This window comes from Amblyomma mixtum, chromosome 6, assembly GCF_055824585.1.
Source record: "Amblyomma mixtum isolate Tamu chromosome 6, ASM5582458v1, whole genome shotgun sequence".
Lineage (NCBI taxonomy): Eukaryota > Metazoa > Arthropoda > Arachnida > Ixodida > Ixodidae > Amblyomma > Amblyomma mixtum.
In genome coordinates, this window is record NC_143017.1 from 161927037 (window position 1) to 162071215 (window position 144179).

The 144179-nt window shown below is 46.3% G+C and overlaps 4 protein-coding genes across 11 annotated transcripts in view; 2 read left to right on the forward strand and 2 right to left on the reverse strand.

Annotated features, from left to right (window-relative positions):
* The first annotated feature begins 6623 nt into the window (after window positions 1-6623).
* LOC149341024 (uncharacterized) lies at window positions 6624-17748 on the forward strand. Its single transcript, XM_089551222.1, has 2 exons — window positions 6624-6633; window positions 17450-17748. Exons 1-2 carry the CDS (start codon window positions 6624-6626, stop codon window positions 17746-17748), a joined length of 309 nt encoding a protein of 102 aa, XP_089407348.1.
* A 5268-nt stretch (window positions 17749-23016) lies between these two features.
* On the forward strand, window positions 23017-75807 carry LOC149341025 (membrane-associated transporter protein-like). Of its 5 annotated transcripts, none has more exons than XM_089549965.1 (8): window positions 23017-23123; window positions 24719-24859; window positions 32149-32239; window positions 66427-66907; window positions 67510-68091; window positions 68563-68804; window positions 72673-72848; window positions 73404-75807. In XM_089549965.1, exons 4-8 carry the CDS (start codon window positions 66474-66476, stop codon window positions 73617-73619), a joined length of 1650 nt encoding a protein of 549 aa, XP_089406091.1. In that variant the 5' UTR covers window positions 23017-23123; window positions 24719-24859; window positions 32149-32239; window positions 66427-66473; the 3' UTR covers window positions 73620-75807. The 5 variants fall into 5 exon arrangements, with proteins under 5 accessions (XP_089406091.1, XP_089406093.1, XP_089406090.1 ...); XM_089549967.1 differs by having other exon boundaries at window positions 32155-32239; XM_089549964.1 differs by lacking the exons at window positions 23017-23123; window positions 24719-24859 and adding an exon at window positions 27488-28000.
* Window positions 75808-80447: 4640 nt separating this feature from the next.
* Gk1 (Glycerol kinase 1) lies at window positions 80448-110411 on the reverse strand. Of its 4 annotated transcripts, none has more exons than XM_089549969.1 (17): window positions 110074-110411; window positions 109342-109415; window positions 109146-109252; window positions 106988-107065; window positions 106386-106465; window positions 105377-105514; window positions 104368-104477; window positions 103760-103862; window positions 103286-103353; window positions 100932-100974; window positions 97814-97894; window positions 96941-97019; window positions 96305-96477; window positions 95099-95228; window positions 93295-93438; window positions 92102-92201; window positions 80448-81188 (listed from the first exon to the last, which is right to left on the reverse strand). In XM_089549969.1, exons 1-17 carry the CDS (start codon window positions 110158-110160, stop codon window positions 81089-81091), a joined length of 1695 nt encoding a protein of 564 aa, XP_089406095.1. In that variant the 5' UTR covers window positions 110161-110411; the 3' UTR covers window positions 80448-81088. The 4 variants fall into 4 exon arrangements, with proteins under 4 accessions (XP_089406095.1, XP_089406094.1, XP_089406096.1 ...); XM_089549968.1 differs by having other exon boundaries at window positions 97814-97906; XM_089549971.1 differs by lacking the exon at window positions 80448-81188 and adding an exon at window positions 84934-85009 and having other exon boundaries at window positions 92106-92201; window positions 97814-97906.
* Window positions 110412-139830: 29419 nt separating this feature from the next.
* Window positions 139831-144179, reverse strand: part of LOC149341027 (uncharacterized) — a 24606-nt gene continuing 20257 nt past the window's right edge. The window contains exons 4-5 of the mRNA XM_089547484.1: window positions 142019-142220; window positions 139831-140000 (exon numbers count right to left, since the gene is read on the reverse strand). Of these exons, the coding sequence (XP_089403610.1) occupies window positions 139922-140000; window positions 142019-142220 (281 nt within the window). The 3' untranslated portion in view covers window positions 139831-139921. The remainder of the gene's footprint in view (window positions 140001-142018; window positions 142221-144179) is intronic.

Genomic DNA, 144179 nt, shown 5'->3' on the forward strand with positions numbered 1-144179 from the left:
AAGGCTTTTGATCAATTGAGAAAGATGCAATCGGTTTGAGAGTCATCACTTACGTCAGAATGCAAGACAGAAGCAAATTGAAATACCTGGATATCACACGAATACCCTTTTGTAATTCTATGTTTATTACATGTCCAACATTCTCGGACAAAAATTTTGAAAATTGCTAAATTTTATGACATCGTTATGGAAATATTGAAAGTACTGGTCCATTCTTCTAATATGTAGCAAAACATTTCTTTTAAAGTGTCTCCACCGATCGCATCGAACAGTTAAGACTGCCATAAAGAAGCAACTTGTGAACGCTATTGACGACAGCAAAAACGTTAATAGAAAAAAAGATACGAGACTCCCGTCGGGTGATCTGCGGATACATTGATTGTTACAGTGAGATCTTACATGATACGAAAAAAATTGGTTCATAAGCAGTTTCTCCCATAAACATGCTTTTTTCCAGAATTGTTGCGCATGGAAAAGAAAAAGTTGTTACATTCCAGGTGGTTGTAAATAGCAGAAGCGATAAAATGTTCCTGTGGGAAGCAGTCGAAGGGAGTCTTCACACAACCGCGACATGAATTCGAAAGCTTCACAGCTAATCACATACAAGGCTTCAATAACGTAGTAGAGGTTCCGCTTCTTCACTTTCGTCGGCAGGTAACTGCGACAAGAACATACCCCCCCCCCCCCTCCCCCCCTAAAAAAAAAGTAATTAATGTACATGAAGATGACTGTGATCTGCTGAAGTGCATGATCCCCATTTCTAAAGGTTAAGTTTTTCTTCGTTTCGTTTCCTAGCTCACTGAACATCGCGATGAATAAAAGCCACGCAGGTTTCCTTGCACGCTTCCTTCACCAGCTTATTCTTTTGTCTTCGTAAATATAACAACGAACGCTGTAAATGCCTTTACTTGTATATCACTGAGAAACATTTATTCATAGCGTTAGTAAATTCCAACCATTAGAAGGATAATCCTACGAATGCCCACAGAAACTTAACTAAAAGAAAAAGAAAAGTACTGCCGTTTCCTGGCGAGTTTAAATGGCCCGCGTGAGTCGCCGGTGGAAGCGCGCTGCCGACGAGTGGCGCTCATGAGAAACAACGGCGCTTGTACGACTCCTTGGAACGAATACAGAGGGCGCTTTATGATAAATGTAACTACGGAGCACGGTGCTAGGGAGCCTTCGTGTGCTTTTAAAAAAAAGCGCATGAAGACTCCCTAAATGTAAATGGCTTCATTTAACAGCAAACGATATTTGTCGACATGGCGATGAGCGAATTGACTTCCCGCACCCTGCCAGAGTAACCGCTAACGCTTAAAAGATAGCATCAGAAATGGCTCGCGACAGTAGCCGCCCACACTCATAGACGCATATTTATTCAAGCAAAAACGATCTTTAATGCTTTTCTGTACCCACTTATAGGCCGCCACTCCGGTTACAATGAACCAATTTGCATAAAACTCTCCGATCTGTGACCTACGGGTGAATGTGCAGCGCACGACACGCGAATGAATGAATGAGAATGAATGAATGAATGAATGAATGAATGAATGAATGAATGAATGAATGAATGAATGAATGAATGAATGAATGACCTTTGTATGGGCCGTTCTCTGAAAGGATAGCAACCTCGCACCGGTCTTCAGCATCTTTGCTAGCCTGCCAGTCACCCCATGAGGTACGTCGCGTTGGAAAGGTAGGGAGAGTGCGATTTGTTCAGGAGGCCATATGGTGTGTTTTATGTTCAGATTTGCGCTCGAACGCAATGCATAAAGCGGATCCCGGTGGTTTCAGGAATTTGCGGTGGAGAACTTGTGGGAGTATAGGGTGCTTGCTTGAATTTGTCTAAGAACGGCGGTTTCCGTTCTGTCCAGCAGTCTGTGCCGTGCAGGGTACGCAGACTCGCGCTGTTCTCGAGCCTGAAAAAACGGGAGTTTAGTTTAACAGTGCGTGCGACCTCCGGATGTGTGTTGAGGACAGTCATCTTTGTCTGTAGTCTGGAATACTAGGTGTCCTTTGTTTATTTACTCTGACGAGTGCACGTGCTTGTTCGCTGTCTGTCATTCCTTCGAATACAGGTATCTATATTACGTGATATCTGCTGTAAGTGTTGTTGATATATGCTGGGCAGGTTTAAAGGAATGATGGGAAGAGGGCGTGCAGACGCTTTACCCCAGGCGAGAAAGTTTGCATCGGAAAACCACGATGAACCCCATTTTTTAGGGAATAAAAAGTCCAAGAAATACTTGGTACACATGGGACCGCACCCTCTAAGAGGGACCCATAAATTCGCCCCTATTGGCAGGACTTCTTTAATAAGGCCGACAACTTCCTTCACTGTGCAGTGATCTGAGCCAATCTTCCCTGCAGGCTTTCGAGACCCCTGAAGACGACCGTAGGGTGTGCGGGGCGTCTGTGGGCAACCTGTTCAGCGTAAATAGCCATCGCAACTGTTAAGGCTCCCGAGTGCTTGTGGTCGGCGCTGGTATTGGTTTGGCGTGGAGGGGTTCAGTCCCTGTGTCCGCTACCGTGACTTGGACAGTTGCGGCGTCAGGTGATACACCGTTATCGACGCTGGGGCTTTGGCGCCCTGTTTGCTAGTTTCCGAGCGACGTTGACCCGTAGCTAGCGAGTTCTTGTCTTCCTGGTACATACTGTCTGCTTAGCGGGAAATATTGACTCTCGCCGTGCAGTGTGTAGCGGTGTTAAAGAGCACTTGTCCATATACTGTGCATTCTTGTCGGCGCGGGAGCCCAGATTTCTTACGCTGTAGTCCCCCGGACTGATCGCGATGCCTAACGTCAATCGACAGCGACAAAACCAACATCTCTCTTGACACCGTGACGACAGTGGTGCGCCGCAGGGATGCCACTAGCAGCAGTTCATTTGAATGCCATCCGATAAAGGTTGTTTTTGAGTTCATTTCACTCGGATTGAGCCTTGAAGTCGTTTGATCTGATTGACGCGATGCACGCTTTGTCGTTCTTAAAATTTTTTGATAGTCACATTATATTCCAGTGCTTCCTGGGTAGTGTACAAAGCAGAGGTTAATATTCCCTTCAAATGTAAGTAAGCATACTACGCAAGCGATAAATAAAGCGCAGAAAACAAACTAAACAGTACTCTTCAGTGCTCCCGTCCGTCTGCCGCTGGTTATCAAAGCACACTATGTGCAGCTATAAACGGCGTATTTTCCGGTTGCTCCCATCAATATGCAAGTCGTACCGAGAGCCCGAGCACAAATGCAAACACTTTTTTCCAGAAATAAATACAATACCAACAGCCGCTCACTGCGAGTGCCCTACGCATATAGCACCATAACCCAACAGCAAAACGTCTGCCAGGACAAAGGCCGACAGAGACAAATGTCTCACTCACGGCTACTCCGATGGAAAAACGGTCGTAAAAAAGCGATTAAGTGGAACAGCACACGCTCTTTGTGTGTCAGCGGGACAAGTACTTGCTGCTGGCAACAAAGTGATCTACCGTAGTCGTCCATGTGGAAAGTAGACAAAGGTTACCCAGGACGCCCCTCGTCCGCGTTGTCTGTTTTGTCTCTGCTTTTTGTGAAAGGAAACCGTTCTACTGACATTCCCATCTAAGGACAGCTCAGCGCATCTATTTAAAGGTTTGGCTACGTCTCACTCCTTTTTATAGCCCAACACCACACTTCCGCTTAGCTTGCAGCCAACATATTTTCGGGACCCAACGTTTCGACCAGCGATGCAGGTTCATGGGGCTCCCTACAGGAAAAGACACTTGTGAGGCAAGAGTAGAAAAATTCAGATACCTTAGAGTAACCATGCAGCCATACAGAACAGCACTACATATATATTTCTTGCAATACAAGGACATGCTTCCACTCTGGACCGCTTTAACACGCAATAGCTACTGAACTCTGAAAAAGAGACAGCCAACTTTGAGTTCTGCAGACACGCCCATCCGTTCAACAAAGCTTGGGATACAATCGAGCGAATAAGTATTTTCTTGAAAAATATTTATGTTCACGCCTGCTGGGGCTCATACTTTATTGAAATTATGTTATTCAGTCTTGTTATGCAGTTGCTCTTCAACTTTCTGTGGGCTTTCGTTTCACTTTTAAAAAAAAATAATGCTGCCAGTCATTTTCGTTAGAATCTGAACCACCTAGAAACGCCAGCTGGTGTGGATACCTGATGCAAAGCGAGATCTTGCTGGAGTGTTCGGGCCATACAGTACCGTTCGAACAAACCCGATATTTATAGAAATTTTAATTCTTTGTTAGTTCCTTGCGTCTGCAAGCAAAACTGGAAGTTGGACTGCAAACAAAACTGGGACAAAAAGGGAAAAATGCAAGGCGGGGCGGAGAATAAAGCAAGGGGAGGGAGGGGGGGGGGCGCGAAGGGGGGCACATTTACATTGCTCTTAACCTTGCACCTCATTGGATTTTCCATACTGTCTCTTGCAAAGTACAGGCAGAACCTCTCGTTTCTTTTTGATATCCAAGTTTCGGAGAAAGACTAGAGTAGGAACATGCACGGCACGTGCATGACCTAAAACATGCGGCACCGCCGGATCGTAACTGACGACGACGTCGCAAGGGGTTTGCCAAGGAGGAACAGCGCAGTGGCAGCAACAACAAAAGAGCGAAAAAAAGAAATGGAAGCAGACGCGCTACCATGCAGGGAGCACAATTGTTTAGACGGAGAGGAGAAAAAAAAAGTAAAGAAAGAGATCATTTGAAGAGATTCCTTTTTTGGACGACGCGACACGACAGGCCCCTAGCCCGCACATCTCGAACCGTTCACGACAGGCGCGAGCGCCATCGCAAAGCAGGCGTTGTTGGTAAAGTGCCGCTCCCAGACCCGCAGGACCATTTGAGCTCGAAGTCCACAGTGTCGCCATTGCCTTTGTCAGCTGAGTTCGAAACAGACACAAGTGTGCGGGAGCGAATGAGAAACTGGATCAGTGGTGCGTTGCGAAAGGTATCGGTGCGCACGTAGTTGAAGAATTGTGTGAAATGTCTGGCAGCCGTATGGCATGATACTGAAGACAGAGGGGGGGAAGGGGAGGGGGGGGGGGGGGGGGGCACTGGCTTTTTGTCTATAGTTTTCTTTCAACTATTCTGTACATAAGAGTCTGCGATGTTCCTACATCGGAGTAGCACAACAAACAAAAAGAAAGAAAGAAAGAAAGAAAGAAAGAAAGAAAGAAAGAAAGAAAGAAAGAAAGAAAGAAAGAAAGAAAGAAAGAAAGAAAGAAAGAAAGAAAGAAAGAAAGAAAGAAAGAAAGAAAGAAAGAAAGAAAGAAAGAAAGAAAGAAAGAAAGAAAGAAAGAAAGAAAGAAAGAAAGAAAGAAAGAAAGAAAGAAAGAAAGAAAGAAAGAAAGAAAGAAAGAAAGAAAGAAAGAAAGTGGCAGGAATCATTCACTTTTTTCTTTTTTGCGGGCACTTGGCTGGCTCAAGGCTGTAGAGGAACTTTGAAAGTTTACCCCAAGCGCCGTGACGGTTGCACTGCCTTGTGTGTCCAGAAATATTTGGTCAAAGATCTTGAAGAAAAACTTAGAAATTGGTTGGTTGGTTGGATAGTTGGTTTGGTTTATTGGGGTTTAATGTCCCAAAGCAACGCAGGCTATGAGAGACGCCGTAGTGAAGGGCTCCGGAAATTTCGACCACCTGGGGTTCTTTAACGAGCACTGACATCGCACAGTACACGGGCCTCTCGAATTTCGCCTCCTTCATCGAAATTCGGCCGCCGCGGCCGGGATGGAACCCGCGTCTTTCGGGTCAGCAGCCGAGCGCCGTAACCACTGAACCACCGTGGCAGGTGGCTCCGAAGAAATATCCTAAATCAACCAAAATATCGAGTGCAGACGAGGCATCACAATTCTCAATCAAGCTTTGTCGCATAAAGCTCTTAAAGGTGACATCTCTCAATCGTCAGAAGCACAGATGTTGTTTGTGGCTGTCAAACTGCGCTTCCGGCCTGCTTATTAAGGCAAGAAAAATGCGATGAGTCTCACGAGTGGCTACGCTTACGTGTCTTGAGTAAAAGCGCTGCGCTTACGAAATAACAGCGCACTAGAGTTCATATATTTCTTTTCGCACATTTTGTTAGCTTTGAACGCTAATTGCCAGTTATTCTCCAAAATAAACTTAAACGACCCACGCAAAGCGGCGCGCACAAGCTCGATAGGACAGAAACTATCTGTGGTCTATCGTTTATAGGGGTTTAACGGTCCAAAGCAACTCAGGCTATGAGGGACGCCGTAGTGGAGGGCTCCGGAAATTTCGACCACCTGGGGTTCTTTAACGTTAATTAAAAGACTAGCGCATAAAACTAGGACAAAGACAGAGAAGGAGACAGGACGAGCGCTAATTATGCGCTAGTCTTTTAATTAACTATGACACACCAACTAGCCCAGCTTTCTGCCTTGATTTATTTAACGTGCACTGACATCGCACAGTACACGGGCCTCTACAATTTCGCCTCCATTGAAATATCACCGCCGCGACCGGGATAGAAACCCGCGTCTTTTGGGTCAGCAGCCACGCGCCATAACCACTGAGCCACCGAAACCATCTGGGGATTCCATACGCAATACGCCTGACGTGTCAAAACCTGCTCGAAGCAGAAGTTGCCAGCATGTATCGAGGTAAGTACTATTCCATGATGCCCTCGTCACCTTTTCATTTTCTTTCCCCGTGGCGCGAATGCTTACAGTCGTTGCGCAACGAACGGAAGACTCCTCCACTCGAAGAAAAAACACTAGACGTGAACAAGAAAGGGAAACAACACAAAAGAAAAAGCAACATTGAGGTTCTTTCCAAACAATACTTGAAACTGCCTGGCCAAGCTCCATCACTGACACATATTGTGTTACGCCAAGACACACCTACTCATTTTGGACTAGGATACGTGCACAAGACATGCACTCGATTAAAATAAAGACAACTTCATGCAACTGAGCTGCACTCTGAGCTCGAGAGTTTTCGCCGTTTTTATGGGGTCGGCCGCAATTGCCGCTTCCTGTGTGTCGCAACCAAGTAATTCCCGAAGGATACTGCAGCGTCTGTTGTCCCACGCACCGCACAGTGTGGGCGATGGTCCGTGCCGTTGGCCCTTACTCGCTCCGTCCTCGCTGTTGTGGCTCCAGTCCGCCTGGCAGCGCCCCAAATGAGTGGAAGCTGGGTCGGTGACACGGTGCCCCACGACGAGCTGCGCAACGACGTCAGCGCAGAATGGCAGCGGAGTCGATCGGCAGTAGCTGCAGGAGATTTCAGAAGTGGCAACTACTACTCGCCTAAAGGGTGGGAAGAAAGCATACGATCATTTTTTCTTCAGCTTTACTATTGAAGAAAGTTCCGTTAGTTGGTGCTTGTTGCATAGCTCCAACATGGCACCAAGCGCAAAGGCACAAAGGACAAGGGAAAAGGTTCTCATAGAACACAGCGCTGAATCCAGTGAGAACTCAACGCTCTGTTGTTGTTTTTGCTGTTGTTGTTACCGTGACCCTGTCATGTACGAATTTCCTTATCCTTGTATTTTGTGTCTTCGCGCTAGTTACCATGCCGCTTTCTCAATTAGGCGTATTTGCCAGCACCAGACGGATATAATGAATGACTTCAGCACTATTGCCCCAAGTCCAATGCAGGATAAAAGCCTCTCCCAAGTACCTCCAGTTAACCTTATGAAAATAATTAGAATTACAATGGGAAGGGGCGCATTTGGTAGGTTTTCTCAAATCATGAATGACAGTTTACCAATATCCCTCTAGAGAAAAGTATATAACAGCTGTTATAACGGTACTTACCACTGGGGCAGGAACGCGGAGACCAACAAAAAGGGTTCAACTTGAATTGAGGACAACGCAGCAGACTATCGAAACGAATATGATAGGTGTAACATTAAGAAACATGAATAAGGCAGAGTGGGTGAGAGAACAAACGCAGGTTTGTCGAAATCAAGAGGAAGAAACGGGCATGTAATGTGAAGGCAATGTAACCGATGGTAGTTAAGGCGACAGGGTCACTTTTCAAACAACCAACTACCTGTCTACGTGCGTTTTATTGTGGCTTTATGCTCTTTTGACTCAACCAAATCCATGTACCACAATAAAAACACTGATTTTTTATTACTTTTATCTCTCAAGGATTAGATTTACGGTCACTTTTGGCGTTGTTTCTGTCTATAAAATCAAAAGAGACCATTGCTCGTGTCTAATTTTGGTTCAGCAAAATACAGGCAAAGAATTGGCCTTCTGTCTTTAATCAAGGGGAAGCTTTGGGCTAGTTGGTCTGACATGTTGGAGAGGAGGAATAACCGCGAACTTGGACAGGACTGAAGAACCGCTCGTCCTGTCCTCTTCTCGTTCTTCAGTCTCGTCCAAGTTCGCGATTATTCCTCTTCTCCAACATGTCTTTTATCACTTTGCAGATAATGGCACCGTCGTTACAAGTTGAGATCAAAGAGCCGACACTAAAAAGTAACTTTATTACGAGGTTTTTTGTTTCTTCAACATTCGCGGACTGATTTGTTCCATAGGCGCGACATCCATAGTCATTTTTCAACTCATCATTGTGTTTCTTTGCCAGCAGTTTAGTTTCCTAGCTTTTATTTTAGTTGCTGCACTGCTCAGACCACAGAGGAATCTTGACGACGGTCAACTTCTCTCATCTGGAAGAGAGTATTACGACTTTACGGTAGCCCAAAAAGCTTCTTTAACCTTGGCTCTTGATGTGTTATCGACGCTTTATATTATCAAAGCACCTACAGTTGGCATGCTTGCTACCTATGTTACTAGAGATGACAGAAGCCAACAGCCACAGAAACCAAGGGGCACAGGGTTTTTTTTTTATCAATATTTTTATTTTGTGGTGTTGATCAATTTAGAATATTACTGAATATGTTATCGCTTAAAGCTAATTGATAGAAAAGCAGAAGAAAAAACAACCACATGCCGCCGGTGGGATCCGAACCCACGACCTCCGTTATTTTTAAACTTTGCTCCCATATGATGCGAATGATGGTTATGGTTATGGTTTACGGGGTTTAACGTCCCAAAGCGACTAAGGCTATGAGAGACGCCGTAGTGGAGGGCTCCGGAAATTTCGACCACCTGAGGTTCTTTAACGTGCACTGACATCGCACAGAACACGGGCCTCTAGAATTTCTCCTCCAAAGAAATTCAACCGCCGCGGTCGGGATCGAACCCGCGTCTTTCGGGTCAGCAGCCGAGCACCATAACCACTGAGCCACCGCGGCGAATGAAAACGGAAATGCTATCATGGAGCTTAAGAGCTCCAGAGTTGTTCATAATTACGTTTTTACTCCAACTCAATTAAGAAATGTCCAGTTTCGGTCATAGAATTTTGTTACAAATTGCTGGTAAGACATTGGAGGCTTTGCCTCCGGTTTGGTTTGGTTTATGGGGTTTAACGTCCCAAAGCGACTAAGGCTATCAGAGACGCCGTAGTGGAGGGCTCCGGCAATTTCGACTACCTGGGGTTCTTTAACGTGCACTGACATCGCACAGTACACGGGCCTCTAGAATTTCTCCTCCAAAGAAATTCAACCGCCGCGGCCGGGATCGAACCCGTGTCTTTCGGGTCAGCAGCCGAGCACCATAACAACTGAGCCACCGCGGCGCCACAAAAAAAAGGTGGCCTGGTTGTTGGCTTCCTTCTTTTTAAATATACTTTTAAGAAGTATACAACGCAGGAAGAACTGCGATACTAGAAGAGATGCTGCAAGCATGCAAGTTTATGCTCAAAAAGCCAGGGTGGTGTTTACTTGCTTAGAATTCACCTTAACTCCATGCACTTCTTGGAGTCAGGACAGTCGAAGTATTTCGCGTTGTCGGTTTGTCTGCTCCCACCATGGCAGGTGCCCACTGTGGCAGGTGGTAGTTGATCAATTAATGACTGGTCGCAAGAAGGTCTCACAAGCCCCACCTGTGACAGCACCTGCCATCGCAGGGCAGTGGCGCACCGCTTAACCGCTACACCACTGCGCAGGAGTGGTATGAGGATTTCCAGGGGTTATTGGATGTTAAGTAGAGAATGACCAATTCTGCATATACTGGCCTTAACGCATTGACGCTATCACGCCGTACCCTTTTGGCGGAGCTTAAGTGCCCCTTCAACCATAGAGTTTCTTACTATTACCTAGAGGGAAAGCTGGCAGCCCGTCTATGGGAGTTTGCATGGCGACCCCTCGAGACCACTTCAGCCGCCATGGGCGCTCAAAGCATCATGGGGCGGTGAGCTACTTGTTGCGGAACTGCAACTTTTGGCCAAAAAATAATCAAGAAATAAAGCTGTTTGATAACTACAAACGTCCTAAGATTGAAAATCTTGTCTAATGATTGCAACAAACGAGCAGAAAAGCATTTAAGTGCAAAGTTTGCCCAAAATTAGAGACGACTCGCTCTCCTATTGGCCTAGTAATGAACACTATAAAAACTAATATTTCGTACTTAACAGGCGCAATTTTAAAAGTAAATATGTTTTCAATAAAGATGTTGTTGCTTGAATACTATAAGAGGTTTTTTAATGGCATTTCAGAAAAGTGAAACCTTTTATTGGCGTCGTGTGTCGTCGCGTTTTCACTACTATGGGTTTTGCACACTGCGTTCGCGTGAAAGTCGTCTGCGCGTTTTCGGAATGAAAAATCTTAGTAGTGCCACTCCATGTTCCCGAAAAATTACGACTGTGCCTCAACAAGTAGCTCACCGCCCCATGATGCTTTGGGCGTCCATGGTGGCTGAAGTGCAGCGCCGCCAGCTTTCCCTCTAGGTAATAGTAAGAAACTCTATGCCTTCAACCTTTTGTTTGCTCGTTGCCCACCTGTGGTGCAATACTTCGGCTGGCACTCGCTTCCGCTGCTTGAACGCTGGGGTCTTATGTGATACACCAACAAGTAAAAGCGCCCGGCGCAAAAGTGAAGTACGTGCTGTTTAAGCTTTCCGGCCCGGTCAGTGAGTCTCTTTGAAAGGGTGTGGTCGCGCAGCAAAAAGCTACACGCACGCACACGCGGGACCACTCGTGACGAGAACATATAAAGCCGCGCCACTAGGAAAACTGCTGAAAGCATACGGGCCCAGCGCCAGTGCGGTAACTTCCTTCCGCACGCCCGCCATCGGGCACACGCTGAGGTTATGCTCCTTTGCAGTGCCGCACGTTCTACTTACCTGCTCTCTATTCTACAATAAACATTGCGGTTAAGCAGCCTAACCGCGACGGTAAGCAGCTATTACCTAACCTGTACATTAGAGGCCGTGCTTCGACAAAGGGCTCGAGGTTAGCCCTCACTGGGTTATGCACTGTCTCTCTCTCCTTCGCCTGGCGCCATCTGCTCGTCAGAATGAGAGACCGCCAGCTTGGCTGGTAAGGAGCGCGTAGACGCTTCTTTGGAAGCGCCGGCGAAGTATATGAACTGTAGCAGGGCAGAGAAGGAGAGCGGTTCACGGAAGCAGCGGTGCGAGGGACGATAGCTTGCTCGGGGGGCGCCCCGCGCGCTCGCGCACGGTGGGGGCGGTCGCTGGCGATGTCGATTAACCCATTTCGGCGCCAAAACACCGACGCCACTCCGGAGAGTCATCGCCCTGCCATCCACCCCGTGTCCGAAAACTTCCCGGGGCGTCCCCGAAAACGGAGAGTGGTGCTCCATTGTGTCGCCAGGGGCGGGCCCCGTTGCCGAAAAAAAAAATGCAGAGGTCTAAGTGTGTGTGCGTGTGTGTGAGTGAGTGAGAGGTGCTAGCCGTGTTTGAGATGGAGGGGTAAGAAAAGAAGTCGTCGCCGCCACTCACGCCCGCCTCAGGTACGAGGAGGAGGCCAGGCTATAAAAGTGAGCTGCAGTGATGTCCACCGACGACTGTCACCGTCCTCAAGACGAGATGCGGTTACTGGTACGTACGTCCACGGGCGCTATTTCGTGCCATCTTTTTCTGTTTTGCTTTTTTCATAGGTTTGAAAAAAAACCTGGTAATCGGCAGGGTCAGCAGCTTTAAGCTGTCTACTGTCTCTGCAGCGCAGGCGGCAAATCAACTGCTCTCACTAATCGTTCCAATTCCTTAATATACTTAATTCATCGGCAAGGGGAGGACGATCCGTACAGGTGATCTTCGTCTGTTTCCAACGCAAGTAACGAAAGTGACTTGCTGAAATTTGCTGTCAGATCCATCTTCGCATATTACGCTAGAGTAAAAGCAAGCGTCTCTGTACAGTAAGCACCAAAGTGATAGGCACAATTTTTTTTACGCATTGCTCTTCGTACAGTGAATTCTAATGGAGTCCTCAGTCGACATAAAAAAAAAATCCGTGTCTTCTACCGTCGCTGGTAAACCACTGTGGTACGCAAATCAAATGATACGGCAGAAGTGATCCAGTTCGCCTTTCTTGCCAACTCGTCGAAGACGGCTTGGCCCACGCCTTCATTCTGTACCTGCCATCATTGCGGGCCTAGTTTTTGCGAAAAAGGGCTACAGCTTAGCAGACAGGGAGAAGAAAATAGATGCGCTGATCCTAGCCCGGCATTCGCCTGCAGCAGCGGTGGCTTGTGTGAGATTCTGGCCTCTCACGATCCGATGGATTACCACTGCAGCAATAAGCAACGGCGCTTGCAACTGTAGAAGGAGGTTCAAGCAAGATGGCGGCCCTCGTAAGCCGGAGTTTCGCTGCTTAGTGCAAACAGAATTTCTGCCTCTATTACTGCTAAGTCACGGAGAAGATGACAGAGGACCACCTTATTTTTACCAAAAACGGCGTGTCATTAGGCGTTTAGACGCTGACTCTGCAAAGATAGGTGAAACATCAGTACAGAGAGAGGAATTTCTGTGTTGCGGTTCGCTATCAGCGACTGCCTGCCCTGATCCGCGCCCGCTAACCCGTTGAGCGATTCGCGCCCACCGCAGCTGGCGACTGCGGTCGTTCTGGCGGCTGTGTGCGCCGTCCACTGCGGCGGCGGCGGCTGGTCCGGCGGCGGCGGAGGCGGCGGCTGGAAAGGAGGAGGCGGAGGAGGAGGAGGCTGGAAAGGAGGCGGCGGAGGAGGAGGCTACGGCGGAGGTGAGTGCACCGCATACTGGCCGTCCCCAATAATACAGCTCTGCTGCTTTTAATCACAACTAGTGTAGTAAAGATGGCGTTTAAGAACAGAAATAGCAACGTAGATTACAGAACAAGGAAAGGTTTATGACATCCTTGTTGGAATTAAACGAACGAGTAGGGTAAGGAAGCGTACGCAATCGATGACAGCGGAGGCTCGAATAGATGAAATAAGCAAGTTTTTTCCGGGTTCGGTTGAAAGCGGTAGGAGCGAGACAGGGTAGCTTGAGATCACTGCAATAGCGCCTTATTCTTGCAGCGCCCTTACCTAGAAGTGAAAGGAAACACAACAACACTGAAGACACATTAGTGTAGGCTGCCAACTGTTTGTTTGAACGAGCAAGTCACATGTTTATACGATTCAGAAATAACATAATGGTCCCATCGCTAATGCCAGGAACAGAGCAATACTACTGCAATAAAAGCGCCGTGTGTTGTATGTCTTTCTATGTCCTTGTTTCTTTGCGCTACGTTTTTACTTTTCAAATATGAACCAACAAGCCCAAGCATACAACCTTCTGAATAAAATGCAGCTCTCGCGGTGAACCAAAAAAGAAAGTGTTAAGCATATGTGCAGAATCGAGCCGTATCGGAACTAGCTATGATTATTTGAGTAAACTGGAATTGAATAATGTGGCTAAAGAAAGGGATGAAGGTGCCGTAGCAAAAGTAGTGCCCTGCATTCGAAGCATAGGCAGTGCTAAAGCGTAAGCGAAAATAAAACCTATTAAAAAACAGAAACAAAATAAACAAGTTCGTAAGTTTCAAAAAATTTCATTGCTGCAGAGAGCAAAGTAGAAGTTGCATTAACACAAAGCCACTATTCTTGCTCATCCAGCCGCAGCGGTGGCTCAGTAGTTATGGCACTCGGCTGCGGACCTGAAAGACGCGGGTTGGATCCCAGCCGTGGCGGTCGAATTTCGATGGAGGCCAAATTCTAGAGGCCAGTGTACTGTGCGATGTCAGTGCACGTTGAAGAACCCCAGGTGGTCGAAATTTCCGGAGCCCTTCACTACGGCGTCCCTCATAGCGTGAGCAGCTTTGGGAAGTTAAACCCCTATAAACCAAACGATACTGCTCATCTCAAGAGCATCTGTTACTACATCTATTATATCGCGCGCAACCACATCGCTACTCCTGCAAAGCATCCTGATGGTACTCAGCACTACTGCTCTTGCAGCGACTCTTCACCCCTTTCTTAACCGCATCCAACTTTTTATGTTCTCCGTGCTTAATCTGAAAAAAAATAAATAAAGGTTTTCGGCGTGTCCTCTACCATCTCTATTGTTTTTGCTTCACCATGGCAGTTGTCTTTTATCATAACGCATGATTAGGTTTCCAGCTTTTTGACGACGAGTCACGTGTTGCTGTTTATGAAATCTATAATTGTGTGACTGGCTCGTTCGAATAACACACTCGGTAGTGTGATCGTGAATGTTTCCGTATGTTGTTTCCCTCGCAATCTTCACGTTTTGAACATCCACCAACCCTCCCGGCAGTCTTCCAAAGCACTTAACCTTGGTGAATATTATGATTATGACGATGACATTTACGGACCAAAGCATTTGACCTTGGTGAATATGTGAATATTATGATGATGATGATGATGAAATTTACGATGTCGGCAATAATGATTACGGCAGTGGTGGTGGTGGTACGTCAGGAAAATAACGAAAGGAAACAGCCAAATGTAAAGCCTCGGTAGGCCTTCACACTGTACTGGACTAGGAGCTCCTGTGTTAAGCACTTACGATGTTGAGCACTATTTTAGCCATTAGCAAGCACCAGAAGGGTTTGTTAAATGTGTGCAAGAACTCTGAGGAAACATCCGCCGGATTATTGTCGTTTACTGCCGCCGCCGTGGCTTCATAGGCAAGCGCACTCGTAGAGCCTCATGTAACAGTTATTAGTGCCGGGTACCGTCGCGTCCAGCCTTGCAACTGTTAGTGCGAGTATATCACATCGCAGAGGGCGTGAAAAGTGCGCCACTGTCGTTCGGATTCCTCTTCCTGCGTTTTTTACGGTAAGAAATTAGTCCACACGCGATAAAAATCACTTAGTAACGGCGTAGAGAGCTTTTCGGGTTTGTCTATCTGTCGTTAGATGGTGAAGAGACGACAAATGAATCAAGTGACATCGGCGTCGTTCTTATGTATCACATGACATGTGTGCGCTTAGGCACCGTACAGCGAATCTCACGTTCGGCAACACTGCTACTGCAGAATCATAGCACTCGATTTAAGGGCGTAGAAGCTCTCACCTTCTTTTTTTGTTCACAGTCGTTTGTTCATGGCCTCTTTCGTAGGGCTTCAAAAAAGCTAGTCATTTAAATCCTGCCAATCTAAGTTATTAAGGACACAAATGTTAAGTTCACCTTGTATATCTGTCATAAGTTTACCCGTGTATTTTCCTGCTCGCATTGCCTACAACAGAATGCGATTAAGGTTAAAGAAAAGGCACATAGTTTAAACTGCATCAGCTTGCTTTACAGCACTGGTATACGGAAAATGAGTCACAGTGCACAGTGCATTACCCAGTCCGTCATTCTCACCATTCTCCTGCATCCCACCAGCTACAAGCCCTAAATGTGAAATGGGAACAATCCCAAAAACTAAACAAAAAATTCACAACAGCAAAGTGTCCCCCGGGATCCCGGCTCTGAAGCCAACTGCACCACACCCACTCTATTTTCTTGCTTTCAGAATCCCAAACCTGCAAATAAACTTTCACAACCAGCCTATATATCTTCGTCTTGAGTAAGGTAATCACTTAATGCCACAAGTGAGCAAATCAAGGCCAGAAGATGCAGAAATAAAAAAAAGGCGGAAAATGAAAAATATCTCGGCAGAGCTCTACAACCAACGCTTGCAGTTGACCTGCTACGTTGCAGTTCATGAATCGTGTGAAAGACTTTCGCAAGGTCTTCTATGAGAATTATTTCCTGAGGGCACGTTGCAAATAACAGCGAGGCAATTTCGCACGCAGCTTTCTCATGTTGCAGAGCGGCTTCGGTTTCTCACTACTCTCGATTGTTCTCTGCTCCTCATAACTGAACTTCAGAGCACTCACAACAAATATACATACAATAACACACCCCAAGCGCTGTGACGGGAACTCACAGTGCACATGAGAACATAGGCTACGCGGTGTTCATTCAACTTTAAAGCATGCATTACATGGACACCGAAAGCAGCGCAGCAAAAGCATTGTGATTGAACCAACGTGCACGAGAGCACCGACTGCAACAATACCTGTGCTGTGCTTGCATCTGTTTTTGTGCGCACTCTCAATTTTCAGCATTACCATTATGCGATTAGCCATTTGTTACATTGAAGTTTACTGACGTTTTACTAGAGGTTGACACTTTACTGCTGCTAAGTAAACTTTTCGACGCTTAAGTGTGACCATGAAATCAACGCACTCAGCCGGCATTTCTTTCTTTGTAACCTCTTGACTTAAAGCACTATTTCTGCCTCATAACTGTAGGACCTCCGCCTCTGTATCGCGGCTACATGACCGTTACAGCGTGATGGCAATGACACCGTCTTATTCCTTTGTGCCCTGGATGAAATTCGAACCAATGAAATGTAGAGTGAAAGCACTTTACGTGCCACCGCCGCGGTGGCTCAGTGGCTATGGTGCTCGGCTGCTGACCCGAAAGACGTGGGTTCGATCCCGGCCGCGGCGGATAGAATTTCTTTGACGGAGAAATTCTAGAGGCCCGTGTGCTGTGCGATGTCAGTGCACGTTAAAGAACCCCAGGTGGTCGAAATTTCCGGAGCCCTTCACTACGGCGTCTCTCATAGCCTGAGTCGCTTTGGGACGTTAAACCCCACAAAACCAAACCAAAACCAAACTTTACGTGCCAGTACTCAAATTCTCGATGTCGCCTTGATACAAATCAAATTACTTGGCTTACATTATTCAAGAACCTTTCATCGGAACTTTAACTACCGCTTTGCCGTTCAAGGTACGCCTACAAACAGAAAAGCGCGGACGTTCCTGTTTTCAACTTTTTGTAAACTGCGTTCTTCTCCCGGTCCAGAAGCATATACGGTGTTTTTCCAATGCGCTCGAAATGAAACCAAACCGACATCCACATGGAAACACCACCGCGGCGGCTCACTGACTACAGTGTTTTCCACGAGTTTCCGGGCTCAGTTCTGACCCCGGCAGTCGTATTTTGATGAAGGCGAAATGGTAAAACGCCCGGGTACTGATACATTGTCTCACCAGAACCCAAGCACCATATGGTCTAAATTAATCTAGAGGCCACTACTTCATAGCGCCTTACTCCACATTGTTGTTATGGTGAGAACTTTTCAACCAGACCGAAGTTATTTGGAAACTTTCGCCTGTCCCCTTCAGGTGGCGGTGGCCCCGCCGGCGGCGGAGGAGCAGCAGGAGGAGGAGGAGGTGGAGGTGGCGTAAGCCAGACGTACAAGACGGGATCCACGTACCTGGTCAAGTCCCTGCACCCCGTCAGCACCGGTGGCGGAGGCGGCGGTGGCGGTGGCAAGGGTGGTGGCGGTGGAGGTGGTCACCACGGTGGCGGTGGTGGCGGCCACGGTGGCGGAGGAGGCGGTCACGGTGGCGGAGGGGGTGGATGGTCCGGCGGAGGAGGAGGTGGTTGGTCTGGAGGCGGAGGAGGCGGAGGCTGGGACTGAGACCACCCGGCCACAACTCAGGCTGTCTACCCGAATCAAACGACCCAGCGATCAACGACCCCCACTACCTCGCTCGACGACGACCACACCCGACCTCAAACTTTTGTGCAATAAATCAGCGCGACCATCAGAGCGATCGTTACCATCGAAATCACAAAAACAAAAGGTCGTCTTGCGTGTTTACTCTGTCAACTTTTGCAGGCATGCGGGACGCACTGCTCGCAGACCAACAGTGACACGAAACACTGGCCAGGACGGGGGCGAAATTTTCGCCTGGAGAATATAACATGGTAGCATCTACCAACTAAGGCTTTAATGAGTGGTCTGCAGGTCGCGCCCACAGCTCATCGGCAATGTTAGAAACGGCCATTTCATGGCAAAAATTTAGTCGAGAAGTAAGCTCGTGGCTACAGCTTACGCACTTCAATGGCGGTACGAATGGTTTGGTCAAAACCTCGCTGGGGCTGTGCCAGCAGCAATCATACTTATTTTCTTCTCAAAACCTCATCTGATTGTCGACTGTCCATCTCCTATCCATCTACTGGCTGTCACTTACAGACAAACGGCTGTCTACAGCGCGCAGCACGAGGCACGTCCCGCCCAATAAAATTTTTTTCCTCTAATTTCAGCTTTCCTTTTAGTTCTAAGATGTCATAGACGCAGCCCAGCCAACTGACCTACTCACATGGGTAAAGGAAGAGAGCTAGCAGGGACCTTCATGATGGGGCGAATTTGACACAACTGTTGACGTCAGCTGTGACGACACGCCTCTGAGCTGAAGAGAGCAAGTGGGATTCGCATGACACCAGTATGCTGGAGAGAAAGCAGGAGACTCTACCTCAGGTTCGCTGGGGCTTTCAGAAATCTAACTGCGGCTCAAACTGTGGTTGAGTATAGTAGAGAAATTACACTATCGGTCATAACGCAAATTATATTGGGCTAGTTGGTGTGGCACTGCTGGACGGAGCAGTGAAGCACGTTCGGACGATGCCTGAGAGGCGCTTTCGGAGGGGATCTTGAAGCTATTGCGTAGACCACTGGAAGTGTTGCTCACATGTTTCCCAAAGTGGAGTAGATGTGTAATAAGGGAGTTTATACCCATTTACATCCACCCAAGCGCATCCATACGTGTAGAAAGGAAATCTATACAGCTTTCTCAGAAACTTCGCAGTTAAAGAAAAATTCGTCTTGGTCTGAGGTTCGAGCCCGGGACCACCGCTTCACCGGAGCAGTCGCTCTACCAAATAGGCTAACCGGGACGGCAAGCTTATGGTACGGCGAGAGCGGATTGATCAATAACTCGAAATGGGAGCCGTATTGGTTAAATATTTAGGGGAATCCCCCAAAATAGAGTACCATACCATACCCCTACCAACCCCTCCCTCCAACCAATTACCACCTTTCACATATCCACCACCGCCACTTCGGAGGAGGCCGAAGAGGCCGACATTGCCCCAGCCATCACACGCACGGAGGCCCGATACATACTATCCGACTTCAAAACTGAGATACTGAATTTCGCACGCGGGAGAGTTCACGTCCCTGCATTTTGCATACTGAACTGCCCCACCGCACACCCACCCCCCAACATGGAGTGGTGGCTCAGGAGTTATGGTGTTCGGCTGCTGATCAGAAGGACGCGGGTTTGAAACCGGGCGCAGGTGTTGTGTTTCGATGCAGACGAAATGCTAGAGGCCCAGTGTACTGTGCGATGTCAGTGCACGTTGGAGAACCCCAGGTAGTTGAGCCCTCCACTACGACGTCCCTCATAACCTGAGTCGCTTTGGGATGTTCGCGATTCACCAAAACCGTCTAATATATGTAACCCTGTTTGAATCTCATTTTCGATACTGCCATTTAGTCTGGGGAAATAGCACCATGAAGGCAATGTATAACCTAATAATAACTCAAGAAAAAAGCTCTCCGAGTGATTTCAAAGCAGCCTTATGATGCCCACATATCTCCATTATTCACTAAACTCAAAATCGTGAAATTACAAAACCTGTATGACTTTAAACTACTGTCAACACTTAAATCTGAAATACATAAAGTCACACATGCTCTCACAGCATTACGAAATTTGAAAAAAAAACACATCTTTACGCTTAATGAGGCACACAGAACTGTGGCATGTTCCAAGATCTCGCACAAATTATGGATTTCAGATGGTTCAGTCTAGCATTCCACAGATTTTAAATAAATACCACCTCACAATAGAGAAATTGCGCGCACTTTCTAAACTTGACTTGTATTCACTTTTTGTATAATGCTTGCTAACACTTCTCTGTTTATTCCAATTCCTTATGTAATAGAGTTGTTTGTATTTGATGTCTATTGTTTGCAAACTAGCTTCGAAGTCATGATATTTGTTGCGTGACTCTGTACTACTCACCTTTGTGAAAGCGTCCGCTGTCAGTTATTGGGAGGTGGGGCTAGTCAAGCTACTAATGTGTAGCTTTTTTCCCACTTCCGTACCATATATCATGTATCAATTTTTACTTTGTGGTAAATAAACTTCAAACTTCAAAAAAAAACCGTAATCCATGGACCAAACCATCCATCTCGGCTTAAATTAAGTCAAGGCAACATTTTTTTCCTGTTGCAACACCGCTACAAAGTTCGCTCTGATGCATTCATCCTGAAGCCTTGTTATCATATATGCGTCTATTATCTCCATTGGCATTGAGTAGCGGTTTCTGCCTATCACGATGCACTTCTTACACAAAAGCTCGCATGTGTTGCTGTACTCGTCATGACTGCAGTCGCTGCATTGCTTTCTTTCCTGATCTGAGATGGGACACACGTGTAACGTTGTAATCGTTCTCCTTTAATTTTTCGTTGAGACATCGGCCTGTTTGGCCTATGTATTTCTTTTCACAAGATAGTGGCAAAGAATACATTACCCCTTCCTGGCAAGGAACAAAATCATTAGAAGCCGCCGCAGTGACTCAGTTGTTATGGCACTCGGCTGCTGACCCGAAAGACGCGGGTTCGATCCCGGCCGCGGCGGTCGAATTTCGATGGAGCTAAATTGTAGAGGCCCCTGTACTGCGCGATGTCAGTGCACGTTAAATAACCCCAGGTGGTCGAAATTTCCGGAGCCCTTCACTACGGCGTCCCTCATAGCCTTAGTCGCTTTGGGACATTTAACCCCAATAAACCAACAAAATCATCACCGAACCTTTTCAAGCTCTCCTGTGGTTATCTGTTCGTGCAGTTAACTTTCTTGACAAGACTATACAGTCGCCAAGGCGTCGAAGAAGCAACATCGGCATCCGCACGCTTTCTAATTCTTCTCAGGTTGGGCAAGAACTGGTGCAGATTTGGCACGACAGCAACGTTTCTTCTCCGTCTCTTCGCTGTTCATTTCTGATCTCAACTTTTTATATAACTTTTCTACCATGAAACTAGGCTTCTGAAGGGTAGCCGGCCTGCGTCAGGGAACCTACTTGGTTCTGGAAGGTTCGCTACACCCTCTTATCACATGACTTCTTTACTGCATTGTTAAAACAGAATGAACAGTTGCTTTTTATTACGAGCTTCGAATGTGCTGATCAATATAGCAAGATGCGCTTTTGTCCACGTAGCTCAAAAGCTCAACATACTTGGTACAAAGTGAAGTGTAGCGAGATATCTAAAAGCCTAATAACATTATTAACCGGTACTTTAAGTTTAACAGCGTGTGTGTTTGCGTGTTTAAGCACTCCAAGAACACTGAAAAAAATCGACAGACGAATACGCTAGTCACCTGCCACCACTGGCAGGTGGCCAACTCTGCTACTACCTGCCACAGCTGTCAGGTGGCGTGTTACGCCGACTACGCCGACGACGACGACTGCAATGCGGAAGCCACGGACGGACGCTTCAGAGCTGCGCTCTAATAACTTGAAGGAACTGCTGCTCGAATTCAAGGTTGTTACACTTTAGGAAGACGAAATAGCCGTCGATGATTCTAAAAATTCTACAAAATTCTACTCAAAGTGCTCTTTCAATCTTCGGTTGCGCAAGGCGAGGAAGATATCACTAATGATAGGGGCAAGGCAAGAATTAATCCAGATGCCATCTTTTTGAATATGTATACTGCCACTGAATTCTGCAAAAGTTAAGTCCAATAAAACGATAACACTCAAAGAAAGCTGCCTGCAGCAACTCCGTTTTCATTTTGGCATGCCATATCGTCACGCTTTTCAATGACCTCATTGACAGATCACATAATTTCTGCAAGAGGGATTGTGCAATGCAGGACCATAATATCAAGTGAAAATCCCTGAAGCTTCTTTTTGTTCTTGCGTTGTGTCCTCCCAACTGTGTCTCGTCAATTGCGCTGTAGCTATGAAATATATGCTCGAAATTCGCTTCGGAATGGGACACCAATGGAGTTAGGCTCAGCAACTGGGAAGGGCCTTCACCTTCCAGCCAGACCTCACCGAATGACGACTTCCCTCAACTTCAAACTCCCTCACTAGATTGAGGTAAAATTTGCTGACTTCACCCACAATATTTCGAGCTGACACCGACCTCAACTCAACCTCATATCGTTCCGCGAGGTTGAGGACATTTTGAGGATGAGTTCGAGCTCGTGAGGTCGAAAGGCCAAGAGAGTGCCCACCTCGGCGAGCCTGTAACTTTTGCGTTGCAGGACACCTAGAAAACAACTACATTTACGGTCATTTTCCGGTAAAAGTAGTGAGCGTAACTTACAGAAAGGTTAGTGGGGTAGTATACGTAACATATATGTTTTTTTTTTTATGAAAGCTTTTAAGCAAGTATACTACGCAAAAATATAAATTCTATGCGTTATTCAAAATGTTAAGGGAAAAGTATTGTTCCCCACTGCATGAAATGATGCCTAGTTCTTTAAAACAAACAGGAGGCAGCTAAGCTCCGCACAGGGAGCACTTGTCATTGAATGGACTCTTTCAATGTTTTTTGTTTAATTCGTCATCTAAAGCTTTGCATCACAAAATAAAGCCCCTGCGCATCACATGTCTCCTGCTGGTTAGAAAAAAAAAAAAAAAGTCTTCTCTCTCCCTGTCTCTTTTCCTCGCTTATCAGCTCGGCTGACGCGGACGAATCGTCAACCGACAGATCTGGAAGATCCGGTCTAACAGCGTTGTTTGAGTGGTCCCAATTATATCTGACCCGCTTAGCGAGAAACCGTCACGTCTGTTTTCACTCGTGCGCAGCTTGCGCAGTTGAACGGCTGGCGTCCCGTCACATCCGCACATGCTGTCCTCCGAATTAAAAAGAAAAAAAAAGGATAGGCGGCGCGCCTCAGGTTAAGCGGCCGTATTGTCTCCCACTGCGTACAGTGAACGGTCGCCATCGCAGGATAACTCGACGCTTTTCGCCGCCCTGTCCAGTGCTAAATACAGGTACGCGTGGTTAGTTTCGTTTCCGCTTGCTTTTTCTACAGATGCCAAGCACAACTAAAGTAAACTAAAAGAAACACTAAAACTAAACTAAAGCTAAAAGAAAGTTCGATTTGATGTTAATCTAATGCAGCAAGAACACTGACAACCTACCCTCTAGTTTCCTCGCAATCGCGATCTGCGTGCGTGTTCACCTATCCCTTCCTCGCAAACCATTCACTAAGTACGGCGAACGCTCTAAACACGGTCTTCGGGATTCGTGCCAGGACAACTGTATTCAGGGCTGAAGAAAAAAAACACGAAAAGTGACCTACAGCCGTCGCTGCTTCTGCGCCGTTGAATGTTTGCGCGTGTGTTCAGCAAAGACTCAAAGTTCAAAGTTGGCACGCATGAGGCTAGCTAGGCGGTCTTATTGCACTATGTTCAGTGCAAAACAATGTGAAAGGTCGCCACCTACATGCATGAAAATTAAATCATTTGATGTGCTGAGCGTCTGCACTCCTTTACCGCCCTTGATAAGGGCCGACCTCGTTGAGAAGAGGAAATTGACTCCTCGCCCGTAGTAACCTTCGCGCCTAAATGGACAAACGTACAAGTTGCACTTCCCCCGCAGCTGACTCGCCCTGCCATCACAAACCTGCCGCATACTTCGAGTCCAAATGAAAGCTGCGTGTAGCGGCGAACATAGCAAGCTTTTCCGCTGCCACAGGGATTCGATTCTTACGCCGCATCTAGAACACAGAGAAAAAACGAATAGAGAGACTTCTTGAGACCTTATCCTGCTGCGGCAATGTGTGCCAACAAGGCGACTTGGTTCGAAGGAGCAGGCTTCACTTTGCACATAAATTTTATCCCTGGAAAGTCTCGCTCCAGGCAGCGGGACCCTCTTCCTATTCGTAGGAATCGGTGGGTAGCACGCGACAGCCGGAGTCGAACTCTAGACCTCTTACGAGTTACAACCAAGGCGGAAAACCTACCACCAGGTCACGGCCACAGTGCAGAGCGATGTTATACGTACATAGCACAGGTGCACAGAATAATCAACGAAAGTCTCCTTAAAACCTTGCGAGTGGGCATGAGTACTTAATTGTGAACTACCATCGCAGCCAAAGCAGTTCACGCCCTGCATTACGAGCGTAGGAGATGCTCAGAGACTTCACGTGACACCGCGGAGCGCCCACAGCCTTTCACAAATGTTCCGAAGTTGCGCGTTCACGCACGGCGCCGAATCCGCGGATGGCTCTCGCCACCCGACCTGCCGCGCCCTATGAACCGTGACGTCGCGCGCATTAATGAGACCGTGACTGCGCCCAGAAAAACCCGGTCTTCAGATCCCCCTATCGGCCCGTCCGCGGCTTTTTGGTTGCTGCACGGAAGCCAGACGCAGTTAGCAATGCGGCTTCTCTTTTGCCCGCAGAGTCCTGCGGGAGATGAGCAAGCGGTGAACGGAGAGGAATGTCTGAAGACCTGGGCTCTTAGAATCTCGCGTCTATGACACGTACAAACAAATGTGACGTTCTCTGGTGTAACGAAATGCCTTAAAGCGCGTTCTAAGTGACGTCGATGTGCGGGTTCACCTCCATTTTGTTTTTTTCAAGACAAAACTAAGTGAGCAAAGGATGAAGGAAGCTGCGAGAAAAAGTTTACAGCCCGAAAATTTCAAGAAATGGTAGCTTGCCATCTATGTGTGTTCTGCATGTACTGGTTCCTGCACTGCCTGCAGACGACCACATATACAGGTAAGCGCTTCGTACTTATCTCGATAATGCTGATAATCCTTTCCCTTTTGAACTGTATAGTCTTGTGTCACCTAACAATTTGTGTGTAATTTACCAAGTCGTTGGCTTGTAATGCGTTGATGCATGTTATTCCTCTCTTTGAAACGCTTTCAAAGAAATCTATGACACCGACCATGGTACGTTAACAATGTTTGTTCGTTCATTGTCTCGACTGGAATGGGTGGGACACTATTTTTTAATCTTTTTCCCCTGTCCCAACATACTTCTTGTCTTAAAGGGTGTCCGCATGTCGGGGCTATCTCGTAATGCATATTCATTCTAAACCGAACTGTGTTCTAAACACAAACGGCCCGTGAGACTACACATTCGGATTCTCTGCGCCCTCCATGACCTTAAAGCTTCTTGTTTCCGCACCACACTTCACTTAAGACAGTACCCATGGCGATATACTAACGTCCTAGCCTGAAGCTGCATGCGGTCTGTAGGAGGCATAGAGCTTCTTGAAATTACCTAAAGGGAAAAGGGGCTCACCGTCTATGCGAGTTTCTTAAAGAGCACTTCACCCACCGCGGGAACGCCGGTAAGATAAGGTTTCTTATTTGGCTTGCCTGTTGTTGGTCTGAAACATGAACTCTGCCTCGAAACAGTCAGCTGCACCGCGATGCTGTTCTCTGTACGCACATAAAATAGTTCGATACGACAGTGCTTTGCACTTTTTTCAATACATTTAAAGCAAGTGAAAGATATGTGTTAGGCTGGTGTAAAAATTTTCACAGCATTTCTTCGACGTTTAGCTCAAGAATACCGGCATTGTTACGGCTGAATCCACGTTTTATATCCAACAATAGCCAAGACAAATACGAAGCCTTATCTTCCCGGCAATCCTGCGCCTCTCCGTAGTGGATTAACTATCTCAACGCCAGTTTTCCCTCTAAGTAGGATCGAGAAACTGTATGATAAGAGGCGCCATAGTGAAGGGCTTCGACTTGACATCGGCCAGCTGGGACTCTTTAGCGTGCATCGACGTCGCACGGTACACGGGCATTTTCCCGCTTGACGCCAAACGCAGCCGAATGACGCTGTCCATACGCCACCGCAACGCGTACCTGTGTGGACTAAAATGCGGCCGTTGTCAAGAGCGAGCATCTGCGACCGCGTGTCACCGGTCAGCCTGGGAGTACGTACACATGGGGAAGGGCGCGGAACGCCGTACAGGCAGCCGTATAGTACTGCAGAGAGATAAGCAAACCCAGCAATTTGTAAATTAGTTCGTTTTCATCCCTTCCGTGCTAGTGTGTTAGCGTGATTTTTTTTTTTTTTTGTATGATGACCTTCATATAACTGACCTGGGCCTCTGACAGCACACTCATCTTTGCACACAAATACCAGCATTAGATTACGTGAGCCTAAATACGAAAAATATTAATTATATTTATAACCGGATTTATTTTCCCTCAAAATGATGCATGGGGCCGTGGGTAAAAGCTGCGGGAGAGCTTGACCAGAGCGTGCGGTCCCCTAAACAGTGCGACACAGGAGTCTACATGAACATACCGAAATTTGTACAAAAGACAAAGAAAAGCTGTTTTGTTTAAAGCAGTACAAAAAAGTAAGAGAAGAGAAAAAAATATAAATTGTTTGCATTCATGGAATACAAAGCGATGTAGTCCCCGAACCGTAATGCAACCCAAATCACTTCCATACTTATTGAGGTTATTAAGCAGTGTAGGCCGAACGAAGGGTAATGTTTCCATGCAATAATTAGCACGGAGAGCAACCACCTTCCTATATTCAGCGTGGCGTGTAGTATAGGACATAGCTTTTGATTCTAGCCGAGCTAAATTTCGGAAAAAGTCATGGTTTTCTTTTTATTCGCGTTAAAGAGCCACACTTAGTCTATATTGACATAGTTTCCAAACACGTATTATGTCTCCTTGAAGGAACAGGTAGTGAGCATGAGAACTATAAGGAACATCAACAGTTATTTTGCGGGATCAGCTCCTTTTCTAAGCTCGTTGCTGTGGTAGAACCCCGTGCTAAAGAGATATAACAGAGATGAGAGCAAAACGAGAATTTTATGTAAAATTCTTTGCGCTAATTGGTTGTATCATTTTACAGCTCGATAGAACGCCAACAACACTCGACAGTTTAGAACAAATTGAATCAATGTGAATATCCCGAAGCACAATTTGCGAAAATTAACCCCAAGAATTTTTATACTACTTAGCACCTCTATATTTGTGCTAAGATTTAGGTTTGAATCTACAGGTTAAGATTTCGGTCTTACTAGTAAAGCTTTAGTATTTAAAATAGTCTTAGTGACAGTTGTCCAGCGCGCAATAATAAGAAAAGAAGTCACTGGAATTGCCAAGACAGGTAAACAAGCTCCGGATGCAAAATAAAAAAGAAAAGCAACCTGTTGTGCTCCAGCTTTCGAAAGTAGCACGAAAATAAATATCCTACTTGTGCAGATGTTTTGCGCACACCATGGATGGGACGAAGCAGGAGTAACACACACACAGGCGCAAACAAATTACGAAAATAAGCTAGGCACAAACAAAGCAAGCAAGAATTGCGCAGCCACATGTGCCTGAAACCAAACCTTGCTTGGTTTGTGCCTAGCTTATTTTCCTGACTGTGAACACGTACATATGCGTCACTCTCACAATAAAATTCAGTTGAAGTCTGCGCCTGTGTATGTGTCTCTGGCTTCGTCCCGTCCGTGGTGTGCGCAAAACATTTCCACAAGTATGTATAACCAACTCGCCCAAAATGCAGCGCTTCTAAAAATAAACATCCCTTCTAGGTGTTAGTACTCGAGAAGGAAAGCGCACCTTTCTACACGTGTTGGTCACGAGAAGTCGATGCCAGATAAGGAAAAGAAATTTATCAGGGCACTGCCGACCGCGCCCGAAGAAGATTTCCCGTCAAGCATCCTCTCCAGCTTCGTCTTAGAGACGCACCGGCTCCTCGGAGGGCCTGTGTCTGCAGACGATAACGAGTGTCGCTTCTTTGACCGGACAAGAAGGTTCGCTTTTCTCTGAAGGCCTTGGCGGACTTTGGGAGCTCAAGGCGTCTGCGCCGCAGCTGTGTGTTGTGCTCCAAGCGCGTGGTTTGACACCGGACGAGCCAATCCATCAGGTCAGATATGCTTCCACGGAGTGCTGTTCACTATCTTACTTTTTTAACTTTTGCTAGCAAGATTCGCACATTCCTTACACACTTTAAAACCTTGACTCTCAGCCTGAGTAATCAAACCAGTTAATGCAACACTATTCCAAAACACAACAGTTCCGTAGATCAGCCATTTAAGCGAGTTGGTTAGGGTTCATTTTGGACGGAAAGCAGCGCGAAAGGAATGACGGGCGAGTTTAACGTAAAAACAGGGCAAGAGCTGTCTTGTGTTTACCTTACATTTGTCTGTTGTTTTCTCTACATGACGTTTCGCTAAAAAAAAATGATGGGCGATTATAAAATGTCCTAAAAAATTTGCGACAGCACGGTGTCAACCATCTCGCCTCTGCTTGCGATTCGCGTTTTCTACGCCTCGCTTCCAATTCGGCTGCTCGCGCCACTGGATCTTTGCGTCGTTTCCCAGTCGCTTCCGCTTTGACCGTTCACACCGCTCAGTCCTGGCGGACCCCAGGGTAGCTGGCGCACGTCCCCACACAGGATCACGTCCATACCGCCAAACGGCGAGGGGTAGTTGTTGCTTATCCATGGCACACAAACATTTGTCGACGCAGTAGATGATGCCGGCGGACATCATGCAGAATCTCGTCGATGATGACGCATTTAATGTTCCGTAACGCATACCTAACTGAGTTTCAGTCACTGGTGCATAGACCACGGTCCTGCGTCATGGTCAGCTTGAACGCTAATTGCACGGTCTCTCCACCCAGCGCGACGGTGGCTTTACGTGCGAAGGCGTTGCGTCGAAATTCGACCCGCCACTAGTGGCACATGCTTTGTAGTACATCTTGTAGATGTCCATGGCCAACTAAGGACAAACGTCTTCCCACGCCCGACGGCACCACTGATGAACACCTGCAGTGGTTCGATGCCGCGTTTCGCCCGTGAATAACGAGCAGCACGCTAGTGTCACGCACTCTCTGCATGCTATGTCGTCTGCAGCGAGCACGGACCATGTCGACTCTGGCGAAAAGGATACATAATGGTGTCGTATTAATGACAAACAGCGCTAAAGGTCTATGTGCTCAAAGGGAGTGCTTTTCCATTAGACAACCCAATCTGTTTGGTCAAATATGCTTTCACGGAGCGCAACTAATTAACTTCTTGACTTTCTTTACTTTGGGCTACTCAAGATTCGCAAGTGCTTTTTGAACGTTAAGAAATTTTAGTTGAGGCCGAAATCAGCAAAGCAGATGACGTAACGGTATCCCGCAGGAAAACGGTATTAGCGCATGCTTTTTTTTTTTTTTCACGACAACCGATTCTGTCACGTCAGACACGCATGAATGAAACGCTGCTTCTTAGTTTTCATAAAGAAATGCATTCGTAAGCTTCATCTCGCACTTTTCGCGTACGGCACCCGAACCCGCGACTTCCGTATTTTGCGTACAGTGCTCTACCGAGTGAGCTACAGCGGCGGCTGTCCAAACGCCTACGTTCAAGTGTTCTCGCGTTGCGCGTAGCCTAACCTCGAGCGTGTTCACAAGCGCCACCCACAACCGTAGCGCCGGACGTGAAACACCCTTTCATACTGCAAATGTCACGTGGAACATGATATCGGGGGTTCAGATCCCACCGGCGGCATGTGGTTGCTTTTTCTTCCGCTTTCGAATCAACTATCTTCCACGTAAAATAACTAGAGTACTGATTTTCTCTCTATCAGCACCACAAATAAGAATTTTAAATAACCATCTATGAATTCCTTGGTTTAGATTACTGTTCATCTTCCCACGATACTGTTCATGTTCCCAATTGTTTGTACCACGTTTTTGGGAGGCCACTTGGTGATATCTAAGGTGGGCTTAAATTTTTTAGACACGTGCACGAAGTTGCACGAAAAAATCAGTTGAAAGTGATGCCAAAACGGTCGTATTTCAACGTAAAATGTACGCTTTAAATGGGGCATGCTTTTATGCCTCGACATAATCCGCCACTCAGAATTCAACTTAATCTGCTTGAACCCTGCCTCTTTGTGTGCGTGTGTGTCTCTCGAACCATACTTTTACGTTATTATGTGAAGCCTCAGTCAAATCGTTGTTTCATATGAGTGGAATCACAACTTATCGTCATGCGTCGCTACAATCCTTGCAAAAATATGCCGTCAGTTAACAGATAAAAGGTTTCCACTCACTGTGTACATTAAGAAACCCTACCACAATGTAAATGACAAAATAGAAAGAAAGAATGAGCACGAAGGTACAAAAAGCATAAAAACATTACCGTTTGGCCAGCACTGGAAATCCGGTATCAGTACTCTGGGGAGACCCCGTCGGAAGAGTTGGGCTCCATCGGCACTAAGCGCGCTTCCAAGCCGACAGCTGTCAACGCGGAAGAAAGATACACGAAAAAGGAAGATCGAAGTTACTCAGTGCAAGCCCTCTCTCGGGTTTCGGCGCGTCAGCAGATACCTGCCGAAGGAGAGGAACTCGACACTGCGGGGGCGCTGACAGACGTTGCTCTCCTGTGGGTGCAGACTGCGTAGCTGTCGCCAGTGGGCTAAAACCGCAGCGCCTCCGACTGATCACGACGTCACACCTAATTCCTTTAGTAATGGTGCTCCCAGCGACTGCGCCGCTGCATTCGGAGCCCAACGCTTTGTGAACGCGGAGTGTTTTCTTTGTCCCTGTAGGGCATCGCATCTCGATCAACATATCAGCATCGGAGCAGTGCTCATTTTACTGCTCCTGCGTTCGTCACTGATTGGGTGCAAAAGTGGCTTTTAGTATGCGCTGCATGTTTAGCCCAATATAACGCAAACAACGAGATCATGGCATACGGGAGGCGGGATCCTCTATCACAGCCACAGTCCAGATCGGTCAGCGAATGCCGAAATTTTCACACTATGAGACTGAGTATAGTGGGTGAACTCGCGGTTCACACTTTTGGCGTGGGAAATTAATAGCAAAGATGGAACGACCTGCACTTTCCCCTGCGTCTGAGCTTTGACGCGATAAGGAACAGCGGTAAGCAACAATTAAAGTTTCTTGCTACCTAGTGGTTTTATCACCGTATTTATCACATATAGAAGTTTAAATAATGCAACGACGTGCACATTAAGTTCTCGATCAACAGTTGCCTTCATTGTTTTTTTTTTTTTTTTCCTTTCAAGAGCCAATCCTGTCAGGGCTGAGCTCTGAACACCAGAGGAGCTAAACTCTGCAAATGCGGCCAGTACACTGCGTTCTCACGTGGTCATGTATTGATCCGTTAAACTTGTTTTCAGTTCGGGTCTAGTGATCGCAGAAAGGTAAAAACATCTACCGCAAAAGGAAGTTGCCACGAATGTGTTAAATATGGGATTTCTTTCCAAGAGTGAAAAATTCCGGTTGACACTTTCGAGCTCACTCAGAAGCAAATCTAACCTTTTCAATTTTTTTCATTAGTGTGATACATACTGCATTCGTCGGCGGCCTTTAATTTTTTTTTTTTCATTTTTGTAATGCACACTGCTTCCGTCGGCTTACATGTTTTACAAAGGGACTGCTCCGGTTATTAACCCGCTCGATCGGGGTACATCCTACGCTATACGTCATTCAAGGTCTGCTCGGGCAGACAACAGAACAGACACGCTGGCTACCTGCCGAATGACGTTGACCCTGTGCGAGATATATGTCTCTCCCGACAAAGACATCTATACACGCACACTCTATGTACTGCAAACGCCAGCGAGCGAAGGCAGAGAGTTTTACCTGCCCCAAGTTTCCTGTTGGATAGAGCAATGCAATGACAGACAGCGCGAGATGGGCCGAGGCAAAGAGGGAATCCTGGCGCACGTCACGTGACAAGAACCTGCAGCGCGCGCATTGGCTCTTGATACCTATGACGTCACGAGGATCGGGAGGGATGAGCGTGGAAGGGAAGCTTTATAATGGCTTGTCAGGGAAAACGGTCTCGCAGCGTACTGGTAGGATGAAAAGTGCCAGGCGCCATATTCAAGCAGCGTCGAAGGATTCAGGTCACGAGAGCGCGACAAAAAAAAATCAAAGTTGCAAAGTCTGAACAAAGCCGCTACTATTCTTGCGAAAGGTGCGTGACGTTTACAGTGGTCTTTTATTGCCTCTTATGCTTTCGTCGCCATTGATACTCACTTGGCGTAGTTGCAGGGCGGGGACCGGCACTGGAAGTGCGCAGGATTCAAGTGACAAAGCCCGGAACGAAAAAGGCCTACTGTTCGTTCCATCATGCAAGGTAAGTGAATGAGGACCTTGTCTATTTTGAGTTACTAAGCAGAGCTTTGCAAAACAGCTTTGCCGCGAGGTTTTCAGCTAGTATAGCACACATCCTGCACCTTGTACATAACGTTGCGCGATTTATGTGACGCTGAGCTTCGGTTATGTGCCACGCTCGAGCAATACCAAGCGCTTTTGCTGTTCTTCGGTCGATTATAAGAGCCATGAGGCGAGAACGCATCAAAGTGAATTTTCTATCGGTACTGGCAGCACCGCGAAGCTGTATTTCTCTTTTCTCCTAGTAAAGCATAGTTTTGTTTCACTTTATTCGGGTCTGTCGAAACACTAAGGTCGATCAATCAATGACCAGCCCGCAGAGTATGCGAAAACAACTACGTCAACCAGTTTGCCGCGTCAGATAACTATTCCTTAGCAGTCACATTCGTTTGCATAAAATGAGATAACTCGACTGCTTGAAGGTGAACGTTGAGTCGTCGACTTATTTCTAACTCTCATGCCACTTGGCTCGCGGTGATCGACCGCCTGACGCGCACGGGAAGCTCGCTTACATTTTCAGACCGCTCATAACCTTTGTCACAGCCGACGACCTCGTAGCGCTCTTTACTCTCCGACACACTGCACACTTCACTACAGAACACGGGAAGCAATAAATGTAGCAGCTCATTCCTGTCCTCGCACATTTTTGTTTTATTTCCAGCGGCAAGCAACGACGCGCAGTAAAATTAGCTGCGGTTTAACTACTGCTGAACCTGGTTAGAGAGCGAAAGCTATGGCGCATCAGGCAACTAGACGCGGCTTGGCGTCTGTAACGTTGAGTGCGTTTCGGACACTAAATAGGCAGCACGCCCACCCTGCCACCCTGGCAGGTGGCAGTTGGTTGATCGCGAGTGTTTGCTCACCCTATGAACGTTGCGGCCTATTGCTGCAGTGCCGCATGTCTGCCACAACGTTGTCAGCGCTAACGCATGCAGCCCACATCTCTCTATCACCCCACGTACCTCAAAGCGCGATTCAGGCGTCCACTGACCCAAGGAGCCAGTTATGCGCACTTCCTTTCCTTTAAGTCATCGGAGTCTGAAACGTTGTCAGCGCCAACGCCAGTGAACACAATGAATGCCGACGGCATATGGCTTTAGTGCCGCGTGTCTGCCACCACGTTGTCAATGCCAACGCATGCAACGCACATCTGTCACTACCGCCACGTAGTTTAAAGCACGACTGAGGTGACCACTCTCCCAGTGGGGCCAGTTATGAGCCTTTCCCTTGCTTTCGAAGCTGCCGCGCTCCGTCGGTATCGTAGCTTAAAGCGCGACTAAGCTGCCCACTGTCCCAGGGGGCAAGTTATGCACATTTCCTTTCCTCTGCTTTATCTGAAGGCCAAATGAAGGTGAAATCTCCAGGCACGGTGACCTTGGCCTTACCTAGCACAGTGAAGCTTTCGCTTCAAAAAACAAAAAAAAAACACTAATTGTGTACTACAGGAATAGCAGAATCCTATTCGACAAGACTGAGCATGCACGGTCGCGAGGTACTTCGAATGCCAAGCGAAACCGTCGACGTCCTCGATGATCCCACTCACCCGTCTGTCGACTTTTATTAAGCATGAAATGCTTTTAGCTCCCGTTGTCGGCAGTGTGGTGACGCCACGCCGAGACCGAGAGCCATCATCCGGGCATTGAAATCCACTCATCCGGACACTGAATTCCACTCATCCGGGCTCTGAAACGAGAACATCCGGGCACCGTACGAGACCTAACGAGATTCAACGAGACTCTCTAAGCCCTCCTACGGGACCGGCATACAAGCGCCGGTTGCTCTCCAAACGAGTCACAAAAAATAACTGCTGCCAGTGTCTTCTCAATGTTTATCAAGATATCAGTCGAGCTGTGCATTTGATAATGCACGGAATTATACTTTCCGATTTCTAATAACGCATGCAAAAAGCACATACATGCCACAATACACTTCGTTGTCATACGTGATCTGTTAGGGGCTTTGAGAGAAGGCCGCTTAGAGAAAGAGGGGAGCTCCAGGGCGAGAAGGGCTTAAGGCTGAAAAACTTCTTTCGCGCGCTCCCCAAGGATGGCGCTGCGGTCCTACACTCACGCATGTAAAAGACCGGCCGCAGGGCCTTCATGCCCTTTCCCCCTCTGGCAGGCAGATGTATACACGGTCTCGTCGTGCCCGCGTACGCTTCTGCATCGTCCTGGATTTCAATGCCGCCACCGTCACAGCTGCTTAAGCCGAGCAATGGAGCCTGACTTAGGCCCGTAAACATTTCATGCTTACTATACTCTCGGTTACGGGAGAGGCATTTTTTTTTTTTAGTGCCTTTGACGCATGCCTGTTTCTCTTTTACTCAGACAATTATTTACCACAGCTTAAGTTCCATTCGAATTGCTAGATGCAGAAGGCTTACCATAGGGTATACTCAGACAATTATTTACCACAGCTTAAGTTTCATTCGAATTGCTAGATGTAGAAGACTTACCATAGGGTATGAGCCTTCAGAATTTCATTTCTTGTTGCTCTTGAGACATGTCCTGTCCCACGGTTCAGAGTGCATAGTGGCTCCGCGCCAAAATAAACCACGTCTGATGCGCACCATGGAGTTATTGCATAAATATCAAATTGAAGTGTTTCAGAGTAATAACCACAGAAGATTTGGGATAACTTACGCAATCGTCATCAAATAGTCTGATTCAGGAAAGGAGTAAGTAGTGTAAACATTTAATTAAATTTTAAGTACAGGGCCAGCTCAGCACGCTCCCGTCTGTAACGCTTCAATACACTTGAATAAAGGATGAGTAATAAACATAGTTACTGACGTACGTAAACTGAACTTTACCCGAAAGAAAGTCGTATACATATGCGGGAACAAGAAGGTGGAGATTCAGCTGTTTTCATTTCTTGTACGTTATGAACGAATTTAGTAAGTTCAGTTTCGCACTAAAAGTCCAAGAGAAAGCCGCGTTGATATTTACTTTATGTTCCTTCTAATAACCTGCCTACAAATGAATCGCATGCTAAAGAAGTTTGCAGATGTAGAGCTCTTTATGAGGTAGGTCTACAAATGAGAGGTGGTGAGTGATCTCCAGTATTAAATATAGGTATATATGTATTTAACGATGTACCAGTCATGACAGCATAGACAACATGCCTGTGACTGAGAAAAGAGGGAGGAAAAATGCGATTAATGCGATCAGATGTATTTTGAGCATTGTGTTATAGTAGTCATTATAATCACATGCGGATGTTGCTTTAAAGGAGTTGAGTAAAGATAAAATATCGACCTCGCTAACAACTATTCGGGCTAATGCTTTTCCAGGAGTGCGATTAGCGTTAGTAAACAGGTTAGCTTCTTCATGAGAAAACATTGAGGGAAAACTGCTATTCGTGGTGTAGGCGCATTCAGCTGCAGGAACCTTGCCACCGTCAACATTAGTAAGAGGTGCATCGGGTTCATTATAGGGTTTCATTATGCCTCAGAACCATGGACCTATTAATAGATGATATGTCATGAGGTAAGAAGTGGCGACGAATCAGTGTCGGCAAAAACTGTTGCTTGCTGTCAAGCATTTTGCGCCAACGTCAGAATATCTGTTTTTTCTACTTGCTTGTAAAGCCGTTTTTTAATGTAACTAAGGTGATGAAGTGGTAGGTGATGAACCTTGGCACGGTATTGTGATGAAGGCATAAATATGCCGGCTTAGGTAACAATATGTCGGCAGCCAAGTCACCTAAACCAAAACACTGGGAATTGTTTATTTTCCTTCTTAATTTGTATTGTTGATCAACTGGAAATTAAAAGTGCAATAGTTTTATGCCTGAAACATAACTGATTAGAAAGCAGAACAAAAACAGTCACATGCCACCAATGGGAATCGAACCTATGACCTCCGCATATTGCGTGCGGTGCCCTGCCAACTGAGCGATGGCGGCGGATGTACAACTTACTATTGTCAGGGGTATTTATTAACTTAACCTTAAAAGTGCTAACCAGTGCCACCCTCGTCCATAGCGGCGGACATAAACGTCCTGTATTACTGCTAGAGTCACGCGGAACGCTATCGAACGGTGATGGCAGCAGCTGTCCAAGAACTCTCTTAAATGATGCCTATAGCATCAAGACTGCCAGAACTGAGGCCCTTGTTAAGCTATTAGGTGAGACAAGGGTAGGCATATGAGGCTTATATAGCCTAGAGACAAGAACAGATTTGAATATGAACACCAATGACAATTTTTTTTTTTTAACTGGAAGTTCACCGCGGCCACTCCGACGTTTGCCGATCGCAACTACATACTTTGAACTCAAGATCTGAGGCGAAATTTGAATAAGGCTTCAGTAAACTAGATAATAGATGAGCGGCATGTGTCGACCAGGGAGAAGAACGCTACGTTTTTAGAAACGGGGCTTCTGATATTAGCATAAAAAACACAGCCTCACCGTTAGTTTTGCGTTATGTACTTGGCCTCACGAACGGTGCAGTTGCTAGATTCAGATGACAGCAGGAAAGTGCCACTTTGAGATGCCAGTTAACACGCGCTGCGGACCTAGTTAGTATCGCTATACAAAAGCGCCACTCGCTGTCGAGAAAAACCATGTTCAAAGCCAAGCGAGCACGTTCACCGACCTGTGTTAATTCTCAGAACTGAAGCCATTTGCTATGCGAGAGTACTGACAATGGTGACGTGAAACACGGTACGTCACATTTTCCAGTTTGTAGTCTTCGGGGCTGGTTCAACAACCTTTTCTTCACAACGGCTAGCTATAATATGCCGCTCTGTATCAGTTGAAAAGCCGCCTGTGCATTGTGTCCTAACTATGGAAGTCACAGTAATTCTGAGTTGTTTAAAAAATATTTTATGTGAGACTCACGCCGAGCCTTCCAGTATTTCTGATTCATCAGTGCCACAAAAGCAATACAAGAGCTTTTCACCTGCATGAAGAGTTTTTGAGGCCACCAATTTTTTTTCTGTTGTTATTTTGGAAATTCCCTGGCCACATTTCAGGAGCCATTTCTGACGTTGACTGTTGTTTTATCCCACATCTTGGGTCCGCTTTGTTAGTGATTGCAAGTAATCCTGGAATTAAATATGCCTGCTAAAAATTTCAGGTAAAGCCTTTGTATACTATACTACATGCAAGCTCTGGCGTGTCCTCTTTGGACACGGTCCCCGGACCCAGACTAGTATCGAACATCACAACACATTACAATCCCATAAAATCGCTTCGAAACATAGGGCGGTCACGAAACCGCTACCAAGCAAACATTACTGAGACGATACAAGCAACATCCACGTTATAACCTTGAAATAACATGAGCGGTGATGACGCTATATCGATAATAACGTCAAGCGGTGCCGTAACCCAAGCAAAAAAACGAAACCTAGGTGTTTTGTATAATCTGATAATATAATCTGATATCGCCAAAAGGTTAATAAAAAGGTATAATCTACATACAGTATTATGATTGTTGTTCTGATCTTTATGAAATCAAAACAAACGAAAAATTATAATTCGTGAAGAAAGACGAGCACTATTCAGTGTTGATTTTCTGACGACCGCTCTGTGCTTAATCACAGCCTCAATCGAAAGTGTCTATGAAGCAAAGATCATCCGAGAGCCACGGTAGAATTATCGGCCGTCAAGCTCTCCTGCGGCACTCTTAAACGGTGCCAAGGCTTGGAGATCTTATCACATGTCGCTTCTTGCACTTGACCTCGTTATCAAGAGGCTGAACGTGTGCGTCGCGAGCATGTGCTGTTGTGTGCTCGGGTAAACACTTCTGGCCAGTTTGCAGGCATCGGATGGTTTCCGTGTACGATATGTTAAGATAACGTACGCCTATGGTGATCATAGGGTGTCAGTGACCCAGGTACACGGTTGCTTCTAGGCACGAGAAATCGAGGTGACGCGCTGAATTTCAAACACAAATCAAACTACAGAGAAACAAGAGGTCCGAAGACGAAAGAAGAATATTTCTAGGGATATGTCCAAAAAGAATTAGTGCGTCAGCAAAGGTACGAAAAAAAAGTTACAATTTTAACGAAGGACGAAATGAAACGTGTGTATGCTTTGCGCAAATCTCACAATTGCCAAGTCGTGTACAAATGAAGAGAGGCAAGGCGAGAGGCTTTTATCAACCTCGAGAATGCAATCTAGCTCTTAAATAAATTGAAGCACGAGCTGAGCGCGCATCAATTTCTTTTTTTTTCCCTGATAACGCAACCACTGCTCGGCAGATTCTGCACTGAATAGCGCCGCTTTGAAATTCCAGGCGTATGAATGTACCACGCCGCAGCTGGCAACGACAGTTCAGACAGCGGTACTCGCAAACATTTTTTTTTCGCTCTCATGAAGCAGCAGCTCTGATGTGGGCATAAATGGCAGCAGGAATGTATACAGGGTGGTGCCATTCGTCGCAGCTGTTACAGACGTGGTGGGTTTCTATTCCCAGTTACAACAGTCGCTCTTCGACGAAATTTAGACAACACCAAAAAGAAAAACGTAGCTGAGTTCAAAGATTTTATTGCGGTTAAATTTTTTCAACCTCACTGTGGAATCTAAATCAGGTTATATCGTTTCGTTGAAAAACACCTCGGCAACTGACTGCGCATCACAGCTGTTGCGGCGAGCGGTGATTCACAAAGGGTTATTGCGTCCTACCAGCACTAAAATGCGAAGTTCACGGTAACTAACCCTTCTAAATTTTTTGACGCCGGCTTGTGAGCAACTTAACACAGGCATCCAAAACAATACGGGTAAAACAGGACGAGGTATTGTTTCCGGCTTACTGCTATTCAGCAACGCATTTCATGTTGGTCCGTAGCTCACAATTTAAAGCCTGATGCGTACGACTATGCATTTACGCACACAGACATTCCTTGTTTCCTGCTGAAGCACAGCTAAGAGGTGGAGTGTCAGGCTGTTCAATGGCATATAAACTGAATTATGCGCACAAGAAAGACACAAACGTCCAACTCAAAGCCATTCGACAACGTTTGACCTCAGTGTGCTTTGAGATACGCAGCAATGTAGAAGGTAGGCCTAGGTAAGTCAGGTATGAAACACGGCGCACAAGACAGGGCAGAGGAAACAAAAAAATCTGGACGGGCACGCTATTGTGTTCGTCCCGTCTTTGTTTTCTGTAGCTGCCCTCTGAAGAAAAGTTTCGTTGAATGCGACGCTTCCACATGTCGATTCATCATGCGGTTTTCCACAGGCTAAACGGCCCCATCAGAACAAAAACAACACATGAATTTCTAGACTATTCGATTAGAAGCAGCAATCTTGGAGCGCAGGGCGTGATCTGAACGACATTCCGATAAGTCCGCTGCAGTATGATCCAGAACACAGCATCACGAGATTAAAAAAAAGCAATGACTCCAGTGGTTTCTGGCTGCTCACAGAGACACTGCAGTTCACCGACCATGGCACAAACGTCCCCTTGGCACGAAGCCTCGACTTGACGGGTAAAATTGGCTATTTCCGCTTACCCAAACTACACCACGTTTACCACTGACGGTTTATAACAGGTTCGTCAGATGGCTGCACTAAGCCAATTGGAGTAGCACAGTGGAGACATTCTTTGACGCACCACCCCAAGTCTTCCTCGCCTCACGGCGCCATGTTTGTTCTCCACCATCGTCGTTCGCGTGCGACTCCCTATGCGTGCAGTACGAGCTCTGTGCAGTGACGCGGCACTGAAATAATGATGCTGAACTTAAAAGAGGCAGTACGTATTTGTTTTGCTATTGGCAGTAACCTTCTGTCTAACTAAAGTGCGTTTTACGCGCGATGCAGTCGCTCCGACTGCATTGCGACCGACAAGTTATGACGGGCTGTTTGTTGCCTTCCCCATTGCACTGGCTTCACTGAAAAGGGACAGCTGTTATTTCAGTCTCCTTTCTACGTATATCTAATATACAGTATCCGAATAATCGAATTGCATAGGATTATGCTGCATTCGCCATTAGAGCTCAGTTCAAAACGCCTGTTCGAAAGGCCTCAAGATTTTCTGGTATATCAGCAGACGTAGGATGAACTGCCAAATAATAACTGTTTTAATCATACAGTTAGGATCATCTTTTTGAATATTATCTGAGATACCTCTGTTTGATCACAGCGCCAAATGTGCAGAATGTCACGCAGTACTGGCATAATTTTCTTCTAAACTGTCCGTTGCCACGCTATGATGGGGTGGACAGCTGAACAGGTCTGAAACAAAACAGTCATATTTTCTCGACATCTTCCCTCAGTGGCATGTTCAATAACAAAATCATGCAGACAGTTGCGTTTAGGTCTGGATGATGTTGACTGGATGTAGTTGACAAGATGCAATGCCGCCTCGCTGATTCGTAGCTGCTAAGTCGCGTTAGTCGATGACAGTTTTTGCCAATTGATTAAGTGTTTGTTTATAAGAGCCAAAAAAGTCAAGAGAAAACTAATCAAACTGATTGTTTTGCAGTGAGACCTGACGCAATCAGCTCCTGATAACCACCTCTTTCAATTCCAGCGTTCCTCCCTTCGGAAGGGTCGAAAGACAATTAGCTCACTGTAATTTCACGCGGTTTAGAACTGAGTCAATCAATGACTATGGAAAAGAAAATACTTCCTCCAAACAAGTAACATGTTACTATATCTTGTCGACGGTGTGCGACCCATCTCTTCCCTAGCAGCCTCTCGCGACCAATCATTGATTTAACAGCCCCCTGCCACGGTGGGCAGTTTTCTCACAAGCCAGTGGGAAGGTTTTCGTGAGGCCACAAGGTTAAGTGACCAGGTGGCCCACCTGCCTCTTAGGTTGCTTCTCTGGGGATTTTTCGTTCACCGTCAACGACGCCGGATTTTCTGCGACACGAACTCCTTAACACTATCGCTTTAAAAATCGAATACCTTGCAGGCGATGACTTTCTGCTGAACCTCTCGCAAGATTGAGGATTCTCGAAAGAACTGCCATTCTTGTTATTGGCGTTTTCGAGAACCGGCGAGCTGCGAGTGGAAATTATTTCACACCGGTGATCGATCACTTGAGTTAATCTTTTTTACTCGCGACTGTACATCCCTGAAGACAGCGACGGGCAAGTCGGTCGTGAAAATAATTCGTATTGTTCTAATAAGAGATAGGCATGCATTACCATATAAGCCTGTCAAATGAGCGTTACACAATTCAGAACGCCGTTATCCGATCGGTACTGTTAGCTGTGCCGTGCTGTAGAATTGTCACATCCAGAGGGATACAACCGACTAAATGGCAGTCGAGGCTACACTCCTACGAGCTGTGCCGTATATAAGCTCTAAATATTAAAGACTCGTACCTCCTGTCGCAAAAGTATCAAGAGCAGGATGGAACGCAATGTGCTCCTCATGGGTGAACGCAGTGATGGCGTGCACAGCAGCGGCAAGCGCGACACTTCGGCGCGGTTGTTGGCAGCGGTCGCAGGAGTTTAGCCATACTATTGAAATTAGATTAGCGTCCCACGCCGACTTGTGTGTGATACAAAGTAGTATAGTTCACCGTTCTATAGTGACTAGTAAAGGTGGGCGAGCGACGCAAGCACAACACATCTACACCAAGTGTCGTCTATTATAACGTAGCCTTTTCCTTAACGCGCCGCACTGCGTTACGGCCGTCTGTTTAGTGTAGCTTATTGACCGCGTTGCGCACTTACAGAATGCTTCGTATGCCACAGGAAGCCCACAGGTCAGGAGCTTGCCGTGGCACTACCGGCGCCGCCAGTTCTTGAACGAAGCGTCCCGCGCTACAGGAGATCAGATCAGTAACGGAGATGCAACCTCCGCTCAACTCTGCACAAACGTGAATGAAAAAAAATACGTGCGCGTGAGTGAGTGAGTGAGTGAGTGAGAGTGAGTGAGTGAGTGAGTGAGTGAGAGTGAGTGAGTGAGTGAGTGAGTGAGTGAGTGAGAGTGAGTGAGTGAGTGAGTGAGTGAGTGAGTGAGTGAGTGAGTGTGAGTGAGTGAGTGAGTGAGTGAGTGAGTGAGTGAGTGAGTGAGTGTGAGTGAGTGAGTGAGTGAGTGAGTGAGTGAGTGAGTGAGTGAGTGTGAGTGAGTGAGTGAGTGAGTGAGTGAGTGTGAGTGAGTGAGTGAGTGTGAGTGAGTGAGTGAGTGAGTGTGAGTGAGTGTGAGTGAGTGTGAGTGAGTGTGAGTGAGTGAGTGAGTGAGTGAGTGAGTGAGTGAGTGAGTGAGTGAGTGAGTGAGTGAGTGAGTGAGTGAGTGAGTGAGTGAGTGAGAAATTTTTCAAAGCAAAAATATCTTTAGTAAAAACGTCATGAGAATGAAGATTCTAAAAACATGCTCAAAGGGGAAATGTTTAGCTATAATGGATAGTTTAAATCATCGCGCCAGCTCCCGCAGTTGTGTAGTCAACGAGAACCTAATGGAGTATTCCAATCGGCGATCGTGAATTGGGCTGGATATTTTTTTATGTTGGATATCATTCAGATGGAAAGTTTAGGAATATTTCGGATAAGTTCGCCCTCATGTTCGGCTTCAGGTTCGGGCCTTAGTTTTCCGCAAGTGGGAACTGAAATGATTCCATGCTTAATATAACTGCACGTTTCCTACATGCCGCACCATTAACGCGTACATGTCGCTGTGACCGCAATGACATGCGGACTGAATTCTATATACATGTTTAGGTCGGTTACAGTAATCCACATAATTTTTCGCTGCGTCTTATCACGAAAACCCAAATATCCAAATCCACCCGCTGTGGTGGCAGAGTTGCATTGCGGTTCGGCTCGTTATCTCAAGGTCGCGGGATCGACTCCCTGTCGCGGCGGCTGCATTTCAAACGAGGCGATATGCAAAAGCGCCCTTCATTGTGGTGTCAGTCTCGTCAGATGAACTCCAGGCGGCTATATTAATGTGCAGCCATCTACGTACGGCGTCTCTCATGGCCAACAAGCAGTTTCGGGACGAAATTCCTCTCTTCACATAAGGCGCAATCACTAGAAAGTATGCCGTGCTTAAAAATGTCTGCAAAGCGCAGCATTCTCCCGTTTTCCTCCACGTGTTCAACTTCGGAGGAATGGAGTGACAAAGATACGTAATTCACTCTCGACGCATACGCGGAAGCACACTTTTTGATCCTGAAAGATTGGCTCTGATTTCACATGGAACGCATCCGGCGTTGCGACGGGGCTTGCTGGGAGGTTATTTCCTGTGCCAAAGACCCTAACTTCCGCAGATAACGGTGCACGCTGGTGGTGTATCGCAGTCCACAAAGAGCTTGCGAATTAAGCAACATGAGAGTAAGCTTTTCTTCTCCACGGACGCAAAAGAAAAGCTGCGTTCAATTTTTCACATGGGCTCGACGCTCTTTCAACTATCACTCATTTTCCTCGTTCATGCTCAGACCGCGGAGGTCGTTATCTTTTGCGTCGTTCCTAGCCTACACATTTATTTACGTTCCCCAAAGAGTGCGCTAAAGTCTTTCAGCGATTGCTTGTGTTGCTTTCTCTTCCCTTGGCATCCTTCAGCACCTAACCCGTGACACCTGCGCCTGTGCCCGCTTCCGTGATACCCGAGACGTACTACATCGGAGGGCACCTTTTTCTTTTTTTTTCCCCGACGACCGTGATGTCAAGGCCCCAATTATGAAAGGATGAAGATCAGGTACACTGAGACGAACAGGCGACGCAGGCCCAGATAGTAAACTTCAGTTCCAGCTACTTTTCATGACGTCTAGGCGTCGATTCGCTCCGCTTTTCAAATAAGAATGGCCTAACACACTAGGATGCTGTCGTCAACGCCTTTCATCTCGTCCCATCTCTCCCGCGCTGTATCACAGCGCCATGTGACACCAACTATCTCCAAGCGCCACGTTAATGAATTGCATAGTGTACTTTTTTCGCCATTAACATCTTTGTCACTCCGCTCCAGAAAAAGCGCCCTTACCCGCTCTCCTTCGTCACAGCGATATTCAAGCAAATTTAGCATGCGCGACGGGCAATTCGTCTAGCTTTCCTCACTGAAAGCCTTAATAATTTAGATCACAATCAGCGCGTATGCTTCAAGCGCAAGCAAACGCTTGAAGCAAGCAAAAATCATTCGATGTCTTGAGAGAAGTCACTAGGAAAACAAACTGAAGGAAAGTGGTGACAGGTATAACCAGGCTTCTCGACTGCGACTGCGTAGTATACGAACAAAACACATGTAAGTGGCAATTGCTTCTCGGGACGCTGTCAAACCTACACACGCAAACTTAAGCGTTCAGAGGAAAAGTTAGCGAGCTATCAGGTGAATGCAGCACTTAAATTCTTGTCTAGTTCGTGCAGGCAGATCGGTACTTTCCCAGCAGGAAGAAACGAGCCATAATTCGCGCATGAAAGCAAACGTCCATCTTGAAGGCTGGCGAGTATTGCGTAAGCTGGCATCGGCACCCAACAACAGGATACAAGAAAAAAAAAATAACACAAAGGATTGCCAACTAGCCGCCACGCGTGACCAGACCTCGCTTGTTTGTTTCTGGTATGCGCCTGCGGCTGTGCTATAATTCGTTTTTTCTTTAACGGTGAAAGAGCAAGCCGTGAAGGCCCAAAAGGATGATTAGTGTATGCGCATAATCGCTGACCCACCGAGTAGATGAAGCTGCGTATGTTCGAAAAGTGGGCGAATTAGCATAACTCATCTCCTCATGAAAAAAGACGGCTTGTGAAAGCGTCGCTTACATCTACGCAGTGCCCCGTGATCGAAAAGTATTTAGTGCGCCTTCTTCTCTCTAAAAATGTAAGCAGGCCTCATTCAAGCTCATTCAGCCCTGCTCAAGAACCATACAACTGGCCACGGTAACCAAGTGCGTGTCCTCTTGCTCAGCACAAGGTCGTGGGTATGGTTCGCAGCCACGCACGTTCTTCAGTGGATCACCCGGAATCACTAAGTCAAAATTTGGAATAGAAATTCAAAATACCTCCCTGCCTTCGCACCTGTGCGGCTCACTCTAGCGACAACTTCAGCAGACCCACTAATTTTATATACAAAAAACAAGCACCTTAATTGCCCAGAGAAAAACAACGGCACAAATACCGTGGATAGACCGCCTCGCATAACACATCTAATGAAGCTTTCTTCTTTTTTCTCAGTAAGGATGAAATGCAAGCATGCCTCGCCCTGATTTTTCATTGCGCGATATTGTCACAACTAATCCCGAGCCTTGTACTATCAGATTCTTGCTTCATACTCCGGTTGCAGCTGAGGAGTGTAAATGTTCATGAATTGTTTTATGCCATCCCAGCGTGAATCGTAATATTTCACGCGCGGTCACTAACCGCAATGCCAGCTCGACGCATTCCATGTCGAAACATCTGCCGGTCACTCTGCCGAGCTGAACACATGCACAACCAACCGGGTCAACATGCGGCGACACCGCTTAAATTCCATCCCGAAAGATTCTGCCATCCAGCACACGAATCCCACGTGTTCTGCAACTGCAATTTCGCTTCGCCTTGGGATCCTCCGGGGGCAAGGGTTTCCGAAAGGCCAATCGGCGATCTCGCCATGTTCCTTACCTCGCTTTCACTACCGGACTGTCTGGCGCGAGCCGGCGCCTCCAAGGTCCATCACCCCACCCTCTCCCGAGATGCGCCTGCGGTAATATCACCGTTCGCTCCAGGGTAATCAGGTTTTCTTTTTCCTTTCGCTCTTTCTCCTACGTCACGGGACGTCACGAAGCAGCGTCAAGCGGGGAAAAAGAAAGAGAACGAAAGAAGCCGAGGGCACTGAAATAGGCGCGTTTTCTTTTCCCACGTAACGAGCGGCGAAAGTGAGAGGCTCTCCCTCGCCGATCCGTGTTCGCACCGCTGCGGTTTGTGCTTTCCGCCTCAGCGCCCGGCCCAAGCCAGGCGCACGCTTTTCAGTGCAGTGCGCTTGCGAAAGAAGAAACGGATTTTTGTTGCCGTTCGTTTGCTGCGGCGTCGGCGCGCGTTGATTGGTGTGTGTGCGTGGGCTGGCTCCTCTAGCCGCAAGCGAGCGAGCTCGTACTTTTTTTTTAGCGCGGTTCGACAAGACAGTTTGCGCCCTTTGTTTACGTGTTGTCCGGGTTTAGAGTGGAAACGTACCAACAGGCCGGAACGGTAACAAGGTAAGCGGAATGCTTTCTAGCCTTTCACTGGCTTTCTGCTTGCATAGCAAGCAACACATAACCGGCTCTCTTGATGCCGGCGCATCTTGCTGAGGCTGCACGCTGAAGAGTTACGATGCAAAGCGCGCAGCGAGATATTGCAGTTACTTATGGGTCGCTGCATCATTTCAGCGACGTGTACCATGACGCTCAACTGTTTGCACCGGAGTGCGCCGAATATATTCCCTCTCTCGTGTTTTTTTCAATGCTGAAATCACTGCAGCTGAAAGAAATATATATGTAAGCAGTGCGCGTGTAATACTGCGTATGGGCTGGCGCTGTGACATGAAATCTGCCCGGAGGTGTCTTGTGATGTGTTCACCAAATGTTCAAGCGAGTTGTTAGTAGCTAATAAGCTCAGCCAGCAAAGTCCATCGCTTCAAAACCGCTTCTTTACGTGCGAACCCATTAACAGCTAAAAGGTGTTTTACTGAAGAAATATGCCAGCCAAGCGGAATAGTGTGGTTGTAGCGTCTTCCCCACAGATGAAAAACTATCCGCACCTCTCCCCTATCACACACTTGCAGCGAAGACTGCTAAATGCTGTTGCACGAACTTAGTACTTACCACCGTTCTCGAGTGCGCCAGAAGCACTTCGTGCACTGCTTTCCACAAATTCCCGGGCGACTGCCCGTGTGACCAGAATAGCTACAGGGAGTCTGTTATGACCAGGAAAGCTAACGAGTAGAAGGGAAGCCCCGCTGTATTGGGTTTGGCGACTGTCCAAATCAAACAAATCTTCTGGAAACTTTTCAAGCGGAACGCTTATCTCGAACTTGTCTGTAGTTGGATACAATTCAAGAACAAAGCGGAAAATGCTTTTCAAAGGAGACCCTCCGTCCAGTGGCGAGGACCGATTATCATGAGGTCGTACGACAAGGGATTAACCTAGACATGGCAGTTGCGCGAAACACACACACACAAGACAGGTTACGGGACGAGCGCAAACTTACAACTGATTTTATTCAAAATACAAGGCACATATTTAAAGGAAGAAAAATAGAATGCACTTTGAGCATGCGCATCGAGATTATACATGATGTAGCAATCAGAAGCATACCAAGGTCTGAACTTACATCGTCTTATCCAGAAAGGCTACCTCACTATTGTACAGTGCAACCGAAGAATCACTGATACATGCTTGTCCTCTTTTCTTTATGAAATACGCTTCCATCACTTCCCGTGCAACTGAATCTCGACTTTTGCCCAGAACTCTGATCTCATTAAGCCGTGGCCGACAGTGACTGCAGGACAGGCAATGCTTTGCCAAATTTGATCCCTCCCCCGTTGTTAACGATAACCCATGTTCCCGTGCGCGATCGTTCAAGCAGCGTCCAGTCTGGCCTACGTACGTTTTTCCACAAGTCAGTGGTATTTCGTAGACAACTCCGACGGCGCATTCTGCAAAGGGCCTAGCGTGCTTCTTGTCACAACCACTTTTCTTTGTTCCTTGATTGGTGATGCGGGGGCATAGCTTTGCCAGTTTGGACGGTGCTGTAAACACCATTGGCACATTGTACTTCCCCGCCACCTTCTTCAGGTTGTGTGACACCTTGTGCACGTACGGCATGACTACTGGTCTTGCTTTGCTTTTCGCCCTTTGCCGCGCTTTCCCTTTCATCTTTTGCAGTAGCGTCTCAGCCACAGCCGCCACGATCGCACGGGGGAACCCGGCAGATAAAAGCCTGCTGACCTGATCATTAAAACTTTCCTGCACTCTGTGAGGACACGATTTCATGAGGGCAGACTCTAGACACAGAGCAGCAATCCCTCTCTTCACAGTTTTGGAGTGCTCCGAACTATAGGGCAACAGACCTTTTTGGGCTCTGGGACGGTACAACCAGCACACACCATTGTTCGAAAAGATAATGTGGATATCTAAAAACTGCAGGCAGTCCCCCGAAGGCATTTCATGAGTAAAAGTTAGACCTTTACCATGTTGCCTGAACTGAAATAAGACCTCATTCACCATATCGTGGGTCGTCATAGCGTGGTGGTTGCTCAAAAGAACTAAAAAATCATCCACATACCTAAAAACTTTTAAAACCTTACTGCCATCTAGGGCAGTTGTCAGTGACTGGTCAATACGTGATAAAAAGATGTTGGTTAGTACAGGTGCTACACATGAACCAATGCATATGCCACGGCGTTGCAGATAATGATCTTTGTCAAATGAAATAAAAGTGGTACTAAGGTAAAATTCCAGAAGTGTCATAAAATCATCTAGGGACATGCCTGCAGAATTCTGGAACGACACTTCTCCGTGTTCTTCCACACATTCCCTTACCGATGCGAACAATTCCGCGTGTGGTACTGAGTAGAAAAGGTCTTCTACATCCACAGAAAACGCGTACCCAATTGAGTGGTTGTGGCCCAGATACTCTGTGACATCTTTTGAACTCTTTGTGCCGAAAGGGTCGTTTACACTCAGTTTGTTCAAATGCTTAAGAAGGAACTTGCTAACCTGGATCTGCCAAGAGCCCTTTTCACTAACAATTGTCCGGAATGGTATGTCAGGTTTATGAGTCTTTACATGGTGTTTACAGCACCGTCCAAACTGGCAAAGCTATGCCCCCGCATCACCAATCAAGGAACAAAGAAAAGTGGTTGTGACAAGAAGCACGCTAGGCCCTTTGCAGAATGCGCCGTCGGAGTTGTCTACGAAATACCACTGACTTGTGGAAAAACGTACGTAGGCCAGACTGGACGCTGCTTGAACGATCGCGCACGGGAACATGGGTTATCGTTAACAACGGGGGAGGGATCAAATTTGGCAAAGCATTGCCTGTCCTGCAGTCACTGTCGGCCACGGCTTAATGAGATCAGAGTTCTGGGCAAAAGTCGAGATTCAGTTGCACGGGAAGTGATGGAAGCGTATTTCATAAAGAAAAGAGGACAAGCATGTATCAGTGATTCTTCGGTTGCACTGTACAATAGTGAGGTAGCCTTTCTGGATAAGACGATGTAAGTTCAGACCTTGGTATGCTTCTGATTGCTACATCATGTATAATCTCGATGCGCATGCTCAAAGTGCATTCTATTTTTCTTCCTTTAAATATGTGCCTTGTATTTTGAATAAAATCAGTTGTAAGTTTGCGCTCGTCCCGTAACCTGTCTTGTGTGTGTGTGTTTCGCGCAACTGCCATGTCTGAAGTATTCAACCAACTAGCCCGACAACACGTTCTACTTGATTAACCTAGCGTGACTTGGGATTAACCATTGAATTAATCGCGACGTTTTGACAATCGGTCGACGCCATAGGCTGGAGGACCTTTTTGAAGGACATTTGCCGCTTGGTTGTTGAGTTGCATCCGACTTTTGTAAAACTCTTTGGTTCAGCAAACGGAGTGTGCAAGAAAGGCACGAGGTCGCCAACCCATTGCAACGCGGCGTCTGAGAAAGGACCCCAGATATGCACCCTGCTGACACCGTGTATTGTGTTAAAGCGCTTCACAGCATCAATCACAGCTGTCAGCGATTCACAACCTCCTCATTTTTGGCTGCAGCTACACCCGGAAGCGCTTGTTTTGGGGTTCATTTGCGGCTTTTTTTTTCTCGGATAAATTTTTCTGCGTTGCGTTACGAGTTTGGCCTGCTCGCATAAACAAGGTGCAGGAACAAGTCAAGAAATAGAAAAAGTAAGGTATGAGCGAAGAACTGAGAAAAGAAAGATGAGAAAGTGTCAGCTCTGCTGTTACTGTTCGCTAACGTTGCCACCCTGGCCGACTACTAATTCGAATAGGTTCTCTTGCCCTAAAGCAGAGGTGGCCTAGAAGTTTGAGCATCCTCCTTGCAGGAGGGAGGTTCGGGGTTCGGTTCCCAGTGCCGTCGGGTACCCAATGGTGATACAATGGGTACAAGCTTTCTCGTGGCCTGATAGCTGCTGTTTCGTTAGGGTAAAATGCTTGGAAATTGGGTCTTTCACTCCACCTTGAGTTGTCGAAAACACCTTGTGCCATGGCGCTTTTTGGCCACAGATGCCCTTGCGCAATAAGAATTCATCATCCTCATCAGTTTTCTTGCCGTGAGCGAAGAACATGGAGGTTTTTACTGTCGGCGTTTGCAACCAGCCTTATGCAGATCCGCCATTGGAAGCTGTTGGAAGCTACCCTTCCTATGTGAAAGTGTATGGCTTTCACGTTATGAGTGGTCCAAAAGGAAATACGAAATAAGGCGCTGAGCACCTAGCAGTCACTGGTGGGACGGTCAGCAGTGATCGCATCATTGCTGCGCCAGAGCAAGCGCCGTATCTTCAAAGCATACAGTGCATCTTTCGTCGCCGACAGGTAGTCGTCGTTCCTCGCAGTTCAATTTCAGCCAATTCATCCACAACTGTTTTCGGGTACAACTGCAAAGCTCGAACTGCGCAAGTGCGACCAACGGAAGATAAAAAAATTCCGAAGACATGGCATAAACCGCTTGCTGCTTTGCTAATCTGCAGTCCGTACGCAAATACTGCCCTGTACTAGGGACACTGAGAAAACGTTAGAGATCACTGCTGCGACCCGCATTGGGAGAATGCGAAAGCATTGATGCCTCCTTCACACTCGTCGCCTCTCTTTGCTTCACCTTACTCTTTGCCTCTCTTTTTACTTCTTCCAATTTTGACGTCTACCGCTATTTTCACGTCCTCGCACAACATACACGTCCGGGGCTATTTTGACGGCTAAATGACATTTTGGCCTATAATTAACTAATTGCTCCAGATCAATCAAATTCGGTGTACAACTTTATCATCCTCTCTCATGTGGTTGCGTTTTTTTCCGCAATTTTAATGCCTAGTACTGTTTTCACGTCCACGCCCTATATCGACGTCCAATACTATTTTGACGTCTAAATGACATTTTTGGCTCTAATTAATTAACTAACTACCGCATGTCGACCAAATTTTGACTTGCATCATCCGCACATCATCCTCTATCACATTCAATCATTCTTTTTCGCTTAACTCTCACACGAACGGAGACATCGCTGCCGACACGTTTTGCGGGCACGAAATCGTCGACATAGCCAAGTAATGCTTTCGCATTAATAGATTTCCACAATCACCAGCGCACGCAAATGCGCTCAAACCACGGCGTTCAGACACGTCATGGTTCAAGCGCCTTCTCGTGCGGTGTTAGACTGGCAATGCAGCATCACGCTCCGTGCAGTGCATCAGATAAGTCTACGTAGGTGCTTGAAAAACTGCACCGAAATATGCCAATCCTCACCAGCGTCGAAGTGCAGGTCAATCTCGGCAATGCTGTAAAAAGCCCACTTCCAAAAAGCGTGCATCTTGCTGGAAAAGCGTTTGACTCTTGTGTTGAAGAAGCTATATTATTGCATCATCGAATAATCGAAGCGCTGGCTTCAGTGTCTCCTTGAGGACAGCAATGACACTACGCCGCTTGACTAACTGGGTGACACTGTCTTCCCGAGATAATCTCAGCAACTGAAGAGCAAGCATAAAATTGTCGCAAGTCTAAGACGCCTGGAGTCATACTGCACGCTATAGGTTGTTTTATCGTTATTCTGGCGCCATCAGATGCGCGCTAAAATTGGAAGGATGCAATCTTTATGGCGCATCGTGTACATGCCCAAACGCAGTGCTCACCGAGGCTTTAGTTTTGCAAGGTGATTGCAGCGTTTACCGCACGTTCTCTCGGTCCGTTGATGGCGTGCACGCTCAGCTCGGCTCCGCTTTAGTGGTGCGAAAAAAGCAATCTCGCGTCGACGTGACCGAGGCTGTTTGTGATGCAATATCTGATTGCTGCACCTTCCCCGGTACACGCTGAAAAATACAACTTCTAAAACCTCACAACTCGAAGCTGCCTCTCGCGAATCGCTGCTGTTTCATCGCGTTATTGCTATTCGAGTTTCCGATCAGTCGGCTTTACGCAGTTTATTGCGTAAGTACAGTCGTCAGATTTATAAACGTGAACACGAGAACAGGTGTCGGGGTGTACAGACAACGCAGCCTAGAGTGCGGTGGGTGAACCCAGAGGTATACGGGGCCACTTATTCCATATTGTCTTTGCATTCTAGACGCGAGGAGGAGAAAATTCATAAAACAATGGTTTGGTTTGGTTTATGGGGTTTAACGTCCCAAAGCGACTAAGGATATGAGAGACGCCGTAGTGGAGGGCTCCGGAAATTTCGACCACCTGGGGTTCTTTAACGTGCACTGACATCGCACAGTACACGGGCCTCTAGAATTTCTCCTCCAAAGAAATTCAACCGCCGCGGCCGGGATCGAACCCGCATCTTTCGGGTCAGCAGCCGAGCACTATAACCGCTGAGCCACCGCGGCGGCGTAAAACAAAGGTTTAAGAAAAATACTTTCCGAACGGGACCCCCTATTATGACGCCTTCTGAACGCACGTGTTTGCCATGACTTAAAAGTTTCCATGTCTCAAAGAGGGTCATTTCTCCCCCCCTCCACCAATATTTTGCAGTGTCGTTGCTGCGCTTCTTGCTACATAACTTCACTCAAGAAGCGACTACGAACAGGAGCTCCGTGGAGATTCGTTTTTTCGCTCTCGCAACTAAAAGAAGGCTTTTACATCATATGTACGCGGTTTGCTGTGTTATCTTTCAGAGTAAGAAAGAGCAAGCACTGTACCATTTTACGGTTTAGAAAACTGCTCTACTGATAGAGAGCACAGGGTGAAATAAAACCCTACAGTCATCAATTTCAACTTTGAACCGAAACATTATACTGGAAAGAAAGCTGCACAGTATCATCAATTTAAAGTTTCAAACATGTGACTGCTCGAGAATAAAGGTGCGCCGGCTTTCTAGGCTGCCTCTACATCTTTATCGAAAAACTAAAGTGCGACGTTTGGTATTTCGACACCATTACGTAATTTTGCTGCTGGGTTCGCGCTTCTCACGCGCAGTGCATGCGCGGTACGCGGTGCTCCTGTGCGCGAGCCTTCTCTTTAGCGTTTAAGCGAGTCAGCTTTTCTCAAGAAGCTCTAAATTTTTACCTACTGTGTTGCATCATTCCTTGATACATCTCAACCACCTTCTCATTTCTGAGAAGGCGGAGGTTATTCGATTGCCAGGAAGCTCAACATCCTTGACGAGCCAAGGATGGCTGCTGTGGCTACCCGACCTTCTTTTAGCGAGTTATAAAACTTTCTTCCCCTGTCAACGCTAAGTGATGCAAACCAATTGTTTTAGTCCCTCTACAACACCGATGATTTTTAATATTTCTATAAAATACAGCAAAAAAATGGCTGAGGCTTAGATTAGGTTAAGCCTAGTCAGATGCGAAGCATATTGTCGCCGAGTTGCATATCGAGCACGCCGCTTGACTAGACGTTTTTCACGCTCTTCATCAGTCTCTGTAGCACGCCGCAACTTTTGCTTCTCATTCCAACGAGCAGCCCTATCTCCAGGAGGCATCTCTATCTCGTGTACGCCTAGCAGAGGCAGGCGCACCCCCTTGTATACCGCCGCTCCAGCATCACGCTCCAGCGGCAGAAGCAGGAAACACATTGGTCGCGACGCCTCGCGCGACGGCGCGAGCTGGGGCCCCGTTTCTCCTATGTCGTTACGTCACGCATCACGTGGTCCTCCTTGGTCGCGACGCCTCGCGCGACGGAGCGAGCTGGGCCCCCGTTTCTCATCTGCTGTGACGTCACGCACCCCGTGGTCATCCTTGGTCACGACGCCTCGCGCGACGGCGCGACTTGGGCCCCCGTTTTAGAGCGCAGCTCTTTGGCGTCCGTTCCTGGGTTTCGCGTCGTCGTCGGCGTCGGCCTCGTAACCAGCTCCGCCCCCCTTTCATCCCCCCAGCGCTGTCGGCGTCAGCGGCATCAGTCAGTCGCTGCTATCTCTTCCCTCCTCCCTTTATCGTTTTGTCCGCTTGCTGCGCGCGCTTTTGCCCCCATCGTTTGCCGCTGGGTGTACACGCCGCCCCCCTCCCCCCTCTTCCTGCGAGTCTCCGGTTGTCAAAGCGCCGGCTCGAACTTAATTCCTTTCTTCGCTCCTCCTCCAATGCAACCCCTGTGCGGTGGCAATCAGAGAGCCAGATCGGTGGCGGCGGATCTGTATATGTGCACCGCCCGAGCCGAAATTGCGAATACGTGTGAAAAATAAAAAAAAAATTCTGTGATAGCGCATACATGTGTTGCTCGATTTCTTTGCCTCAATCTATCGAAAAGGTGAAACAGCTTATTTGCTGCGCTCAAATTTCGCATTAGGAAGTAACGTATCGTCGGTAATTTTTTTTCATCTGCTGTGACGTCACGCATCACGTGGTATGACATGGAGGTCACGAAAGGTCAATGGTAACGACACCGCCGCGCTCGAGGAGCTGGGTTGGGCTATTTTAGTATGCTTCGCATAAAACAGTTTCCCTATACGTTGAGCTTGGCGCATGATGGCGTTAGTTGCGTATGCCCCGCCGCGGTGGCTCAGTGGTTACGGCGCTTGGCTGCTGACCCGAAAGACGCGGGTTCGATCCCGGCCGCGGCGGCTGAATTTCGATGGAGGCGAAATTCTAGAGGCCCGTGTACTGTGCGATGTCAGCGCACGTTAAAGAACCCCAGGTGGACGAAATTTCCGGAGCCCTTCACCACGGCGTCCCATAGCCTGAGTCGCTTCGGGACGTTAAACCCCAATAAACCAAACCAAAGCAAACGTTAGTTGCGTATGTGCCATAAAATCTAACGCAACTCAACTTCTCTTTAGCGGTTATCGTCACCTGCAGCAGGCAGAGAGCGCAGCAGACAATACGGCGAGACGATGCAACAGACGCGAAACGACCTGGATTGCGTTCGTTCGCCGAACATCTGCTTCACTCACATCCCTCATATTTCTTTCGTTCAAATTTAAGCAGCGCTAACTTTTAGGACGAATACACAGAGGACAGACAGGACGGGCGCTTTCCTGTCATGTCCTCTGTGTATTCGTCCTACAAGCTAGCGCTGCTTAAATTTGAACGAAAGAAAATGCCTAACCAACTAGCCCAGCAACGTGTTTTACTAAGTGATCCCTCATATTACACGTCGGTCGTCGTGACGTCACTCGAATCGCACGCTAGGGCATTCTCAGCAAAACGACACGCGATGCCGTGTTCGCACACATAAATCTTATGACTTTACCGGTTCACTCACAGCACACGGCGAGATCTGCCTCCTCTCTGATGCCATAGGCGTCCAGAATCGTGCAGTGCGTATACTTTATAAACCTGGCCGTTCCACGAGCGCTTGGAGGCGCGCTCTTGTCTAGTGCACCGGATTCATGTGCTGAGCGACGATTAATTCTGAATTCTAGCACGCTTTTTTTGAGAGACCCGTTGAAAAGGGCTTTTATGCAGGTTTCCTGGGCATGTATAGAGTGAGAAGGTACAAACAATGTGACGGGGCGCCAGATGCTTGTTGTGCCCGCTGCTGGTGATGCTTGAGACGCAGAACCACCAGCTCAAGTGTTCCGCTAAGTGTGATAATCCCTGTACACAGCTTTGTAATGCTTTATGCCGCCTGAAAGGCGAAATAGGCGGAGCTTGGAGGTGCGACGCCTTGTTTCCAGATTAGCAGCGGGCTTATTGTGTGTTAAGTTTGGTGACGCTGGTCTGCTATGAGTAGTCAGAGTAGATTAAGCAGGTGAGACATATTGCAATCGGCATTAGAAGAGTAGTTCATACCAGTGAACAATCTTCTCGATAGCGGAGTGTTGCAGCGCCGATAGATTTTGAACCAACGCTCCTTTTCGTGAACGAAGCCGCTACTTGCAGAAGCATGAAATTAAAATGCATATATTGTGATGTCCAACAAAGTGTCGGAATTCGTTCTTCAAGGCATTGGAATTTCCTCATTATTGCGTTCCGAAATAACGCTCACTACCGTAATAATCCGTTGTTCCTGCTTCGTTAATCATGATTTATGTTTACCGGTGACGTTATCACAACATGTGCGTCAGCTGAGCATTACGAACGAAAATGAATGGCCGGCTCTTTAGTCGCAGATGGCAGAACGGGAGGCGTTTTGCACACTGATAACGAGCAGCGCCATTTTCCTTGCACAACCGTGACATCGTGTCGGAAGTGGAAAATGAAGCGCCTGTGTTTTAAAGCGCCTGGCAGAGTCAGCACAGCCTTTTCATGTGGGAACAAAGCACTCCCGCTGTCTCTGCTAAGCAGCTATATACGAGCTTTTCTTTCGCAGTCAATATTTTAATAGCGTTTTTAGTTCTGCGTCCTCACCCCATATACCCTGCGATGGGAGCCGTAGCTGCGCTGATCCTCTCTGAGCCCATCCTATCATCGTGCACAACTCATGCGTAGTATGCGCGCACTCTTGCCCATCGTTGTGCATTGAAATCTCAGCACGCGGAGCTCTTTGCACATAGACCCCTTTGAAATGTGCTTCCTAACGTGTGGCGAGGCATCATGTTACCACGCTGAATTTTTACCGGTGAATGTTTAAGAGCCTGGGTTTAGCTGCTAAGCAAGACCATAAGTTGCATCGTCAGTGTTGGGAGCTCTTACTTGAAAGAGTCAAGGAAGGCTTGCGGCTAGGACATCGCATATACCGGCGTGCACCAACAACCACCTGTATAGCATCACACGCAGCGGTTACTGATTTAATTGGTTCGCGAGGAGCCTCTGTCGCTTACCGGCGATTCTGCGCAGCAGTAATCATCGTTCTTTAACTGTCCGTCCACTCCGTTCTCGAAGGGGCCTGCCCCCTCACCATCCCCAGTCGCTCTGGTGTCTTGTCTCGTGAGTTATGCAAGCGCTTGTTTATGTGACTTTGCCTATACCTTTGCTTTTTGTACACTACAGTTGAGCTTCTTTATAACCAAGTTGGAGGCGCCCGGCGATTACTTCGTTATAGCCGTAGCTTAGTTAAAGCCCGTGTTGACCGAGTTTCCGAGGGGAATCGTCAGTTATAGTCTTAGTTATATCCATTATTTCGTTATAAACCGTTTCGTTATAACTAGAATCGACTGTATTAACGACTCGAAAAAAAAAACTATTCTTCATCATGTTTCGCTAGAAATAAACTGACTCTAATGGCCAGTTCTCGTGTGCTAAGGTTGGAAGCACGGTCTTCGTGCATCTCATGAAAAGTGAACGAAATAGACTCAGTATAACAGGCGACTGTCCTGTTATTGCATTAGTTCTCCCCGTGTGATTTACAGCATGCTATAGTAATGCTGAAAGTACATGGAAGACAATTCAAAAAGAAAAAGTGCAGAAACTGTGCCAATCATAGCGGTCCCCCGAACCGCTCCGTGAAGGATAGGTTGAAGACAGAAAAAACGGGAAGCAACGAATGAGTATTTAGTACCTTGAAAGAAATCAAGAAGAGTAGGTACAGGAACTCACAGAAATTTTCGGGGCACTAAATCCAAAAAAGAGCATTATATTCAATGACGTTTCGTACCATAACCAAAATTTCCCTACCTAAATACTGTTTTAGACAGTTTTTCCCCGTAACATTATGGAAAATCTGGCACTTTTCCCTGCGTTATTCTTTTTTTTTTTCCTCCTATTCTTGCTATTCACCGGGGCTAATGAAGGCCAGAGTGATTTTGGAGAGTGCTAGCCATGGCGTGTGTTCTTGATTTACGTAGTGTGCTCTGGTGTGTAATTCAAGCAGGGGCAACTCATGAGAAAAGTTGGTCGCTATGAACGCCTGGAGCCATTTGTTAAACGAAAGAGTAAATAATCAAGCTTTAATCAATCATAATGCAATTCTTAATGAAAAACGAAGACTAGCACGTAAACTGCTGTCATGAACTCGTACCGCGTACGTGACTTTAACAGCTGAGGCTACTGTCACCACAACGTGAATGCCGTATTTACTCCCAAATTGGTCACTCCTTTGAATATGGCGGCACTCTAACTTTGGGAACTGGAAAAGTATAGATTTATTTAGAATGTCGCATAGGTCAGCCACATACGCTCTCAGCCGTCAAAACGCGATCAGGTAATCGGTACAGCGTATCGCTTAGTGCTGTAAAGCAGCGGAACCGTGAGAAACTCATCACCGCAGATAAAGCTATAATTGCGCCAAGCGCAGAGTCTAGTGTATACAAGGAAGCAATATACAGGAGAAACGTAACAGAGTATTAAATGATGTCTCCACCTAGGCACTGCCATACGGCTACAAAGAAAACCTGTGCACATTTGCAAGAAACTTGATAGCTGAACAAAAATTCACCATTGTCTGGGGATCGAACCATGGGACTAGCGCTTTTCCAGGGCAGTCACTCTCCCAGCTAACTAACCAGGCCTGCTAACAACTAATTGCCCCCTTATTTCAAAGTTACATAGTTTGGGGGTATATATCATAAGCGCAGTTGATTAAAACCGTTCCCACTTTGATCTCTTTATCACTTCGGCTTCGCCCAGCCATCTGTTAGCAGTACTGGTTAGCTTAGTTAAGAGCGACTGCCACGAGTAAGCGGTGGTTCTGTGATCGACCCCCGGACCAGAACAGTTTTCTTAAACTACAGTCTCTCCGAAAGCTATGCAGCCTTCCTTCGTATTTTTATGGCTGCACTTGGGTGGATTCCAGTGAATTACTGGTCCCTTATTCAAATCCTCTCCACACTGGAGGATTCCCCCCAAACACAGCGATATAATATAGAAGAGCGCTAGACAGCACGCGAGATGCAAGCGTTCTGCAGCTGTGACAGCTCGTATAAACACCTGCTAATCGTGGAATCCTGCTCGTTAGTTTTCGTACTGTTGCTCTGCTGATATGAACCATCGTACGTGCCTTTCGACCTGGTTCCGTAAACCGTGCGAAGCCTTGCAAAGAGCATGCCACACTGGAAGCCCCGATGCGTTGATCTCGCTTCGTCGCTTTAACGAACTTCACCAGCGCATGCACATCTAGCACACCTCAGGAGCCTATAAAACTGCAGTTAGCGAATTGCTGTTAGCGAAAGCTGTTGTCCTTTACAAAAAAAGAGATCGAAATACCCTTGGTTAATGCAGACCAACCTCCATTTTGTCAGTATTCTCGAAAGCCTTTGAAAAAATGGTTGATCTAAGAATGTCAAATTTCATCCACATCATCTCAGTTTGGGTTCTACCAAGTCAAACCAAGCAACAAAAAGAACATATAACACAACCAAAAACAAAGCTACTGTCATTGGTGCAGTTGTAGATTTTTCGAAAGAAATGTCAGGAAATTAGCCGAACTAAGAAAAAATGACGGACGATTGGACGATTGCCATTATTGGATGAGTTGGTCCTCGATTTCCGTCTATTTCATGAATATATCGTCTAGGAAAGCGTTTTTAGAAAGCCGGTTTTGTTGGATATGGGAGAATACTCAACTATGAATATGCTGTCGTTGTTTGGTGCCATTCTCGTGCCCATAACGATACCACTCCTTTGTAAATAATAGGCGTTAATGAACTCAGAGAGTTGGAGAACCAGATCAGTATGTGTACTGATGGTACTCTGGCTAGCGGAGTCCAAGTTTCCGTATTTTCCATAGGATGTGACCACAGCTCGGATTCCCTCACAATACGGGATGTTATGCAATGACGCCATGTCAAGGGTTACTAAGAAAGCTCCTTCTGGAGCGGGCAGTTGAGAAATCTTTTAGCTAGTGATTAGTGACAGGCAAATAAGATGTACGTTTAGGAGGAATATGTTTGATGAGGAAATCAGTATAGCTGGAGATCGATTGTCAATGCTGGAAACTATCCGTCGACCAGGATGATTTTCTTTGTATATCTTGGCTTGGAGACGGATTTATTACCGTCAGCGCCTTACTTATTTGTGGCGGTATTGCGCTTTCATCGGTGCGTTGTTTAAAAGTTCCTGCTATAATTTTCTTACGCTCGGCAATGGAATCTAATGGGAGTAACCAATGGAAATTTGAATTGCTGAGCTGACGATAACCCTCCTGCATGTTTTTTTTTTTTTTTTTTGTCTAAGATAACTATGCCGTTTCCTTTGTTGGCGGTGTTGGAGATGGGGCCACAAGCCCACCGCTGGAACCAGTGTTAAAGATGGGGCTTCTATCCCACCGCTGGAACCAGAGTTGAAGACGGAGGGGTCCTGGAGATGACTAACTCGTTTAGCCTCGCAGGTACCGGCTCCGAATGACGATGTCGGACTGCGTTATCGAGGAAACTGTACAGAAGGGTTTATTCTACCTATTTACAGATGAGAATCGAATCGAATGCAATGCGAATGCTTCGATCACACAACAACATCCCGTTAAATACGGTTCGCGTTCCCCAGATCCCTGACTGGGGGAACTTAGTTCGAACAACGTTGTCCAATCGGATGGGCCATTGATGACGCTGGCGGTACCACCCACGGCACGGGGCGGTGCTGAAGCTCTCTCGCTCTCTCACAGCTCGGGGGATGAGAAGGGGAAGACAGTCATCAAACACAGATGCGTCACCTTGACCACTGCCGCAAGTGTTCTGTGCGTTGCCTCCGTGGGAAAGCAGAATCCCGCAGACTCCTCGCAGGTGGTTGAACCTTCTCGAACTCCCCCGCCGGATGGCCGAAGCACGAGACCCCTTCGACACAGCGTCTTTCAATTAGCAGCCTCGCTCAGCGTGACCTTGCGTAGCATCATCCCGTTCGGTGAGCCGAAGGCCGACTCGGCCAACGTATACCGCTGTCCGCCGTGCTTCATGTGCATCTCTGCTTCCAGCGTTGCTGCTGCTGTCCCAAGTTCTCGCCACATCGTTGCCTAACGACGACACTCGTTTGACAGTAATTTCTCCCAGGCCCGTGGTAGACAGCGTCCTTCGATCGGTTAGGTGATTTGGAGAGCAACAGCCCCGGCCGTCGTCGTCTATGCTTCTGCCGCCGGCGCCAGGCCTCGTCATATCCCTTGCTTTGCGATGAGACACACCCGGCTCTCAGGACCACGTTGTCCACTCTTAACAGCTCGTCCGCGGCCCGAAAAATCTCGAATGGCCAGCGTTCACGACCGCTGGGCAGGAAGAGATGAGGCCGGAGTCGGGTGGAAGGGCTGGTTTCCAGAAATGGCATCCAAGCTCGAACATTCAACAAAGAATGGCATCAGTGGACTGTTCCACGAGACAGGGCACTGACCCACAAGCAAGCGCTCGGAATTTGCCAAAGACCCACCAGGCTTCCCACAATGACAACAAATGTTTACTAAAACATGATTGGATTTTGGCGCAATTTTGGTGCCGAGAAAGCGCAAAATATCCCGTTTGAAATCGCCAAAGACGGACTGCTTGGACCAAGGTTAAAAGCAAAAACCCACACACAGTAGGTGGTCCTACCAAGTACTCCTGTCTACAACAATCGGCTGAATCCATCAGCATTTCCGTGCGGTTTTCCGTTCCTGAAACGCATCGAGAAATTGTTTTTGGAGAGCAGGACTCCGTCTAAGCAAGCGACCATTTTTGGGGGGACAAAACTGTCATAAGCACGTTTGAGACGATGATCAGTCTCAAATATGAACTTTGCGCCGTTCAAGTAGCTCTGGTAACCCGACAACATCTGTGCCGTCTAAACCAAACGCGCGCTCTTTGTCTGAAGCGCTGAACGCTTCTCTACAGGTCAGCCTGCTGCTGACGTACTGAACATGGTGCTCTTCGTGGCCGTCGCCAACTTGACTTAAAATAGCACCCAGTCCTCTATCTATCACTGGCGTCACACTGGACTTAAACTCTTTACCATAGTAAGTGGTCCGAAGCAAAGGTCTGGACCCGAGCGCATCTCTCAGGCTCCTTACAGAGTTTTCTCTTAGGTCATCTCAGTGTACGTCAGTGAGGCTCCCTTTTGTAAGGTGATCAACGCTCCGTCTACGCGACTCTAAGCGTAGTTCTACTCGAGCTGCACTCCTGTGAGTGCCGTTATCTCTTGGTAGCATGGGAAATCGACACCTGTGATTTCTAACTCAGTGACGCCCTATCCTTTCTAAGGTAAGGAAAAAAACAGTAACCTCCGATCAACTTGTTTTAACTCTAAAAGTAGCCTTTCCCTGCCTGATTTCATAAACACACAGAAAAAAAAAGAGGAATAAAAAAAAACAGCTACTTCAAATCGCCACTCGGGGGGGAAAGCTGACTCCCCGCCGCCGAGTTGAAAGGATTAGTCTTTCAGACGCGCCCGCTGGGGTCGCGCTTTGACTGATTGTACTGCGGTCAACTCGTGACAAAAGGCTGCAGAAAAAAACGATCCCCTACTCTCAGTGTCGTTTCCGCGCCCCCTCGAGGCTCTCCGAAAACCTTGGTCGTGCCTACAATGTCGATAACCGACTCTGGCTCTGGACGACGAGCAGTGACCAGCGCGAGAAGGTACCTCTTTCTCTCGCCCCAAGCAGGAAGCTCGGCTACCCATTCGCCATGCGCGCTTCCTAGAATGCGGTGCCAAATGTGAAGGACGATTCCTTTTCAAGTGCGCCCGCCGAACACGCCTGCATGTGTCGTCTCGGTTGTTCGACGCCTGCGTTCGCATGCGCTGAGTGCCGCGCAACCCTGCGGTTGCTGATCTCTTGGGCCGCTTTGCCTTTTTCCTAACTGGCTTTTTGTCCGGACGGCGCGGTCTAGTCTTTCTTGCAGGCCGATGCCCCTTTATGCACTTCGCGCCAGTTTTGCTTGGAGGACGCGCTCTTCCCTTTTCATTACTGCCGTCAGCCTTCGAACGAGCTGGACGCGTCGCGAGATCATCAACTGCAGCTGCAAGTTTACGAGGCGCAACGCGGGAAGGCTTCGCCTTTCCCTCCACCGCATTTCTTTTTTTTGCACCTGTCCGCGCAACCGAATTTAGGGCTTTGAATTTGATTCGTTTTTTCTTGGTTCTTGCCCTTGTTCTTTTTCTGCGCCTAGACTGTGTCGCGTGCGTCTCCTGATGACAACTAGCTATCTCTAGTTTTTCCGTCGCACCTCGGAAATTTTCATGAAATTCCAAACTGGCCTCTGTGCCTTCGCAGCAGAGTGCCAGCTCCACGCAGCTGACAGACGGACATGAAACTGCCCCTGAGATCCCTGGCTCATTCCTTAGGGAGTTGTCCTCTACCGCGTGCCTGTCGCTTTGCGCTCTATTCTCTGCATTGCAGTGCTCAGCCACAACTGAGCCCGCCTGGCTGTCGCTCTGCGCGCCATTCTCTACATTGCAGTGCCCAGCTACAACTGAGCCCGCCTGGCTGTCGCTCTGCGCGCCATTCTCTGTACTGCAGTGCTCAGCTACAACTGAGCCCGCCTGGCTCTTATGGCTATCCTTTTCCTCGGCAGCCTCGCACTCTTCTTGTGCCAGTATTACCAAGGTAGCCTCTCCGGAGCCTTTGTCACTGAAGCCACTGTGACATCCCAACTCGCTCTTACCGCGGTTGTTACTCTCAAAAGGGGTTACCGCTGTTTCAACTTCGAAACCTTTCTCGCTAGGAAAATCTCCCTTTTCGCGGTTCTGCCGGTTTGACGCCTGTATCGACTCTACTGAAAGGGTCGCGCTCGTAACAGTCCCGACAAAGCTGTCCATTGCCACTCCTACCTCACTTGGAGGAGAATCCTCGCACTCGTGTCGTTGAGACGCTATCTCGGAATGCTCTCTCTTAGCATTACGTCCAACTACACTGGACACGGTCTCGGATTCTGCGGCTTTCCTTGGACTACCGTACCAGTTGCACACGTTCTCTGCCACTTCCCTCGTGGTGTCGCGATTTACCAACTCGGCTACGGTCACAGACTTTGCGGGTCTTGCCTGCGGACCTATTTCATAAGCATCGCTTGCTCTTTCAGGAGTTCCGGCTCTCACACTACCGCCCTTTCTTCGTATTTCGTTTTGAAGTTCTAATATCTTTAGTTTCCTTGTTTCAATTTCAACCTTCCACTGTTGCCGTTGCCGTTCCTTCTCTTTTTCCCACTCTCGATCAGCCTCCTTTTTAGCCTCCTGGTCGGCTTTCTCTTTAGCCTCCCGGTCGGCTTTCTCTTTAGCCTCCTGGTTGGCTTTCTCTTTAGCCTCCTGGTCGGCTTTCTCTTTAGCCTCCTGGTCGGCTTTCTCTTTAGCCTCCTGGTTGGCTTTTACTTTGCGGGCTTTTTCCCCTTGTACCAAATTCCACGTATCTACCAGCAACTGATCGTTATGCTTGACTTGTTTAAGAATGAATTCGCCCAATTCAATTTTGGTTAGTTTGCTGGGCACTTCAACTGACAGTTCCTCGCATATCAACAGCAAGTCCGACTTGTACAACCTCATTAGGTCCATGACAACGCTTTCTCCGCTCTGGCTCTGCTAACACAACAATGCCTTGAGAATAACCCCTCTCAAACGACAAAGCCCTGATTCCCAGTCAAGATTATTCTCTGAATCTTAAAGCCTGGCGAATCCCATAGCAAAACCAAAACGCTCACCCGTGGAGAAAGTACGATGTCGCACGGTCCATCCCAGCTGCTGCCAACCAGTGTTAGAAGTGGGGCCACAATCCCACCGCTGGAACCAGTGTTAGGAACGGGGCCGCACAAGCCCACCGCTGGAACCAGTGTTAAAGATGGGGCTTCTATCCCACCGCTGGAACCAGAGTTGAAGACGGAGGGGTCCTGGAGATGACTAACTCGTTTAGCCTCGCAGGTACCGGCTCCGAATGACGATGTCGGACTGCGTTATCGAGGAAACTGTACAGAAGGGTTTATTCTACCTATTTACAGATGAGAATCGAATCGAATGCAATGCGAATGCTTCGATCACACAACAACATCCCGTTAAATACGGTTCGCGTTCCCCAGATCCCTGACTGGGGGAACTTAGTTCGAACAACGTTGTCCAATCGGATGGGCCATTGATGACGCTGGCGGTACCACCCACGGCACGGGGCGGTGCTGAAGCTCTCTCGCTCTCTCACAGCTCGGGGGATGAGAAGGGGAAGACAGTCATCAAACACAGATGCGTCACCTTGACCACTGCCGCAAGTGTTCTGTGCGTTGCCTCCGTGGGAAAGCAGAATCCCGCAGACTCCTCGCAGGTGGTTGAACCTTCTCGAACTCCCCCGCCGGATGGCCGAAGCACGAGACCCCTTCGACACAGCGTCTTTCAATTAGCAGCCTCGCTCAGCGTGACCTTGCGTAGCATCATCCCGTTCGGTGAGCCGAAGGCCGACTCGGCCAACGTATACCGCTGTCCGCCGTGCTTCATGTGCATCTCTGCTTCCAGCGTTGCTGCTGCTGTCCCAAGTTCTCGCCACATCGTTGCCTAACGACGACACTCGTTTGACAGTAATTTCTCCCAGGCCCGTGGTAGACAGCGTCCTTCGATCGGTTAGGTGATTTGGAGAGCAACAGCCCCGGCCGTCGTCGTCTATGCTTCTGCCGCCGGCGCCAGGCCTCGTCATATCCCTTGCTTTGCGATGAGACACACCCGGCTCTCAGGACCACGTTGTCCACTCTTAACAGCGGGTTTAACGACAACAGCTGTTCGTTTGCTGAGTGTTTCTAATGAATAAAATTCTTCTTTTGAAAAGTTTCAGGGTCTGGGTGCGTGCGTGCGTGTGCGCGCGCGCGCGCGTGTGTAATAGGGCCTAATTCTTCATGGCCGTCTTAAAGAAGGTCTTTCTTGCAGAATGTGATCACAAACCACTTTACTATAAACGTTTCATTGATGATATTTTCTTAATTTGGCCATACGGTGAAACAGCGCTTCTAAATTTTATTACAGCATTTAATGGTGCTCACGCCACCGTGGTAGCTCAGTGATTACGGCGCGTGTTCGATCCCGGCCGCGGCTGTCGAATTTAGATGGAGGCCAAATTCTATAGGCCCGTGCACTGTTCGATGTCAGTGCATGTTAAAGAACCCCGGGTGGTAGAAATTTCCGGAGCCCTTCACTACGGCGTCCCTCATAGACTGAGTCGCTTTCGGATTTTAAACCCACATAAATCATAAACCAGTCATCAATTATCGATGGATGCCCGTTACATATGAAGAAGCGCGTTACATTGGCACAGGATATCCTCGGCGCCTTGTGCTGCGTAGCCGTAAAGTTCTCTCTTTCTCTCTCTCTCTATCATTATGTTTCTATTGTATGCAGATTTCTCAGTTTAAACGTATGAATTCATAGAAAGTGCAGGGTGTTACATTATAGTTGCTCTTTCAGGTCGCAGCATGACGTTACTCTGAGATCCCGATAGACCGAGACACATCATGGGCTCCAGCGACCAGACTCCGCTGGGCGTGGCCGACATCCCGAGCAAGTACTCGCACATTTTTCGCAAGAAAAAGACATGGGAGTTGGTGATGCTGAGCGGCGCCGTGTGTGGCATCGAGCTGTGCTACGCCGCCGAGACGGCGTTCATCGGCCCCATCCTGCTGGGGCTCGGGGTGCCCATTTCGTTCGTGGCGCTCACCTTGTGTCTGAGCCCAGCGCTTGGCTTCTTCATTACGCCGCTGCTGGGCTCGATGAGCGACACGTGCACTTCGCGCATGGGTCGCCGGAGACCCTTCATTCTGCTCCTCTCGCTGGGAATGATGGTCGGACTGGTGCTAGTGCCCAACGGCCAGGACATTGGCATCGCCCTTGGGGACAACCCGACCGTCGCAGTTCCTCTCGGCGAGAATGTCGCGGTGGCTGATAACGGGTAAGGGCTTTGACTGAACGCGATTGTTACACGGGGCCACTGTTTACCGCCACTTCTTTCATGGATAAAGTGCTGGCTTCTTTGCCTACATCGCCGTGTCGTACCTATGCAGTGCACAACCACAAAAGGACTATGCAATCGCAAATCAATGCACGAGCGGTACCAATTCAAGGCGGCCCACATTTCGAACAACCGTTTTGCCCGACTATTCTCCATCGCGTTCTATCGCATATTTCCACCGTGTGCAGCAGCAAGTGAGGCTAACATCTTCTGCAGCATAAAAGTCCACATTTCTCTATCAGCTAGGTCACTCGGTAGTATTAACGTTTTAGTCCCTCTACACCACTGACGATTTTTCACATTTCTATAAAACTGCAGAAAAATATCCTATACCATGAGCTTGGCGCATGATGGCCTCAATTGTCTATGTGCCATAAAACCAAACGCATTTTTGTATCAATTCATCTCATCGCTATATTTTGTTGTCAACAAAAATTTCTAGTAATGTCCCAGTGCACTGTCTCTTAGAAAGATATGATGGCTCCATTTGAGGGCAAAGCTTCAAGCTACTTCAGATCATTTTTCTTTGTTTTTGTTTTCAGGAACTCGACCGTCGCTCCTCAGAACGACGGTAATGTCCAATCGGCCACATGGGGCATTGCGTTCACCATCGTGGGCTTCGTGTTCCTCGACATGTGCTGCGACGCCTGTCAGTCCCCATCCAGGAGCTATGTCCTGGACGTCACCGTGGCGTCAGACCACGCGCGGGCACTGTCGACATTCACCGTCCTCTCGGGCCTGTCGGGTGCGGTCGGCTACGTCATGGGAGGCATCGACTGGGAAAGTACGACGGTCGGAGCTACTCTCGGCGGACACGTCAAGACCGTGTTCGGGATCGTCGGCACCTTCTTCGTGGTCTGCATCTTTGTGACCCTCACCAGCTTCCGCGAGATGCCGCTGCACGTCGTCAGGGCAGCAACGGCGGCCGGCTGCTTCGAGCAAGAGGGAGGCGGAGAATATCAAAGGTTTGCGAACGAGGACTGCAGTGGGGGTGAGGATACGGACACAATGGAACTCGGAAAGCGGGAATCCAACAGACAGGTGAAGTCCGAAGTGAAGGGCAAGGACGATGAGGAGGCACCAACAATGAAGGCCTACCTCCTTTCCATCGTTTACATGCCCAGGTCAGTTGTTCTGCTACTTTTCTTGAAGACTGCTCTTGTTTATACATCCTCAACCGAAAACGGCGCATTTTAAGCAAACGTTACTGTCGTTCGAAAACAAAAATTGCAACTCGGTTACAAATTAAACATGAAAATTTTCTTACCAACTTAATCTAGCGCCACGTTTGCCTGTTGCATGATACTTTTCATGCACTCGTGTTAAAACGAAGAAAACATCTTGTCTTTTTGCCTTACATGAAGTTAAGCTAGGTTTTAGTTTCAGCTATTTTGCTGAGTGCATTCCTCGGGGTGAATGACCAAGTTGAACAGCGGCACATTTAGTCACTATAGTGTTACCACATCGCGACGCTGACATGAAAGCGCGGTTGTATAGGAGTAACTGTAGCACGCCTGCACATGCGTGGACAACGAATTAATAAACAAAGAACTACATCGACGTATGATCTAGTAAATGGACTCCGCCGGCTGCAGGTCCATGATGGTGTTGTGCCTGACCAACCTGCTCTGCTGGATGTCGCTGGTGAGCTACTCGCTCTTCCTCACGGACTTCGTGGGCGCGGTCGTGTACGGCGGAGACCCCGTGGCGCCCATGGGCACCGAGTCCTACCGCCTCTATCAGAGCGGTGTGCGGCTGGGCTGCTTTGGCCTGGCCGTCGATTCCGTCACCTGCGCGCTCTACTCCATGATCATCGAGAGGCTCGTTCACCGCTTCGGTACGTGAAAGCGACGCCTCATCAGCACCAGCTCCTTTATTTACAAACTAATTGGGTGAAACACACATCGTTGCCGAGAAGGGAAGTGAGACTTGATATAAAGGAAGGGAGAAAAAAAACAAACGGCTTAAAAAAATGCATTGTAACATTAATAGCGGACAGTTAACTGCAGCTGCATGCGCTGAGCAGTCGTGCACTGAAGTAAATAAGAATAAATGCACCCTCGTTTTTGCTAGATGTGATATTAATGAACTCTGCTCGTTGATGGGTGGTCAATGACAGACTCGAGCCGGGTAGGGGGTTCGTTATAAACTTCCGTTCGTTATAACGATCGCACTAAATATATGGTCCCCATTACAGTATGATTGGCATCTTGACAGAAACCAACCTTGGTTAGGGCAGGAGCGGAATACAGTTAGCGAACGAGGTCGGTAAACTTTTTTTTTTAATTGCGCCTCAAGGATTTCGCAACTATGCCGGACTTCATGTTGCTAAACCCGACAGTGTATTGGGTCGTCAATCATGGACCTTACAGACAGGAAAGTCCAGACAGTGTCTGGGGTAGTGTATCCTAGCTGTTTATAGGCACTGAAGTTCGAGGTGAGAGAGGAGAATCTCGACGGCCGCAGAGGAGCGTTTCGGTGGGCACTGAAATTAGGAGCCCTGGCGCTTCGCCTGCCCGCAAAGACTCCTTTGCCGCTCGTGGATCAGTCTCACGCACGCACGCACGCACGCACGCATGTACGCACGTACGCATGCCCGCACGCCCCTTCCTTTCTGCGCTTGCTCGCCGTGGCGCCATGATTTCATTGGCCACTGCCCTTAGTGGTGGACGTGGCTTTTGCCCGACTGAAAAATGACGTTTTTGTGTATAACGGACGTGCATGCGTGCTCCTTTATTTCTTGACAAGCTTTTGTTGCAGTGGCGTTCACAACATACTATTAGAATATTGGACACCACCCGGACCAAGATCTCTCTTTCGTTAAACTGGTAATTTCGTAGCAGAGGCGTTTGACTATTTTTTTTTTCAATGGCGCGAGAGATTGAAATAGACAGGCCATTCCTGTCTCCGTCCTTTTCCGCCGCGCCGTTGCGATTTCATTTTATTACCTCAAGACCCACACGTGTCTTTAAGCAATAAAACGTAGCTACATACTGGTGCCCAGATGTAGATGTGGAAGCTAGTTAAGGAATTGCATGCATTCCTCTAAGCAGACAAAGGAAGGGAAGGCTTGTCATGACATACAGGGTGGTTCACGTAACTTGAACCAATGATTTAAAAAAAGCGGTAAGCCGCAGCCCGCTGAAGCCAACGACGCATTGTTCGCCATCATGTGGCGCTCCTTAGAATATTTTTATTGCGCTTATTTAGTTAACTAAGATGAATAATGCAAATTTTCAAATATTCATTTTAATGCCAAGATCGTTGCGTTAGTTTGTAGAGCAGGTTTATAAGCAACCGATCCAGTTGCGTCGTATCTCTTACGGGGTCCTTTTTTCAGGCATCTAAAGAAAGCCCACGAAATATGAAAAATATGTGACTACGCTCGTGCGCTACCAAATTACAGCGCTCTCAACGGCGTTTCGAGCAATTGTAGCGTGCCCGTTGACCGTGGCGAAGTGAAAGGCCGCCGCGTCGCTGCGGAAAGTGCTGACGCACTGTCAAGCCGCTGCTAAGAGCGGCGGCCTTAGCTAAGAGCGATACACAAGGGCGTCCGCAGAATTTTTTTCAGGGGGGGGCCCATTGGTTGTTGGCGCCGGAGGGGGGGGGGGGGGGGGTATATTCGTAGCGAAAAGGCACTATTTGCGGAGTAAATTTATTTATTTATATATAAATAAAAAATAAGTAAAATACACACATGAAAGAAAATTACAAGCAGCAAATTAAAGCGCGGATTGTAGAGATACATTGGAGTTTATCAACAAAGAAACAATTAAAATTAATAAAAATGCAAAAAGATACTATCAATACTCGAAGTGCTCAGTCTTACTGCATACGGGTTCTCGATTCACCCGAATTGATGACCAGCACACAGCGCAATATGTTCACAAACACGCAACTACAGTCACTCAGTCAGTCTTCCTTGAACAGCAACTGTAGGCGCCTCGGATTTTCTGGGCGAATTGCGTAGTTACAAGGGTGATAAATTCATTTCTGTGCTTCATTACACGCTCTCAGTGCACAGTCATCATATATATTGATTGGAAAAATGGTTGAACGAGTACGTTGAAAACAAAAGTTGACTATATACAACGAAAACTTATTTACAAGATAAATGCACGCTCGCAGCTTCATACACCTCGCTCCATCTTGCTCGCGCATCCGCACAGTCGAGCAACCGCACACACACTGCTCGCCGCTCGTCGTTTTCTCGTCCGCTGTCTTGGTTGTTCTCACCTTCGTTGACAACCCGCCACTAAAAACACCGAAGCACAAACACAGAGGCGCGCACATGTGCAAGGGCTTACTTGCCACAATATCCACGAATGCGCACTTTTGGGGTGTAAGGAACGCCGCGCGACTTCCGAGGGGAAGGGACACCCGCAACTAATTCGGTCGGAAAATTTGTTTTTGTGCTTTTATGGGGTTCAGAGCCCCAAAACGACTCAGGCTATAAGGGACGGAGTAGTACAGAGTTTCGGATAATGTCGACCACCTGGGTCTCTTTACCATGCACTGACACGCACAGTACATGGGCGCTGTTGTGATTTGAGGCCCAGCCAGAGGTGACAGGCGAGTCAGGCAGGCGCCATCGGGCTGCGTTGACCAAAGGCGCTGGTTTTCGGAGAAGACGCAAGGAACGCTGGTGTGGGGGCGCCTCTGGAGACTGCGTCGCCGTGAACAAAAGCAGCTAATCCCCTTTGCCGAAGGTTCTGAAAGCGGCGCTTCTACCGCACTGAGCTCTCCCGTGGATCGGAGGAGACAGCGAGCGGCGGCGGCGCCAACTCGTCGCCCGCTTGCCCCTGAGCAGCCCGACAAAGCGGGGGTGGACACGGCTGATTTGTCCTTCCCCCCTCAAGAATTCATCGGTGGCCGGCGTACGAACGTATCCTGATTCTAGCGAGCGACCTGTGCCCTCTTAGCGCGCGAGCGGCGCGAACTTGATTACTTTTGTATTTTGTAAATAGTGTACAAAGCTCTCCCCTGTCCTTTCTCGCTGTCGCTCCCCTCTATACTTCTCCTCACTATCCTCTCCCTTTCCCTTTCGTTTCCGCCGGCTGCAGCTCGGGTGCTTAAGATATTAGATAGCAATTGCCGCGGCCGGCAACACTCTTTTGCTTCACTTTTTATTTTTATTTTTTAAATAAACCACTACCACCACCACCACCTGTGCCCTGTGCACTGTCTGCCTCCGTGTCGCTATCTCTCTAGAGATCAAAGAAACAGACACCCATCTCAAGACGGCTCGAAACACATGCTCGCCGGTGCCGCTGCATGTCTGCAACAGGTCGTCCTTCAGCAGAGCTGGCGGTGGCGTGGTTTGAAAACGGCGGAACGACGCGCGCCCGGACGCGGCATTTTGCAGATGTGACCAAGCGTCGAAGCGGGGCTGCTTTTACCCTTTTGGCTGAGCGCACCACCGCCCCTGGCGTGCGGCCATCACTCACGGTTCGAGTGAGTGATTTTCCAGGGGGGTGCAGCCGCCCCCCCTTGCCCCCCCCCCCCCCCCCCCCCTCCGGACGCCCATGGCGATACAACAAAGCGTAGTGCTGGGCGTGCACTCTGTGAACAGCGCAGCAATACGCCGTGCGCTTTGCACCTTATGCGTGGTTTCCTAGCTGCTATGAATAAACTAGGAACGTTACGAAGACAATGCGCCACAGGAGAGGAGCATGTATATCAACTCTCTATTCCGTGCGTTGCAGGTGCCAAGCCGGTGTACGTCCTGGGTCAGGCTGCCTACACCGTGGGCGTGGCTATACTGGCGATGAGCCGCACCAAGGCGGCCGTGCTGACCGTGTCTCCCTCAGCGGGGCTCCTGTATGCCACACAGTTCACCATGCCTTTCATCCTGGTGGCCCACTACCACAGCTCGCGAATGGTAAGCACGCCGCGCTTTAAACTTCGGGCTAAGCATCTGAACAGACACTGAAACTCCCCTGGAAATCCCGCGGACGTCCTAAACGTCCGCGAGACGTCCAAGGAAGTTTTTAAGGCGAAAGCCTTTAATGGATCATTCTCCCGTCCGTCCGTCCGTCCGTCCGGCGTTACATCCGGCGCATGGGGTGACTCATCGACGAGCGCAGCTGCCAAAAGGTGACGTCATCATCGTCGACAGGTGGAGCTGTCGGCGAGGCAGCGTCGAGCGCTGCTCCGTCGTCAGTCGGTGTGCGGCAGCTAGTAGAGGAGGATGGCTCCCAAGTGGTGTAGCGATTCCGCGCCAGGTGGTTCGTCGAAGTAACGCGGCAAAGGCTTTCGCCTAGCGCACTTTAGACTGCCAAAGTGCCCCCATAGTTCTTTTCATGCCTATTGGGATAGCGCGAGACTTCACAATAATACTACCATAGTGGGGCAATGTGAAGAGAAGCCTCCACAGAAATGCGGCCAGCACGGCTGTGGCGTCTTTGTCCTCATTACGGCCCACTCTGTGCCGCAGGTGGAGGGAGGCACCGACTGGTCTCGGCGTGGCCTGGGCACGGACATCGCGCTTGTGAGCAGCATGATGTTCCCGGCTCAGCTGCTCCTGTCGCTCTGCGCCGGCCAGATGGTGCGCGTCTTCGGCGGTTCGCCCACCGTCATCATGTACGGCGCAGCCTTGGCCAGCGCCTGCGGGGCGCTGTGTGCCACTCGGGTCACGTACCACAAGTTGTGAATGAAATGACCAAACCCGCATTGCGCCTTTCACGACTGGGCGGCGGATCGCTGTGACCACGAGTGCAGGCAACTCGAGCTACGCCGACCAAAGTGCACCAGAGCAGTCGCCTGTGCGCAAACGCAAGAATTGAAACGCGTTTCAGATTGTTCAGTGCTGTTTATTGTGGGCGCCTGTGCAAATGAATCAAGAAGAGCATCAGTTACTACAGTAGATTCCATATGTATCAGCAGCGCGAACACCACACAGGAAGAAGAAGGAGAAGAAGGTAAAGAGCGCTTCTTCCTGTGTGGTGTTCACGCTGCTGATACATATGGATCGCAACCAACTAGCCCGACAGATGGTGTTATTCAAGTAGATTCCAAACAGGAGCTGGTTACTACAGCCCCCTCTAGAGTGTTTCATCAGGTTCTCACTTCGGAGCTTCGTGAAGCTGTTCACTGCTGCAAACGTGCACAACAGCAGGGATACCTCACCGCCCACAAGACCTCGTCTGATTGGTTTTCCGCTACTGTGTGATGCCGTGAACATTGACCTGTTCCTGTACAGCTGGCTATCGATTCTAGCTTGCATTTAACGTGTTAATGTGATTATTGCTGCTCGACTTGCACCTCAAGGCTTGCACAAGCTATCGAACAACGCGGAAAAGACAGGACATGAGTCTGTCATGGCAAACTCGTCCATCGTACTATCATCTGCTGTCTAGCTGCTACGCAATATGGTTCACGTATGTGCCGCATACGTTTATCTAGTCCAATGCCGTACATCAGCTGAAAGCAGTATTAATCTCTTCTTGGGCCACAGCCGGCATGGGAACAGCCGCATAGTTTAACGCTGGCCAGTATGAGAAATGATCACAGGATCTATATTGTTCAGGGTGGACCGGCATATCATACCATCTTGCAAACAGTATATGCACTTTTAGCTATGCATATTGTGCCGGCAAAGACGAATGATCTCAAACAACGAGCTGCGCAGCTTTTGTAGTGGTTTGCAACCATCTCTGTGTGTATAGTACATTCTAAGATACACGTGTGGTACTGCGCAGCCGTAGTGCCACTTGTGCATGTACCATGAGAGCACAGGGCATGAAAGCTAGGCACGCTCTGAGTACCAATGCACGTGCTTCACACGGAGGCTGCAAGTGTACGTAAAAGTGGAGGAACTCATGGGTGCATAGTATTTAACCGGTGTTCAGGTGGCCGCAATGCCAGACGTTGGAGACATGACGCTAGAAAACTTGCAAGGCAGCAGGAAGAAATGTTTTGCATGTGTATACACACAGTATACTGACAGCGATAAGGCAGTAAGAATGACAGCTGATTTACACGATACCGACTTGACGTGAAGGGAGATAACGTGTTTCCACGAACTAAGGCGCCACCTGCAAGGACTTAAGAAGACATCGGTCATGAGTAGATTAGAAAGCAACGGCTTCAATGTGTTGCGGTTCACAGAGTCGGCGGGTCCATCTGGCTCCCCAATTGCGACTCCAAACGACGTCCGGATTACTCCACCGACTAGAGCAACGATTCCAGATTAATGTGCATGTAAGTTCATTCATGTTAACTGAGAAATATAGGTTCCTTGCTGACCTCATACGTTCACACCTCTATGTGGGCAATCGCGGGAAATAATGATATATATTGTGAAGATGAGACATGTGTAAACGGTGCTCGCAAGGACAATACCTTTGTTGCCAAGCGCTGTCTTGAGACATGGCCAATGTCATTTCTGCGTTGCTCAATGATGTATGCTCTTTGTTTTTTTTTCTGCAGAAGTGCCAATGCGACAAGTGCAAAGGGCATTGGTGAACCTAGTCATGTCGATGTATAGTGCTTAGGTGATGGTCACAGTGGCTAAGTGCTTCTTCGACTCGAAGAGGCCAAGGCGGTCACTGACGATGAGCGATCGAAGGGCGAAATTGTTCTTTCATAACATCAAAATAGGGCTATGTGGCCCCACACTCTGGCCATGGGCAACATGTCGAGAAATGTTTCGAATGTGCTTGCCGAACGTTTCGGAACAATAGCCCCAAAACATCCGAGCGAAACTGTGTTGCAGCATATGGCGGTACGAGTGGATAGCTATCTCGCATAGCAACATTCTGGACTGCCTTTTACATTTCGTATGTGTCATATGTGATGTCTTAGAAAAGTTAGTGTGCCAATTAAAAAAATTGTGTAAATGTGTGTGTAATATAGTATATTCGCATGTTTACGTGTTGTGCTTCAAATCTGTGACTCTGCTTATGTCTCTGCCTTTGCGGCTCCGCCAAGCCGAACCTTGTTAAAAATAATGCAAGAATCGAGTTATAAACTTTTTATTTTCACAAAAGCCGATAGACTTTTGGCACAAGCAAATTCATCGTGAGGCCTGCGCAGAAGCTGTTAAAATATCAATAGCTCTGTGTCTTTGAAGAAGGCTATAGGGTGAGGTGGTCCTTTAAACCCCGGAAAGTGTAATCTAAGAGGACACGCAAGAAAGGTAAGACGAGATCGATGCTCGGCGCTCCCGTCCAGGTATGAGGTGCCCAGTGACGTGTGCCTGTGGCCAATGTGCGGCTGCGTGCGCGCTCCGGCAAGAATTTTTTTAAAAATCTAACTGTACTAAATTAGGCGCCCTAGAGTAAGTGTAAGTTCATTAACCTGCGTGCTATTTAACGTCTCTTGCATGTTTTCTGACGTTTGCCACCGGTTAAATTACTATGCCAAATAAATACCGCCTTTTAAACTAAAAGCTTATTCTAAATATTAGAGAATTTTAGAATACGGTGACCCTGTCGGTTAGGGGCATAAAGGGAATAGCGCACACAGACGTAGGAGGGAGTGAGGAGATGTAACAATTTGTGAGGAGATGTAAGAATGGGCTGACTTATCTTTTCAGCTCTCTGAAAGTCGCGAAGGTTTAGCTCCATGCTCGCGAAGCAAGCAGCATGCCGTGCATATGTTGACGCGACTTTAGCCATGGGCCCTAAAGCGACGTCTGCCGTACCATTAATCACAATCGGACTGGGAACATAAGATGCATATTCAGACACTTCAGGCTATTTTTTTAAGAAGTGAAAGGTATTATCAGGGCATACATATTGTTAGAGACTGGTAATGGGCGCATGCATGTCACGAATGCAAATTAAGCGATAACTTTGCGACTTTAAGCTGAGTATCTTCAGTATAACGAGTTCTCGGATAAAATGAACACTAGACCATTTTGGTCGGTTTTCTATAGGACCTAATGTACAAAAAATCCGCTTAAGACGAACTGTTTCGCTAGTACTTCGGTTAAATGAACTCTCGCAGCGACACCGAACCATGGGCGACCACGCGCGAGAGCACTCACGGGGCGTCAGCGTGGCGCTGTGAAAGAGACAGAATACAGAAAATGCTCCTACATAAGAAAGCGCACCCCCACGAAAAACTGGATTAGCAGTCTTGTGGGAGCGCGCTGTATTGGGGCGAAGCTTTCTTGCCGGTGCGGAAAATGCAGAGAACTATCGCGCTCGCGCTGGCGCAGAGATATAACATGGTCAGATCTGTGCATCACGCGCGCGCCGCGCGTTGCCTCCCGCATACCAAAAGGCGCGTATGTGCAAAGTGCATTCGCTCGTTGACTTGCGACTTAAAAAGATTCGGGGCCACATTTTCAACTGATGCGGCGTCGCAACACGCGCTATCGCGACGACACAGAGGTGGCCAGATATCGGCGACGTGCGCACTGCATTGCGGTGCACGAAAAAACGCGTAGTGTGCCTGCTCGAGGAGTTGGTGACAGCTATGCTGCAGAAGGAGTGAGAGAGACGCTACCCTGCTGGTCATCTTTGAAGAGTTCACAGCAGGATGGAAAGCAAAAATCGTAAAAAAAAATTTGGCAGCGGTTCAACTCTGCCGAACCGAGTTTCACATAGCGAAATCTACATAAGCATGATTAAGATAAGTTTCTCTTTGCAAGATCAAAATTTAGTGTCAATGTTCAAGGTCAAAGCTGAAAGTCAAAGTTCGAGGTCAAAGGTTGTCCACTTATGGCTAATTATATGTGCATAGCAACACTAGCCATGAGAGGCCCATGGCAGAATGCATTCCAGCTAGAGTAGTGTAGCTTTCGCTACAAAACCATGTGCAAAATTGGTGTTTGCAGTGGCTGATGACACTCAATCCTAACAAATGTAAGTATATGTCTTTTCACCGCCGCCGAAATCCTTTCGTTTTCCAGTACACAATTTCTAACTCTGTCGACCTCGTCCAGTCGTACAAGGTTTGGTTTATGAGGTTTAACGTCCCAAAGCAACTAAGGCTATGAGAGAAGCCGTAGTGGAGGGCTCCGGAAATTTCGACCACCTGGGGTTCTTTAACGTGTACTGACATCGCACAGTACACGGGCCTCTAGAATTTCTCCTCCAAAGAAATTCGACCGCCGCGGCCGGGATCGAACCCGCGTCTTTCGGGTCAGCAGCCGAGCACCATACCCACTGAGCCACCGCAGCGGCGTACAAATACTTAGGTATCACCATTTCTAATGATGTATCCTGGCGTCTGCATGTCACTAGCCTGATATCATCAGCTAATAAAACACTTGGCTTCTTGAAACGTCACCTGCGGGATGCCCCTCAACATGTAAGACTACAAGCACACGTTTCACTCATCAGAACTAATCTGGAATTCGCATCCATCTGGAACCCTCACCAAGCATATCTAACAAACGCCCTCGAAGCTGTGCAGAACAGAGACACCAGATTCATTCATTCCTCGTATTCATACGACGTTAGCATATCATCTCTAAAATTGCAATCAGGTCTATCTAATCTTTCTGCTGGCCGTCGCACTGTCAGTCTCGTCTTATTTCACAAGTTTTTTTATTCGCCACTCAGACAAGAACCATACATCTGCGCCGCGCAGATCACATCGCATCAGTCACCCTCTTCAAGTTTTGCGCCCACGTGCCCGTACTACTGTTTTCTCCAATTCATTTTTTTGCCGAGTAGCAGCTGACTGGAACTGCCTTTCCCATGATATCGCTGCCATCACCTGCCCTGGAACGTTCATGACTGCAGTGAACGCCGAGCCATAGAACCATACAGTGCCATACAGTGAACGCCTGCACTTCATAAAAACCCACCCCTTATGCAACACCCCGCAAGGGGTCTTTAAGGAAATTAAAGTGATGTGATGCACGCACAAATAGCAACCGCTGTGGGTTACAGTGAGAAAAAAAAAAGTGAAAACAGGAAACTACTCCAATGCCATTTTCAAGCAAGATAATGCGAGTTGGTTTCATGCTCTCATTCTTCAGTTTAATTCATGCATAGTGCAATAAACCTCTATTTGTAATTATCCTTTCAATGAAAGGCCATTTTATTCATTGTTTTCATGTAGCCTGTTTATGGACACACCTAGCATGCTAACTTATGTTTTTTAGGGGCGCTACTATCCAGATGAACTTTTGATAAGGCAAACAAATTTTCTGGTCCCTTCAAGTTCGTCTGAAAGGTAGTCTACTGCATAGTCCCTTCAACTGTCATAGAGTTGGGGAGCGTGTAATAGCTTTAGTGTTATTGTCCCTGATCTCTGTCGCCCTGAACACAGTGCATGCAAAGGCCCTTAGAGCCTATGATTGACCCACCATGGTGGCTTTGTCACCATGGCTTTGAACTGCAGAGTCCAAGGACGCGGTGGCGGCATTTTGATAGAGGCAAAGCACAAGAATGCCCTTGTGCTATGCGACGTCAGAGCATGTGAAAGAACCCCATGAGGTCGGAATTTATCCGGGGCTCCCCACTAGTCTCTCTCAGCCCAGGTGCAGCTTTGGGACACTACAAACAGACATACAATACCGTACTGTACAGTACCAAACCAAACATGCAATGGACTGCATAATGTAGGTAAGATAAGGACACCCACACAACTTTAAAGATTCATGAACAAAGTCCAGATAACCACGTATGCACTAATAACTAAAAATGGGCAGGTATTTAGGTTCTAAATAACCAGAAAATGGGCTCAGAACAAAATGTAGGCAATCTGAGTAATAGTAATAACTGTTTTCCAACAAGCCAAAATGTATAGTATGAACCAAATACCCACTGATGTCAGCCTCTTCATACTGCTACATTTTAAAAGAACGGTACACGATTGGTCATAGTAGTTAGGCACAAAAAGCTTCCCATGCATATCCTCTGATCTCTGCTGCTATCTCCACTATACTGCCCTCCTCCCCCCCCTTCTGTGCTAGAACGGCAAGATGGGAAAGTTCTATAATGCTGCATTTCAGCATTTATGGGAAATAGTATTTAACGTTCCAGGCTCTATCTGTGAAGCAAGGCTTAAAGGCACTACTGTTAACAACAGGCGTTGATAACAGTAGTGCCTGAGTTGATAATCTAGCAACATGAGTTGATAATCTAGCAACATGAGTTGATAATCTAGCCGTTCAAGAAAAAAGGTTAAAGCACTAATTTTCATATCATAGAGAATGCAAGTCAGGTGTAAGAGGTTGCAAAAAGACAGCTCAACCTCAGTGACACGCATGATCTCATTTCCTACACCTGATAGGTGCTATTGTATGAGAACGCCAAACAAACGGTTTGGTTTATGGAGTTTAATGACCCGAAGCAACACGAAGAGCTCCTGATTGATTTTGACCACCTGGGACATTACACGGTACAAAAGTGCCTTGAGTTCAGCCTGCATTGAAACCCGGCCATCGCGGCGAGGATGAAACCCACACCATCAGGATCAGTAGCAGAGTGCCCTAACCACTGAGTCTCCATGGCAGGTACCAAACAAGTGAATGAATTGAACTGTTAACAGTAAATGAGACATGAATACCAGAACCTTCAATAATACACTAGAATGTTTATTTGCAGCTTAATCTCATTTGCGAAAGGCTGCAGATGTGAGGAGTATACAACAGTCTAAGAACAAACATCAACAAAACAAACGAGCTGACGCCAAAGTGGTTACCAAAAAGATCACATGCTCAAAGTTCTGGTCCTCCTATTCCCTATGCTACCTACCACACCTCCACTGATGTACTTGAAGAAAAAACAAAAATGTGCAAATATGAGCAGTACTGCACAGTATTGCACACACTGCTGTATCACAGCTGGAAAGGTCACTTGAGGCTCTAGTACAAGTCATTGCAACACTGCTGTGACGAAGATGGGAGCACATGATGGGGAAAAGGAAAAAAATCACTTCTTTCTGAGAGACCTCTAAGAATGCAGGCTTCATACTCTTGATTCTTCACGCTTTCATCCTACTTGCATTGAACACGAAATGCACAAAAAAAAAAAACTTCAGAAAAATGAAGGCAGGTCCCACAATAAAGAATGAAACTGTGCCCCCATTTATGAGATGAGGTGTTTGTATATCACCACCGGGAACACCACTTGGGTTGCCAGCATCCACCTGAAAAATGCAACATTGTGCTTCTACAAGCACTATTTTGTGCGCCACAGAGCAAAAGGCCGAGCATCAGTTTGAAAGCTTTGCACAGGCTTTGGCCAACACCAGTGTTGCGAAAGACGAGGTGACGAAGATCCCCGCTGGAATGGACGACATAAGCCACCAACCTCTGCCTGTAAAAAATAAATTAAAAATTACACAGGATAACACTGCATATGCACGCATACACGCACATAAATGTGTGTGCACAGCAAGCTTAGGTGAAGAAACTAAGACCTCATATGGCACAGATGAGCACGAGCAGTCCCAAGTTAACATTAGTCTAAAGTGAACTGCTTCAAGCAAACACACCAGTTTGGGCATCAACAAGGGTATCACAAGGAAGCAGAAACCAACGCGAGGTCACAGCTAAGTTCTAAAGACTTGCTTGAGAAATGGGCACAAAACACAACGTACGCTACAAAGCAGTGCTAACTGCAATCAGTGTTTGTTTATGCACATGCAACAAACAGCATACTAGAGAAGAATGAAGGAAAATATATTCATGAAATACTGGCATGTGCCATGGCATGTATCTCATGAAAGAGAAATGAACTGGTGGCTCTTTTGTTTTTCCTAAATAAAATTAATTAGAATGCATCCAAGAGAATGGCATCCGGTGGAATACAGGCCTCCACAACATTCAATACTCGGAAATCCCTTGCAGTTTATTCACTTCCAAGGCATGTGCTTACCTTTCTTCATGCCACTGTACAGCCGCCCACAGACTTAACACGAAAGACGGAATGCGTGGCCTGGACTGCCGTCAGCGCCATGAAGCGATAGTCATCGGGTGCGAGATAATTCTCTCGGAATGTCTGCGGTACCTGACGATAGAAGGTGCGAACCGCGGCAGCTTAGCGGGCAGTTCCTGGCTGCCGCGATAAGAAAACTGAAGAGAGCGTTGCCGGGGCCGTGGAAGCCGCATCGGCGAGCAAAAAGCTCTGAAACGCCCCCGTGACGAGCGTGCTGTCCACGCGGCTATCAGGCACAAGCGGAAAAGCAGTAAAAGCGAGCTGCACACCAGCTATCGTCAGCCACCGCAAACATACCGAGAGCATTGTCTCGCACCAATGATGCTTTCTAAGAATGCTAGGAACGTGTAGATCGAGTTCCCGCGGCAAAAAGACAAGTTCAGAATCCTCTTCAGTGCACCTTTAATAGCTTAGTTTCTTTTGGTGCATTAGTTAACTTTCTCCTCAAATACCCAAGAAGGATGAAACTGGTAAATATAATCCTTAGTAGAATGTGTAAAACCATTGCACCATCTCTAAGTTATGCAATTTTAAACATAGCTACAACCACAGCCAGCCAAACGTTTTTTGGAGTAAAAAATCATTGAGTAAAAGTAATTTTATCAGTGTCATTGCACGTAGCCAGGTAGCCAGGAATATGTAATAGGGCGACCTAAAACTAACAAAAAAGTAAAAATTCAATACTTCCAAGAGTACAACACTCCAGCAGCATGATGCAGGTTTCAGAGATATGCAGAGGAAAACATGGAGATTTTCTTCAATAACAAAAATATTATTGCCACAATTGTTTTTTGGAATAATATTTTGGCTCAGTATATCTGTAAAACAAAGACACTATCTAGAAATTCCCCCCTTTCAAATACAAATTCTATTCACTTCAACACTTTACGCACTTCCTGGACTAGCATCTTTAGGTCACTGCACTGAGTTTAAGCCAACAGTCCATCAAGTGTAATGCCCCACAACCGGGGCCTTTGAGGTAATAAATAAATAAATAAATAAAGTGTTCACCGATGTCTGCTACAGATGCATTTCCATAACCTTTGTTATCTAAACCCTAAGGCGTGGAGTAAAATCACTGTGCCTGCCTCGACAAATGAATGGACAGTGGAACATTCTAGCAAGATATGCTCAACTACTTCTACAGATTTGCTACACACTGCACATGCGTTGTCATCTAAGGCAAATTTTTTTTTTTTTTGCGGCTTTGCGTTCGAAGACAACCTGATCTGACTTCTAGCATTACAACCTGTCACTGACAAATGTAGCTATTCTGGATATAAAATGTTTCACAGTGAAAAAAATATCTCACGTCTTCGAGTGCATTTCTGTGCAAAACAGCATCCCGCTACTGTCTATACTTTTCGAATTTATTGAATTTCTACTTTTCCTGCAAATTTTGGAACCTGTACATATCACATACAGACGACTAAGAGCCGCTCTCCAAGAACATGCAAAAAAAAAAAAACGCAAAACGGAACTATGTGTTCCATACGTGTAGACATTTTCTTGCACGGCACCCCACCCGAGGAGCTGCCAGATGAAGACTGCTGCGTAGTTGTGTGCCTTTTGAAGCAGAATTCAAAAACCTTTATTCAAAATGGATGGCAACAGCTGACCACAAAGTGACGCTGACTGGATGGCTAAGAAGAGTACCACTGCAGCTCATCTGCTCGTGGATTTTGAATTCCTGACGTGCGCTGTCCAGGGACATTGCAGAAAGTTTTCAATCAACAGGAGTTTTCAATGCAGCTAATGGAACCAAAGATAACACCATTTGAGAGTGTGGTGAGGAGCTGGACCTAAGTAGTGAAGACAGTGCTAGTGAAGAAACTTGGTTATCCAAAACTAGGCACCAGATACCGCGTCAGACTCCATGGTACAAAAAAAAGTAGTTTCCCCGGAATAAAGCTGCAAAACTGAACAGAAAAGTGTGGCCCTTAGTCAAGTGTATACGGTACTAAAGTGAAAACTCGATAATTCGAATTTTCGGATAATTCGAACTACACTACTTGGTCCGGCCAAGCTCCATAGAGATCTGTGTATAAAAAAGCCTGTTGATTCGAAAGCGAGTCGGTTCCGTTACGGATAATTCGAACTATGCGCCACCGCGTCTGGGCGGCTTGGCACACAGCATGTGGCCAAAAAAAAAAGCACCTCCTCCGCATAGTTAGCTGCGTATGTCCTAAACGGGGACAGAAGATGGAACTTCATTATTTGAGTGGGTTCGATACGCAAGTAAATACCCTACATATACCGTAATGCAAATGGTTCTTGTCGGTTTTTTCGCGGCCATTCGATAATTCGAACATCGGATAATTCGAACTTTTTTCCCGGTCCCGTGAAGTTCGAATTAACGAGCTTTTACTGTATATGTATCTTAGTTCTTGAAGCGCACAACTTGAACGTAGTGCTTGAGATTTAACAGTACAAAGGCCTGCATGGTAGGAAATTCAAAAGCATCATTAAAGCCATATTCAATAACCTTCCGAGAGTGGGTGCACTGCACAGCTTCTAAAAGGGAAATTCGAAGTACTAGACTGTAAATTGAAACTACTAACATGTTTGAAAAGCGAAAGCCACAAATTACTGGTAAAACTAAACCACCTAAATGCTCCAAATATATTTTACTACAAAATGTGGCTTCACTTTAAATCAGGACTGGTACCTTTTCTGTCGGTGTGAAAATGACTGCAGCAGGCATTCATAATTCGGAACATAAAATGTCTGCTACCCCCCTGGTACACTTCCTTGTTTCATCTCGCTGGTTAAAATTCTGTCTTTGGTGAACTTAACAAACATCCTGAAAACTTTATTGGGAAACAATACAGTTGGCCACTCTGCTGCTTTATCAGCTTTGTGAAGTCACTCATTATATTGTACATCTTGTTTCAGACGCTACACAAGTGTCCTCAAGCCCGCCCCTAGGTTCACCCAGCAGTTCTTACTGCCACATCACCGAGCTGTTCAATCCTCATGCTCACATTTTTTCCTAAATCCATCTTTTGCATAACAGCACATTTCACCATACACATCTCTTATTTTTAATAATAACGTGTGTGTGTGTGTGTGTACAGCCCAAAATGCCTGAACACTAGTCGAGACAAGCATGAAAACAAGTCGCACACAGATCACTTTATTAACACGGAAGGTAATTTGACTTGTGGCAGCCTTCAACATCAGCCTGAAGAAAGAGCTGCAAAAATGAATGGACAAGAACATCCATGAACCTCGATGACCATCACTCAAGAGTGCAGTATCTAGTGTTGAAATTGCGGTTGCCTGGTGATTTTGCTTTATCACTCTGATGTCGCCGCAGGCATGTGCCTATGTGAACCTAGTACTACTACACATGCTCTAAATCATTAAGTACTGAACATGCTCTTGGATAAGTATTGCTTGAGTATTATTTAAGTACTGCTGTTAGTAGCAGTCTACACCACTATGTTATGTGCTGCCCTGAATGCTACATGAAGAGGTGTCCTCTGCTTGCTTCTCTAAAGATGACAGGGGTGCCATAGTGTTCTCTAAAAGATATATATTTTTCCCATGGTGAAACTGGACAACATAGAAAGAGGCTTCATGGTTTCTCCAATATCTATGTACACAGAAATGGGCAACTAGTGGTGATGACAAAAGTTAGGTGCATTTATAATCCTTGGTAATTATGCGCCACACGAAGAACACAGAACTATGCCACGAATGGTAACTTTTTTTTTTCATCGCATCGCTATGGGAAACAACTGCCAGCAGAGACTGTCAGGCTAGTCCCCCTAGTAGCCAGCCACACCTCCACCTCAAGTACCGTTTGGAAAGAAACAAATATGCCGTCAGGCAACGACTAACAAGTGTATGTGAACGACTCATGAGTACGTGCAGACAGCTCATCTGTGGAACCAGTCACTTTTTGGTGTAAGACACTGTAAAGACAATGCCTCTTGCACTCTCACAACAAGCTTCCACAAGTAACAATCCTCTCTTTCATCCCCCCCTCTGGTAACCGAAAATGTACGCGAAAAGTGCATATTTGAGGCTGTCAACATCAAGTGTTGGGTGGACACCTGAACAGCGCCTTGACAGATGTGCAGAAGGGAGAAATCAATCATGCAGAGAGAAAAAGGTGCTGTAGTGGAGGGCTTCTGAATAATTTCAACCGCCTGGGGTTTTTGAACATGCACTGACATCCAAGGGCAGAATTTTTTTAAAGGTGGGAGGGGGGTGGGATTGCACCAGGTAGGAGGGGGAAGGGGAGGAGGACAGTAGGCAACGACCAAAAAGGTACTATATTTGTAGCTACATATCAAACAAAAATTAGAAACGGCAAATCAGTGCTGGGCTTAGAGAAGACATTGGATTTTATTAATGAACAAAGCATTAAACTTCATAAGCAAAATTAGAAAAGTTACTATCACCTCATGAACAAGAGTGGTCAGTTTCACTGCATGTGGGTTAATGGTTAGCTGAACACATTTATAGTAGACTCATTAATCCAAACTTCAAAGGATCAGAGATTTTTATTTGTATCAGCACAAGTTTTAATTCCAGACACACTAATATGATCCAGGGCTAAATGAAATTTGCTTTATGGATATCTATACATACAAATAGTATTTTGGAACTATTGCAATGACAGTTATTGCCGCAGGCTGAAAGCAGGGCTCAGAAAACAAAAATGTCACAAGGCCGGACCATGACACGGTCATGCTTTGGACCACGTCTGAGGTTAACAGTTGAAGAGGCTGAATTTTCAGCTCATATGGCACCGCAAACACCGGGGATGATAGTGCAAGGACAAAAAATTTCAATAAAACGAATCTAACATAAACAGCAATACAGATCAAGGAGCTTTAAAATGCATTTAAAATATATATGGTCAGCCAAAACTCTGAAATGTGTTTGCATTAACGGAAAGTATGCATTATCAGAGCTCAAATTATCGCGAAGCTGCTGCTTAAGATCCCATTATGCTTGTCCTAATTGAACCAAGTCTGGCAAGTCGCACTTAATGCTTTGGACTTGTACTAAATGACCCTTTAAGGTCATCAAGCATTGAGAAATTGCACTTGAAAACATGCTTTAAGCTCCCCTTGTATTTTGTATTGTATTTCTGAAAGATGCTTCACATGTGACCAGTTTTACTTGGATCTGCTCAGAGCTTCTTACATTCTTGTCCAAACACTCCAAACAACTCATTCAAACAGCACATCCTCTGAACACTGTCAAATGCATAATGCTCAATGATTTACAACTAGGTGTTCAACCAAGTACATGAGAGAAAATTGCTATTTTTTAGAGATTTTGACCCACTGGTTTTCACCAGCTCCATCAATATTATCCTGTGCAAGTTAAAAGAAAACATTTGAGCACATCAGAGGGAGAACAAGCCTTAGTCCTGGAACGACATAGAAATCATTCCATTCAGCAAAAGCCAAGAAAAAGTGAGGTTGAGTTGTATTATGTTGGGTTTTAATGGCGCATAAGCTGCTAAGGCATTCACGTGCCAAGCTCAAGATAAAGAATAATTCTTTTCTGCAAATTTTTACTAATAGGTGAGAAAACAGTGATCTAGACGGTCTAAAAAGTTAGTTTGTTCTACCTCGTAATGTAAGAGGAAGGAAATTTTGCGAATGGCAACAAGTAAAAAGCTTTAAAGAAGGCCGGGCAACCTCAGCAGCGGTCCTTGGCTAGACAAGGATCCTGAGGTTCCCAGCCAATCAAATAAAGACCTCAGCAGTCTTCTCAGGAATGAGAAAATTAGGGGTGTGCGAATATCAAATTTTTCGAATACGAATCGAATACGAATACTTGATTCCGAATATCGAATCGAATATCGAATAATCAAGGACAGACGCATTTAACCACTACAAAACATTCATTTGAGCACCCAAGAACATCACAGTTCAACTATCGATGATTAAATGAACACAAAAGGTGTGTGTGGCTGCACAAAAAGTATCAAAGTCTCGAACATTATTCTTAGAAGAGTGGAAATATCAGAGAAGATGGCTAGTACACAGCATTGATTAAGGCTAGCTTGACATCAGCACAAAAGGGCGTTGCTGGGATGACGTAAAAGGTTGTCGTGAAGGAAAACCTGCTGCTCCACATGATGGTCAGGCAGAAGCAGTCCCTTCTTGGGCACTGACCAAGCACGTATTGCAAGGTACTTTGTGCACAGTTCTGACTATAGCAGCTTCGCAGGTATAGCCGCAAAAAAGCTCAGCATCGCAGTCAGCTACGGCATGGTCCTTGGAGGAAGGGAAAATTTTTTTTCCTCGAAGAAAAAATTCTAAGGAAAAATTTTCCTTCATCCATGCGCATTGCTCTGGGCGCTGCCATGTTGTTATGTCTCGGTCGATAGGGATTGAGGACTGAAATGAACACCGGTGCTCACAATGAATATTCGCCTAGATACGAATATTCGCGTTGGTTCTAATATTCGAAAGAACACGAGTACTTGGATTTCGAATCGAATACGAACACTAAAAATATAGTATTCGAAATATATTTTCAAAAATTTCGAATATTCGCACACCCCTAGAGAGAATGGCTGAAGTGTATCATATACCAAAGAGGAGCAGTGGATCAAAATTTACAGTTTCTCAAGAACACCTGCTTTCTTTAAAGAGCTTAAAAGACAAGACATGCTAACAATGGCATTTTCTCCTAAGAGCAGGGCTGGATGTAAAGGAATGCATTCACTATAAAACTTACTAATGGGCTTCTTTCTTAGTTTTCCAAGTTCTGACCAAGAGAATAAAATATGGCTTATATGGCAAAGAGGTTTGTCTTGTTTCGTCGGTTATAAATTATGTGTAACGTGTGTATGCCCAATGCAGAGATGACATAAAGTTACTTCTATAAATCGTTCCTGGTGCCTACAAGTCTCCCATTCACCCAGGATGGGCTTTGCAAAGTGCAGCTTGTTGTTAACCTCATTGTCCCATGAAGCAGGCCATTTTGCTCTCAGTTTATTTCGAAGAAACTTCATGCAGTCTTTGTGCGGTAAAAACTACGGTTGAGGTGACAAGATGAAAGACTGCACTAAAATAAAAACAACTAAACAGTGTGAAATAAAAACAAACAATGTGCCTTCCTTGTTCTGTATTATTTCCACACCCCGTGACAGCCTAAGATGGGATTACAGTATTGTAAATAAAAATAAACTATAACAAGCAGGAAGAAATTAAAACAAATAAACAACACATGTAGACATGCACAAATGAAAAGTTAAAGCAGATAATAGTAGCTGCATGCAGATTGTCATACGTTTGAGTGCAAGTCCTTGTTTCAAACATTCCTTCTCAAAAGATCACTCAAATGGCTCAGTTTCCTTTTATAAAAATCGTAAAATGTAGTGTTTAAGTCCCGAAGCAACACATGGGCTATGAGGGGAGCCACAGAGGAGGGCTCCGGATTAAATTAGACTACCTGAGGCTCTTTAACGTGCACCAACATCAGACAACACATAGATGCCCTTTGCATTCCTGCCCTATCGCAACGCAGGTGGCATGGCCGGGATTAAAACAGTGTTCTTCGGTTATGCAGTAGTGCGCCCCATCACTGCGCTACCTTTTTATCACTCAGGCAATCAAAGAGCTATAAAGCTCACAACTAACTGTAAACAAATACTAGAATACTTGCAAAATGAGGAGTGTCAAAAGCTATCCCTTAGCAGCAAACAAGTACCCTACAGTACTTGCCCGAAACATACCGAAACACGTGTTTTTCACGGCTTTTTGATGTCAGCTGAATGCATATACAGACGAGCCCACTTATAAAGAACCTGACAGATGCAAGAGTTTCTTCCAGTCATCTGAAAATGGACTCCTCACAAAGTAACCAAACTAGAAACGCGGCATTTATTTCTTTGAAAAGTTTGTTGTGCAAGTCTGGTTCTTGAAAGCTGACCCTATCCTGGCATTTTCGAACACTCCTTGTTGAGATCATTGCTGCTGGCGAGCTTGTATAACTAACAGTAAAACTAATCGCGGTTTAACCCTTTCACGCCATGTTTTGTTTTGACTGGAATCAATTATTTTTTCACCTAAGTAGTGTATTCAGGGCTTAAGAAAAGGAATTTGTTAGTTTTCGAGCGTGAAAGACCAGCAGGTCAGTTCTTACAACGATGTGGAGAATTCCGTACAAAGTGTCAGATTTGTTAGAAATAGTAACATCGAAATGTTCCCATGTGTCAGGTAAACACCCTAGGAACCGCGGAATCACTTTGTCTTTCGAAGATGCACATTAAGCTCGAAATTGAGCAAAAATCATCGATGTTCTCACTCACGGCAAAATCTGTCTGCACAAAAACGGCGTGCAAAGTGCTACCTAGCTCAGTGTTCTGTGAAATATTACTTAATACGCTCGCTACATGGTACCAAAAAAAAAACTTACTTGTAACAAGAAGGGTGCTCAATTTGACTGAAATAACGACATCACTGCTAGGTGCTCCTGTTTCTCTGAAAAAGCTGTAAGTTTGCGCTTACTCAATTGTGTTCAAAGCGCCTGAAAGGGTTAAGTACTGACGGCAACAGGAAGTAGGCCGGCCTTTTTGTCTCAGATTCTCAGCAAAGTTATAATGATATAGCGATGCAGCTAGCAAAGTGCATGTATGCGCAGGAGTACGGCCTGTTGTTTTTATGTTGCCTACATGCAGCAGCAGTACACAGGAGGGAAGGCCGATAGGGCAGGCAACGGACGCCACGTCACTGGCTTGGCCAGCTAGGCATGCTATGTGAATGCTTTTCAAACTTCTCAAATGAGTGTTATTGGTTGACCAATGATTGCGTGCCTTAGTTTCACTTTCAACACTACTCCAGTCTTGCATGCGCCAAGCTCCTGCTTCCACTTTAGGCGCTTTGCCCAGCCAACCCACACATGTGCACCTATTGATGTTGTAGCCCTGCAGTTCCAAAGCTGCCTTTTTTTGGAGGTCACCAAGACAAGTGTGGGTATTTCAAATCTGGACATCTCCTTGTTCTTTTTAACTGAGACAGTTTCATTGCCCTAATAAATATTTTGACGGTTTTGAAACGCCCTCGTTCGTAATAAGCACATGTTCGTTATAGCTGTGGCTGTTGTAAGTGGGCTTGACTGAATAAAGAAAAAATACTGGTATTTTATTCACAGCTGAATAACAAGTGCCCGTCTGGGCACTAAAAATCAGAAGAATCCAAAGGGCAGAGCATGAAAGTAAAATAAAATAAAAAATGAAAGCCATTCTTTACAGAAGTAAACAAAAGAAAATTTTAGAAAACGTAAGTCAACATATGGATGTTGGTCTGCCTTAAAGAAAAAGGAGCAAGTGAATGGTACCACACAAGGATTATCGTTACAGTGGTGGAGATAATGACACATGTACAGCACAGAATGAGCTTACCGTTTCCTCTGTAAAAAAGGCGTGAGCAGTGGTACAAGGTACTCCACACAGCAAGTGCAATGGGTCCAACATCACAATCAAAATTATACTGGTGAATTAACATTCACTTTCAAAACGCCCCACGTTGACCATTACATAATGCCACAGATTAGCACAGGGGTGCTCTGCACTTACTCAGAGAGAACTTTTATGCCGAGTGCTCTAAAAAATAATGAGCCAAACTAAGATCAAAGTCCCTAGCCAGAGTTCCAATGTATGAAAAAAAATATATAATAGAGGCAAATATGGGTACCTTACTAGGATGAAGTTGAGGTCGCTGAAAATGAAAACAGCAGACATGACGGACAGTGAAAACTGAAACCTTTATGCTATGGCGTGTAATGCAAGAACTCTGTGATAGTTGTAGCTCAACGTGATTGACTGGGTCAAGCTAGAGGGGAAGGCCAGAGGGCTCTTTGACTGAGCAGCCCTCCCAGAAAGAGCTTCAACTTTTCTATTAAGTTTATTCTCTCCCTCTCCACACTGCGTCACCAGTGCAGTATTGCCTCTAGCATTGTAGCATGGTAAGCCATCCGCACCCAACACGCTCCACTTCTGCGTTCCCTCTCACCTCCACTGTCCAGCGGGTGCTCTCCCCTGCTGCACCATGCCACAGCCACCGAATTCCTTGCCCTCCGCACTGCACCTCTTTAGTGCAGTGCTTCCCTCTCTCATTCTCACCGCCGCGTGCTGCGGCGCTCGACCTTCTGCTGTGTCGCACTGCTATTTCCTTCTTCCCACCCTCTCTTCCCCTCCTCCTCTCCGTACGAGCATTTCGATCGAAGTCGAATATCCGGGAGTCCCTCTCATTGACAGCTACAGTAAAAAATAGAGGTGCAGTGCAGTCCAGGAGGACTGCAGTGAGACTTGCCTTGCTGCTTCTTCTTGGCCTCTTCGGGGTTCACTTCTTGCCAGTGCTTTGATCGACCCACGGCATCCTTCCACTTTGCAAAACGCTGCTCACGCTCTGAAGAATGACAGGGGAAAAACAAAAAAACTAGCCTTAAAGAATGCACTCATCATCAGCCTGATTTCGCCCATTGCAGCTCCAATTAAGCCCGTCTTTTGCCAGCTGCTGCCACCATATCCATGCAAACTTCATCCACTCATCTAGCTTTCTGCCGCCCCCGCCACGCTTGCCTTCTCTTTGAATGCAATTGCACATACTTTTTTTTCTCTTCTGCACTGCAATCAGGATTATGGAATGGAATTCACCATGCGACGGAGCCGTCAGATATAGCCCCGTGCTTAATGTGCCGCAGCACAAAAGCTTAAGCTTTTGACCTGCAGCAATATATTGATTATGGTTTGGGGTTACAGCAGTGCACAGTGGAGGATTTCAATTATAAATTGTTGCTGGGCTAGTTGGTGCATGGTTTTGTTCTCAAGTTCAAATGGTGTAGCGAGATTTTTAAATCGAATGTTCTTGGCCATAAATGCATCCTTTTCTGCTGGATAAACATCAATATAATGTCACCTCCAGAAGGCCTCCACCCACCCACTCATCCACCCACTTCCACCGATCAGAAGCAAACGCAGCAGCGGAACAGAAAACCGACAAAAATCGACAACAAAATCAAATTTAACGACACAATAAGACACCAATCATTGCAAAAGCAGAAAAGTAAAGGCAAAATGTGAAACGAGTACTGCCAATCCAGACTTGTTGCATCACACCGTATGATCACCCATCAATTTTTTTAAAGCACAGCTCTTAAGATATCCGTTCCTGTGTTCCATGTTGTAGTCGTCAGCATAACGTGCCATCTGACAGGTGCCGTGTTGACAGGTAGTAGCAGAGCGACACGACACCTGCCACGGCAAGAGTGGATGAATGGACAGCTGGAAGGTGGCTGCCACAGGAAGATCCCGGAGGGTGGCTGGAAGCGTAACATGCTGCCTGCCACCAGTGACAAATTTCACATTACCTACTAACTACTATCACAAATGTCTGTCCATTTTTTTTTACTTTATTTTATGTGTTGTATTAATGCTATTAGAGTATGCCACATCATGCACGACAAGAACAGCAAAGAAAAAAAAGGCCTAATCCAAAGCACCTGCAGGAAGTATTGATGGCTCAAAGACGTCAGTCGTAATCTTCGGAAACTTGCGGCTGTCCAGACTCCACACATTGATGCCATCGGCTGCCCCGGCAGCAATGGCTGCCCCCAGCGCAGTTGTTTCCGCCATTTGGGGCCGCACTGAGGCAGAAGGCAAAAAAGAAAAAGAAGGTTACTCCATCTCCTCATCAGAGAGCTTATGGGGAAGAAGTTATGAAGAGGCAAAAACTGCCTCACTCACGGTGGACACCTGAATGTGCCATGGGGGAAGGGTAGCAGAAAGGGGGTGAGAGGAGGGGGAGAAATGAGGGAAGCGGGCTCACTGCAGTGGAGGGCTCCAGGTTAAGTTTCACCACTTGAGGTTTTGTGAACCGGCATCATGCAACACACAGTTTGTCCTGCACTTTGCTTTTCTTAAAACGTGACTGCTTCCGCTGGGGTTCAATTCTGCCTGCTTGCGGTCAGTAGCTGAAAGCCACGCCCACTGAGCCACCCCAGCGGATAGTACATTTAGGCTTAAAATGCTTCACAGTCATTAGCTCAGTGCCACCTAGCACTACAAAAGAAAACATAGCAGTAAAAGCTGCAAAGAAGCCGTGCTATGTTCATGTTGTATCTGATATCAACATATTTATCTGTTAAAGGGACACTGAGGAGAAATTGAAGTCGGCTTGTATCCACAGAATACCAGCTCCTGATTACATACCAGCTCCTGATTACAAAAATGACACTCATACTGACAACAAAGTTCTTGTAACGGAGAAAAGAGCAAGAACCAAAATACAGGTATCGCCACCACAGGCCAAACTCGCAAGTACAAGCGTGATGACGTCATAGGACAAAACAGTGTTGCTAGAACCAATGGTTCTAGCAACACTAGGACACGAAAAGCCACGAATCACTGAGGCGCAGCCAATGCATGCGCAAATCTCCTTGACCTCGCCAGATGGCGCCACGTACCCGACAGCTACGCGTGCGCCTGCAGCATCGGGACCAATCAGCGCCTGCTCACTGGCGGTAGGCGGGCTACCGGTATTCCGCTAACGGTAACAAGGTACATGGTATGCTAAAGGTGTCTATTTGAGAGAACTACATTGACGACTTTTAGAACAGGATCCATCGTAACGCTGGCAAAACACCAGTGCAAACGTAAACGAAGCGACAATAGCGACGGCCGCAATAGCCGATAGATGCCTTCAACGTGCGGCCGGCGGTAGCTTTCTTTTCGGCTGCTGCTAGGCCGCACTGCTGGCCGCCAGAAATCACGGAGTCTGCGTTATGTCATGTGCACGTCATGTTTCACGTCACTTAGTCCTGTGGCATCATAAGAGAGTCCCGAGTTTGAATCAGAGCGGGCGGAAAAACTTTTTCAACTTCGAATCCAAATTTCTGAGAAATAAATGCATCTTTCACTGCCAGCCAAGTGGCAACAAAGCCATGAAATGCCGAACTATCGGATTTTGCTTTAAAAAAAATATTAATAGAGCTCTCCTCACTGTCCCTTTAAAGCTCCCCCACTTGCACTACCCTGAGGCTCAATCAAATGATACACCACATTCTAACCCTACTGCTTGGAGAACTTTCCTCGACAAAGTTTTGAAAGGCCTTGGAACAAGCATATATATTTAGGCTTTCGCTGCAAAATTCGATCAAGTTTCATTCACATTTCTTTTTCAAAAACTGCAACATGCCTCTAGTTCAACTCATTTCAAGCTGAATAACTACTGCACTGAATTATAATTGTCAAAGCAAGTGGCATATTGTCACTGTGGTACAACACAGGAATAGCAATTGCACTTACCAACTGGAATGCCAAGCAGATCAGCTTGAAGCTGCATGAGCAAGTCATTGACTGCCATGCCACCGTCAACCAAAAGCTGCTTTAGCCGAGTCCCACTGTCACGGTCCATTGAATCCAGAATATCTCGCACCTATGGGGGGCAAGGCATAAAGATTCACATGACTGAGAATGGATATTTTTGTTGTAAAATGACACAGTCGAAAATGTAACAGATCAAATGCAATGGCAAAATAGCCAGAATCCACTACTGCAGGAAACTAACTAATGATTGCGAGCTGGAGAAAAAAATTCTGATATATAGTAGACTCTCTTGAAGACGAACTTGAAGGGCCAGAAAATCTGCTCATCTCATCAGAAGTTCGTCTTAAAAGTGCCCCTAAAAAAAAGATAAGTGAGCAAGCGAGGTGTGTCTAAATATAGTATGTTATAATGGATAATGAATGAAAGAGCCGTTCAAGGATAATTTCAAAAAAAGCAATTGCAAAGCATTGCACTAAGCATGAAGTAAGCTGAAGAACGAAGGCATGAAACAAGCTCACATTGTCCAACTTAAAAATTGCATTGGTCTAATTTTATTTTTTTTTTCTCACTCCCACAGTGGCTACTATTTGAGTTTTCTTTTTCAGATCATTGCTTTTCGCCCTGCTCTGAGCACTAACTTTGAAGGCCTGTTCACATCTTATGGTGCGCGCATGCACAGATTGGCTCAAGCATATCATATGTGCGGAGGCGTGTATACAGTACCTAGGCAGTGTCTATGGAGTCTGGACTTTAGCTGTGCGTGCACTATAATGCCATCCTGCAGGAGGTGTGTTGAACCAAAACCACAAACGCAAGCAATCCAGAAACGTTACTCAATTGAGACAAATACTTTGCGATTTTGAATATCAAACAATCTGATTGAATTGGATAGCAAATTGAATACTATTCGGCCAAATATTCGCATATAAACCAATATTATGTATAGCTAGCCTGTATCAACTAGTTACCACAAATTTCAGTTCGGCCGGTATTTACTGGTGAGAAATGCTAGAACTTAGCATTGCATGGACCAACTGATATTGTAAGTAGATTTTCACTCTATTAGACAGATAACAAAATAGTGACTGCATAAATTAACAACAACTAAACAACTGCAAAGCAGGTGGTGATACATTTTTCTGCCAACACTGTCTGCCAACACCCAACACAACCAACTTGCCCCACCTGAAAGCAGACAGCCTCCAGGGTAGCCCTGGCAATGTGTGCTCGAGTCGTGAACTGTGTGAGGCCACAAATGATGCCCCGGGCATCCGGCTCCCAGTACGGGGCATACAGGCCCGAGAAGGCAGGCACAAAGTACACCCCATGGGTGCTGCCCACCGTGCGGGCCAGCTTCTCTGAAAAGAGAGGAGAAAGGAAGGGAATAATGCAGTGCAGTGCACTCAGCTCTTTAACAGGCAAGGCAACAAAACACTTCCTTAGTAGCACGAAGAGGCCGATGTAACCTCACAGACATAGGGTACGCATGCTGTTTAGACATGCGAATTTGAAAGACAACTCTTCAATAAATGAGCTTTTTCCATACATAATCATGTCAGAACAACAGGTAGTATGATCAGCAGCTTTCAAGTAGCTTGGTTTTTTAACTGGCTTTCAAGTAGAAGGACAACAGCAGTCGTATAAAAAAAAGAAGTATTTAAACTGTATTTGAATTCTTTTTTTTTTTTTCAAACTAAGAGAAGCAAGCGCAGCTTCAGGCACCTCCTAGATTTATGCACTGTACTGCCAAGTACCAAGGAATTACATTTGGAGATTCAGGCAGGTGAAAACAGCACGAAGGAAAGAGAAACCAAAGGTCACCTATTTCAGCACTGCTGTTGATCAGGCCCAAATTGTCCCTCAGCCAGCGAACAGCAGCTCCCGCAATAGCAACAGATCCCTGGGTAAAGCACAGTGAGAAAACTGAGATGAAGCCCCTTGAAAGATGGTTTATGGGGGTTTAACGTCCCCAAGTGACTCAGGCTATGAGGGACGCTGTAGTGAAGGGCTCCGGAAATTTCGACCGTCTGGGGTTCTTTAGCGTGCACTCACATTGCACAGTAAACGGGCCTTTAAAATTTCACCTCCATCGAAATTAGACAGCCACGCTCAGGGTTAAACCCGCGTCTTCCGGGTCAGCAGCTGAGCGCCGTAATCACTTTTTCTTTCGAGGCACAAAGTGCCTCGGAAGAAAACTAAAGAGTGCTTTTCAAAGCAGCACAGATTGACACAGTGTTACTAGGTTATGGGATAACAGCTATTACTATCTCTTTAGTACACCTCATGCTACATTGCTGTAAAAGTGGGCAAGGCTATTGAAAGTCCGTGGTCATCTCTTTCTGTGGTTGTGTTAAGGCAACTGTGTCGCATGGAATACATTGGTGAACAGATCACATAATCAAACACCAAGCAATTAAAAGTAACAGACACAAATTAAAAGATAACTCACACAAAGCAAATGTCGGCCTGTGTCACTGCCAAAAGCAGCAAATCGGCTCCACTTATTTTGCAGTGTAGCGTCTCGAATGACTAACCTGTTCAACACACATCAGTTTACTGCACAATTTTGATAGACCTTTAAGCAAAAGCTCACCAGCTTTGCTCTGGAGCTTCCTTTAGTTTTTTTCAGTTTCTCCCCCCACACTGTGAAGTGTTGCCTCGCAGCAGCTAATTTTTAAAGAAATAAGGTCTCACCTCCACAGCATATTGGACAGGCTGCTTGGGGCCCAGTTTGTAGGCGACAGTTGTGAGCAAGCCATGGGAGGACTGTACGATCTGCAAGCAAGTCTACAATGTTGTTAAAGACTTGTGTCCCAACTCACCGTGAGCAAAAAGCCTGTGCTTCGGAAGCAAGGGCGCAGCAGAGAGAAGAAAGGGAGAGAGAGAGAAACGAAATAACAGTAGCACCTGCAGCAAAGAATGCGTGCATGTCAAATTGGCACTCCCAAGCCTGAAAGTGAGAAAAAGCCCGTGGCATCAAGAGTGAGCAGAGCACATCAAGAATTGCGTTAGCAGAAGCTGTACCTAGCCTGTGATATAAACATTGCAAGAGTAGCCGAAGCATGCGCAAAGTCTGCACCCCTTTCTTTTGTGTCCACTGTGGTCGTAAGTCTTCCATTCTGAATTCCTGGTTTGAAAGAGCTTGATTTTAAGAAATAAAAAAAAAAACACCTCTGACCAGAATCAGAAGTTAATGCAAACAAGTGTAAATAATGATGCCATGAGTACGTTATCCTGAATCCTGATTTGATGGTGCAAGGTTTTATTTGCCAGAGTCAAAACTCATCAAAACCTTGCTTGCCAGATTCTCAAGCAATTTAGTATGTGTGCAAGTAAAGTTAAGAAAAAAAAAAAGTCCGGCAGTCAGCGCACGCATAGCCGTGGCCACTGCTTGGGCTACTGTCTACAGATGCAACTTAGAACAGGTTGTGGCTAGGGTGTAGAAGAGCACCAACAGATGAGCGATTGATTTTCAGGTTTGTTGGGGAAACACTCACCTGCAGTGCCCAGTTTCAAGAGCAACGGAGGATAATAACTGGAACACCTGCAGTTATAGGTCGTCTCAGGGACAAGCAATTACAAAAAGCTGACGCGACCAGAAGTCCTTAACAGTACTCCGGCAATCCTTTCCAACGAATCTGCTTTCTTGTTATAACACTGCTGACGTGCAGTGTAGAAGCATGCCTCGACCCATCCTGACAAAGATGGGCATAGTTAAAGAAGTGGTGGCACCAAACTTTACGAAGTATGTTTTTTACTCTGGAGAGATGTGTGTGACATTAGTAAACATGGATCACCGCATGGAATTCGTCAAAGCTCAATAAGTAATTTGTAACTGAAATTTTTCGTCCTCTGTAGTTTCTGGTTCAGTTTCCAGACGATGGTTGCAAAGTCACAAGTGAGTATGAGACCATGTGAGACATACAAAAAAATTCAATGTAAATGTTGCTTTGTCGTTTGAATTCAAAATCTTAAGCCAGACTGTCCCAGAATTCAGAACAGCAGCAAGTGAGCAAAGATATATCGCAGTTCTTGTATGAACGACACTATCTGGTGCTCACTTGTGACATCGAAGCTGCCTTTCGACTGCTGAAACCGAAACTGCACGGAGGAATAAATCCAATTTTAAGTTAGGTATCGAGCATAGGCGAACTTCACAAGGTGACTTGTGTTTACTAATGTCTTGCGCAAATCTGAGAGCAAAAATACACTATAATAATTCTGGTGTCTCAACCGTGTTAAGAGCGCACATCAACGTGCGGTGTATTCTGCACATCAGTTGCATGCTGCATAATATTTCTACCCATAACAAGGTAAAGTTGGCCTCGAAGCACATGCTCCCTTAGATCATTTCACCGGTACGCATGCGAACCAATGTGTGGGCTTTGAAGGATACTGGAGTGATAGACTTCACATCATTCTGGCCTCCAAAGAATGCTTGAATCTGCATGTCATTTCATGACTACTGATGCCTGACCCAAATATGTGGCAAGAATATCGGGCACAAATTTCATATCATGTGGCGGAGTCTTCCCTTAACTATGCTATCTTGAAAGGCCATGTTTCAACAATTGTGCTCATGAAAAGGCACTCACAATATGTGCAAGGACCCTTTAGCGCACAAGAGGTGATAGTAATTTATCATCGAATAGGCAGTACTGGTTCCTCATCATAACTTTTTCCCAAAAGGTGTTAAAACCTAAAACATTCACTGACATTCATTTACCACCTCTTCTTCAAGGAGGCATAGGACAATAGGACATCCATGGAGTGAATGATTGAAAAAAATTCTGATTGATGTCTCACTGGGAATTTCCCGGGATTCCGATAAACCACTGAATTTTCCAGTGTTTTTTTTTTTTTATTATTAGAAATACATAACAGTAAGGGCACAGCAAAAGGCGTAAATGATGTGAAACATCCGAGAACAAAGCAAGCAGTGAAAACCTAAACATGGAAAGCTGAAGGGGACCAGGAACAGCTAAAGGCAAAATTAGCTGCAACATATGAGCAACAACAGCAGCAAAAAAGAAGACAGATGAAAAACTGAAACTGCAGCACAGAGCAAAGCACTGCCATACACGTGCATGCCTAAGCAGGAATTTCAAGCAGTGGTGTATTCTCATGCAGCCACATCAGCTATACCGTCAAGCATGCACACATGAAACCTTTCATTTTCTGTGACCCTGACCTGAAAGATTCAATTTCAAAGTTTTCGCTTTCCCTCTGTCTATGCGTGCATGTGTGAGAAAACTCCAGTCACTGCATGCGATTGTTTGGTTGCATTGTGATCACAGTTGACTGCGACAAATCGCAAACAATTTTGCCATTTCCTTCTCTTTACACTGGTAATGATACCTCGTCCTACAAAAAAATGAAAAAGAAAGTGCCAGTGCAGTTGTGCACTAATAAAGCACCACCTAGGATTAGCTGCAATGGAAATACTGAGGGTAAACTACAAAGATATAATAACAGACAGAAATAACAAGATCACAAGAAACCTTGCAATCTGCTCGCCTACAACCACCCTGAAAAGCTCTTGAATGTGCTTGATAAAGCTCACTCAGAGGTGCTCTTCAGGCAAGCTGCCCTGGCAGCACTAAAATCAAACCATCACCTTCATCGCTTGGAGGCTATAAATAAACGCTAAATGGCAAGCATGCTTCCAGGGCACACTAGCAGCGAAAGCTGTGCAGCGACAGAGCTAGGAAAGAAAAGAAAAGGTATGCAGCTGCAACTAGGCGGCTATACAGCAACAGGCATAGCTACTAAGACTGACATGCATTAGTGAATGAAAATTAAATGCACTTACCTCGAGGCCAGTGTTACACAAAAGGAAGCACCCAGTGCCATACCTATACGAGGGCCGAAAAAAAAGAAAAGAAATTTGATGTTTATTTAAAAATACAGGCAAATTTGCCTTGTTGCAAAATCTTAAAAAAAAAAAGGCTAATATCTAACAAGTTTGGTTCTATGGTGTTTAAAGTCCCAAAGCGCTTCAGGCTATGAGGGTCACTGTAGTGAAGGGCTATATTTTCGACCACCTGGGGTTCTTTAACGTGCACTGACATACACGTGACGTACACGAGTCTCTGGAATGTCGCATCCATCGAAATGGGACCTCTGTGGCCAGGATCGAACTTGTCTCTTTCAAGTCAGCGGCAGAGCACCATAACTGCTGAGCCACCATGGCGGCTAATATCCAACAAGCATAGGCATGCGCACAGGGGAAGCAAGGGGTGTGCCCCCCCCCCCCCCCCCCAATCATCTAAGGGGGTGCAAAATCTTCCCCATACCTTTACTCTGTCGGACCTTTCCAGTCATTGTTTATAGTGCAGTGTTATGGCCATGCAGGTTTTTTTGACACTGGTGGCCGATGACCCGTGACGTGTGTTCCAAGAATTGTTTACTTGCCAGGTCACTTTGAGTCAATCTTTTGAGGCGCTCTTTTGCAGTTAACACAAGAGATGTGTCGTATATTTTCTGCGGTTTAGAGAGAATGGAAATTCCTTCGGAAACGCGTTTCTACTCTGATGCCTCAGCGGCACAGGGACTGCCTTCCTCTACCGATGTTACACAAGAAAGTTAAAACTTCTAAGTCATATTTTGTACATTTTGCAATTCCATCACATTGAAATAAATGTTTCATAGCCATTCCTCATCTCTGCTTCGCGTTTTGACTGTAAGGGCCTCAGAAGGAGGGAGTTGGCAGGGAGGGGAGGGGGCTACAGCTAAACTCTGCTGCCCCTAACGGAAAACCCTGTGTACGCCTTTGCTAACAAGTAACTTGTAATGCTCATTTAGAGTACGTGCACACACATTCCACTTTGCACCCTGTCAGCAGAAAGCACTCCCAGTTAGCAGAAGTGCAATCATTTAAGTGAAAATGGCCTAAGAAGACACTTGTAAGAGGCAGTACTACTGCCCAGTCTATCACTATTCTCAGGAAAGGAGACATAAAACTAACAACAGTCGAAGTTTGTACCAGCTCTCCAAAATATTTTGTTCTGCCTGGCATAGCTGCTTCAGACAGTCAGTGTCGAGTGCAATGCCCCTGAAAATAATTATTCCACGATGAAACCTTGACATTTATACCACTTTATCATCTACGCAAACAGCCCCTTCCCCAGAACTTCACCAAAAAATTGTGCTGCATCTGTTTCTCTGCATTTGCCAGCTCAATGGCTTTACAATGTAGAGAATGGGAGTAGTACCAGATAGCAGTGCGGTTAAAACTTCAAAAAGGAACAGCACGACTTGACTCAAGTGACTCAAGCTAACTGGTGTTTCACCTTTGGGTTTCCCAATGCCAGCTCACAATGTCAATGCCACTTATCTTGCTGCACGTGGGAAGTGCCAAGGTAGCACTTATCTGCTTATCACATATGCATTGATAGTGCTTATCTGTTTATTACAGACACATCCTGTCTGTGGTTGTGTCACAGCGCCGAAAGGATTGGTGCTTCACATCTGCGCATCTGCTTTTTAAGACTCCATGAAGAAGAAAAGCAACCATAGGTAGAAAAATGCAGCAATAACAAAACTGCTTGGGGGAAGTGTAGACCTATAGTGTTCACTACTGCACAGCACGTACATTTATGCAAACTGTGGGTATCAGCAGACAATCAATGCAGAAGTGATCATTTAAGAGACTCCAAACAACAGGCAGCTTACAAACCACACATCAAAGCAACACAGCAGCTGCTTATTAATACGAACTGCACCCTTCCCATCATCTGCAAACCGCTCTGTAACATGTCCATCATCACCAGTGCAGAATTTGTTGGCAGAACTGCTAACAGTTACTGTTTCAAAAGGAATATTACCGCACTGCTTGCCTTTTGCCACACAAAAAAGCGACACAAACAAATATGAGGAAGCTCACCAGACATCCCTTTTATGACAGCCTAAAAAAAATCGCCAACATTTTACTGCAGGGCAGTAAGCCAAGATGACACTGCCAAAACTTCTGAACCTAAGCTGCGCAGCTCTGCATCGAATACAGAAATTCTTGAATTAAATAAATTGTCTGCAGTCTGTGTTGCAAGCTAAAGTTCACCTGTACTCTATTTGCATTAAAGTTCTGGGGAAGATAACAAATGCCTTCAACAAGGCACAAAGCAGGAATACAGCAAACTTTTTGAGGGCAAAAACAATTCCACTTACGTGCATTTTGCTTGGCCAATGTCAAAACACAATTGACCTACGAGGGCAGCACTTTGATCTCCAAGGCACTAGAAACAATCAATAAATGCCATATGAATGTTTCGAGGCAGTACAAAAAAGGTGTCTGGTTCCCACTTGCCTCTTGTATACATGAGGCAAATGAAAGCCAAACGTTTGAAAGGCAAAACTCAAATGAAAAAAAAAAAAAAACACTACAAAGCTTGCCTCTGAGTGAAGTTATTTGCACATAAGCAGCTAACTATGATCTGGAGAAAGCGCTTTTGTAGCTTTGCAACATGCTGAATGACTGCGCAAGCTTAAAAAATTAAGCAAGAAGGGATTCTACCTCACTCCTGCTGTGTTGCACATGCGATAAAAATTTTACAGTAGATGCCGCACACCATGTACTACATATATGCATCAATACACCAACAGCAACTCAATGTCACATTCACATAGCAAAACAATACCTACCCCTGATATAGGAACGCCAAGAAGTGGACCCTCACACATTTTTCCGTAGATTTCTGAAGAACTGCATATCTTGGGCAGTATTGACATGGGCACTCCGAAGAACCTTAGGAAAGCAATGCACACATTAAAGAGAACAATGACTGTGGCTGTCTCGACAGAAGACTAAAGTCGACACATAAAAAATGCCTTCTGAAGCAGATCCAACTTATTCAATAAAAACTTGCCTATCATCTATGCAGGTCCAAAAGAGAGGACATTCTTTTAAGACAGATTATGCAATTCGTAACAGACAAAGCCAATTTGAGCAATGTATCATGGCCAAGAAATGTGTTTTACACTGCAGCACAGACAATTTTGCATTAATCCAACATGGCCCTTGCTATGCCTACAAAGAAATGCAAGAGCGCAGGAATTTCACTGCAGTGAATAAATGCATGAATGAATGAAAAACTTCTATTGCTGAGTGGTTAGTGCGTTGGACAGGGCACTTATGTGGGAGAGGAGTTGTGACACTAGTGTGTTCACAAGTGCAATGGCTAGCAAATGCAGTGGTCACCAAGTAGCACTGTACTGCCACATTACAAATGGGTAGTATTAATTAAACGCACTTGCACAGGAAGTGGTCCCACTTAAGTGTTTCGATATCCATGAGCATGGTGCGGCTGGCATTGGTCACGTCGGTGATGTGAACCCCACCTTTGGTCCCTCCTGTGAAGTTCTGAAGCGTGGAAAAGAAAGAAAGGAAGAAAAATAAGTGAATTTATTTAAAAATGGTTGAATATTTATGAGAAAACAGCGTAGGGCAGGTTACTAAACCTTTGCTGTATTCCAGCAGCCATAAAGAAAGAGAGTGCACAACCAACATGCAGTTTCCTTTAATGCTCTCAGTCCGTATGAACCTAAAAGTGATTTTAATGCAAACTTGTATGCAAAAACTTGTTTTCAAGAAGCAAACCTTAGGACTATCTTACTGAAGTTTGGAAAATGCCCCTATGTTGCACATAGCCATTGCAATTTTCTTTTTTTGTATAAGCATCATAGTCTGACAGCATCGATATTGTGATAGAACAATGGTTATAACAAAAGAATATAGTTTTTTTTTTTCAGTTTTAAAAGCACTGTACACCACATTCTCTCACAGAAGCGTGCATCACCATGAAGCTTTAAGGAAAACACCTGCTTAATGTCCCAGCAGTGTTTTGATGTATACAGTAATGTGCCAACTAACCCAAAAACTATGGGGAATAAACACTAGGAAGTGGGCAAGCACAAACTGAGATAAGATTTTAACAATTAACACTGACTTCTTCTGCAGTTTCCTTGCAATGAAAAGAGAAAAGAAAGCACTTTATGGCCACCACATGAAGACTTCCTAATTCTTTTTGCAGCTGACATTAAGTATGCTTAGAGCAAGTAAATTGCATACCACTGGCTGAAGCCATTTTCAGATCTGTTGCCCCAGTTAGAAAGACCAAGCAGGAAGAAATGCTGATGAATGTAAGCAACACTAGGAAGATTTGTTTGCAATATCAATCATTAACTTTCAATCCCCAGCAATCCCCGACCAATAAGTGTCATGAAGGAACATTCACACAGTCCATTTATTTTGGAACTTACGTATATGAGCCATGAGTCCACAGTGCCAAACATACAGCGCCCTGCCCGCACTGCGGCGTCCACTTCAGGAACATTGTCCATGAGCCACCTGAGCTTGACTGCACTGAAGTATGTGCTCAGCGGTAGTCCACACTTTTTCTACACAAAAGCAAAAGTCACAAGTGCATTGAAAGCACAGCAGCGCAGAAAAATGACAGAAAAGAAACAAAGAGAAATGTCACAGCTACAGTACCATAACCCAATATCAAAATGTCAACACAAGCCCACCGTTGCAATAGTTTCGACTAAGTAACACACACAAGGCGAATTTCGTACAACAGTGACCATATTTAAGGGTGTTCAGCAGGGACAGATTTATGGCGGACTCTTGGAAGGGGCAGTTGGAAAGGGGGGGGGGGGGGGGGCAAAGTCACAGGCTAACGTAAATTTGTTTTCAATGTCTCTTTAAATCCATCCTTTGTGATAAGTCAGATGAAAAAAGAACCGAAAATGCTCGAAACAGTAGAATTAAAAGCCCCTGAAACAAATCAGCCTGAAAAAAAAGAAAAAGGAAAGTTTGAATACAAGAGTTCCACTGCAAATATGAGGCAAGGCAAGGAAATTAGCAAGCTTTTAAGATGTCAAGCTGCTTGCTTAGCTCTCAGCACAGGTTGTCAGAGCTACTTCCATGGCGTTTACACACTAATTCACCCTGTCTGCAATTACAAAATTCCCTTTCGAATCAGTATCAGGATTCCGCCTACCCATACCTGTTAAATAAATGCAAAAATATTAAAGATACAGAAAAAAGAATCTTTGCAAAGCACGAGAGCTGCATTACACTAGTAGCGCCTCTGAAAGAAAAGGGTCTCACTGCAAGAAAAGAGAAAAAAGAACGGGGGAAAAAGATTCATTCTGTATTGCTTCCTAGAGTCTGCTAGCCGTCCAATGGTCCTAAATAAGAACAACCATTCCCCAGCAGGTAACACAGGTGCTATGGAATGTGTTGGAGTGCAGGGCATCTGCTTACCTTAAGGTAGTTCTTATCATGACCTGGGGTTTTATCCAGTAAGGTTTCAACTGTTCCCATTGTCCTGTTGTCCAACCACACTGCGCATTAAGAAAAAAAGAAGGTCAAAAAAATTAAAGTAGGCCTTCAGACACATTGTAACTGCCATGTTCGACATTGCAAACAATTCAAAGTAATCGCCCCCTTTTCTAAAACCAATGTGAAAGAAAACGACAGCAGAGATCCTTCACGGGAACACCTAGACTAGTCACATTGCTTTAGATAAGTTTCTTAAAGCAGCAACTCGTTAAAATAAGAACAGAATCTACAACAACAACACACATGTACACAAAAATGTATGCACACTTCTTAAAAGAAATTAGTGTCAGCAATACCATGAAGTAGGAAACAAGAACATAGTTCTCCAAAAGAAAGTGGCTTGCCGTATCATAACTGCACCTATTAGCATGCACTTCCTGCAATCTGGAGAGAATTCTTGCAACTGGAATCCACAATATGCTTTCCATGTTAGCTTGAAACTTCAGTGCAATGAACAGAAATCATAGCACGAAAGGAATACACGAGTGCGATCATACTACTATACTGCATGATTCTGCACTTACCCACAGCATTGTACAGGGGTTGCCCAGTATTTTTGTCCCAAACAATTGTTGTCTCCCGCTGGTTAGCGACTCCAAGGGCTGAAAAAGAAGTGCATATATGCAAAACTGTTCATAGGAATGCACGTTCACCAATTATGAGCGTACAGTTTCCCTGAGTCATGACCTTGAGGACTTAAGCCACACACTAAAGGACCCTTTGTCTTTGTACTGCTGAATGATCAACAACCACGTCCTTCATATATGCACTGTTTCCTCAAGTTATAACAGAAAATTCAAACCTTTTACAACGCTAGCTGCATTAGCCTAGTTCGTCACTTGCCCTGCAGCATAGGAATACTGAGAAAAATACAAGACTGCTCCCTAGTCTCCACCTCCCAGCGAAGACGAAGTTGGGCAGCGAAATTAAAACCAGAAGCCCTTGCCCTGACCATGATGCAGATTGTCCTTCTCCTCAGCCAAGACTCTGCCCAATCATTCGTAGGCTACTGCGGCTATTTGTGTCTATAGTGTTCAGTTAGTGGAACGCATTGCAACCCTCGCAGTACATCTACACAATCACTGTAGCACCATGCATGCCGTAATTACTGTGCTAATAATTTTGCAAACCAGTTAGCACTGATAATTCATCGTACCTTAAGGATAAGCGGCTGCAATTCTTTTTTAAACCTCATCAGCGGAGTTAGGCTTACTCCTTGTGGTTTTATGGGGTTTAATGCCTCAAAGCGACTCGGGCTATGAGGGATGCCGTAGTGGAGGGGTTAATTCTGAACAACTGGAGTACTTTAACGCGCACTGACATCGCACAGTACAATGGGCCACTGCTTTACACTGCGTCTCTTTCAAGCCATGGCCTACTATAGCATTAAACTCGCTGCAAACTGGTAAATGATTCTATATGCCAAATAATCCACGAAACTTGAAGGGACTCTGAAAATCCTTTAAATAAATGGCCCTGAGTCTCACCCTGCCTTTGTGTAGCCAGCACGCTGTAATATACACAACGGGTAACTGGACAAAGTATCAGTATCCCTCCTAATAACTCGGACAATATACAGCAATTTGCAATGCCTTTCCACCTTCTTTTCTTTATGTCAAGCCCATGAACCTTTTTCTCATCCCTTCAACTCAAGAAAACTTGCCAATAGCGCTAAACTCTACTCAAAAGAATTAGTGAACAATGGCAAAAGGGTTTAAAGATGCACAAGTAACAGCTAACAAGAGCATTGCAAGGCCCCTTTCTTGTGCTCCACTACCTCAACAAACAGTTGTTCGTATGTTTCAACCATTTTAAAAAATAACTGCCACAGCCAAGAACCAAATCTCTGGTCGCATCAAGTAGCTCAATACAAGGTCCACAAGTCTGAAGCCTCTTACTTTAGCTACCCCATACACGTTCTATAAACTGGTAATCTTATCTAAGCTGACATTGCATGCATATAGAGCACTACTGGCACTGTACGCGATAAAACAGGAGTTAGGTAACTGCGTAACTGCAGGCTCAAGTGTTTTCTATGCACTCTAATCTCTAATCCAGTTTTCCAAACTGGAGGTCAGCCAGTTCTTTTATCATATCTCAAGAAAGAGAACACGGACTTGGTCCACATAGAAAAGACGGCAGTAAGTGCCTGTGATTAGCTCTGTCTTGCAGTGCTCACATCTCCAGCTTACATCAACAGGCAGTGCCATGAACTATGTCACCGCTATCGCACACAGACAAAAAAAAGAAATAAAAGAGAAGGCTAAACATTGTGGAGTATATCTGTGCTGATGTAGTAGTTGCCTTGGCTAGTAGGTATACTGATGTGCACAGCACGACTAGAAGATGCATTTTGTACAGGCAAACATCAGTAACCAATGAAACTGGCCTTTTAGTTTTCCTTTCTGAGCCAAGGGACAGCTAGACAAGTGCAAAGGAGAATGAACTTTAAAAACTGGCTGAATTACTTGCCTGTCTGATTAGGAAATGGAAGCAAAACATAGTAACACTAACAAAAAAACACTTCCCCTGAATGAGATTAGGGAAATAAAGTTTGACCACAGCGGAATTAATTGCTCACTGCAATGTATAGCACTGCAGGTCACTCTGAGTGGAACTTTTTTTTTTTTTTTCAGTACAAATGGGCAGCACTAAAATGAAAAACCCAAGCAGAAAACTCACCTATAATATCACGAGGGTCAATCTCGAGGGCCTTCAGCTTATCGACAGTTTTTTCTATGCACTCATGAACAGACTTGACGATTTCAAATGGGTCCTCTTCCACCCACCTGAAGATAATTACAGGCATTGGGAATTCTGGTAAAGTCAAATGAAAGGTCGTTCACGTGCAAAAGGCGTAAACGGGTGTTCAGCATACCCATCATTTGGAAGAACATGCTGTATTTCTGTTTGATGGTAGGCAATGAGTTCGGACGTCTTGCTTGCGAAAACCTAAAGTAGAAAAGTGCAGAAAAGTGTCAGCGGTTTCTAGAAACAAAAAATGTTAATATGAATAGGTTTATAATTGAAACAACCTTCCACATGCGAAGAAAAAAAAAAAAGAACCTTGGTGTTTTTCTTTTCTTTGGCTGTTTCCCACAACGCTCAGCATTTCACAACACGGTTCTGGGTAATACGAGGAAAACAGCAGTAAGGTGAAAAACGTAGCGCAAAGAGACGAGGACACAGAAAGACGAACAACACATAGCGCCGTGTGTTGTTCGTCTTTCTGTGTCCTCGTCTCTTTGCGCTACGTTTTTCACCTTGCAGTTATGAACCAACAAGCCCAAGCATATACCCTTCTAAAACAGCAGTGTTTTTCTCTTTTTATTTCCTCGTCGTTAGAGCGATTGTACACGAACAACATCTAGCACATGGAATGAATGAATGAACGAACCAAACAGCGAATGCGAACTTCTGTAAAACAAAAGAGCGCGCAAGTGCGCTGGATAAGAACAGTGAAGCAATGAATGGGAAGACCAAGAACAGCTGTGTGGAAGGGCCGCACAAGTTGATGAACCATGAACGAGAGGGCATGCCTCCGAAACAGCGAATGGGCGCGAACATTACTGCGGTAATACCCCTATACTTGAACGAAATCTAAACTCACCAGAAACCTAGTGCTGCTTGTCCCTTGGTCGATGGCACCGACCAGCGGGCCGTGCTTGCCGCGCACAAAGTTTGACTTCGATTCCATCGGGTAAACTTCGAATGGGCCTTCCAAGCTCGGCTGCCTGCGTCTTCACGACGAGTCAAGTTCACGTTGAAGTAAACAGCCGACGTAGTACGAGTGGCGCCGGAACATTCCCAGCTGGGGTAACACACCTACAACGCGAGAGAAAGGTTACAACCACTACTGCAACGGGGACAAGCCGTTCACCGGCTGCGGACACATGCTAGTGGCAGCATGGACATGGTGGTAGCTATGAGATATACAGCAGCGTAACTAGGCGGCCGAGACAGCACCTGCGCACTCTCACCGCTAGAGCTCATTTCAGCGCTGTAAGCGATACCTCGAACAACGTTTTTCACAAGTTTCAGTTTCGTAGCTCCGCTATGGAGGTAGCTGAAGTGGCGGTCAGGGGAACTAGCGGCGCTGCAGTCGAGCTTTTCTACATCGTCTGCTGTTGCGGGAGTTTCGTTCGCTGCAGTAACGACAGGCTAGTCGGATTTTAAAGCTGCTGTTTGCCTGAATGGTGCTCGTAGTGATTGCGAAAACTTCCTTGTGGGAAATCTGTGCACTTGGTGACTTCAAGCTAGCGGTACACGTGCCATCCTGCTTTGCGGCCGGTTTGCACAAGTAGCGACAGAAACGATGCTACGGATCATCGTCTTTTCAAACCGCTTTGCAATATGACAGCCATTTTCAGAGGTGGGAGCAGATACTGCGTCGCAAGAACAGCTTTCTCGCACGTCTAACGTATGTGAGCGTAATTTTGACGATGATGACGCTATCAAGGACTACAAGCACGTTGTAAACGGGCAAGAGGTGCGACTTCCTCGCGGGAACTGTGCGCTGCGCGGTGCCGTCCCTCTTTCCCTGTCTTCCGGAGCGGATCTCAAAAACAAAAACAAAAAACGTGAAATGCAGGCGGAAGGCACCGGAAAAGTCTGCTTTCATGCAAGCGTATAAGTCCGGAGATCCTTGTATCGGCAGTATGTACCGCATGTCATCTTCAAGCGATCGGTTCTTATGCACTCATTCCGAAAGAGTCGTTTCCCCTCCCCTGCTTGGCTGAAACCAGTGTTAAGTCTGCATTGACGATTGGTGACCTGGCTACTGTGACGCTATCCTCTGCGGACTGGCGACATGAAGCTATACGCGATGAAATAACATGGAAGGTGTGTGGAGTTTTGTACTCCAGACAGCTAGCTGGCCATCTAATTATTCCGACGGCTGCTGTCGAGAAGATAGCTGCGTCGTGAATGGCTGCAAGCTGCACAAAAGCTGCTGAAAACTGCAGCCTCTGTCACCGGCCTTGAGATGGCTTACATTTATGTGTGCAGGTGTAAAGACAACTCTTGATGAACAGGCGGCGAAGTCGGAAACTGTTCATCACATACAACTGCCACGTGATAGTAAAAAGAGCAAGGTCCTGGCACTGAAGGCAGTACTCTAAGAAATTACATACCTTCTAACTCAAGTATCCTAACTTAAATTTGCAGCTAGGCGTTCATGTCATCAGCATGTGGCATGATAGTGTACAGCTCAGTTCTCGTACACTGAAACAGTTCGGTCATTACATCAGATTGGCGTTAAGTGCTCTAACCAACGAAAATAACACACTAAAAAGATTAAGTGCTTGGACGGCACGCATGCAAAACACGTAAGGCAAAGCGCGCTTCGTCTAGTATCCTGTCGTTCGTCCCAACCTCAGTGTGTGTATGCTCTTCAAGCAGCGTGGCATTTTCTTCATGTGCCAACTAGACGATATGCTTGTTTGTTAACAATGAAAAAAAAATGAACTTACCTGTGGGTATATGCGCGGTTCTGCCCGTCTTTACTGAGGCGTTGCAGATAATGCGAGACGTGAAGAAAAGCGCGACTGCAGCGCCGTTAGTTCCGGCGACGTCTATGGTAGGTACGCCAGCGAGCGAAACTGTTCAACAACGTTGATTTCGACTATGTGTCTCCAACGTCGCAGAAATCACAAGCTCGCATGCTGTGAACCGCTGTGTGTTTTATAGCCGGTGACAATCGTCCACTTTCCAGGGATCACGTAACGCGCGAATTCTTTTACTGAGGTCAAGCACCTCAGAACGGTCAGAACATTGCAGCGAAGCAGGACATTCGATCGATAGGCCATATCGCATGTTTGCTCTATTTGCAGAGGACGGCAGTGACTCCCGGAGCTTTTTGTCAGCATCCGAGAGATAATGGTTTCTGACTCTGATGACTAAAATGTCAGGTTTTCCCTTGCAACTCATGAGAACTCGAGAACTTTTATTGTGAAGATATCGCTCACGAGCTATTTTTTGCACGTAGACACACCGAACTTTTGGTTGGCATGGTTTTTGTTTCAAACGTTGCGCATTGCCCCAGGGCGCATGATACACGCTTTGTGATTCAGGTGTGCGCGGTAAATAATTCACTATTAACAGCGATGCTCTGTAAGCCGGAGATCGTTCCGTTACTTGTGCGCAGCGGTGGCTGTATTCGCAGTAATGTCGTCACCCACGGACGCCTCACGCACCCTGTTAGAGCGGACGATAACTATTGTATTAGTTGTCTACTTCGACAGGAGGCGTCAGGCAGTCCGTGGGCGGTACTGAAATAAACGCATGTACGCACATCAGGTGACTGTGTCCTTGATCTTGTGTGTGTGTGTTGGGGGGGGGGTACCATAGACGACAACAGATAGAAATGACGAGTATAATCACAGTTAACTTAGTCGAACCAAACTCAAACAGCATCGCTGTGTCATCAGTATTACAAGAGAGTGCAATCTGCTCTAGAATTTTATGCGAAGCATACTACTTTAGCTACCACTTCAGCCCTTCACCGTGGTTATGCGCCTCCAAATCACGTGATACATGACGTCACGGCAGTGGAGAAACGGGGGCCCACCTCGCGCCGTCGCTGTGGTTGTGCGCCTCCAAATCACGTGATACATGACGTCACACCACGTGACACGATGACGTCACGACAGTGGAGAAACGGGGGCCCACCTCGCGCCGTCGCTGTGGTTGTGCGCCTCCAAATTACGCGACACGATGATGCTTCGCATTCTCCAGGCTTAACCAAGTTAAGCCTCAGCCATTTTTTTTATATACTTAGCGATTACGGTTTCGGTTTAGTTTCCTGAACGTGGGGGGAGGGGGTGGGTTAATTATGACGTCACTTTGTGGAAACAAGAGCAGCACTGGTCACGTGAGCTCCAAAACTTATGAAGCCGAAACTGCTGCTACTGCATCCACCGTGCCTGCGCCGTTTTTGCTCGTACATATGTCCCCACCAGCGACTTTCGAAATGCCGCCAAACTTCGTCGGTACTGCGCATAGAGGAGGGAAAGAATGCTGCTTTCCTTCCTCCGTAGTACTGTGCATAGTACTGCGGCAGGCTGAGAAAAGCCAAGCGAACAAGCAGGGCCGGATTAAAAAAAATGGGAGCACTGGGCAAATGCGCACGTAGGCCCCTTTTCTTTTCCCTCTACTGACCCCCCCCCCCCCCCCCCCCCGCTACACTACTGGAATACATCCCACGTTTCATTTTAATTCCCCGCCAAATTAAAAAGAACGAAGTGCAATCAATGGGATTCATGCAACAGAAACGCAGTAGCATTAGTAAAACACAACGCGACTCTTGGATTGTCCGCCCGTGGCCGAGCGCCACTGAAGCGCCACGTGGGCTGACCGACAACTTGCGGGGTTGCATTGCAGTGCGCTGCGCGCGCCGCCTCCTCTCCTCTTTCAATGACGCCGTACACAAGCCGACAGACGGGTTTTCGTTCGCAGCACTGTTTTAATGCTAACGCATTAAAGAAAAGCAGTCTGAGAAAGCTTCCTAATGCTGAGCTAGGTGCTCCGGTAGCGACTAGGAAATAGAAGCACTCCTTAATTAGTACCCCGAGCGGGTATGATTAAAAGTTATTAAAATGAACTTTTACAATTGCCATTGTGGGGCACACTTGAATAGCAGAATTTTAGTCCAGAATTTAAGTCCTGGCACAGTGGTTAGCGTGCTCGGCTGCTGAGCCGAGTACCCGGGTGCAAACCCAGCCCCACGGCGGCACCGTTTTCATGGAGGCGAAATGCATAAGAAAACATATGCTAACTAGTAGGCTCATTAACTAATATTGAATAGTTAACTTTTTAACTATTGTAATCAGGTTCCTTAATTATTAAGAGCCGTGTAGCCCGCCGTAAGTAATATTCATATCAGTTTTTAGAATTTCGAAGACGTGGTTACCCTCGGCGCTATATAGCCGAACAAATTTTGGCTACTTTCGGCGGGTTAAGCGCTCTGGAGTGGTTGCTTTGCCTGCAAGCTTCTCGAAGAAAGTGCATGTATTTTGGCGAGATTAAGCCAAAATTTGATGGGCTACAGCGCCGAGGGCAACCGTGTTTTCGAAATTCTAGAAACTTATATGAATATTAACTACGGTGGCCTACACGCCTCTTAATAATTAAGGTGCCTAATGGTAATAATTAAACAGTTAACTATTCAACATGAGTTAACCAGCCTACTATAGTTAGCACGTCTTAGCTGTATCTGAGGTACAACATCGCTCACGAAGCTAAGCCGAAAAAGGCGCTTTCATAGCTCAAAAAGCCTATTTAAAAAAATATGTAGTCTTAGGTGAAACACCTTGTATATTTGTAGATATAAAAATTAGTAGATTTTTAGTGGACGGGCGAGAGCTACGTGCGTGGCATGGCCTCCGAGGTCAGGCATAAAGGTCGGGTTTTCCGAACCTACCTGAGCCCAGGTGCGCCGTCCAATCTCTGAGGCCAAGTATGAGGATTATGAACACCGCCACATGCCACCACGCTAATGGGCAGCACAACGGGGCTGAACCCTACAAACCCGAACTGCTCCATACCCAATACTGCTGCATGCCCGATACCCAGACCAATTCCCGTCATCATGCAAACTTTGCGGCAAACCAGGAGACTTCTTACACACCCTCCTCACATGCCCCACCTTCCCTCATCCCCCATCACCAACCGCGGCGGAGTCTTACTGGGAGTCTCTTCTGACCAGCTCGTCCGCTCAAGACCAGCGCCGGATCATCTCCAGCGCTCACAGAAGGATTGCGCTCCAGGGGCTATCCTTCGCGTTGTAAGGGTGCCTCCTCCTCACATTGAGGAGGCCTCCAAGTGCCATGTAGGGGGCTTCGCCCCCACGATTTACACCATTGGCAATAAAAGTTTCCACCACCACCCCGCGCATACCGATCGCGACAGCATGATACGCGGCGTGTATGGTTCCTGTTTTTGGAATAGTCGTGAAAGAAAAATACGGCAGGCCTTGTTCAAATTTCGTGCCAATTATTCGAAAAATTGAGGACATAGTCGATTCATTTCGAACAATTTTGAGCATGCACTATTTGATTGTTCCGAGTAATAGAATAGGAGGTATACGGCGTCACTCTGCGCCCAGCCGGCCGGGGGCACGCAAAATACGCTGGCGGGCGCCCGCTGCCTCGCAACCCCGGCACGCTCGCCGCTGGCTCGGGGGAGAGCTGGGTACGCTTGTAACCCGCCGAATATATTAAGGCGAAAGCCTTTAATGGTTCATTCTCCCGTCCGTCCGTCCGGCGTTACATCCGGCGCATGGGGTGACTCATCGACGAGCGCAGTTGCCAAAAGGTGACGTCATCTTCGTCGACAGGTGGAGCTGTCGGCGAGGCGGCGTCGAGCACTGCTCCGTGACTCCGTCGTCAGTCGGTGTGCGGCAGCTAGTGGAGGAGGATGGCTCCCAAGCGGTGCAGCGATTCCGCGCCAGGTGGTTCGTCGAAGTAGCGTGACAAAGGCTTTCGCCTAGTGCACTTTAGGCTGACAAAGTGCCCCAATGTTAGTGCACGTTGAAGATCCCCAGGTGGTCGAAATTATTTTTTAAATTTTGTATTCGAAATTTCTTTATATTCGCACGCCCATAATTGTTAGACCAAAACTTACCTGTTCAGCGCTCAGTTAATCACCGAAAGCTGATCGGCATTGCATTAGCGGCCAAGAATCGATGGCTTTTGGGGAATGGAAATTTCGCGGTAACCGTCTCACTTCTCAGTGGACACGTCAACCGCGCCGTGAGGGAAGGGAGGAAAGAACGCTCTGCATGCGTTTGCTCTCTTTTTATCCCACGATGCGCTCGTTCGCTCGGCTTAGGCGCGCCGCTCTGCCGCCTAAGATCTGCGCTCTCAGTGGTTGATGCAAGGGTGCCTAAGCCCCAATTAATGCGATTAATTTCTACCGCAAGGTATTTGCGTGTGCTGCTACAAACACATGCCAGTCGCCGCCGCACGCCATTTCACGGGAAGCACTGCCAGGCGCGCCAATCCGAACGCTGTAACCGTATGGCTCGCCCACAAGCAGTAAAATGATCGTACAGCACCTCTTCTGCTCCACGCCAGCATGCGACTGAAGAGGTATTGAGATATTCGTGATTGAATTTTCAGCCTTTTCGGATCCGATTCCGGGGCTGAACGCTCAGAGTGCGCCGAAAATCTCGCGATATTACGTTAGAGATTGACGAAATGAATGACGACAACCGACGGCACCAAGGCTATAGGTGCGACTGCGGCAGGCAGGTTCTCGAGAAAAGCGCATAGTCACTGCTACCTTAAGCAGCACGCGCTCTTTTTTCGTCATTGACATTTAACTTGGAGGCACGTGTCCTGTCATTCGCGGCTTCGAAAGAGCAGCACGGTGATACCGCGCAAAATTTCCCTGTCCGCTCTGGCTCAGCCAAGAAAGGAACGGTGTGCAAGTTGTTTGCTTGTGCTTTATTATTTTTAATCCACAGTAATTTCAAAAGACGGAACTGATGACTGTTGCCCCGTTGTATTTCGGTGGCTAGGTTCTGTGCATCAGTAATGCTCAAAGCCGTTGATTTCAGCCGCCACGCATGCCATGAATTTCTCCTTCATGGACTTCATGAAGCACTCGTTGCACAACCTGCAGGGGTATATTCGCACATGCCTTGATGATTCTTTGCTTGAGGTCTGCCACGTCTTTTGGTTCAGTTGCGTAGACTTCGTTTTTGACGTAACCTCAAATAAAGAAGTCTAATGGGGTTAGGTCAGGTGACCTAGGTGGCCACAACAAGATTCCGCCGCGCCCTATCCACTGATAAGGGAAATTGCTGTCGAGCCAATCCCTTGCACACTACGAGAGGTGCGCGGGGGCCCCGTAGTGCTGAAATCCCGAGCCGTGGATTTGACTTAACGGGATCCCGGACATGAAATCGCTGACAGCACCACTCATAATGCTCACTGTGTATCACTTTGCTGTTAGATTTTCTTCCAGAAAGTACGGCCCCACTGCTCGATTTGAGTAAATGCAACACCAGACATTCATTGACCACCGGACTTCGTTGTGGTGCTCCTGGAGACAGTGCGGGTTCTGATCAGACCAGTAGTGGGCGTTGTGTACATCGACTTCCCCATTACGACAAAAGTGGGCCTCGTCCGTCTACAGAACTTTCCTAAAATAGTCTGAGTCTTCATCACATTTGATCAACGCTCAGTTGCTGAATTCATACCGCTTTTTATAATCGTCTTCATTGAGATCCTGATGCAGCGATGTGTGGTGGTAAGGATAAAAACTATGCTTCTTGAGCACTCTGCAGACTGAATAGCTGGTGAATCCAACGGCCTCGACGATTTCACGGATGCTGGCTTCGGGGTACGCACGAACGTAGGCCAGAACAGTTATCTCGAATTCTTCACTCAGAATTCATCACTCCCTTTGCCTTCCTTGAATGAAGCACAGATCTTGCGGTCCGGAACAGTTTGCGCATTTTAGCGAACATCGTATGCGACGGAACCAGGCGGCCAGGATTCTCGGAGGCGTAGAGTCTCGATACGAGGCGAGCGTTGGCATTCGTTTTTACACAGGCGACAACCATCTGCACATTCTCGGTCCACGAGGATCGCGGTTGCAGCTGCCCTGCAATTCCAACGCGCATTCAGAGTTCATATGTATAGTATTGCAGCAGCCTTGTTCGTACTGTTAGCATTATCGATAGCCGGCAGCGGACCAGTGGAGATTCCGGTGAAAAATAATAAATCCAAGCCGATAAGCCACCGGTCCTTTCTTGTCCGAGCTCGAGCGGAAAGGGAAATCTTGCGCGTTATCACAGTGCTACTTTTTCGAAGCCGCTGACGGCAGGAAACGTGCCTCCAAGTTTAATGCCATTGGCAAAAAAAGAGCGCGTGCTGCTCACGGAAGTCACTAAGCGCGCTGCTCGAGCGCCTGTCTGCCGCATTCTCAGCTATAGACTTGGTGCCGTCGGTTGTCGTCATCATTTCGTCAACCTCTTACGTAGTATCACGGGCGGGATTTCCGGCGCACTGTGAGCGTTCAGCTCCCAAAATGGACCCGAAAAGGCTAAAAATTCAATCGCGAATATCTCAATACCTGTTGCGATTGCAATATGCAGCGTAAAGGGAAGAGTTCAAAAAATAATTAACGAAATTTGGCTAATCATTAATTAACTTTGATCGCCATTTTCCCTATCTTGTGTCCACCGAGCGAATATACATTCCGTGAAGGCGGCATTCACGATACTCTCAGCGCCTTCTTTTTAAAAATATGTAAACGTTTAAAAAAACACACACGTTTCAAGTTTCTACGCGCATAAAAATGAAAGAGGCAAGAGAGTGGTCAGCACGAATACTATTTGCTATCAACCAGTTCCTTCGTGCAAAAATATGTTTAGTCTTAATATTGCTGCTAAAAAGCGTAATAATCGCCTTGCTGTTATGCTGTTGTTATCCAGCTCCAAAGGCAAGGATACTGGGTCAGTTTTAATAACATAAATTTCATTAATATTCTCCTTTTTCTCAGTACGCTGGCGCATTTGCACTTCAGGAGCATCTTGATCTATTATCGCGTTATAATAGTACAATCAGATTGGAGCGCAAAAAAGTACTTCCTTTTTCATCTACCCTGCCCCCCCCCCCCCCCCCCCCCCCCGTATAGCCTTGTCTTCCCCAACACTTTATCGATATCATATAAGCCTTTTTGAGTGGGAAACCGTTTATTAATGCATTTTTTATATAATGAAAGATTTCACTAGAACAATCAATATATCCGCACATCACCCGATGGGAGTCTCGCATATTTTTTGCTATTAACCTTTTTGCTATCGTCGAAAGCGATTCCCGTTGGTTTTCTATAGCAGCCTTAACTGTTCGATACGATCAATGGAAGCACTTTAAAAGAAAGATTTTGCTACATATCATAAGAATGGAACATTATCATCAATACTTCCACAACAGTACCGTGCGATCTTCCAATTTTTAAAATCTTTTTCCCAGAGTGTAGTACATGATATGTTGAACTCTTCGGCGATCCTTCTGGCGCCTTCCCTCCTTCCCTTCTCCCTCCCGCCCACTTCCCTTCCTACATTCCTGACCTCTCTTTACGCGCCGACTTCGATGCACCGTCGTGTCTAATGTTTCTTAGTTTGCCTACTTTGAGGTGGATCATTTGTCTTTGGTGTCACCTTTGCGGAGTGGTTCCGATGCCACAAAGCGACTGTTTCTTGTTAAATTGTATCTAGTCTGAAAGTTTTCTTGGAGCTACATGCGACGCGTTAAAGAAAGCGTTGTTTTTGTGTGAACGACCAGGAGTTACCTGTGGGCTTGTTGTAAAAAGGGCTTTTTATATGCCTTTACCTTTGTCTTTCCCTGTTTCATTTTTTTTGTAAGTGTTTTAAATTTTCCAAGGTGCCTATTTTTGTGTGTTGTCTCAAATTGCCATTTATATTTTAATATGTGAGAAATAAATTTCTTTACTAGTCAGCGCTCATATTGTGCAGGTCTATTCTTACGTCAGCGGTGTTTTCCGCGACACTGCCAGCTTTTGGTTAGTGAGGGCAGGGCGTTTTATTCAGACGACCTTGTTAGATTTTTGTTTGTACGCAGTGTGTAAGAAGCAGGAACAGCCGAAAGCAGCGTCCTTAATAACCTTTTCTTGTTGAAATGTTATTGATTCATCGATAATAGCAGTCTGTGACGAAAGCATAAACGAACTTTTTTATATAAATTATTTGATTAGTAGGTAGGTAAAGGTGTGTACCTCCCTTAAGTTCTGTTATCAGAACATTATGGTGCAATACAGCTCCAAAGGAACGGGACAAAAGAGAACAGATACACATGAATGTTCAGTCGCCAACTCGGCGAGCAACGTACCTTAATGCAGTTCTGTTTTAAGAACTGTTACAGTGCCCGTTACATGGGCCTCGCAGCCCATATACACGAGAAACATATCAGTTACAGACAAAGGGCGGAGTGTTCGGCCATTAAGGCGGTGATGTTGTCTCAAGGTAGCGTTCAAGGTCACTCCCTTGCAATGAGGCGATCGAAATCAAACGAGGAACCAGACGGAAAGAACAACACACGCCCCCTTCCGTGCTACGGTTCATCAACACTCACTGTGTGAGTCGCCAAGCAGTTAGAGCTGGCGCACATGACGCCCCATAAATAGATCCGCTCCTTTTCTTGGTCGCCCACACTTCTAAACCGTATGCCTTTTGGGAACGTTTTTGCGGCACGCATACGCCATAGCAACATGACCACAGCGAGGAACGGAGCTGAACCATGACCCACCAATGCCGTGCTCTCCCGACCCTTTCGTGTGGTGTACACCACCACCAAAGCGCGCAGAGCGGGCACCGAGGCTGAAGGGAGGGGAAGGAGGGTGGAAGGCGGGGGGGGGGGGGGGGGGGGGCTGCTCGTCATTTATGCGCGCGTTGTATCTAGGAGCGCACTCCCGCTTTCCGTGTCACCGGGTGACACGCGAATGCACTCCGTTGGTAGAGCGCGCGAGTCCTCCGCCCTCGTTTTCCCGCTCTGGCAACAAGGCACGTCACCATGCGGCGCCGCCGATAGTCGACCACGTGACGGGACACTTCCCAGGGGGCTCTGCTGCGCACCCCGAGTGCTTCGCGCTGGCCCCTTTCGGACCGAGGGCTCATCGAGCGACACGGACTGCCTCTGGCGCTGCACAGTTGACTTAACGCGTGGACGTCGTTGGAAGGCCGCCAAGCATCCTCTCGTGTAGCGCGGCAAACGGTGGGGACAACGACCACAAAAAGCTGGCATTCGTTCCAAATTGTGACGCTGGGACAAAGTACCTCCACCGTCGGTTTGCCACGGGGGCAAGCAGTGCGCTTCACAAAGTTGGCAGCGTGGTCCTATTTACAGACAAGATTGTGTTCCATCTTCCTTTGCACCGTGGACACACCGATGTCTCTTGCTGATGTCGTCGAGGCTTCATATTTCGGACGCATATCGGAAGCAAGCAATTCGTAACTTTTCAATGATCGTATATTTTGGCTGTGCTCAAGTGCTTGCTGTATTTTTTTCTTCGATGAAAACGATCTCCCATTGACTGCTGCATCGAACGTTGCTTAAGATTGCACCCCTGCAGTGTTCACCGGCAGAAGCCCTCAGCGCACTTATCACAGCTGTTCCCTGAATGGTGGAGTGGTTTTTGTTTTATTTTGGATCTGCGCAATCCATGCAACAAGACTGAAGAAAAACGCTTTAGTGAGACACTGTGCACAGAAGGTTTTTATACGGAGGCAGTAGGGTCATTTGAGAAGTGCTTCAGCTTTTAAAAGCTACTTACTGGCCGCTACTAACGACTTTGGTAGAGAAGCAATTCTCACAAGAACACGAAACTACGAGCGAAGGGTGTCATGTGCAAGTTGCTGTACAACAAGAAGATGGAATGGCATATTTTCAGTGGATGTCAAACAAAAGTACGGACAGAATTTCGGAAAACCTCAAGAGATAAAACAGCTGTAAGCAGCCGTGTGTAATACCGTTGTCTTAAAATTCCCGCTTTCGCCGATGTGCTGAGGAGGCGTGCAGAGTGAAGACTAGTCAAGACGGAGAACCCAAGAGAAACAGCTTACCCTTTCACCTTTCCGAAGCCGAATTTGCAAGCCAGGGGCATGGAAACTCCGAGCTTCGACGACTCCCCATTCTCGCGTGTATCCACGTCCGGGCGCCTACTGCAGGCAAGGAACTCGTTCGGCAACATTCATCAGAGTGAGGACCGGTTCAACGAGATGGCCCAGAGCAGTGGACAGCGAGTGCTTTCCAAACTGAGGACGCGTCAGATGGCTTTGTCGTCTTCGGTAAACGATACAAAGCCTGGACAGCAGACGCTCCAGATGGTCAAGAATGAACCCTACACTTACCAGCAGCCACCTGTGTATACGCGTCCCCCACAGCCGATGCCTCGTAAGCTCGAACCTTTGTTGCCAGCGGGCAGAGACACTTCGGAGTCGAGATCGTGTGAACGGCGCTCTTCAGTGCGTGCTTCGAGGTGATTTTAATTTGCCTCATTGCCTTCCCTTCGATTTGTTTTATGGCATATGCTGCCCGGTTCGTTCAGCCTGTCCGCACATTTACCAAAGCGTCATGTGTAATGAAGAGGGAGTGACTTGGTGGGTCCATATCCTTGCTCGAGCACATGCGGTTCTGCGCAAACTAAAAAATTTAGAGACAGCCCCAATATGAAAGGGAAGAGCCAGTTTGCACAAAATAGCAAATTTTGTTGTTAATTTTTCACTAAAGTTTATGTGCTTATTAAATGCTCAGAGGAAAATTACTAAGAAAACAGAAATAAGTGTGCCTGTCACTCATACTTACACAGTACTGATTTTGCCGTGTGCTGTGCGATATTTGGATTTTCGGCGTAGCTATTGCTTGTGGAACACGTGTGTTGTACGTCCTACAAATCGCACTCACAGTGCTGTATTCACGTATTGTACCAATGCGAAAGCAAGTTTCTCTTATTTTGTCACGCTGTCGGAAACGACCTTCCTCAGCTTTAATAAGCCTAAGAAGTAGATTTTATGAGTTGTCCAACCACTGGTTGGTAACTTATCTGGTATATGTGGCCTTGAATGCCAAGCAGGTGTCTTTGAGGCTGAAAGTGGGAGTCCTTTTTCTGGCAAGTGCAATTATTGTGGCGGACAAGGATGATGATGTCCAACTCTTATTTGAGAATTACATTGTCAATGATATTTTCAATGTGAAAGTAATTTAGAAAATCATGTACATTTGACGTACAGTGTAAGTTACATACTCAATTATCATTCGAAATTTAGCTAAGGAGACTATCACTCGCATCGTGGCCGAACCGAGACTATTTATTAAGAAAAATAAAATTAAGTGAAGTGACGACAGGGTTAACATTTGTCACCATTAGTACAATCGACCAGCAGAGATTTTCGCCATATAGGCCTCAACTTTTATTGTGCGACTTGCTATATCTGTCTTCTCCTGTTAGCTATAGCCAATAGTTGCTAATCATATTGCGAAAGGTTGTTTCAATGACTCTGTTGCGGGGAGATGCACTGTTGAGAAGAAATATTTGCTACACGAATCAAATGATAGACTTCATTCCATCATTGTGCTTACGAAATGCCAGTGAGTTTAGGTAAACGGAGGCGTAAGCCTGATCGACTGACACAGGTAGAGAACAGTGACAAACAAAAAAAATGACCACAGAGAAAGTACAGGACTACGTAGTTGCTAAAGAAAGATCTTGCCAACTGACAAAACGTTCAAAAGGGCACACATATTACGAAAGCACACGTATAGTCGATACAATAGCTCGCTTGCTGAGTATAAGCAGAGTCCTCCTGGTATACCTTCTGCAGACTCCACGCAGCTAAACAGTTACACAGCTAGGGCCGAAAAAAAGCGCAATCTGTCTCAAAAGTTATGAATTGCTTTCTTGATAAATTTGTGCAGGGTGGTCAAAATTAAGATTTAATGATTTCTTAAATATCGGTACTGAGTGGTTCGAGAAATACACTTCTGCACCTATGTTATGCGGCAAGGGGGGGGGGGGGACACAAAGCGAGGTAATCATTGCCACCATCATGCATTTAATTAACTAAAATCGATTAATGAACTCTTCACTGCCTCCAGTAAGTAGGCAATCTAGAAATGCGACCGCTTCTATGTTTCCATTATAAAGATTCACGTTAACCGCAATGGCTTAAAAGTTCATTGATACATTTTAGTTAATTTTGTGCCTGATGGTGAGAGCAATCATCTATTACTCACTGAGTGACTAATTTTAAGAAATAATTAAAGCTTAATTTCGAACACTTCTATTCAACTCAACATGAATGCGTATTTCATAAGGTGCAGTTAATCATCTACACACTGCAGATAGCAATTTGTCATCAGCTCTGCAGAAGCTAAAAAAAAACCCTCATGTATAAGTCATATCTGCACTTTTCTCAAAGGTTTGTACTGGTAAAAAAAATGAAGTTCTGCTTAATTTGATAAAAATGACGAGTTGCCAAACTCATAAGGAAGTTACAAACATAAAAACTTTTAAGACATCTTTTATTGTTCTGGCTCGATTCTCGTACAGTGCTCTTACAACGCTTGACGACAACGCCGATATTGCTGCTTTTAATTTTATAGATTCTTTGTGCGCCTAATGAATGGCTCCAGTTTACGTAATCACCGTTTAATATTTAAAGGTTTCCTGCCAAACTGTTCTGAATGAGTGATCTTTCTCACATTTTCAAATAAACACCCTTTCATGCTTTATGCTGACTCATGCCTACCTGCAAGATCTGTCGTTTTTTATTAATGCACACTGCAACGGTGCATGTTTGGAGGGTTCAGTGAAAATTGTCCTTTCGTGCATAATGGCTTCCTTATTAAAACTGCGCATTCCTGTAGACATCGTCCTCCAGAGAAATGCGCAGGGAATGCGTTTACCTCTACAGGAACGCCCACCTATTACACAATGACACATGCGTACAAACAATGTACGTGAACGCGTAAACGGAAATGCTAAAACAACGTAGCGAATGTCGGACGCAGTAAGCGTGTGACCTTGAGAGGGTTTCAGCTGCAATTTTTCTTCGACCCTCCTCGATCCGACAGATGCGGGAGCAATTAGTCGAAATGGGCTCTGGCTTGAGGGAGCCTTGCGGTCGCGGCCTGCAGTTGGTGACCCCGGCCTATGCCCGTCTCATTTCTTTTTTGCCTGTTTATAAGTCGCACTGCGGAAAACGGCCGAGAAACGGCATTGGGAAGTTTAATCACGTCCAACCCGACGATGGAAGGGCAACGTTCCAGCCCAGTTAACCTCGACAAGGTAAACGCCCCGGAAAGGGTATCAAAGGTGAACACATAGCAACATAAAAGTATTCAACACTCATTCGTATTGATGAAAGCAGTAGGCTAACCTCTCTACATCTACGCCGTCGTGGTATACATTCGAGGCGCGGCCTGCAGCGGAGGGGTCAGTGTTCCCGGGATATGGAGAAGGTAGGGACATTGCCTACAAAGGAAGACCAGTTGTTGAGATCGAGCAGTTCCAGCGTGAAGCACGAGACACGGACAAAAATTGATCTTGGAATACCGGGAAGACAAAAAAACAAAACAAAAAACGATGTGGTGAGTATGCTCTGCTGAACACACAACACTAACGCGCATTTTCAGGCTCTCTTCTCTTGCTCACCGAAGTTTTGTTTAATGAGTGTAGTGAAGTATACTTGTTTTATTCGTTCTTTTCCGCAAGCAACTGTTTTACTGCCTCCTATACAGCACGCGCTGGCTCCATTCAGAACTGAAAGGGTGCGCGCTACATGTTTTCAGACGAAGTGTGAGAAGCGTTGCACCTTTCGTTTAACCTGAAGGCACATACGAGATAGCTTTTCAGCGGTCAAATGCAATTAACGTAGGCTCTATACAAGGCAGTGACCAACTATGTGAGGAAAAATAACGAATCCTCGTGGTTTGTGCTCCGGGCAGTACTCGCGTGAACATGTATTACGGATGTTTTGCTTAGCCTGCGCACGCAAAGCGCATTGAAAACTTATCACCGATAGGGTATAGTGTTATGAACAGTTCGGAGCGACGCTTATGGGAACATATAGCTTTTTAACGAGCTTCTCTATAGGGTGGGCCGTCACCAGTAATAATTTAATGGATCTCGCAATATTGTAAAGCCGCGAATTAAACCATCGGCCTTTCGACGATGAAGCTTCCGTCGACAACGGAAGCATGCTACACCCGTATGAGCCTTAACTGATTTATATATGCCTTTCAGGAATACAAGGGCATGAAGTAAGGAGTGCATGTTAAATATAAACACTAAATTGAAGAGCAGATTAACCGGCTCAAAACCTGTTAACTGTAAACAAGAAAGGTAAGTAAGGTTCAGCGTTATATAATGCTGACAAATGCAGGTTGTCAAGCTGTCAGTCTATCAGAGCTTGCATGGCGGACACGACGAAGTAGCAAACGACTAAACAACAAAACCCGCCGCCGCGGGAAGCAGCATGGAGATTAAACAACAGAAGAATAATAAAAAATGGCAAGTTTCAAAATAGTAAGTGCGAAGTGAAATATCAATGCTCCCGTAAAACAGCATATCGCTGAGCGGCAGGGCAAGAAAGCATCAATACATTATAGGACGAGTATATGAGCGTGAATTAATTCGTTACTTAGAACCAAAAGACGATGCGGATAACAAACAAAAGACGTTCATTGAGTGCGTGCAAGCTGCTTTTCATGGCTCTGAAGGTTCAATTTTTAGACACTCGCCAATTGGCGTTTTAATTTGTCGCGACATTGTTATTTGTTCCGCTCTGGCAACGGATAGGTGCGATGTCTCTGCAGTCTATAGCGGAAGAAATGGTCGAGCGCGCGGAACGCGGAATAAACTATACCGACTTGGTCCATTGTTCATGGCAGCGGCTGACGACCCCCTACACATATCACCTGCCAGCGGCTCGCTGAGGCCATTCATTGTTCACATGATGTAGCAGCTACGGAACACACGTGGCAATGCTATGCGCTCTCTGGCGCGGTAGCTGTGGCGGCTTAAAGCTCTTGACAGAGTGAGCAGCTACGAACAATGACGCGCCTTTGCTATCAGACAATGCTCTGCACAGAAAAGATATCAAACATCTAAAAGTAACTGAATTCCTAGCCTTCTCGCGGAAAAGTTTCTCTGGCAGCGTAATGAAATAACCTTCTTTATCCGAGACAACCACGCGAAGTATTGCGGACAAGACCCTCAAGAAGAGTGGTGAAGGGCCGGTCAAAAGGTGGGATTTTGCGCACCTGACCGAATTCTTGACGTCCGCAAAACTTCGTGTGGTTGTCTCGGATAAAGTATATAATTAAGGTTATTTCGTTACGCTGCCAGAGAAACTTTTCCGCGAGGAGGCTAGGAATTCAGTTGCCAAAAACTTTAAGCCTGTGCGTACCAGTGCCCTAAAGGTAACGAGCCGCATTTAGATACGCCGAAACCGCTCTTGGGCACGGAATGCGTATCGCTAAGCATAGTAACAAATGCTTGGCAGAATTGCCGCTTGCTGCGGAGAATCCGTCCCGTAGGAAGAAAAAATGGCTGAGGCTTAACTTGGTTAAGCCTGGAGAATGCGAAGCATCATCGTGTCGCGTAATTTGGAGGCGCACAACCACAGCGACGGCGCGAGGTGGGCCCCCGTTTCTCCACTGCCGTGACGTCATCGTGTCACGTGGTGTGACGTCATGTATCACGTGATTTGGAGGCGCACAACCACAGCGACGGCGCGAGGTGGGCCCCCGTTTCTCCACTGCCGTGACGTCATCGTGTCACGTGGTGTGACGTCATGTATCACGTGATTTGGAGGCGCATAACCACGGTGAAGGGCTGAAGTGGTAGCTAAAGTAGTATGCTTCGCATAAAAATAAACGGTGGCATTGATACTTTCTCAACATGTGAAAGCCGGGATACAGAAACACGGCATTAGAAGGACAGGAAAACTCGAGAAGAGTTTCGTTTTATTGTTTTAGCCTCATAGAAAGATGTGACAACATGTGTTTACAGGAGCTCATATATTCCTTTTTTTTTGCTATACAACTTTAATAGTTTTGTTAAAAATCAAACATGCCCAACTAGGACGGAACCAAGACGACAAAGCAAGAGCCCACACAAAATTACAAATATTAATACTGTGGTTACTGTTTTGAGTGAATCACTTGCGCATTTTTCTTTTGTTGGCGCTGGATTTTTTTTCTTTTTCAGGAATGAGCCTTCTAATCAGTGCTCTCTTTAAAGAAGGGTAAGGGAGATGACCGACCCCCCCCAGCGACAAGACTGCTTTTTAAAGAACCACCCTGAAGCCCCTATCTCTATGAATAAATGTCAGGAAATACGTGGTGTGCATTCAGGGCTTAAAGTTAGGGGGGTCTCGGGGGTATCAGATCCCCCCTACCAGTATTGACAAGGGAAACCACCTTGTGCTCGAATATAGAGAATGCATGATTTCGAAGCAGACAACCATTTTTATTGCAAAAGCAATACTACTTGCACTTTCACGCCGTTGCGTGCCGCGGCCGGTGACCACCATCGTGCCGCGGCCGGTGGCCACCATCGCGCCGCGGCGGTGACCGCTATTGACCTTCATTTGACCTTGATTGCATTACATTGGATTAGACTGGATTGGATAGGATTGGATTAGGTTAGATTATATTACATTAGATTAGATTACATTGGATTGGATGGGAGTGAATTGGATTGCAGTGGATTGGATTGGAATGGATTGGATTGGAGTGGATGAGATTTGATTGGGGTGGATTGAATTGGATTAGATTGGTATGAATTGGATGGGATTGGATTGGATTGCATTTGATTGGGTTGCATTGGATTGAATTGGATTGGATTGTATAACCGATGTATCACCACAAGTCTGACCACAAGCACCACCACCAGCTACACTACGAGCTGTACCATGGCGTACGTACGGATATTGCTTTCGCAATTACCGGGCTTAACCAAGCTAAGCCACAGATTTTTTATTGTTCTTGTCAGTAGAGGTCAGAGCATTTCTTCTCTATGTTTTCGAAAATTTCACTGTGATTTTTAGTAATAACCATTAACATGCCTTCTAAAACCTGAGGCAGAGAAAAATAAAAAAAGTCGGCAGCACTACAAAAAGGCTGGAAGAAAACGGAGAACCCGCGTCCTCACACCGTGAATCGTATACCAGAGCTTGCCCTTAAGCTCCAAGGCTACACAACAACAACGAGCGCACTTGCAGAGCGTGGGGACCATTTGTTCGAAATCTTTGTTATGAGTTAAGCAAACAACGACTACTAAATAAGGATTTCTCCCCTCTGTATAAAACCATGTCTGAAACAGGCCGCCAGCTGCTTCGTCTCTCGCCGTCTTTATTTCCCTCTCCATCCTTCGATGGAGCCAGACTTTTAGCACTGTGTGCATAAGACCTAGTACAAGCCGAGTATAAAAGCGGTACCTTTCTTTCCTTTTTCTTTGAAATTACGTACTCGCCTGATAAAGACACGAACAAACGAGAAACACAAAAGGGTTCTTCATACGTGTAACATACGCATACAAGGAACACGCATGTGTTCTTCGTATCCGTCCCTCCATTAATTTATTTTGCATGTATGTGCTCCTTTCCGCTTCATTTTTTTCGCCCTCCTCTCGTTGCACAAGTGCAAAGGAAGATTATGTTCAGATATTAATTTACCACACCTAACTATGTCTTTATTTTATCCCAACAAAACAACAAAAACACCCTATGATTTGCGATATTGTAGTATATATAGCAGCGTTTACTTGGGCGCCTATGAAAAAATCGAAAGGGACACAAAAAGGCTGGGCAAACAAGTCAGTCGAGAATACTGCTCGCAAGCTGAATGAGGATAAACGGTGGGCGGAATGTTTCGACGGAGGCCGAACGGATCAGGTAAGAAAGCAGAAAAAGCAGGAAAAGTGGAGCCGCCAATCGATAGCAATAAAAGGTGCACAAACAGTGCTGAGGCCCAAGGCCGCTGATGGATGTGTTCCCAGAATCTAAGCGCATTAGAGAAATCAATAATGCATATAAAAAGAACCTTTCAATCAGGTTTTTGAGGGGAAAAAATCATTCTTGCGTTCCACATGGGCTCAAACAATCTTCGTAGCCATATTCGTATCCCCAACAACTTCTGAAGTATGTTGAGTGCTTTCTTTTTTTTGTGCCTCGCGTGCGCCACGAATGATGGATGATCGCGGAAAGACATGCTGAACGGGAGAAAAAAAAATCTCTGAAGTGGGCGGTCGGTGTTGCAAAATGCAAGACTTGGTCTCTATTTTTTGTTTGGTATATCAGTATGTTTCTAGCGTAAACCATTCCAGTGCACCGCATCTCGCAATGCCGCATCGATAGATACCACACATGAGGCTGTAACGTGACGTCACATGGTTGGTTTCACTGAACCGCGAGAGACGAGGACTCGAATGTTAGGAAGCGAGTCACATTGTCGGGCGCATCAAGTTCGCAACGCGGAGAATTGGTGTGCTGCAGTTGTGAAATTGCTTTACAATGAGCTCAAAGCAGGCTGGCATGCTTCGGAGCACAGATTCTTATTTTCGGCCAGGCTTCTACTAAAGCAATAAAAAGACCAAAGCAGGAACTAAAAAAGAAAATAGATTGAGCATGGAGACATCGTCAACCTTGAGGACGCAGTGCCACTGCACTCAGAAGACATCCTGCAATGTAGCCGCAGGAAGCTTTGTGCATAAATCGGTGGTGCAAATAAAGAACAGGAAAGAAAAAACCGTTCCGGAGAATGGCCGCCTATCCATAATTCCTGAGAAAACTTTTTCAAGTGTCTGTCATTGCAGTACATATTGACGGTGGTCGCCGATCAACGTTTTGCCATCTCCAGGTTTCACTAATAAAAGTCTGGACTACTCGCGTGGCCTATTAAGAGCATCCAGATAAACGTAAGATGTGTGCAGAGTTTCTTGCAGTGGTTGCTTCTGGCAATGGCTGACATCCTAGCTTTGCGTCTTCATTGAAGCTCAAGTACTGAAGACCATACTAAACGAAATTTTGTGAGCACTTGTGAAACAAAGAGATTTGCTAAACAACGAGATGTCTTCAAATTTAAGCCTCAAATATGTCCTGGGTGCTGGCATCGCTCATATGTTGGGATGTTTTGAACTTTTTAGGGAGTAAGTCCGTAGGAGTAGTGCCATCATAAAGAAATATATAATTTTTCAAACACTTACAAAGCTGCTACGAGCACGCCGCGAAAGGGGAAACGGTTTTTGTCGGGCCAATAACGGCAAATAGGTTTGTAATGATTGTAAATTAAGTTTTATGAAATTTTTAACAAACATACATAAGACTATCTTTTTCAGTTCATTTGACTGATATACGGCAGGACAGACATAACTCTCTTGCTGAGATATTCAATTAAAGAGAGTAACGAAGATTACATTAACTTCCTAGACTCCCTTCAGGTTCTGGAGAGGCATGTAGAGACGTCATCCATACGGACAGTTCAAATACTTACACATATAGATAGAGATAGACGGATAGATGGACAGATTTATACATAGATAGACAAACAAACAGACAGAGACAGAGACAGACGAATGGACGGACGGACAGACAGACAGACGGACATACATACATACATACATACATACATACATACATACATACATACATACATACATACATACATACATACATACATACATACATACATACATACATACATACATACATACATACATACATACATACATACATACATACAGACATACAGACAGACAGACATACAGACGGACGGACGGACGGACGGACAGACAGACGGACAGACAGACAGACAGGCAGGCAGGCAGGCAGGCAGGAAGGCAGGCAGGCAGGCAGGCAGGCAGGCAGGCAGGCAGGCAGGCAGGCAGGCAGACAGACAGACAGACAGAGACAGACGGACGGACGGACATACAGACAGACAAGCAGACAGACAGACAGACAGACAGACAGATGGACGGACGGACGGACGGACGGACGGAAAGATAGATAGATAGATAGATAGATAGATAGAATGATAGATAGATAGATAGATAGATAGATAGATAGATAGATAGATAGATAGATAGATAGATAGATAGATAGATAGATAGATAGATAGATAGATAGATAGATAGATAGATAGATAGATAGATAGATAGATAGATAGATAGATAGATAGATAGATAGATAGATAGATAGATAGATAGATAGATAGATAGATAGATAGATAATCTTTATTCATAACATGAATATACACATGACAGAACTTAAGAACTAAAACGCATAAAGAGTCAAAGAGGCAATGGCCGCCACTTTGAAGGACAAATGTCTACTTTACTAAATCCACTGCGCACGCTTTCAACCGCTTCCAGCAGTTTAACATGTCCTCCAGCCTTGGGACAATTTATACTGGCATGTTTGTATTTAGAAGTTCCCAACACCAAGGAAAAAAAAAAAGAAAACGACCCAAAGTTTATTTTCTATTTGGACTTATCAGTGGCTACAATGTTATCGACTTTATTAATGAGAACTGAAGTGAACAAAAGCCACTCGACTCGTATTTTCGAATCGGAGTAGCGGCCTAAATCTTTGTCTCCAAACAATAAATGTCATGTATTGTTCAAGCGAGATAAAAACGAAACGGAAATAGCATGTCGTCTAGTGCAGCTTGCCCGTGACGACCGCTCGGATCAAGTGGCTGCATGGCTCTGTAAATACCTGATAAGGGTCGTATAAAAAACGCGTATTTTGTGCTAGGCAGGCGACGCAGATGTTAGTTTGGGAAACAAGTCGATGACCGCTGCACGGAAGAGCATGATAAGATTTTCAATGACGCGAACCGAATCCGAGGTTACTCGATTTCACCGCGGTACAATAGTGGAGCGGGAGAGGTTTTCAATCAATAAACATGTTTCAATCAATAATTCCGCTTCTTATCGTTTCATGTAGCATTATTTCTGATCTAGCGAATGATCACAGCTCTCCAGGATCAGTTATTCAAGGCTAGCGTGTTAAACGTTTCTGGAAAGCATTAATCTTAGTTCAAAAGGGTTGAAAATTGGGCGAGTTGGTACGAATTCATACTGGTGTGGCACCACAGGGACAGGGACAGAGACAGAGTGACAACAACACAAGTGCTCACTAACAACTGACAAAGTTTATTAAAAGCACAAAAAATATATAGACGAAACCTATGGTTACGTCTATATATTTTTTGTGCTTTTAATAAACTTTGTCAGTTGCTAGTGAGCACTTGTGTTGTTGTCACTCTGTCTCTGTCCCTGTCCCTGTGGTGCCACACCAGTATGTAATCTTAGTTGCAGGAATAAAAACAGTGGGGATGATATGAAGCACGAGAATAACAAAACACAAACCTTACTGCTGTCTTCTTCGTTTGTGCTCGATTTTCCTTGGCATCGCCTTCGGAGAAAAAAATAAAACTTCACTTTGAAATGCTTAAATGATGTCTCTAATTAATTAGTGCCTGAACCGGTGTACAGTCCTTACCTAAGATAAACATGCTGCCATAATCTCTTCTCATGTCATCAGAAGTCTTATAATCCAGAGAAGGATAGTGATGGCTTAGGTACAAGTCACGCAGGTCAGCCTGCCGCGGAAGCCGCATCTCGACAGGGTTGAATGAGAAAACATCCGTGAGCTGTGAGAAGTAATTGCACGTTAAAGTCTACGACATTACACACCGCGCACATGCGGCTCTGCAAGATTAGCCCCAGCGTATCACCACTAAAGACGAACACGAATTCGGGGCTTTGCAAAATAGCGGTCTATAACGCTGCAAACTACCCATGAACTTCGACTGCACAGTCGCTGTGTCTTTTCTTTTTTTTTTTTTTTGGTTGCTGGTTTCTGAGGAAAGGAAATGGAGCATTACCTGTCTCACATTTTGGTGGACACCCGAACCGCGCCCCAAGGGAAGGGGTAAAGGAGGCAGTGAAAGAAGAAATGAAGAAAGAGGTGCCGTAGCTTCCGCTCGCGCCAGCCCTCCTTCCAGCGATTAGCAGCGCTGCCGCAGTGTGGCGCCCGTGTCGTGAAGGTCTCGAACGCTGACGACCGAGAAAGGCTTGCTACGTTCGGAGAGTATAGTTAACGTCAAGTTCTATTACCCTTTGATCATTCTGATGACAAAACAATACTCCGGCTGCTTGCGCAAGCTCCACACACCTGCGATCAGTGACGACGCGAGCAGAGCAGTCCAGACACTCGCCAAGTTACGTGAGCCGCTAGTTACGTCACTCGTTTGGTCGCGGTGACATAATGCTGTGATGAGAGCTGCTCTGTGTCCAAACATAGAGCAGGGGTCGAGCGGTGGCTCTCTTGATGAGCGGGATGTCGTTCTTAGGGCTATTAGCCTAGTTTATGCTTACACTCCTCTATGTAGCTTTATGTATTTCATCCCTCACTTGTTACTATTTGGGAGAGTGCCGTAATAAGTTTTGCGACCACTTTTTGCTCCACGTAATGAGGTGTCTAGTCTCAGAGTTCCAGCCATTGCGAATTAATTCAACGGCAGTGTTGGTGCATATATACTAGTAATAGCTGCGCGGCGTACTGAATCAGTCATACAAATCCGGCGGGTGATTCAGCGGCTCTCCAAGCTTGATAGATCGAGTGAATATTTATGGGTGGTGAAAAAAATTGATGGGTTCTGAGGCACAGATTTCATAGAACTTGAATGATTCTGTATAGATAGCATAAGATTGCAATCATAGCAAAGTAGGAATTTCATAGAACATCTAGATGCAGATATTGTGTAACTTTATTTGTTTTATGTTTGTGAGGTGCGCTCTTCCACTGCTCTTGTGAAAACCTGCTAGGTCTACCACTAAAAGAAATCTTTTAGACCTTAGATGAGCGGGTCTAGAAATCTTGAAGCACATAATAAGTGAGCCGTACCCGTTTCAATTTAAGGACGGCAAGAACAAGTCTTTGTGGAGAACGAATGTTTCACGGTGTGCCACAAATGGTCAAACAGCACCAGAACGTACGCATTCGTTCCTTCCCTGACCGATCGATTTCTGGTTTCATGGCAGAACGACAGGCTCAAAGACGACGACACAATTCGAAGCCAAGTGGTTGGTTTGCTCAGTGCGGTTTCGAGCACTGTCTCGGAGGCGCGCCTATCGACTGGCCTCCAAAACAACCGACCCCAATCGGCGAGCGTCAACTCGCACGCCGCGATGTCACACACCGCGTGGGTAGCTCGTCACGGCAGCGCGCAGATCGATGACCGGTGCCGGTCTCCGACGCACAAAGGGTCGTCGCGCTGCAGCCGTGCACGCCGCTGTGTGGCAAGTTTTAGACTGGTCTAATCTGTTAATGCAGATTTGGAACCCCAACACGCTTCTAGCCGACGAATCGACTGAATCAGCGAAGTCTCCGCCGTCGTCAAGGCTCATGTGATTTGCGTATTTCTGGGCCTTGACCTAGTTAATGATGGAGGCGATGAGTCTAGCCGCGCGACTCGGAACGAGTGCAGCGATAGGCAAATCGACGTTTTGAAGGAAATACGAGGAACACTTCAGAATATAATTTGGAGAAAACAATTCAGCATTTCTTCTTATGAGCGTTAAACGTCCAAAAGCGACTCAGGCCATGAGGGACGCTGTAGTGAAGGGCTCCAGAAATTTAGACCACCTGGGTTTCTTTAACGTGCACTGACATCACACACAGTACACAGGCCTCTAGAATTTCGCCTCCATAGAAATTCCACAGCCGCGGCCGGGATCGAACCCGTGTCTTTCGGGTCAGCAGCCGAACGCCATAACCAATGAGCCACCGCGACGGCAAAATTCAGCACTGTAAGTGATGTAAAACAAAAGCGCTGAGCTAGCAACGCCAACTGAAAATATTTAGGTTAAGGAGTGTGTGCATAAAAGAACAAAAGGAAACTACAAAGGTTTAGAATAGGCAGCTGACGAAGCAATTTCAGTTGACATTTCATTATTGTTTAAACTGATGTCTCTGGTGTTTCATAATTTATTAAGCATAGGCAACTGTCTGCAAAAAGAGGATAAATAGACAGGACCTCGTTTTCGGCCATTTGTCCATATACAAGAATATACGGGTAGGTTTTAAATATAAGGCTGTAGTTTGAGGGTTTACTCTATTTGAAAAAATCTCGTTTTCATCCTGTATCCCATATGAACACAGGATATTACAGGTGCTAGTAAGCGTCGTAGATTGTTGGTTAATTAACTGAAACTTAACAACCTTATTTCTGCATTTTCAATGCCTTTCCGGCAGTAGAAATTTTGAAACAAAATTTTTTGAAATGATGATGATGACAAAACTTTCTTTCGTCAACGATCAATTAATTTCAGATATTTGAGTGGAGCCAAGTTTCCTCTTCTCCTTGATGTTGAGGATCCGTGAAGTGGCATGTCGCGACTTCCAATGCACAATGCACTGCTCTCTTTTGGGTTTGAGGGTCCGAGCTAGTCACCGTATCCTCCCACTCTGCTTGGTTAGAGAGGCCTGTGGGAGCTAGGTACTGAAAGCATTCGAATAAAATATGAGCTATATCGGCCTTGCGATGGCCACATAATCTGCATATTGGAGACTATGATCAGGTATAAATGATGGACGACTTATATGGAATGTGTATAGAGTGTCTGGAGTTACCTTCATGTTGCCTGCTTCGAGTTTGGAAAGAGATTTGTCACTAAGGAAATAGTACAAAATTGCGAGCGATATTTACAGAGTGTTAATTAAGCGACTGGCTCTTCTTAAGATTCTTTTTTTGCTTTAATTCAGAAACTGCACGCACATAGAGCACCGGAAGCTCTGCTCATGCATAGACTGTAAAGCGAGCTCTTTCACGATGTGGAAATCGTTGTCGCATTCGACTGCATCGCGCTTCATAGCAGGGTTCAAAGAAATCCACTGCCCTGGCCTACAACAGTTTTTTTACTTCTTTCCCTTGTGTGTGTGCATGTGTGTGTGCGTGCATGTGGTTGTGTATGCATTTATGAATGGTAGATTTTTCTGGCCAACATCTCTCCCTTTACCGTCAATAAATCCTCTCTCCCCCTCAAAATGGTAGCCCCTCTATATTTACCCCACTACTGTCTTTGTTTCGCGTCTCTATCTTCTATCTGGTCCATTTTATTTCCATCAGCTGCTTACCAGGTGGTTTGAGGAGATATGCAGTAGTTTCCGCCACTGACAACCATCTTATCCTTCCGTTTAGTTTCCATTATAGCGTGAATAAACCGAATAAACCACTACTTCTGCTACAGTTATTCTGCACGCAATTTTGTGTTGTATTCGGGGCCCGCAATCGACTGCCTTTCGGGTTGAATAAAGCTTCGCATTATTCGAGGGGTGAGCTCGGGGGAGGACTATGCCTGTTGGTTAAAAAAACAAACAAATGAGATGGCTAGCGCAAAAAAAAATAAAGAAATGAGACCATTAACCACCTTTAATCAAAACAGATTCACAGACCTCAGTGGCAGCAAATCAGTGACTAATGGGGCTAGGTATTGGTGCATTAGTTAGCAGACTGTTACAAGGACACGAAAAGGGAACAAAAAGCTAAATTGGACGAGCGAAAGCATGTGCATAGCCTGCCTGGTTCATGGTTTTGCTTTGCTATGTCGTCGGCACCTCTGGCGACAATTTTACACTCAGGTTAAGCTCTGATCGAGGTTAAGCTCATCTGATCAGTTCGTGCCGCAGATGGAAGTTGATGAAGACGACGATGCGCATTGCAGAGGGCGAGAGTGCGTTGTAGTTTAACACGAGGCGTGATCGGTAGCGGCGATATCACAGTTTTTTTTCTTTATTTTCGAGATTGACATGAAAACAATAAGACCACTTCAGCTACACTTGAGCTGACACGGGTGAAGTTAAATTTTCTTAAGTTTCACTAGATCATCTAGTAGTGTTACCCACTGGGGTGGGTCACGCTGCGCCTGGTAACATTCCCGCAGATAAACAGCACTTTCAACAAAGTTCTCACGTGTACTACGAGTGTTTATATCCGCATGCCTCAATTGCATTCGCGTTTTCCACAAGCTGTGGAAGCAAAGAAGCATTAATAAGTCATAGGGTACCTCTTTGCGATCAACTGGTAGAAATCTGATTCCATAAGGGTGCAGTGGTAGTTCCCTCGTGCAGTGGCCAGCAAAGCTGTTCGCGCCGCCGTGGGTTCGAAACCCAGTCGCGGTAACGTTTATTTTATTTATGCGTGGGCTGTTGCTATGATAGGTTTCGCCAAGGTCACCTTCAAGGTCAAGCTTTACACAAACTCGGTGAGCCTGTTAGAGCTCGTGATGCAACTTAAAAAAGGACAGTGCAGGCCCTGCGCGCACACAGGGCTGCTTTATTCCAGAAAAAAAGAAGTTTATGCCCAAAAGAGTGTGCATGCTTAGACCACGTCAAGAAGCCAGTCTGAACTCATGCATCATCATTAACGTGGTTTTGGTTTGGTTTGGTTTGGTGTGGGGGGGGGGGGGGGGGGGGTGTTACGTCCCAAAGCGACTCGGACTGTGAGGGACGCCGTAGTGAAGGGCTCCGGAAATTTCGACCACCTGGGGTTCTGAAACGTGCACTGACAACGCATAGTACACGGATCTCTAGCATTTCGCCTCCATCGAAATTCGGCCGCTGCGGCCGGGATCGAACCCGTGCCTTTGGGTCAGTAGCCGAGCACCATAACCACTGAGCCACCGCGGCGGATCTTCATTAACGTACGTGATCTCACTAAGCACTTTTATCTAGGCAGACGAGCGTTTCCCCTCCCGGATAAGAAATTAACCCGCAGCCAGTCGGTCACGTTACGCTTGCTCCAAACGAACGCATACCCCAACCCCTGGCGCATGAAGCACATCGACCCAGACTACGACGGACAACATGTGTGTGACCAGTGCAGTGAACGTGTAGACTTGACCCACACGCTGTGTGGTTGTGCATCAAGTGACGCCTACGCCCAGAACAAGGAACATTGGGACAAAGTACTAAAAAGTGCTTCACTTCACGACCAGCTTCGGGCTCTCTGTGCCTACGTGGGAGCTGCCCTCTACACCTGGCGCCTAGCCGAGTGTCCTTCAGGACCCCTACTGTGGGAAATAAAGTTTTACCACCACCACCACGTGATCACGGAGAACTTTAATAATTCCACTTGATCAGCACTTAAGCATGTATCTTTTCCGACCTTTGCATTTCAAATGCCTCTACTATTGCTTCCTGAATTTCGCTGTGAGTAGTCAACAATACTCGCAGCTTCAAAGCTGGCTATGCATCATAAATGTGGTCAGAGTGACTGTTCTGCTGACAGTTATCAGAATGCTCTTTCAGACTGGTGTTCACACACTGGTTAGATCGGGAAATATGGCACCAATCGCATGGCATTGGAACGTTATCCGCAATATTCGATTCGCACTCGACAAACTCCTGTTGCGCTATATCGTATTTCATTACATGGAACCTGAAATGCCTTGTAGCACATAAGCAACCGCGCATTTGATTATAGTAAAAAACACTCCTGAGGACACAAAGTTTTTGTAGCCGGCGTTGCCATGAACGGCCCCGAGAGACCACTCTTAAGTTTTCTGAATGTGTTGTGCGCATTACATTAGTGTGAATAAACGTATCATGATAATAAAACCTGTAAATACTCGGAATGTCAAGAAACTTTCTGAAAATTCTCGTTTGATTACTTTCGTGTGTCCTGAGTGCAATTTCTGCGAGGTAAATGACTTCAGCCTTGATTGAATCAGAATCTATATTTAATGCCATCTGAAGTCCCAATGTACGCCGCTTCAGGCAGCCACATCAGGATCAAGATGGAAAATGTATTAAAAAAAAGAAACAGGCCGGTAAAAACGAATCGAGGGCATGTTGTAGGGCGTCTTTATTTTAACAGGTGGCGTGAGTTCTTCGGTCTGCTGTTTTTGGCAACCTCCAAGCGTCACACCGTTCGAAGGTATTCCGCGTAAGGCAAGTTCCATCGCTTGAGTTCGTTGCTGTCCTGGAAACTTCTCCCAAACCTGCAAACAAGAGAAGGCAGAGGTGAATAAAAGATGATTTGCTAGCTTAGAAAGTTTAAGGATCACATATGCGAAATTTCAAGGTACTCTTTCAGTATTTAATTTACAGACGTCTAGGATGATGACAATGTTACAAGCTATTTTTTCTCCGTTTTTTTTTTCTCTTCCTTTCGTTTTCTCCCTGATTTCCTCTGTTTGAGTATAGGTATAATTTTGGATTTTTTTCGATATTTATTTACGTGCAAGTGCTACAGCGTTTGCGCCCTATTTTCTTACGGGTATAGAGGCGATCGTTCTCGCGATCTAAGAATGCAGAGAAAAGGCGATGCCGCGATCGCAACGCGCGCTAATACACGCTAATACACGCGCGAATACACATGTCGACCTTCCCTTGATCTGCCTCTTTATGACCTTTCTGAATGACCATTGGTGTGTTCCGCAAAATTCTCTAGACCGCACTCCCTGAAGCACCAATGTCCTGATAGCGCTTCTAATGTTTGCATTAGACCTCAGATCGCTGCGTCCTGCACAACTTACGTTAGAATGGCTGCTTGGTCCTGAGGAGAATTTCGGGATCTACGCTCGCACTGCTCGTTGCATGAACACTTTCAAGCCTTACCTTCAGCGAAATAAATAAGTGTATTTCGGAATCACGGCTTCTAGATCGAGCTCTGCAGCGTGATGCCTAACTTAATGGGCCGCCACAGCGCATTACTGCAGGTATTATTCATCTGTCGAGAAGTAACAAATGACTGTGACGAAAGGAAAGACGCTGCAACTGCCTCACTCAGTATGGGCACCCGAACTGGCAGTGAAGCAAGGGATGAAGGAGGGTTTGAAACGGAAAGCTACAGGCAGGTTCATTTCGTGCTATTTGCTAACAAGTTATTTCCAATTCACAGTGCATTCAACCCGCTTTAAAAGTTTACGGACTACGGAAGTTGAAAAAACAAAAGTTTTCTGGCAGCGTCGCCGCGCAGCAAATTGTCCCTTTCTTAAGCCAGGAATTTTTTATGCAAATACTGTACTGAGCCTCCCCGTCAATTAATTGCTATAAATCCACCCCTGATCTACATGCCATAGCCGCGAGAACATTAATCAAAGATTCTTTTTCGTAACTCGTACTGCCGGCGAGATTTAGACGCCTACTGCATACCTTATTCAAGAAAAATGAAGCAGCTGCAGGTAAAATGCCGCGCGGGGATGCTGCGCTTGCAGATCGTTTGGAAAGAATTTCACGCCAAACGCGTCTGCTGTTGCTTTTTCTTCAAAACGGCGCGCCTTTTCAGTGTTTAGTTTTTCCTAGCTCATAAAAACTTCGGTTTGGTTTGGTTTATGGGGTTTAACGTCCCAAAGCGACTGAGGCTATGAGAGACGCCGTAGTGGAGGGCTCCGGAAATTTCGACCACCTGGGGTTCTTTAACGTGCACTGACATCGCACAGTACACGGGCCTCGAATTTCTCCTCCAAAGAAATTCAACCGCCGCGGCCGGGATCGAACCCACGTCTTTCGGGCCAGCAGCCGAGCACCATAGCCACTGAGCCACCGCGGCGGCGCATAAAAACTTCGCTTTTAGTGAAAATAGTCTGTTCCTCCTTATATCAATCAATCAATCAATCAATCAATCAATCAATCAATCAATCAATCAATCAATCAATCAATCAATCAATCAATCAATCAATCAATCAATCAATCAATCAATCAATCAATCAATCAATCAATCAATCAATCAATCAATCAATCAATCAATCAATCAATCAATCAATCAATCAATCAATCAATCAATCAATCAATCAATCAATCAATCAATCAATCAATCAATCAATCAATCAATCAATCAATCAATCAATCAATCAATCAATCAATCAATCAATCAACCAATCAATCAATCAATCAATCAATCAATCAATCAATCAATCAATCAATCAATCAATTTTGTCCTATTGGCCTTTTAACGTACTCGAACGAATGGCGGTTGAGGTATGTATGTATGAGCCTTTCGTCGTGCTGTACATACCTGGGTTTGCCAAGGAGCAGGTAGTAGTCGTCGAGCGCCTGGAGGTATTGGGAGAGCTGTTTCTCGTTCTGGAAGACGTGCGGCATGTTGGGCTTCTGGCTTTCGCCCATGTTGGCCAGCGAGACGGAAGCAGAGGCCATCAGGACCATTAGCATGGCTACCAGCGTCGAGGGGGACATGGCGTGCAGAAGACGACGTCGGGCTGCAACGAAGGTCATTATGAGCTTCCTTGTTTACGCGTACACGAATTGATCTCGGCAGAGAATTCCCCACGTAGCCGCTGTTCTACTGCTCCCCAAATGTTCCGTTATTATAGGACATGCGCTTTATTTATGCAGCATTACGTGGCGCAACCGCTCACGCTCAGCAACAATGCCGCTCGTGTTGCGTGACTCGCAATGCATTACAGCACCAGACATATTACTGACTTCCAGGGATATGCGCGATAAATTAACGCCAAAGTATGCAACAGTTTTGCAACACTCGTATTGACAGCTGAGAGAGTCTGCGGAAGAAAAGGCGGGGAGGTTAACCAAAATTTGGCATCGGTTTGCTGCCTTGCATTGGGAGAAAGGAAAAAGGAGATATCGAGTCAAAGGAGAAAGTGTAGCTGAATGGATAGGTTATGGTTTATGGGTGTTTAATGTCCCAAAGCGACTCAGGCTATCAGGGACGCCGTAGTGAAGAGTTCCGGAAATTTCGACCACCTGGGGTACTTTAACGAGCACTGACATCGCACAGTACACAGGCCTCTAGAATTTCGCCTCCATCGAAATTTGAGCACTGCGGTCGGGATCCAAACCGCGTCTTTCGGGTCAGCAGCCTAGTGCCATAACCACTGAGCCACTGCGGCTGTGGTGAGTGGATAATTAAGACTGTGTTATGTACAGTTCACCGCTAATCTGAGCAGGCAGCTCAGAGAGAGTATATTACAGGGACCTAATCTAGTGCGCCGATGCTTAAATTACAGCCGTAGAATTAGCAGTCCCTTTTCTTTCTGGCAGAAAGAAAACAAAGAAACGCTGATGAGATGTGTGTTTATGTCGTCTGTACGTGTTTTTTGCCTTTGCACGACGTAAATAACGGCAGTAATGAAATGTATTGGCTATTAAAGTAAGGTTGAGTTGGGCCAGTGCAACGCTATTCTTGAATAGAACAAATACTTCTCTCACAGGCTTAAGTTAGTAAACACCAGCTTGCGTAACTGCCCCTCCACTTCCTGTTGCTCCTCCTGCCCCTCCTGTTGCGAATACAGCTGGTACAGACCTGCGTGATACACGTCAAGCTCTTTAGCTGTAGTGGAATTTATTTCTGAGATAGTTGGCAAGTGATCTCCGCAGGGTCCTTTACGGAGCATACCTTCACTTCTGTTACCCTCCTCTTCCTTATCCCACTATACATGTGCTTGTTTGCTTGAACAAAACTTAATTGTTAATCAGGCTCGTGTGCGTGTTTTTCCTTATGTAGCATTGATTTGTCGCCTGTACAGTTCTCTTGGATCTTTAGTTATGCGGGATAGAAAAGCTGAATGAAGGCAATGATAAGCAACCCTGTGCTCTGATCAAGCATGCAAACGCAAAGCGCACGGAAAGAATTCCATTGGTTCCCGGTCAACACTGAAGTAAAGCAGTTGCGCACACTGTTGGAAGGCTATGTACCTCTTACTTAAATGACGCCACAAAGCAGAGAGTGCTCGCTTTACCGCTGCCCGACGTAAGTACCAGGACCCTTCACTGACTAGAAGTGAAAACTTGACGACAACCCGTTAGTTGCATTTTAGTGCGACATCACTACTTAACACGGTGCCAACCAAGAATCTTGTGTGAAGCTCGGAGTAACTCGGGTAAGTTCGGGTTAGTTCGGAGGAACGTCGTGCCAGCTATAGCCAATGAGATGAGGGTGACCTTGAGGGTGACCTTAGACTAACCTAGCATAGCAATAGCCCCTGAAGAAATAAAATAAGAATTGCCGTAACTGGGTTTCGAACCCTCGGCTTTGAAAAAAATGAGCTTCGCTGGCCACTGCACGAGGGCACTATGCTATCGCCGCAGCCGATTACGGTTCGTGTTAAACAGCAACACACTGTCGCGCTGTGCACTGCCCATCGTCGTCTTCATTAACTTCCGGAGCCCTCCACTACGGCGTCCCTCATAGCCTGAGT

Excerpts from the sequence above, each read along its gene's own strand:
- LOC149341025 (XM_089549965.1), top strand. The coding sequence starts at position 66,474 with ATGGGCTCCAGCGACCAGACTCCGCTGGGCGTGGCCGACATCCCGAGC. Across the intron at positions 66,908-67,509 it reads GTCGCGGTGGCTGATAACGG|GAACTCGACCGTCGCTCCTC; the intron begins GTAAGGGCTTTG and ends TTTTGTTTTCAG. Across the intron at positions 72,849-73,403 it reads ACTACCACAGCTCGCGAATG|GTGGAGGGAGGCACCGACTG; the intron begins GTAAGCACGCCG and ends TCTGTGCCGCAG.
- Gk1 (XM_089549968.1), bottom strand. The coding sequence starts at position 110,160 with ATGGAATCGAAGTCAAACTTTGTGCGCGGCAAGCACGGCCCGCTGGTC. Across the intron at positions 106,466-106,987 it reads ACCCCTGTACAATGCTGTGG|TGTGGTTGGACAACAGGACA; the intron begins GTAAGTGCAGAA and ends CTTAATGCGCAG. Across the intron at positions 81,189-92,101 it reads AAGAAGAAGCAGCAAGGCAA|AGGTTGGTGGCTTATGTCGT; the intron begins GTCTCACTGCAG and ends TTTTACAGGCAG.